This window comes from Neolamprologus brichardi, chromosome 7 (genome assembly GCF_056152115.1).
Source record: "Neolamprologus brichardi isolate AB-2024 chromosome 7, ASM5615211v1, whole genome shotgun sequence".
In the NCBI taxonomy this organism is placed as follows: Eukaryota; Metazoa; Chordata; class Actinopteri; order Cichliformes; family Cichlidae; genus Neolamprologus; species Neolamprologus brichardi.
Window position 1 is genome coordinate 49,005,389 of NC_142110.1, and position 121,896 is coordinate 49,127,284.

Genomic DNA, 121,896 nt, shown 5'->3' on the forward strand with positions numbered 1-121,896 from the left:
TAAGTACAAGACAGAGCTTTACTGTGGAAAGAAGATCTCATTAACACATTAACATAACAAATGAAGGATCCAAAATGCACCTTGGGAGACAATGGCTTCAAGCTGAGTTTATGCAAAAACAGGGAATGGCTTCACATTCAAATACTGGGAAAATACAAGGATCAGTTATTACAGCACTTAGCTGTTAAGATGTCTCTGTAAATATAACCAAGCTGAGGGGGAAAGCACATAATACACTGTGATTTGTTTTTAAGTAAGGAAATATGGTGGAGGAACTGAAGACAGAGCAGCAATGGAATGAAGGTCAGGTAGCACCTGTTTCACATCAGCATCTAACAGCAGGAATATGAGTCAAACCATCTGAGCGCAGCTCTGCCCATCAGATTACTGCTTGGCATGCAGTGTGTGTAAAGAAAGAGACAAAGACAGCAGTTACAGTACATTAGAGAGAGCCACAAAGGAAAAGCAGGGATCATTTCCAAAACTCCTCTGCTAATGGAAACATCCAAGAAAGTTAGCAATGATCGTGTCTCTCTCAGGGCTCTGTTGTGCGCTTAATTACTCTTCACACTCTATGCATTCAATGGAACTAGCATATGCTCAAGTCAACCATCCAGTTTAGTTCAGCATCTAGTAGTAGTAAATAAATTGATGCTTCATCTTGAACTCATACTAAATACATAAATACAAAGGTCTGTATGACTCAGTCTCATGTGGCAAATTTCTCTCGTGCAAAATGTGTTGCATAAGAAAAATGCACAAAGAAAGTTAAATCAGACACAGGACGCCTTTAAAATAGGAAGATTTATTACGGGTGTGTCGTGTTTTTGTTTTTCCATTTAGGCAGTGCTGGTTATTCAAGTACCTGGTCTTGTGAAGCTAATATTTTTAAATTGTTTCTAGTACACAAATCTCATGAATCCATTACCTTCAAATACATCTAAAAACATGAAAAAGAGTGGAAATGTATGCAAGTTTTCAGATGGTCCTTCTCCCAATTCCTGATAGAAAAGGCAGACAGACAAAAAGCAGAGTTCCTTCAATTCAGTTTTATTGATATAGCACCAAATCACAATAAGAGTCACCTTAAGGAGTTATTTATTGTAAGGTAAAGACCCTACAATAATAGAGAGAAAAGCCCAATATTCACACAACCCACTTTGAGTAAGCACTTGGCGACTGTAGGAAGGAAAAACTCCTTCCTACAGGCACACACTCCTCACAAAAGGGCTCCCCCTTTTGTGAGTGTGGACGCTTCATCTCTTTGCTCTTTAAATGCTTTGCTTCTTTTATTGATTTTTATGCTGATTTTTATGCTGATTTTTTCCCTTTTTTCCGTATGAGCTTACCTGCGATAGCTTCTGGACACTTATAGATCATTAGGACTAAAGTGTTCTTAACAGAAACAGCAACATTTTTATAGTTACCTTATCCTCAGCACTCCGTGTGTCTGTGGCCTAGACACAGCTGAAGCCTGATTACAGCGTCTGGGCACCGAACAGCCTCAATAGCCTGGAAAGGTGCTAACCGCTAGGCTAACTAGCAACAAGATGCCTTCCCTCTCCACAGATGACTACCACAGCCTCCTGCAGAAGATTGCTGTACTGGAGACAAAAATTCATCGCTTAGAAGTAAACGTGGAGGTAAATGGACTGTGTGGAAATGAAACAACCTTGCCTTTGATTCAAAACAATGGCGATGAGCAAGCTAGTACACAGCTAAGGAGCACAGATAACATGACCAAGAAAGTAGACTTTGTGCACTATTATAAATCCTCAAGCGATAATCCCCCCTTAGACTGTCTTGGTGCAAAACCAAGACATAAATCATGTCTCCTGGAAGGGGGAGGACGTATCACAGGCAGAGCACAGTGAGCTGAAATCTCTGAAACCGAGTGGCCTTCACTTCCTACGAGACAGAGAAGCTCTTCTACCCCTGTATACGAGAGGAAACAGGACTGGACAACCGTGAATAGGAAGGTTAACAACAAACCTCCAAAACAACTGAATGTGAAACTGCAGAACAGTTGTGCTCCACTATCAAAGGACCCTGGATCTATATCGGAAAACCATCCATCTAAAAGTAGCGAAGTAAGGTCTGAAAATCTGTTGAAAAGTAAAAGGCCACAGGGAAAGCTAAAGGCTAGGCCTGAAACTCTGATTGTGGGTGACTCTGCCGTAAAGGATGTACAAAGGATGTGCGGCAAGAACACTAAAGTCCTCTGCTTTCCTAAGGATATGGTCAACAACCTGAAGGAGAGAATTCTTCAAATTGCAGATGAATATCCAACTGTGACAAACATTGTTCTGCATACAGGGTCAAACGATGTGTCCAAACAACAGTCGGAGGTTCTGAAACAGGACTTTACTGGATTATTAAATACTGTAAACTCTCTGAATGCAGCTGTATTCATCAGTGGACCTGTACCGCCGGTCAGAGGAGGAGACGAGAGATTCAGCAGGTTGTTTACACTGAATAAATGGCTCATATCAGCATGTACTGACCACTCAGTGCATTTTACCAACAACTTTAATATTTTTTGGGAACGCAGGCATCTATTTAAAACAAATGGATTTAATTTTAACAAGTCAGGGGTGAAACTGTTTACCTCCAACTTGTTTTATTCCATACATCATCCATCTGTGCTTGGTGCCAAGGCTGAGATAAACGAGGAGTTATCTCATAAAGAGGAACAAACAGTACTCCAAGAACAGACAAAGCCCAGCAGAAACCTTGAGGAGGAGCTCCATCTGCCTCCACCCGGGAAGAGCCTCAGAAAGGAGAGACATCTGAGGCAAGAAGAGGGGTCCCTATTTGCCTCCAACTCTCTCAACAACACCAACGACGAGGACCAGGGACCACAATCTTCCCCAGTCCCCCAAACCCCTGACAGGCCATCATCCTCCTCCCCCTCCCTTTCTCCCTCCTCCCCACACCTGAAATTCACTGAGGAGATGATGGAGCGGGTCAATGCTGGGCTCAGATCTACCCCCCGGCCCAATCCCTTTTTGTCCCCCATAAACCCCCCACCAGAGCAGCCAAAGGTTCGCCATCGAGCCCCACCCTCAACAGAGCAATCGAAGTCACATTGCCCAGCCTCGCCCCCCTTAGTTCCTCTTTACCACCTTCATGCCCTGTCTCCGCAGTCTGATGTGTGATGTGTGAAGGGTCTGGGCTGCGAGGATTATGGCAGTGGTGACTTTTCCCAGGAGAAGCTGGGACCCTGTTTACTAGAAGGTTTTAAAATTTCTGTACTTTTAGGTGACAGAAGGAGACATGTGGCCTGGTCAAAACACAGAGAGCTGCACTCTAAAAGATCTTTAAATATAGTAAACATACCTCGTGTGCCACAGACTGCTCCCAAACACGAGGGGACAGGTAATACCTCTAAAACACTTAAGTTGGCTTTATTAAACGTTAGATCTTTAGCTGGGAAAACATTTTTAATTAATGATTTAATCACTGAGCACAGCCTTGATTTTATGTTTTTAACTGAAACTTGGATTTTAACATCCATGTGGACAACCCTCAGGACAAAGGGACTAAAGACCTGAGTAACACTCTGGGCAACTTTGGGCTGACTCAGCATGTAACAGAGGCCACACATAATAGAGGACACACTGTTGACCTACTGATCTCCAAGGGCCTGAGCATTTCAAAGGTTACTGTGTCTGATGTGGGCCTGTCTGATCATTACTGTGTTTTCTTTAAAAGTAAAATCTCAGCCCACACAAATATATCAACAGCAGTGATCACAAAACGGTGTATAACTGAACACAGTAGTGCGATTTTTAACCAGGTCTTCCCATTAACACCTGACCTGTCCAGAGGGTCAGTTAATGAGCTCGTCAATAGCTTCAATGCTAAAATGTTAAATGTAATGGATACAATTGCTCCCATTAAGGTGAAGGCTATCTCTGGAAGGAAAAAGTCTCCATGGAGAAACTCCACACTAGTGAAAAATGAAAAAAGAGAGTGTAGGAAAGCTGAACGCAGATGGAGAAAAACAAACCTCCAGGTTCATTATGACATCTATAAAGAGAAACTTCACAATTATAATTTACAACTGAGGAGTGCAAGGAGGTCCTACTTCTCTGACATTATCACTAAAAACAGCCATAATGCTCGGGTCTTATTTTCTACAGTTGACAGGCTAACAAACCCTCCTGTGTCAGTGGCAACTGAACTTCATTCGACCATGGCCTGCAATGACTTTGCCAAATTCTTCACAGAAAAAATCCAAAAGATTAGACAAGCAATTGGTACATCAACAGCAGATCCAGAATATGTACTGTGTCCACCGAAAAACTGTTTAAACACCATGAAACAGTTTCACCCGATTAACAGCAAAGACCTGGAGGACATCTTAGGTCAACTGAACTCCTCCTCTTGCTGTTTAGATGTCCTACCAACAAGTTTTTTCAAAAAGGTCTCAAAGACTTTGGAGTCAGACCTGTTACAGATCGTCAACTTTTCTTTAATATCAGGTGTGTTTCCAGAATCACTAAAAACTGCTGTAATTAAACCTATACTGAAAAAGGACAATCTTGACAAGACACAAATGAACAACTACAGGCCGATCTCAAATCTCCCATTTTTAAGTAAGATCATTGAAAAAGCAGTTTCTCAACAGCTCAATTACTTCTTAAAACAGAATAACTGCTATGATGCCTTCCAGTCAGGTTTTAGACAGAACCACAGCACTGAAACTGCTCTGACCAAAGTGTTCAATGACATATGTCTGAATACAGACAGTGGAAAAATGTCAGTCTTAGTTTTACTGGATCTCAGTGCAGCATTTGATACAGTTGACCACAACATATTACTCAAACGACTGGAGAACTGGACAGGTCTTTCAGGAACTGTACTAAACTGGTTCAAAACATACTTAGAAAACAGGAAATACTTTGTATCAATAGGTAACTTCACATCTGAGCAGACAAGTATCACATGTGGAGTTCCCCAAGGTTCCATCTTGGGACCCCTTCTGTTTAACATTTACATGCTCCACTGGCACAGATTATAAAGAACAACAAAATAAACTATCATAGCTATGCAGATGACACACAAATATATATCACAATGTCACCAGGAGACCAAGGCCCTGTACAGGCTCTTGGTAGATGCATTGAGGAAATTAATGTCTGGTTGTGCCACAATTTTCTCCAGCTAAACAAAAACAAAACTGAGGTAATAGTCTTTGGTGCCAAAGAAAAACGATTACACGTCACCAGAGAACTTCAATCTATACACCTAAAAACCACAAACCAGGCGAGAAATTTGGGTGTAGTGATGGATGCAGACCTAAACTTAGAAAAACACATTAAGACAATAACAAAATCAGCTTACTATCACCTCAAGAATATTTCAAGGATAAAAGATCTGATGTCTCAACAGGACTTGGAAAAACTAGTCTTTAGTAGGCTTGATTACTGTAACAGCATCTTTACAGGTCTACCTAAAAAATCAGTCAGACAACTACAGCTCATTCAGAACTCTGCGGCTCGAGTCCTCACTAAGACCAAAAAAGTGGACCACATCAGTCCAGCTCTGAGGTCTTTACACTGGCTGCCTGTCCGTCAGAGGATAGACTTTAAAGTTCTGATGCTGGTCTATAAAGCTCTGAATGGTTTAGGACCACAATACATCAGTGACCTTCTGACCCAGTATGAACCTTCCAGATCCCTCAGGTGATCTGGATCCGGTCTTTTATCAGTTCCCAGAGTCAGAACCAGACACGGAGAAGCTGCATTCAGCTTTTATGCTCCTTATATCTGGAACAAACTCCCAGAAAGCCTCAGATCAGCTGAAACACTCAGTTTATTTAAATCCAGGTTGAAGACTCACTTATTCTCAGCTGCATTTAAATAAAGCACCAAATCCGCACTTAAGCTTAAATTTCAAAACTTACATTTTAACTACTGATTTTATCTACTGTTCTGATTTTATCTGTTTTGATTTTATATAATGTTTTGTTTGTTTGTTTGTTTGTTAATTAGTTAGTTTGTTTGTTTGCTTGTTTTAATCAATTTTAAATCATGCTTTTTATTTGTTTTTGTTTCTAATGTCTCTGTAAAGCACTTTGAATCACCTTGTTGTTGAATTGTGCTATACAAATAAACTTGCCTTGCCTTGCCTTGCCTTTTAACAGGAAAAAAACTCTGGCAGAAACAGGGTCACGGAGTGACGGCCATCTGCTGCGACCGGTTACGGCCACTGATCTCAAAACGCTGGTTGTATATTCTGAGCAGAGCTTTTCAGAGGTGGGGTGAAATATTATGAACAACATTTAGTATCTGTACTCAGTCTGATTTCACTTGGAAGTGTGTTCAGTAGATGGTTGTCCAAATTTAGATCTGCAGTATGGTATATTTTACAGTTTCTTGTTACCAATACTCTCTTGTCTTTGTCTCTGGGGTCAGACTATTTATACATTTGAGAACTAATTTAAGAAAACATAAGAAAAAAATAAGATAAGCCAGTTTTTAAGTGACTATTTTTGATAACTTATACCCGAGATGGTTTTCTCTCCAAAGTTCAACTTTAATTACTAAATATATGTGAAAAATCTATTTTTTTAATTCGCTTTTAGCTACACCACACCCTCATCTTGTGTTCCACCTAATTTATCACATTATAGAAGATAAAGATGCCGTAAATTCTATTTCGCTGTGACTTGATGTAATTAAACCCCACAAAATCCTTCTACCAATGATGGATTAGACGCATCCAAGACAATACCACATAGCGTTACACAGTTTTATAGTAAGTCTTGTTAACTGTGGCCTGGAAAAGTAATGAAGTGTGCCGTCCTAGTTATCACGGTTACATCTGTATTCAGCTCACAACTATTTTAGGTGTGTGGATCCATGTGGATGAGAGGCTAACCCCACAGAGCCAGCAGACTCGGACTGTGTGAAATGAAACACAGAGATGGTATATAAATATTGCGGTAAGCTGATGTAATGATCTCAGTGGTGTGGTCACAATGTACAGAACACATTATGAAGTATGTTCGCTGCAGCAACGACTGTCCAGAGTTGCAAAGCCTGTTCGATGTCCTCGTGCTCCACCTTCAATGAGAAGACAAACAACAGATATAAAAGTACCTATAAGCAACCTGTGCATGTGCCAGAGGGCTGACAAAGCCACGGTGCTTCAGGTTTCTTGTTGTGTCATCCAATCTACTGTATGCTATTCTAGCTAATCCCTTCTTAGATTATCCCCCCAGGCATCCCATAGGTAACACCTGTTGTTTACCTCTCAGTCATCAGGAAACAAACAGCCTGGATGAAACCCTAACAGTCATTCTGTGGCAAATTTCAAGAAGGCGTGAGCAGGGCAGCATCTTCTGTCTCCACCTCCTCGCTCCCTGCCCCCATCCCTCTCTCTCACTCTCTCTCTCTTTCTCCTTTGGACAGCCCCACCGACAGCTGTGGAGTGGAGAGCGAGCTGCTGACGTCCTCTGGGGTAATTGCGTTGTAAATGTGAGGTTTGAGGGGGTAAATAAAGAGCTCTAAAGCAGGACCAAAGTAGCCACAAAGAGAGACAGAAAGAGACACGAGGAGAGAGGGGAGAGAAAAAAGCGTAACATGACACCAACCACTGCCTCTGTTATAAGAAGCTTCACCGGCACCACATCGACCCTATATATAGGTTGTGGGCTACTTTCCATTTCGGTTTTCCATCTTTTTCTTTATTATCTTTTGTACTCTCACCCTTATTTTGTCTGTCAGTCAAATTTGGGTGTCATAAACATTCGCTGCACGATGAAAATCACAGCATACACTTCTAGGAACGCACTTATATGATGGTTTCTGTAGCCTTAACAAGTTTTTCCTGGAGAAATACATAAGTGGATAAAATACTAGAGGAGGACTTTCTGCTCTACTGTAGGCATTATTTATGGTTCATCTATTAACAGTGAAGTGTTGCAGCCCAGCAGCAGCGACTACATTTCTCTGAATGGCTTTACATAAAATTCTTCTGTGTGTTTTCCTACCGGGAGGAAAATCTGCACCATTTACTCATCCATCACTGGAGAGAGAAAGAGAACATTAAAATAGTATAGTAATAAAAGAAAGCGGGACAAAGATAATGCCTTCATCAACTTTTAATTACTACGCTTTAATTACTAGAAAGGGAAAAAAAGGGGCCTGTGTAAGATGACAATTTCACCTTGAATCAGGCCAGTACAGGTTAATTATATTAAAGACATCATTCAGGAAATCTAAAGAAGCTAAATTAATATCTTCTTTCTAATATTTCTAAAAGTTTGCCTCTTTTTTCACAAATGGCAATGCTAAACCTTCCTATTATTAGTTAGGTACACCTTTACCACTGCTCATTAACTTAAATATCTGATCAGTCAATCACATGCCAGCAACTCAGTGCATTTAGCCATATAGTCATGTAGGGGATGGTCCAAAAGAGAGAAAATGAACTGCAACTCTCTGGGGAATAAAACGCCTTGTTGACATCAGAGGTCAGAGCAGAATGACAAACCTGACTTCAAACTGATAGGAAGGCAACAAAAAACAAAGCAAAACACATATTAAATCAAGGTATGCAGAAGAGCATGTCTGATCGCACCATGTGTCTAACCTTGAAGCAGATGCGCTACGACAGAAGACTGCAATGAGTGTCACTCCTGTGAGATAAGTACAGGAAACCTGGTCTGAGTCTTGATTTCTGCTGAGGCAGAATCTGGTGTAAACAAACTGAAAGGATCCATGTTGTGTGAAGGGTTCAGGCGTAAGGTGGTTTAATGATGTCGGGAGATAGTTTCGCTTAAACGCTTAAAACAAAATGAGCATTGTTTGAAAATCCCAGTGGTTTACACATTTGTGTAACTGGTGAAAGATCCAGGTTCAAACCATGTCACAAAGCTCAAATCATCTCACACTTGAAAACCGGAATAAGTTCATTTCTCTTAAAAGTCCTCCTTCACAGTCACTAGTTCTCAATCCAATAGAGGATCTTTGGGATGTGGTGGAACATGAGACTCTCACCATAAAGTTATAAAGCTGTAAAGTATATTATCGGGAACATCCCAGTACATAATGTCTGCTATTTTACAGTAAACACAAGGTAGGCAGCACCTGGGGATGACAGGAAGTTATTGGTCTAGAAAAATTTAAATGTAAAACAACCTCAGAGCATGTCGCACGGGCAAATGAATACATTTTGTTGAAAACTGTTAAAAACATTAAAAGGAAATCTTGGCGATTACTAATGCCAGCAGTCCTTATATTCAGAAGTGTCTATGCAAGGTTGTTGCACGGAAACTCCTGCAAGTAGTCGAGATGCTTCAGTCTGGGTGGACTCAAGCAGAGATTTCACTTTCCACATCCGTGAGTGAGTCTCGATGGAAATGTTTGCAAGCCTGTTTTTGCGACTGTGTGGACGTCTGAAGAATTTGTGCACAAGTTTCTCATGTGCCCTGGGAGCCAACTTCAAGCAGACCTTAAAAAAGTATAGCAGCAATGACTACTCAACTATTGTGTCTCTAGCTTCCTGTGTCCATAACCCCAACTGAGCATAATTCAGGCTTTAGTAAGACAGAAGCAATAATGAGTAAATGCCAAATACAGTAATTGTGCCGATGCCCATTCAAGTGACCTTTGACATAATCATGAAATCTGAAAACAGTTAATAAAGGCCACCAAATGAGAAATGAGACACAGTTGTCAGGTTGACAGCTTTTGCCAGTATTGAAATGAAAGCTACTGTACATTAGGTAGAACTGGCTACCTGTCCACGTGGTTTAGCATGCTGGAATAGGTTAACTCTTAAAAGACATATACCACTGCCAAAAAAACGAATTAGTCAGGAGTCTTTTTAGGCCTGTGAAAATCACAGCGGGTTTTAAAAGATTTGTGTTTTTATGTGATGCTTAAGTATCAGCTATTAAATGTCTTTGTGACTCGTTTCATCAGATTTGTCTCTCAGTGTGTCAGAGCACAGCTCTTTTATTTGTTAGCTTCAGTGTGACGTTCGGGGAGACATGCCGGCGGTCCCTGGTTCCTTGTGGTTCCTGCATCAGCTCCGAATCCGAGTGGGTGGCTGACTAGCTGCTTGACTGGCATTCCCCCAGGGACACAAGGAATGACAAAAACTTAGAAAAACAAAGGCAGACCAAAACCCCATTCGACTTGCACAATAAAATCCTAATTAGCTACTGGCAATAATGATAATAAAAATATAGTCTAGACATGCTGTATTGAATAAAAAGAGGGAATTTTATGAGAGTGTAATGCACAGTTTAAAAAAAAAAATAAAAAGCTCCACAATTGTGTCTGCAGTGCTAGTGACAGTTTATATTATCTTGTTTTATGAATAATAAAAGCAGCTTTGCAGTTTTCTTATTTGCTGATGTAAAGGGAAAGTATGCTGGTGGGTGTGAGTGAAGTCTGGGTCAGACTTGCACGCTGGAAACAGCTCAGTGTTTCATTAGCTTGCCTACTGTTGCTTTATTGTTATTGAAGTGGCTGTTAATTTAAGTTAAGTATAATGAAGAGCCTGCTGAGATTTAGGGACCATGGAATAGTCTTCTACAATAATTCTTCCACTGAGCTTTGTGTGTGTGATTGTGTGTGTGCTTGAAAGCCGTTTTTGCCCACGCACCCATCTTAAGCAACATTGTTTAATCTTACAGTGCTTTTTCCCCCCTCTGTATATTTTTGTAGAGGTAAGAAGACTGACACTACTCTTTTATTGCAACAGTGTTTGTAGATGGAGCCAGCAGCTACTTATACTCAGGAAAAACAATTGGCCTTGTTCTAATAGGCCAGCAGTAGTAAGGAAGTATGGTATTTAAAAAACAAACAAAAAAAACAAACAACTATTTTAAATCACAACTTTATAAACCATCACTTAATATTTTTGGACCTTTCTTTGGTCACTGTCATATTGGTCAACTGGTTATCGTGGTTCTCAGATGATCCTTTCGAACTTCTGCTAAACAAACATTACTTTCTTTGGAAATCCGGTGTATGCCTGTTTGTAACAATGACTGTGGCAAGATCCTTTGTCAAGGGCCTTAATGCCTCAGTGTTTTATTGTGTGGAGACAGTGTGGCGATGCCGGTTGGTGCCACAGCGGAGGCCCATAAAACAAGTCATTCTCTAATTTTGTTTGTCGTTTGTTGCATGTAACAAATGTGGCAAAATGTCCTTCAACTGTCTTTCTAAATATACATAACATGGTGCACTGTAGAAGATCCGCGGACGGAAATGTGTGCTGATTCTTTAGCGTGGTTGAAATGCAAAAGCGTCTATTTTTGTCGAGCTCTGGTGAGGAGCTTTTCCTCATGTCTGCAGCGTGCGGGTTCCCTTCAGCTCGCTTTGATCTTTTTCTGGAATCAAATGTAATGATTGTGGCTGACTTTGAAATCTGGAAACGCACTTGCTGTGCCTCATTGCAGAGCTCCTTTGCCTGCCTCGCGACTGGTGCGTTTAAGCTGCTCTTTATTTGAGATACCGGGCATTTCTGATGAGAAACTGTGAATCTTAGGCCATGGATTGTCTCATTAGTGCTGTGATGACAGGTGAGTTTTCACTGTCTGAACATAAAACACCAAAGTTGAAGGACAATCAAGCTTGATTGTTTCAATTTTTCACCTGCGGATAAACAGATCTGACCATTCAGGCCACTGCATTATGGAGTGTGCCCCTAGCTCAAAACATGCACTGGTACACTGAATACTTAATGATATGGAACCAGTAAAATAATACTATTTTACCTCAAACACACTGCTAGTCCCTGCTCCGGGTCAGTCGGCTCTCTGAAATATGTATGAAAGCGGCTGTGATACTGCTTCAACTTCTGCAACAAACCATGAAATTCTCCCTGCTGCTACCTTGGAAAAATGTGGAATTTCATGTAGTTTTTCTGAACTCAGTGTGTAAGGGCCTTTGAGATGAAAGGATCAGTGCCACTCTTATCTTTTGATGTAGAGCTAGAACAAATCATACATGTTTTTTTTTGTTTGGGATATGTTAACTGCGTAAAATATTCTTTTTTTACAGTCATTGTTTACTGCCACATTGTTTTTTGTTTGTTTGTTTGTTTGTTTTGCAACCAGAAGTTATCTTACATGGATGAAAGCTTAGAGCATAGGTGTCAAACTCTGGCCCGCGGGCCAAATTTGGCCCGCAGCCTAATTACATTTGGTCTGCAAAGCCATACCAAATTAGTATTAGAGCTGGCCTACTGGTATCATGCAGCTAATAGATATATTGTTTAGTATTAAGCTTTGCTTGTTCCATATTCAGTTTTTCAGCAAAACTTGTTTGAGTCCATAAGAAAAGATTTATTCTCATATCTGGAGGAAGATTTTTTTTTTTTCAATAAATATTAATGTTAGCCCGCGACTTTGTTCCAGTTTTGAATTTTGGCCCACTGTGTATTTGAGTTTGACACCCCTGGCTTAGAGGGATAATCTATCAGCTAATGTTAGCAAACTTGGTTAGCACATGTGTTCATAAACTGCCCTGGTGCAATGTAGACACAGATATCAGCTAAGCAGTGCTAATAAAATACAGTTTCTATCCACTCCAAACCTTAAGCATAAACTTCTGGGATGCTTTGTACTACATAGAAAGTCGTGATATTAGTTAAATAATGATCCAAAAGTTTACAATAGCACATGCACAGTGAAGAGGTCTTCAATCACTCCTCCAGCTGCCTGACACAGCCCACGCCAACTCAACTGCAAATGTAGAGTTGAGACAGGACCTGTTTTAACATGGCAGCCTATGGGGACTGTCTCCCTCTTGGAGCCAGCCTCAAGTGGCACTTGGTGGAACTGCAGTTTATGCACTTCTGTGTTGTTGACCTCATTTATAATCTCCGTAGGTCGCTGCTGGGAGCAAAAATGTGGTTAATCGAGTTTAGCATACAGACTGCAAATAGGATACACAGCGCCTCTACAGCTCAGGCAGAAATATAACATAGCATAAGTCAATGAAGCAAAGCAAAGAAGCAGATACAGTTCAGTTGTGGATGACTAAAACTAACTCTAGTAACAAATGATTTTCAACAGAGCAGGTTGTTTCCTTCATCTATATATTTGGCTTTTATCTCTATGGTGAATGCCATATTTGATACATATTATATACTTTGTCTGGGTGGTAAATAATTTTTTATAGGTCTATGACTTCCCAGTATGATAAACTCAAAAGTCAGATAGTATGACTGCAGAGGTAGCTGTGCATTATAAATTGCACTGCTACTGCTAAATTCAGCTTTGGATCACAAGTGCTTCTGTATTATTAAGTAAAATAAATTAGGAATTACAGGAAAATCTGACTTTTCCAGTCAGATTGCCATTGAACAGGCTGCTATTCAAAGGTCAGAACTCAGCTCCAATCCAAAGATAAACACAGCATAATGCAAAAACACGACAAGTGGCATTTTTCTGCTTAAACAGATTTTGTCACGAAAGTAGTCACGCTGTCAGAATCGTTGGTGTGACTAAGATCTAGTCCCACATCGCCATGGGAATTCATCTTTTGTGAAAGGCTGAATGGAAATCTGTGCACTCGGTTATTACAGTGGAGTATTAGTGTGCCACGAAGCAAGCAGCACTGACATGCAACTGGTAATATAATAACGTACTTGATAATAGAACAGCTTGTCTCTTTCAGTTTTGGTACTCTTAACCGCTTCATGTTTCACTCCTTCCCAGTGTCTTTCTCATTTATTAAGGATGATCTCTATATAATGAAACGCTGATAAACAGAACGCCTGTCTGAAGGAAGACCACGGAGAACAACTTAATGCGTGTTAGACTATAATGCTAAATAGAAGGAGAGCACAGTCTGTCTTTCATGTGGTAACGGGACTATTTGTTGGAGTTGGGGCACCATGCCTTCATCTTATTTAAAGGCCTTTACGAGGCAATATTTCTATATATAAATATCTTACAATCACAAACCCTGTGGAATTTTTCTTTCATATGATAACGCAATTTGTAGTCAAAGCATAGATTGCTTTCCTTTGTCAGTTCTTGTAATTTATGAGCCAATGATACAAATGCCATACGGCTAAAGTCTCAAAACTTTGTCTTTATTCACAGCTCTAATTTTACGTATGAAACATTTATCATTGTGACGCAAACGGCTTCAGTTGACACATGCGAGCGCAATCCAAAATAAGAGTTTATATTTTTCAGCCGAACAAAGAGGCCATTATCTCAGGGGCAGACCGAAGACGCTGACTGCTGATATTTCTGTTTGTTTAAACGTTATACTCGCAGTGAAACGGTGTTAATTTTGGTTTGCGGGTTGTTGGTGGTCGGGGGATTGCAGAGCGGTGCGAGGAACAGATGGTCCGAGTAAAACCTGTTTTAAACACTCATCCAGCAGTGACAGTGCAGCTTCTTGTCCTCTCTTTATTGTGAAAGTTCCCATTGGAACAGCCGCTGAGTGAAAGACGACAGCATTCGTGACACAGCAGATAATCATTTTGAGCATTTGGCACAATATGGTAATCACAGAGAATGAGAATGGGCCAAATAGTCATACTTGTTTAGCAATCAGCAAATGCAAGAGAAAATGCAAGAGTCCCATTCCCAGCCATAGCACACACATGGAAGTCTGTTCCCACTAGTGTCTTAAAATAGTCACAGAGGGCTTTTCAATTATACAGGCCACGTAGTAAGAAGGGGCCCAATCATAAAACCAGAGTGTTTACCTCCTCTCTAAATCTTATTCTGCTTTGATTAAGGGGGCAGACAACGGCTGTGGGGCTGGGATTGAAAGGACAGGGCCGGGGGCACGATGTCGTACTAAAGTGCAGGAAACACAGTAGATGGTGTAATTGTCAGTCGCGTGTGACCCCAAGGCCAGCAGAGCATCCACTACAATGCTAAACTGGTCCTTAAGAGTAGAAGTACAGATAGAAAGGGTGAGTGGGGGTTATATAAGTGGCAACGCTGGATCAAGGTGCATGAAACTGAACTTCAGATCAATCAGTATTCAAGGGGAATAACTTCATTTCACACATGAAAGCCAGAAAGATATATAACAAGGAGTAAAACTAAACCTGTCTTCTCTTGAGTCAGAGAGGGAGGGATTGAGGATAGTCTATCAAACTGCATTCTGGGAAGTGTAGGATCCAGTATTTTGAATCACATTTCTGTCTTTTAACTTCATCAGTAAATCACTCAGATCTTTTAAAGGACGTTTTGGAAATCACGCTGCACTTTCTTGCTTCCCTCGCATGAGAAGGTATGTGGTATGTGCGCAGTGATGCAAAACAGGAGGAGGAACGACCGGACTTCCTCAGGTTGAATCAGCGCGGCCCGTTTCACACACAGTCCGATCAAATGCTTGTCATCAGAGTTGTGTCACAGGATTCCCTCACTGTCATCATGGAAATATTTCACCCTCCGCATGCGTATGCAACATCGTGAATGGGTTACTTTGTCTTTATTTATACAAAGGGCCGCATGCAAGGGTGTGGATTCTCCTGTTCCCAGGTTTCTTTGTCCATCTGCTGCTTTGAGGAACAAGACAGACGGGTTTACACAAAGCTCCCTTTTACTAAATTGTAATGTAAATCACAACAGCAGTAAATCTTACTTTTCACCGCTGAACCTGCACCAGAAATCCCTGATTTTAGCACTTTTGGAAAGGCAGTTTAAATTCACCGTGTGATACGAGTTGTCTGGTTTACTACAAATGAAGGGTGGCAGAATGTGCTCAACACTTTAAGCAATAACTGCCGAATTCCCTCACTGCTGAGGGATGACGGTGTTCATTAAAAAGTAAATATATTTAACAAACGCTTGTTTTTAAATATAGGGCCTGGGTATAAATCATTGATGCTCATTTAAGGCTGAATTAAATTTTTGTTGATCTTTAATTCAGCAGGTCAACTGCAGCACAAACACCCCCATCTGATCTTTTTCTGCTGGCTGGATGCCCAGGGGATTATGCTTTTTAACGAGCTTGTCCTCACAGGAGGTAGATCATCCCTATCAATATTTCAGCGCATATATTAACATTATCCAAATTGATTAAGTGCCTCGGCAAACTTAAATGTTGTTTATCAAAGGAAAGGTCACTTGATGTATTTGGCTGTCCAACAGGGTATCTTCCTGAGGGCTCCATAGGAAGACATGGTGTAATATTGATCAATGCTTTAGCTTAGCTTAGATTTATCGCTGCTAATGACTCGAGTAAATGTTTACACAGCCCTTCAGGGAGAATGTAAAGAAAACATCAATGCACATGTTTCAAAAATAAGGGAAAAGGCAAAATGAATCAGCAAAGACAACTGCCGCATACAAATCAAAGCTCACGTCAGCGACAAACCCATAAAATGTTCCTAAAGATGAGTCATACAAACACTGGATAAAGTCTCACCCTTGCAGATGTGCTAACCCGCTGCTCTTTCTGGTTTGGGCTTGTGTTCTGCAGGGTTTGGGGGTTTTGCACGGTAAAAGGCGGGCAAAACATATGACACAAAAGACGAGCCTGCAGCAAAATGTTGAGCCTTATAATGTAGCATCACAGGTAACGCGAGACAAGCCTTTTGTTTGATTGAGCAGGAATTTGATAGTGAAAATAGAACGCAGCAGTTGCAGCTAAACAGCGAGCACAAATGCTTTCCTTCCTCTTTACTGTCAGCTTATTCTAGCGCTAATGACTGATGTAAGTTGATATAACGTTTGATTAAATTTGAGAACCGAGGATTCAATTATTAATGCTAGCCTTCTATGAGCTCATAGTGGTGTAGGATGCCTATCTAATGCTTCATAGGAGAAGGTAAGATGATGTTACAGAGTGAAACACACCTTATTTTTATTATTTCATAGCCCCATGGAGAACAGTGTTGAGTTTTTGTGTTGTTCTTTTAAAAACCCACTCCTCGTTCTTTCTGGCTTTCTTTGGGCTGAAACGTAGAGATTGCAGTTGAGGAAGATATTAATCATGCGTTCACATGCGTTCCTAGGATGGTCCCTCGTGTCAATTCTCACTGCTAAAATACAACTTTTCTGTCTAAACTCTCTCCTTCCATGTGGACAGCAATCCATAGTTACTGCTTAATACCATGTAATAAATCAAATATTAGAAAAAGAATTATGCATTACAAGAAATTGCACAATTAATCAAAAGATTCCTGCTATGTTTACATTCATCCGCTATGTTTTTGCAAGTGATGTCAACCATTTGGCAAAGCGTGCGCCACAATTTCCTCCAACTTTCAGAGTTGTTTTTACCGACTCGAGGGGGTGTTTACATGAATTTCCCCAGTTTAAACTCTTCTTTTGGTTGTTTTTTTTACTGATTATCCCAACATGACTTGACATGCATGATAGGCTTTCGGGCGATATACAAGAAGGACGGCAAATACAATTAAAAAGTTACATTTTGTGTGGGAATCAGAGTCCTAAAGCTCAGGTGCAGCAGTGCTCTTTGAGCTGCTGTAGATACAGAAAAATCAAAAATGAATATGTTCGTTTTTGAGAAATCGCCCCAGCTGATCAGGATTGTTTCCCTGTGTTGATAGGGGAATTAAAAACATTCCAATCTGTGATCCATGTGTAAAGATGGTCAACTGAGGACACAAAGACCACTGGTTTAATTTTTTAAATGTACTAACTGAAATCAGATCATCAGAGCTGCGTCAATAAAGGCATTTCATGTATTTTGATTTCAGGGACGTTACTTTTCCATCTTGTGTTCCCCCTGAAATATGATGAGAATGCAGCATTCATGGCTCAGCCTATGGGCCTTCTATATATGGAATCTTTAACAGGATAAGAGCAAATCTAAACGGTCCACAAAGATTAACTGTTGCTATACAGCCATGTTAATATTTCTTTTTGTGAAGGTTGCTAAATATTGCTGGATCTCTCACTCAAAACTCAATGTGCGATCACTTTAATGTTTGGTAGGGGCATATAACAATGGTCATTTTAAAAGCAAGAATAAACAAAGCCGGGTTAGGTGAGACCTCCGCAGTAGCTGAAATTCATTTCTCCGCATCTTGTACCAAACTCCCATTTTAAAACAAGCCAGATCTGCAATCATTATTAAAGCCACAAAGCACAAAACAACACTTACAAGACACAGAAAACGATGTCGCAATCCCACCGAGTGAGGTTTTAAAAAGCCAGCCCTCCCTCCCTTTACAAACATCAGCAAGCCTATGGTCTGCAGCTCATTCATGGATCTACCACTATGGACTTCCTGCTTGAAAGTGTAAGTGTACCATTTTGACTCAAAGCCAAGGGACGCCCTCTTTCTCTTTTCTCTGTCTTTGTTTTGCAACCATTCATGCCCTCTGGAGCATATGCTCCACCCAAACAGTATCTCCATGGTGACACACATACTGTATATAGACCAACCTTAAAGGTGTGCGTTTGTCTTCTTTCTTTTTTTCCATCTGTACTCAACCGACTTTTGAACTGTGACAAGGGTCGAATGTCAACATCAGCAGATAAGGGGTTTCCCTCTTCATGGCCTCCAGTCGCCCAGGCAACATTCCTGAGTCGACAAACATTGAGCGTGTGCATACCAGAGGATCTCCCAGGAAGTCCAAAAGGCTTTCCTGCTGTGTTGTTGTCACTGTTGCTATAGTAGTGGCTCCCAGCCAGGGAGTGTGTGCAGGTGAAAGCAGGTACGCTTACTGTACCTGTTACCCTCCATTCAAAGTACAAGCAGAAAGAGAACACCGTCTACCTAAGGACATACCCAACAGACGTCACAACTGATGTGATTGTGAGGTCTTTCTCAAATACAAAACATTGCGTTCTGGTATGTTTGTGCCTAGAAAGAATGTACCAACATGTTATAAATAATAGCTGTCTTTATTTGATGTACCCTCTCAGACACCTTTAGAACATTTCAAGTTCAAATGATTACAGCTTATTTTAAACTGGATCTGAACATATTTTAATTTAGCATTTCTAGCTTATTGCTAATTAGCTATTTCGTTTAGTTTCAGTTAAATAACTTTGCTTATTTGTTCATCCATTACATTACATTTAGCGCCTACTCGGCTTGACAACTCTTAGTGGCCAGTTTCTACTAATGTACTCCATACTTTTAGCCACAAAACTGACAACTTTTAATAAATCCATTTTTAGCTAATGGCTCTATTTAAAGTGTGTCTCTTTAGATTTTAGCTAAGAATTTAGCTAACAATGCACACTTTAATAGCAAAAGTTCACCTGTTTGGTCCTCGGAGGGAACATAAAAGTCTGCTAAATCAAACATTTGGAGCTCACCGCTTTGGCGACCCCTGGGAGCAGCTGAGGGTAGTTTTAATAAACAAGTTTAGTTAGCAACTGTATTTCTGTAGGTTTAGCAAGCAATTTCAATTGTTTAATTACACTCGTAGCCAAATAATTGACAACTTTCATCAAGGAAAATCTAATAAATAATGCTAGGTTGCATATCTACACAGTTAGCTAACAATTTCTTTTATTTAACCAAACTGTTAGCTAGTTTTCAACTTTTAGCTTTTATTCAACAACGCATTCACCTTTTCCTTGTTACTTATGCTCATATTCCTTTTGGTTTGGTTGGTTTTTCCAGCTTCCTTACTTTTTAGTTAACTTAGAAACGTTTAAGCTCAAACTTGTTCAAAGCCCGTCTTTCCTCGGCCTCTCTGTCTGCGTTTGTCTGTACCTCTTGCTTTTTCGTCAGAAACCTTTTAACCAGTTTCCCTGCACAACATTCCTCCAGTCTCGGGAAAACATAACAGCGTCACTAACAGAACAATTTACAGAGTCAGAGCAGCAGTGTCAGACCCCAACCCTTGAAAAAGTCATTGTACAGTGGTCCTGTGTGTTGCGCGCACACGCGGTTCGTCATGGTCACTAGGGAGGCGAGAGGCTTGCAGTCGTTCAGTGCAAACACAAACCAGGGCCATCTGCAAGCCTGGATCACCTCCAACAGCAACACTAGTACACATATACACATGCTTATCCACACACACACACACACTCTTCACATGATATCATGAGCAGGGTGTCACTGGCTGCACCTCATCTTTTAATGTGAATGTGTGTGCTCTGGAGCCATCTGCAGATGTTTTATGACAACCTGAAGAAGTTCTATGGCTACATTTTCTATAGAGAACTCAGAGATATACAACAAGTAACATTATAAATTACATCACTACGATTTTGGTAAAAAAAAAACAAAAAACTGTTCCTGCAGTGTTTGTAATGGACTTACATAACACAGATTGTGAACCAGATACGTCTCAGCTTAGGTCTTAGTTTCAGTGTTGTTGGGAAATGTTGAGAAAACAAGTGAAGCGTGCTGTTATGAAACTGTGACTGGCACAGAACCACATGGGCCTTCCTTTAGGGCTACAGAGGAAAACGTGTGCTTATTTGTCTAGAAAGCTTTAATATAGTTTCTACCATAACTGTAACTAAAATCAACTGTCTTGTCGATTTTACAGCAAAGAAAAAAAATCAAAGCTAAAGTAAACAAGCCTGAAACAGGTTGCCATAGTACTTAATGGACATCGTATGACTTTTCTCTCATGTTAAACCTTGTAAATGAGCAGCAACTTGAGCTTAAACTGGAGATTTCCCTTACACTGCCCTCTTCTTAGTTGTCCTCCTCCCATCTCTAATGGAAATGTTTTGAAGAGCACATCCTTTACTAATTAGGTCTTTGAGGTTGTCTTCTTGATCCACGGTGCTTGGATACAAAAAAAAACCAGCAGTGGGTTTCCAGCTGTATATACTGTACAGTTAACCATCCATCAAGCTGGTCCTCTTTCCTCTGAAACTCCACAACATCCCTTTGAACTTACCATTATGGATTGAGAAAGAAAAACATATTTGACAGCCACAGAGTGTGAGTAAATTCTCATCACGACAGTCTGCGGTGTCCTCTTATCAGCCATGCGAACAGCTAATACACATGGATTATTAGTCAGTACACGTCCAGATTGTGCTGGAGCCTCTTGAGCTCTAACACAGGCTGTCTTTTAGTGAACAACTTTGTTTACCCAAGGCATATTTGGAGAAGAGCTGCGTTTTTCTCCTTTTCAATTTCAGCCCAAACCCAAACAACTGAACAGAAAACTGTTGATTGTTATGCGTCCTTGTAGCTCGTATTTTGGTCTCCACTAGCTCTCGAGAGAAACAGATAATCGGTAAAATATGAGTTATGTGCTATGTATGTGTTTCCTATACATTTCTGAAACTTTTTTGAGTTAATGATGAGTGTACTATGTTAGAATAATACTAATACCTACTAATATATTAACAATACTCATAATATATCATAATCCGGCTGCACTGACTATCTAACTGATAGTCCGGCACAGCGTTTGCAAGAAGCTCTTCAGCTAAAATTGGGAAAAGAAGAATGAGAAGCATATGACTATGTGCACGTTAGCATATGCTACTTCCGGTGCGGAAACTCCTGTGGGGAGCTTTGTTTCCGGTGTCCTATTCACGCCCTGTTTACGGTCCAAAACAAGTTAAAATGAATGAATCAAGCGGCGATTTACATTTCTATGTCTTGGGCATTTACCCAATATATCTGTAAATGATGTTCATCGACTTGTCGATATTTTTTCCCTGCGCCTCAGCAAAAGAGAAAATGGATTCAAATGTTATATTTCTCAGCTGTCCCTCGTTTATCGCGGGTGTTAGGTTCTAAAAATAACCAGCAATAGGTGAAATCAAGTAGCCAATTTTATTTTTTGACGGTCCAAAACGTTTCGTGGACATCGTGGACATACAGTACTGCACTTCAGAGTCACACTGCTAGCGATTGATGCAGCGACTCTGTACTGTACAGGAGAGACGGCACGGAGAAGATCGTCTGCAGCGATCAGGATGCAGGACACAATGTGACGTAAAAATAAGCATGCAAACTTGCACTAAAAAATCTGCGAAACAGCGAGGAGAAAGGTGAACCGTGTTATAGTGAGGGACCATGTAATTTTGAAGGTAAGTCACAACATACCCTTAGTAAATACTAATGTATAGAAACCGTTACCAGCAATCATTCATTTTTTGTGTGGCTTTTTTCACGGTTTGTTAACATGCTGTGTAGGTGTGTACTTGACTAGCTGATATCGACATAACGAGAAACATCTAGTTTGACTATTGTTCACCTGTAGTTTGAATGCTGAACATTTCACTGTTTAAATCATAAGACCAGTCACTATACAGAGATGTGCTTCTGAATGTGGACGATGTGTCTTCTGCATGCAGTAATGCAGTTCTGCTTGTGATGTAAACAACTGATCGATCTAAACTCTTTAAACAAAATTGATCATTAGATTTTTTTGTGACACAACAGTGGTCCACCCAACACTTCTGCTCTTTGTAACTTAACGCGATCTTTCCATTTTCGAGTTTTGGACATGATTTTGGAGTATATCTTCGCAGTAGCGATTGACCGCAAAGTAAAGCTACCGGAAATGTACAACCCCACATCCGGTCTCAAACCAGGAAGTTAGCATTTTCTCGTGCACAGGGTCAATAACTAGGTAGTAAGCTGCTTCCACGGTGTGTGGCTGCTATTACAACATCAGGTCTGTGGAGTTAATAGACCAACTAGATGGGTGCTTCTTTCCGCTCTGTTTTGGTCTCCGCCAACCTTTTTTTGTCTTGTGCAATCGAGCAAAAAAAATGTTATCATTGGGTCAGTCATATAAAAAGATTAGTGCAATTTAATGCAGTGTAAAAAGCAATATAACAGTAAAATACTAAAATTGCAGATGTTCAGTAACAAACCACATTAGACTAAAATCAAGCGCGAATCAGAGCTGTCACTAAATCGATCTTGAGCGGACTGTTTTTTACCCAGGTCGATGTTCGAATGAGTCAGAGAGACTGACTCATATTTTTGTGTTTGTTTGGTCTTGTATTGTTTGGATTTTAACAGATGCATCAAACTGCTACCATCATGTGCCATACAGCTGATGAGATCTGCTCATAGTCTTATCGTTGTACTCTAAGGTGGTTGGTGCTGACTAGAAAGAAAACAACATCATTTTTGACAAAGCTTTATCAAAAATTCCAATCGCTCGTATTTCTCATCATCGGGAGTTTCCTGTCTCTGTTCAAAGTTTCGTGCTACGCTGCGTGGCTCGTTATGTAAGAGCTATCGTTTAGAGAATTTGATGTTTTGTGTAGCTGAAAGAGCAGCTGAAGTGATCAGATTTATCCTACCAGTGATACCAATTTGAATGGCTTGAGTGACTCTCTGTATGAGGAATTTGGTCATAATATGTTTGTCTTTCTATGCTTTATTATTTTAACTTAGGTTTGATTTCCAGTATTTATTCAATCATACCTATTGGATTTTGGAGATAAGAGACAAGAGATTCATTTGTGTATAAGTTGCTTGACCACTGTCAAACTTCCAGCCATTTTCAGCTCTTTAAATCTTTTGTATCATCACATAATATTTACTTAAATTATATTTTGCTTCCTTCAGTGTTTGCACTGGGCCACAGACTTTTCCCTAACAATGCAATATGAGGCTAAATAATCACACTTTCTAACCAGACTGCTAACAATCTTGGGATGATAGTGGAAATGAGCTCTACATCACAGCTGCACAATTCACTCATCTCCTCTAAGATCTCCCAGAAGAAATATTACAAGCTTATTACACCACCATTGCTCTAATATCTCCAGTGCTGCCTTGGAAGCGAATGCCATTTTGCATTTGCAAGAACAAGCTCTGTTTAGTCCGTGCAATTTGGGCACTTTTCTCATTTGTCTGTTTTGTGCCTCCTCATCATCTCTGTTCTCCGTCCTGCTGCCTGTGACCCAGATATCAATCTCAGTACGCCATGATGCCGGATGCCTCACTTCCTAAGATGCACGAGAAAGACAGAGGAGAGAGGAGTATTTTTTATGATTACGATTTTTTATGTTCAGATGTATAAAAGAGCACACAGCTGTGATATACAAACCAAGGTGGGAATAGCACTCTACAAATAAGTGTTGTTTTGTATTCATAGGTTAGTTATTTAAGATGATCAGCTGTGTGATTAAATTTGAAGATTGTGTGTGACAGATTAGAAAATGTATGTCTTCTCACATTGAGTTTAATTAAAAGCAACACTAAATATATACGTTTCATGAACATTGTTACACTCATGTGACATGTCTTTGCTATTTCAGTGTCAGTAGTGCCATCTAGTGATGGTTCTTTGGAGGAAGGCTGCTGTTATGCTGCATTACAGGGAGGGTTTGGCATCATTAAATGCTTCACTTGTATTTGACCCCTGAAGGTAAAGTGGCTCAGAGCCATAAAACCCCACGAATCCCACACTGCAAAGCCAGCAGCTTTCACTGTGAGACCGTGAGGGTGTCCAGGTGGGAAACATCAGGGGTATCTCAGGGAATTAACTGGGTCAAGCCATGAGACTCACAGAATGAGTGCCAGAGATTTTCACCAGTGAAACCAGAATGACTGAAACTATGCTGGGTTGTTGGGTGGAAGTAAAGAAAAAAAAACAAACAAATGGAATTTAAAGTAGTGTTGCGTAAGGTGAGGGTTAATCCAGCACCAGCATAATTATCTTAGTCATAGACGTATAGGTCACTCCCTAAAAACTGTAAATCATGTAGTGGTTGAAATTCATCAAAACCGACCGCCGTATCTTGTATGACTCATTAGATGTGTTGAAAGTAAAAATACGCAGACCAAAATAAAAAATAAACCGTCTTTGGTGGGAAATTATGCCTCTGTATTTACTGTGTAGTCAAAGAATAAGCAAAAGAGAAGTGGTAGTAGAAAGTGAAAGTGTGTAGACAGCTGAAATGTCTTACTCATGTTTTTCTAGTCCAGTATTATTCATTCAGTATTTACAAAATCAATTTTTATCCAAAATTTCCATTGTTATCACTCTGCTCCTCGTTATTACAAATTTAACAATACCATACAGTTTTATTTATATAGCACATTTAAAAACCCAAAGGCACACCAAAGTGCTTCACTGTAATACAGAGAAACAATGTCAATAACAAAGTACAGATCGGGAACTAGCACAGACTGAATGGAGGCACTAATAGACCAGAAGAGTTAAGTAAAATAGGTATCAAGCCTCAATTCAGGAAGAAGGTCAGATCTTGAATACAAAATATCTACTAAGAAGATAAAAAGAAAGCAGTAAAATTAATAATAAAATAATAAAATTAATAAAGGGTTTAAGAAGGGTATTAACTGGTTAGGAAAGCCAGGTTAAATCAGTATGCTTTCAATCTTGATTTAAAAGATTGGATAGTGTCTGAGGCATGAATAGAAGCAGGGAGGCTATTCCAAAGGTTGGGTGCAACTGAAGCAAAGGCACGATCGCCTTTAATCTTCTGTCTAAACTTTGGCTGGGCCAGGAGTAATTGACCTGATGATCTTAATGCACAACAAGGAGTGTAGAGATTGAGGAGGTCAGTGAGGTAACTGGGCGCAATATTATTCAGGATTGTAAAAGTGAGTAGCAAACCTTTAAACTCAACAAGAGCTGAAGTGACAGAAGCAAATTTTCTAGCTCCAGTAAGAAGGCCAGCCGCCGCTTCCTGAACAAGCTGTAGCCTTTGAAGAGAGATGGATTGGAGACCACAGTAAAGAGAATTGCAATAGTCTAACCTGGAGGTCACAAAAGCGTGGAAAAGTTTTTCAATTACCCTGCGGTACTTGATTCACATAGAACATTTTTCGGTGTATTTGCTGTAGTGATAGCAAGTAATAATAAGAAATAAGCAGAAAATGATTTACTTTATGATTTACATCACGCAAACTGTGTTTTTTTTAAACAGAAAAGTCTGATGAACAAAAATTTTAAAGTGTCAAAACTTATGCTATGAATGTGCAGTTTAGTGTGTTTTGAGGAAATAAAAATTGGCAAAATGACAAAAAAACATAAACTCTTGTGTTGTTGTGTCTTGTGTCTCTAGGTACACCTCTTCAGTTGCTCATTACTTTAAATATCACATCAGTTAATCACATGGCAGCTCCTCAGTGCTGGACTGTGTATTTCTTTAACTGCTAATCTACTAAGATTTTGCCACACAGCCATCTTTAGGGTTTACGAAGAATGGCCCGAAAAAGAGGAAATATCCAGCAAGCAACATTTTGCTGAGGGAAAAGGACTTGTTAATGACTGAGGAGCTAAAGCTTCGAGCTCATAGGAAGGCAACAGTCACTCAAATAACCATTTTTTACAACCAAGGTATGCAGAAGAGCAACTCACAACCTGTCCAAGTGGGAAAAACATCGCCTAGTCAGATGAGCCTCAATTTCTACTGCGATATTTGGGTGGTAGGGGCAGAATGTGGAGTAAATAAAATAATATGAAACCATGGATCCATCTTGCCTCTCCCTAAAATCAAAAGCAGGTCAACCCAGTAATACCCGCTAAAATAAAGAGGCCAACTAGCACATCTTAGACTAACGTTAAGGTCAACAACTACCAAGAGTTAAATTCTAACATCAGCAGTGATCCCATTCATGGTGATCTCAACAAGACTCTGTAGGTAGGAGCAGTTGACAGAAACAAAACAAACAAAAGGAACCTGCACCAAGATAAATACACTTTTATGGCTGCACCTACCTTTTATACTAAAGCATGTACCAACACCTAAGCAGTGACTAACTACCAAACCGTCATCACTCCTCCACAGTCTGCCAAGTGTCTGATGACTCAAAGCATGGATGATGTCCAGGCAAATGCAGTGAGAGTAAAAAGCCTCAGAGCCATTGCAGGGATGGATGTGTCATCGAAGGAAAAAGAAAATATGAGTGAAAGAAAATATGTTTCTGAGATCAGACTTAAGGGTAAAGCCCAAAATGTTTATTATGCAAAGAAATTAAATGGTATCCTAGAAAAGAAAAGGGGGAAACAAATAACAGCAGGCAAACAGGATAAAGGGTAAAGCAGTTGTGTTATTGTGTTATTTCACCGCATCCGTTTGTTTGTTTTCTTCTTGGCTGTCTAAAAACTTTGAGATATCATTATCTCACCCAAATACGCCTAAATATTTGATGCGCTCATCTCCCTGATGTTTACAGTTTTATTCCAACTACAGAGCAAGAACTCCTGCAGACAGAAAAAAAGGGAAAGATATGGTAATGCATTTCAACAAATCAAAGGGAGACGTGCCTTTGGAAACGCACTGCTCTCAGTGCAGTACTCAGCCTGCAATGTGATTTTTAATTGAATGCAGCTTTTGTCATCAGAGTGATCAATGGATTTAAATATCAGTGGTTCTTCTCTTGTGAGGGTCAATGGGTTTACAAGGCTATTGCATACATATTACAGTAGGTGGCAGTGCATAACATGAATTCATTTTGTGCAAAAGCCTTTAAAGTGGTACACATCAGTATTGTAGTTTTTCTTTCTGTCATTTTTTTGTGTTTCTGAGTCACTCTGCCCTTAATGAGGCCTGAAAAAAACTTTACAGCGAAGTTCTGTGGTTTTATTTCATCAGTGTCGATCTGGATTGGGTCTTGATGTACACTCTGACACACGGAGAAGATGAGAAAGGAAATATAAAAAAAGATGAGCATAGACACCAATCATTATGTGACCAGTGAATGCAGCAGGGCAACAGTGCACAGTCATACTGAGGTTTTAATGTGTCTTTATCTTCTTTATGTCTTACTGAACACTGCACACCAACAGGCTGTGCCTTACTTTCCTGATAATACAAATTGCATCGTGTATTATAAAAGAAACAAAAGCGTATTGAACTGGCTTTTAAAGGAAACAAATATAATCTCTGTTATTCCTCATACTGCTGAGCCAGTCACATGTTATTTGACTAAAAAGCGGTACTGCTCATTATCAACATATATAACAGACAAGTTCTATAGCTCATTATATCACATTTCAATGATTTACAGTAATAAATTCATTATTCTTTATTCTTCATGACACCTCTGCCTGTAAGTGAAACAAACATGATGACATATGTAAGAAATTCCAGTGACTGCTGAAATATTTTAATGCTTCCAATAGTTTCCTTTGTATCAAATCAGCCATCTATCCCACTGTTCTTGTTATACTTTCTGCATTAGGTATGATGCTTAATGGATTTATTATATCATCTGTTATAATAAAGAGGTGCTGCATAAGCTAACAAGAAAGAAAAATCAAGGCATTAAGTTTGGTATTTATCAATACTGCTAATTCAGTGTATCTGTGGCATAAACCTTATGGTCTAATGAATTTGTTAAGGACTGTTTGTCTGCCAGATCAGAGTCATTGATACTGACTCATTACTCCAAGTGAAACCCACCATTTGTGATCAATATCTGACCATTTATAGTTTAATTGCTGAATTAATAATAAATGCGACTTATATGAATAATTGAGAGGAGTAGTAATGCAACACTGATAATATGAATATGTGATATAAATGTACATTCTTAAAGTATAAAGTGCTGGATAAAGTGTTAAAAATGTAGCCAATGAAATGATAAATGACTAAAAGACCAAAAAATAAACACACTTTGAATGTGTGGAAAAAAAATTTGTAACGCCGAATGTCAAGCTCTTCCCACTGACCACATTCACAGTGAGATGGGGTTAGGGATAAAATTTGCTTGTGTTTCATCTGACTGGCTATAAAAGTAGTGGGGAACTGGAACTAGAACACAAAACAGCCCAATAATAATGCATTTGTAAGGATGTTATACATAATTTTCCATTTCACAACACCTACTTCAATACTGTAAAGAGACTCTGCCTGAGTTTAAATACACTTGACTTAAAGACAGCTACTTTTTAATTAAAAAAAAACAAAAACAAACGTATTTTCTAGCAAGCCTTAACCAAAATCAATCCCACAGAGTCAACACTCGACTCCTTTAACAACAGAAACAGCAATAGGGAGAAATACTTGATTTCATACAGCGGTCTGAAGAAAACTCATGTCCCTGTTATTAAGACTGTGGGCTGCTGTGCATCATAGTGAGTCCAGGGCTCACCAGAACAGACAGTAATGAGCCTGACCTGTCCCCCGTGGCTAGTGATAAATGACATGAGGCCGGAGCGGCTTTGCTCTCTAGCATCTGATTGACAGCACAGTGAATCATAATTTGGTCCTGCGATACTGTAAGTATTTGAATGTGTTACGTGTACTCAGATGCAGTTGAGAAACACTCCTCTGACAACAGTCACAATATTCAGTGCTCAATGTTTAGTGATTAGTTAAGTTTTGGAGCATCCCTCATGTTGTGTTGTTTTCCTTGATATGAGCAAATACGGAGCCGCACAACAGTCAGCTCCCATTAAAGGATTTTATTAGCTGTGCAGTGTTTTCAAGCTCAAGGCTCTTTTTTTCATCGACTTCTGAGCCGAATATTGCAGAGCTGATAAAATCTTTTTACATGAAGAGATCCATCTGTTTCAGTTGGGTTTTTTGTATTATTATTATTATTATTATCTTTTTATTCGGCACCGCTCCCTCTTCTCTCCTCATTCTCATCTGCCCATCAACATATTTACTGACTGATGAGTTTTCCATTTTTTTGAATGAACTATTTTTGATTATGTTTGTTTATTAGCCAGTATTAACTGTTAACTCTCTTTAAATATATCACTGAGCACCCCTCCGTATACAGGTTTACTTTTACAGTGTCTCTTGTTCCAGGTAAATTAGAGGTTTTCCTGCAAAGAGGAATCTTTCTGCCTTTTCCTAAAGAGGTTTCAGTCAGATTCAGAAGAAAACTTCTAACAAGCTTTGGTAATTAGAAGGTCGTTTATTTGATCATAATAGGCATAAAGATACCAAAAGATTATTAGTATTAATAATAATAATAATAATAATAATAATAACAGCAGTTTAATGGAGTGGATGGATGAGTGAGTAAAATGGCGAGCTTAACCATTTGACACTGCCACTGGTTTCAAATTGTTTCCATTTTCTATCCATCACATTTTTTTAATAGGTTGACCTCAATTGTCCCTCAGGCTACGCAATGTTTTGTAACCATGGCAACAATCAATTTTCTCATCTAGTAAGAAAGCTAAAGAGCAAACTCTCCAAAGTGTCCTTTTTTCTTTTTAATAATTCACTTACCTGTATTGCTAAGGAAGATTGGTGAGTGGGAAATTTCATTAAAAATTACCCCCAAATGAAATCTTCTATTGGAGTGAATAATTTTAAAAGCAACTTAATGTCAACGATCCTTCACAGGTATTTTCTAATCTAATCAAAATTCGAAATGTCCTCGGGTAGCAGTGAATACCTGCTGCTGTCTGGTGTATTCACTCGGAAGTGAAAGAAAGCATTTATCCAATAGAAGCGGTGTATATTTATAATTTAATGCGATTTAGGATTTAATATCTGATCATTCATCAAGTGAAACAATCTGTCACTTTTAACAAAAGCATTTAATTTATACAGCCTATGCATAATGTATGTGTTCATGTCATTAAACTTCATTGCACCGGCAAACTATTAAATCGAAAACTGAGGATTAAATGACAAAATGTGCTTTGCTTTAACAGGACTACATTTTCACTGAATCAGTAGCCCATAGAAGCAGTTCAGCTCAGCTGTGATTTATAATACATGACACCCTCTTTAAAAGCTCTGAAAAGATCCCAAAAAGCAATGTGATGATTTAGTTGCACATAATACACTGTATTAATGAGCTCATTGAACAAAAACTGCCTGGACTAGCAGCACTTATCTGAATCAGCCCTTTACATCTGACTCATGTGAATGGTGATGCAGTCGCCTCACCTGCTGAAGTACCTTTGCACACTTTCAACAGTGACGTGTTCACATACTGACCCCGGTTCACTTAGTGACGCCTTGTGGACTGCACACAGACGTCAAACAAGTGCCCATCGAGTGCACTGAAGTTTGGTCTGAGCCTTTAAATATGGGAATAAACAGCATCGCAGCCAACGGATAATACAATGAAATGTAACAAATAGGAGAAAAATCCTTGTGTGGACGATGATTCACAGGAAGAAAACATAGCAACAGACTTTGGCAGGGAGTCTGCCTCCAAGCGCAGAGAGGAGTAAAAACTTGCAGAAGAGTAGTGAAGGGAAAGCGCTGAGGCCATCTGGTTTCCTAAGACGGAGATGCCAAGTTTAGGAAAACACTGATTTCTCTGTGCTTTATCACAAATTGTTATCAAGGGGACAATTGGCATGCCTTTGTCATAATTTAACATTTTGAGTTTTGTAGGCAGTCCTGTTAGCTAAAGCGATAGATCTTTGGATTAACAACTCTTTGTTGTAAACTATTTCTTTCTATTCCAGCACTCACTTTTGAGTTTCACTTTATTACTGTTTGTCAGGACTGTGCAGTACACGGACACAATGGCACCGTAACAAGCCACACTAATTAAACCCTTAGCAACAACCACAAGATTGTTGCAGACAATTTGCAGTCAGAGTCGACTGAAAAGAATAAAAATAAACAGAAAATCATTTGCTTCAGTGATAAAACTGCATTTCAATAATTAAAAGTTAACAAGTAAGTCATACAGACGTGCTCGGGAATACTATTTTGAGAGGAAAATATGTCTGCAGTTTCTCAGCCATCTACAGGTTGTCAGATTTCAGATGTGGAAAGATAGTAAGAGGCTTCAGTATGTACATGTCTATTCAGATATCTGCTGTAAAAGACAGATGTGCGAACGAGGTGCTTCAAACGCAGCACTTTGCTGTTTAAAACTTTAAAATTAGAACATTTCAGAATATTTGACCCCACACAGAATTTGAAAGAGGTTACCCAACCAGCTCTCAGTGTCCCGGCACTTATATTTGATGGCACTGCGACAGAAAGTTTCTTAATAAACAAGTGGTATAACCTTATTTACTTATATGATTACACGATGCAATTGGGTTTGATTTAATTCAATACATTTCATGCGTAATCATCTGTGATGTTCTGAGGACAGCAATACATCTGCTGAGGAGACATTAGAGAGGTTAGAAGTAAGTTTAATAGAAAATATGAAGCTGTTTTGTGTCTTTGTCCACGTAGTCATGTTCCTATGATGCACCCCAGAGCTCCCTTATTTATTTTGTAAATAAAGGAGACGATCAGACTTGAAAAGTCCATCTACCCAGACTGATTTTCCACAGCAGCTCCTCATACTTAAGGTCAGCTGTTAATGCAGGAGACCGTGTCCTCTGTATCCAGTGAGAACTTCCTTACCCTGATCATGTTTCCATAACCATGACAGTATTTGTTGTTACATTCTTATAATATTGAAAGTTGTAAAAATAATTTCTCTCATTGCTCTGCAGTGGAGTTTATATACATCACCTCTGAGGGTCCTACTGGATCGTTTGAAGCTGCATTGCTAATAATAGCACTAGATTACAGACTAGTGTGTCAGTGATCAGTGAGGTAAGAACAGGTTTATGTAAATTATTTTCTTCAAGCTTTCCTGACATGTTCTGACACATTTCACCATCACTGTTGAAACTCAAAGGAGTTATTTGTCACTCAGAATAGAAATTGTGCTGTTTGATTTCCTGGTTTTTTTTCCTTTACTTAGTTTCATTGCGTTATGTTCATGTTTGCACTGCGTGCTTGTTTTTATGAATATCACAGTACATTTTATCATGAGACTGAGAAGAACTTTTCACAGCATCAAAAATACTTGCACCAAGTTCTTTTCTTTGTTATATAGTAGTAGTGTGAGTGGGCATACTTAAGTCTCGCTTTACTTTTTTCTTATGTTTTATATTTTAGATATATATATTTGTTTTTTTAATGTTTTTGTAAAGAATAAGCTGGCTAAGCTGTTAATGGCTTCACTGAGACATTTCTTTGTGCTCATACTAAACAAATGATAAACATGCCTCTGAGACCTGAACATGAACTGCAAACCACTGTCTTCATGTCTCCCTGCATGATCTTAATGGTTTGAGCAAAGCACTTTTATGTGAAATTTGCTGTACAAATACTTGCTTTGACTAATATTTCAGCAAAAAATTGTATATTGTTTATGTTTAATGTCACTTCTGGAGGTCTCATTCGTAATCGATGTATTGAAAACCAAATTTAGCCAAACAGAGCAGAACTGCTGACACAGACAGGAAGACACATCATGAAAAGTAAACACAGAGATAGCATAATGCTAAGATCATAGATTAAAAGGAAATGGAAAGCACTAATGCAATCTAATGAGAACTATTTATATATGTTAATATAGTATTATAACATAGAGTCTTTACAGGCTCATTGTTATTGGTAAATGAATAATCACTTATGCTTTACAGCCATGAAAACAGCATATTGGTACTTTTTATTCTTGTGGTGAATGAAAGGTGTGTAAAAGCAGCAAATGAGATAAGGATATGCAAGATCTGGAAATCTGGCATTTTTACAGATGATCATAGCTGGTAAGTTATTTTGTGAGGTTCAGATGTGGAGTTCCAGTAATTATTGGAAGATTTAATGGTGCTGAATATGCCAGACGATTGTGCCCACTGTAGCTTAGGAAAACCTGGGGATAAGTGATAATTATTTGTTTGAATGTAGTTATTTTAAGCTTTTTCTGCAACGTCAGAACATCTCCCTGTTTATATTAGACTGAGACCACATGTGCATTAGATGGAGAAGTTGTATAATTCTGAAGATTTCACTGTGAATCACAATTGTGCAACTGTGCATCTGCATTTCAGCACAGCTCATTTGCTGATATATCCATTTATTTCTTGTATTTGTTTCCCTTCTGGAGTGTGAATGAACTCCTGCCTTGTTTGTCCTTCTATTTCACCTCAGGAAGGGTTTAATGAGAAGAATAAAGAATAGACTATTTAGATATATGTATATATGTATGTACATGTATTTGCTGTGTAAATGACTGAATGTTTGTTTTTGTTGTGCTGGAAGTTGTGGCTCGTCTGCACTTTTGCTATACATGATATAATGAAAACAAAGACTTCCAGGTCTAATTCTAACAGCACAGTCATGTCATGTGATTGTTAACAATCCAAGCGGCATATCCATTCATCAACATCTTACAATTGACCTATTAACTTTTGATTCATTGGAGCTTTATTTATAAAGGGGAACATAAAGAGTACTTGTAAAACAAAAAACGTGAAGTTCTCACGAAGTCACATTTGAAGTGTTACTGCTTGGTTTTGGAGTTTTTTTGTTGTGTTTTTGTTAATGGCAGACATGGAAACCCTAATGGTAGCACTTAAAAAATAATAATAATGCACCTTTTGTTGAGGACAAAAGGTTTCAAATCTTAGCAGTGCTTTCTAGATCAGTTATAATCAGTTAGAACAAAGGACAATTAGTACTGATGTGCAGACCTTCTTTTCCTTTTCATTTATTTTGTGGTAATTATGAAGTTATATGTTACACGTTTTTCATCCATTAAACCGAACTCTCTTTCCAATGTGGCACCAAGTAAATATTAATGTCTCCTCACAAAGGATCAAATAATCGCGTCATAAGTTAGAAGTGTGAGTTTTTAAACCGATATTGGATTTTAAAGGCACTTACAGCATTCACAAAAAGTGGGCCAACCCTAACTTCCTGCAAAAACCCACACCTATTATTGACAAATCATAGGCTATTTGATTCTATAATTTTTACTTAAACAAAAGCGAAAAACATTTTTTTTTAAATAAAGTAAAAATTGGGGAGGGCGGGGGCGATTTAGGCCTCCAATGCAAACAGTTGATGACGGACCAGCTGTGCAGCTGCAGTTAACATGGTGCTCACAGTGAAAAGCCCACCAGTGTTCTGTTGCATAATTGCACTGCCACTAATTGGTAGTTTGGCCACAGATGTATTGAGCCGACTGGAGATTTTTAAAGAGCCTGCTGCACCTACACGCTGTGGGCAACCTACGTGCAGAAAGCGCTACGTAATCTTTGTGTGTGTGTGTGTGTGTGTGTGTGTGTGTGTTTGTGTGACTGAGTGAGTGAGTGAGCGTGTTACAGACAGGCAGTGGAGCGTCTCTGCTCTCTCGTAAGCATCGCGGGGTTTAATCGCTCCTTCTCCCTTGTCTGCAGGAGGCGCCCGTCGAACCCGTCTGTCTGTCTGTCCTCGTCCCTCCGTCGGTCTGTTTTAGCCGTTGTCTTTAGACAAGTTGAAGTTTGGAGACAATAACCCGTCCTTTTGTTTTACACCCCTCTTCTCCTGCTCTTTGGGTGAAGCTTCACTGTCATCCCGGAAGATTCAGCACCTTCTCTCTCTCCTCAGAGGAAGTTGAAGCAAACAGGTGCGTGAACCCACAGCTCGTGTATCCATCGCCCTTATCTTAAAATGTGTTAAAAATCGTCCGTTTGATGCTGCTAACATCTGCACAGTTATTTATTTATTTATGCATTTTTATCACACACTCCAACACAATAGATCCGTTCTCTATTCCGGTTATTTCAATTTATAGTAAAATCCATTCATCCATTCATGGATGCTTAACAAAGGCTGTGACCAGCAGTTCCTACAGGTGGGATTTCCAGCAGCCTCAGAGCACAGCTGCTTGTATGGTCTGAACCCCACATTTGCACAAATATTTCAGCCGGCGATATTGGCTTGGCAAACCTGTCGGAGGGAAAAGAAGAAGGGCGGTGGCATCGTGTGTGTGTGTTTCTTTCTTTTTAATATCGGGCGTTTCATTTCATCCCAGCGTGCTTTCTCACTGTTCCTGTTTTCAGCACCCTCACAGCTGTGTGTGCGTAAAATAAATAAATAAATACATCGGGAGCCAATCGAGCAGCCATGGACGCGTTAATGAAGGGTTTCTCTAAAGCCAAGGACGGGGTCGTGGCAGCGGCCGAGAAAACCAAGCAGGGAGTGACCGGAGCGGCTGAGATGACGAAAGACGGGGTTATGTATGTCGGTGAGTTCTGGATTTTCATTTCATTGGTGACAGTGTTGCCAGAAAAAATCGACGGGACTTTTCCAATGCTATTAATTCACTAATATTAGTATAATTACTTCTATTATAGGCTGATTACTGAATTCAACAGGGGATTTGTGGGTTATATTTCTAATTGACCTCCACCTGTATGTTCTTACAGGTACTAAAACAAAGGACGGAGTCACAACAGGTAACAGCATACATTATTTCACTGCCCCTCTGCATGACTTTACCCGTTTTCTGAATTCAGTCTGACTTTTGGTTTGGCTCAAGCTGTTAGAAAAGGTAATCTATCCAAATCCACAGGTGGTCAGTAAGAGAGCTGTACTGTAACTCTGTAGGTTGGGGTTATATTTCACTGTTTAACTCAACACAAACCGCCTAATCCCCCACAGGCTATGCCTTGCCATTTCTCATACATGAAATACAGAGAAACAGAAGGAGGCCGTCTGCTGTAGGCATTCAGGGAAATGGCTGTGCTTTTGTAGGCAGGTGGGATTATGAGAGGAAAAAACAACAGCGTGATGTCTTATTTATTGTGAAGGTGGACAAGGGATCTTCGCTTCCAGTGGGACTAAGCGATGCACATTAGATGATAATCTGCTAATCTGCTTTCAGGTGGTCCGCACAGACCAATCTAATGCCCTATGAGTACCCACGACTTGACTAATTATCCCATATAGCACTGCTGCATCCCTGTAAGCCACATTTTGGCTCACTGCCAATTAAGACAAAGCAAGCATCACCTCAGAGTTGATTACACGGCAATCTGAACAGTTCTTAACTGTTTTGCAAAGTCACTGAAAGCCTTAAATTCATTCAAATTAGCATTACAAATTCCTCATATTTAAATTGTGGGCCAACATTGGGCTTTTCCAGTGTTGCTGTAGGGAATACTTAAGCAAGACATCAAACAGACAGCAGAAGGTTTGGTGCTTGGCGGCCCACACGTCAGTTTTTAATGACATTTTCAATCTTAATTTCACAACGAGATCTCACTAAAAACATTCTGCAAGACGCATACAGGAACGCTGTTGAAGACTGGATGCGGCATAGAGAAAGCTTTTGAATGGGAAAGCCCGCAGCCAGCTCCCAAAGTTGGCCTGTCAACCGAATGATATGTCAGGTGATGATCCTGTTTTAAATAACACCGCAGGCAAAGCAAGTATGTTTATTTACACCAAAGAAAATTATCATTGGCAACAGTTGACTGGGACATGCTGTTGCCACTAAACAAATGTAATTGCTGTAGTTTTGGAAGTAAAAAGTGTTCCCATTCTTCCTATCAACACTTTGTTTTTTGTTTGTTTTGTTTTTTTTACTAGTGTGACAGTGTGTTCTGGGATTATCTTGCAGAAATAAGCAAGACAATTTCAAAAAAAGATATCGTCCAGATGTTCAAGTTAGATGTGCTATCAAACAAGCTCACACCCAGAGAAGGCACTGGCCTTTCTGGATCTTGTTCATATATATATTCATGCACACACACACACACACACACACACATATATATAGGTGTGTGTGTGTGTATATGTATTGTTGTGGCTCTATAGAGATACATCCTCTATTCTCCTCCTTTCATCCCTACAGTTGCAGGTAAAACAGTGTCTGGAGTTTCTCAAGTGGGTGGAGCAGTGGTTACTGGAGTTACTGCCGTGGCCCAGAAAACCGTGGAGGGCGCGGGCACCATCGCCGCTGCCACCGGACTGGTCAAGAAGGACCCGGCTAAACAGGTAAGAAAGAAGACTGTGTTTTTCTATATCAGTATAAGAACTGATATTACGATATGTAAGACACGTATATAGAGTCTGTAGTGTGGGTTACAAATTTGCCTAAAGAGCTAAAGATCACTGGTTTGATCTTTGGGGTTGGATCTGGTGTAAAGATCTGTGCATAGCTCAGGTATATATATGTATATAAAACGGTGTGGTTTACAAAGTTTTAGATATTGCAGTCTCTGAAGAGGATGCCATCTTCTCAATACAGTTGGTATATATAACTCCAGCATTGAATACCCAAAGCTAATAGGTAGCACAAACACAAACCATGATTACACAGTTACACTAATATTAAACCATCATCTGACAGATGGAACTATACAAATGAAGGATACAACCTCCTTGTTTCATCCTATGATGAAGACCACAAACATTAGCATGTATGTTAGCGTGGCTAAATCAATTGGTGTACCTCGCCCTATGGAAGCTGGGATAGGCTCCACCCACAACCCTGAATCGAATAAGTGGAAGAGAATGGATGGACGGATGAATGAGATTCATTTTTGTGTTTGTGTTGTGCTACTTATTACTTTTAGGTCTTCAGGGTTTGAGTTTTAGACATTACAATTACAAGATGATAAGTGACTTTTAATTTTATGGCTTCCATGTGTCTTAGAATTTTAATTTTAGCATGCATGACCGAACATTATGGATGCTTACGCTTCCCCACGGCCAAATCAATATACCCTATATGCACGCAGTTAAAACACACAGCAGGAAATGTCATTTGGAGCCCAGCACATCCCTCCATTTCATGCTGTGGCCGCAAGCCATAACCCATTACTGTGCCAAATGGCCTCCTGACCTTGAGTCATTTGTCATCAATTCTCATATTTCTTCTCTGAAATGGAAGGTGTTACATATTGTTAGTTTTCCTGTGTTTTTCATCAGTCAGTCTGGCCTTCGTTTGTCACAGTAGGAGGAAAAGGCGAAAGCGGTTTACCGTAGCAAACCATTTACTGCTGAGACACAAGTCAAATATAAAGTATGACTCTTCCTCTGCCCTTTCAGTGGGTTCTGTGATTGTGTATTTTGCTACCGTCTTTTTATACATCTCTCCCTTTGCCTCAAGACTGAGATTTTGAGAGCAACTTTAGTATGGGTAGGGCCTAAACCACCAGTTAAGACAAAAAAAATTCTGAAATTATAAGTAGCCTTTTGATTTCACTAAAAGCGCTTTGGAACAAAATCTTATGGTTGTGTTAATGTCGCAATCTTACACCTGCATAGAAAAAGTTAACTATTAACCCACGATACATTACTGTAGCATGTAGTTTGTTGTATTTTTTTTTTATCTGATGTCACAGGAAAGAGGAAGGCTTGACTGAGAACATAAGGTCTACACCATAAATCATGCCCTTATTTTACTGCATATTTTACTTTAAATTGACCCATACTTTGAAAATAAACACCATGACAAATTAAAAATGACTTAAAAATAAGGTTTGAGACAATTATCTGATTAGGATAGTGTTAGCTGAGGTCAAAGATCCAGCGAGAAGTGGATGCATTTTCCCATAGGCTTCTAGACAGTCAGACTTCTTTAAGCAACCAGACAAGTCGCCCCCTGCTGGCCGTGAGAAAGGTTTAAGTCACTTCTGAATTGATTTCACTTTTAAGCATCAGCATTAGTGTGTCTAGGTTCTTCATATGCATTCATGGGACAAAGATAATACAGCAGCACACCAGAAATAAAGTAAACATGGTCAGAAAAGTGAAGCTAACTGCTCTTTTTAATTGCTTTCACAAGTTATTCCTAAGAAAAAAAGTAAATACTTAACATTTGTCAATGCTGTTAGATCTTGATGTGTTTTTGCGAGAATCCCTGAACAGAACCAGGAAAATTAAACGTGTCAATCACCTTTAATTGCAACTTTAGATCTTCACTTTTGCACTTCTGCTTCACATCAGTTCACATTAACGTTGAAACTCTTTAGCACTCGAAAAGACAAACTTCAGCATAAGAAGCAGAAAAGGAAAGAAAAAAATGCTGTCACCACTTTTTTTGTCAACACACAGCAGTTACACTCTCCTGAACTTACACTGTTATATATCTGGATTAATAAGGTGTTAAATTGTGCTTTTCTGACGGCAGCGTTAAATTTGCCTGCAATAATTATCCTCCTCTCTCATAACGCTGATGCGAGCAGCAGGAAATAACAAGCCGGCCAAATATTTCCCAGGGCAACGCAGAGACTTTGTCGAACGTTTGTTGTGATGCTCTCTCTTCCCTTAATTAGTTATGAAACACGGGGGAATCCATAACAGCAATTTAACAACAGCATGCACACACATGCACACATTTCTTTAAATCAGCCTTAATTGGCCGTGATTAGCAAATAAGTACCCAGTGGAAAGATAAGATACCAAAGAAATCATTGAGTGATTTCTCCTGCCGGTGGCGACAACTGAAAGGGTTTTTCTGCAGCTTTTTTTTTTTACTGCTTTCATCTTTTGTTGCTGGCAAAAAAAAAAAAAAAAAACTAGAGCATCTGATTTTTTTATGAAAAGACAGAATTGGCCGGCAACACCTTTCATCTTTCACAGAAGTTGTTTTATTGAAGCAGCGAGATAAATATTCAGTCTAAAGGAAGAATCGTACATATACATTTCTGCACACTGTAACTACACACACACACACACACACACACATTCAACCATGTTTCCGCTCTCTATATATCTGTACAATAACTTTTCTTTTTCAGTGTCAGGTGGACTCACTGTCAGGCATAACATTCCACATGTAGACTTCTGTACTTCTGTTATACCTTCTTCAAATTGACTTTAGATTTATAGTGCACATGTACATTTTTGCCCCCCTTATTTTTACTTTATTGTGAGATTAATAAAGTATCTATCTATCTATCTATCTATCTATCTATCTATCTATCTATCTATCTATCTATCTATCTATCTATCTATCTATCTATCTATCTATCTATCTATCTATCTATACAGGGGCTCTTCCCAGTGAGAAACTAAAAAGAAGAGAGCATCAGATTGTCCTCATTTAAGCATCATTTCCAGCCGGCTCAGCCATTAAACTTCATTAATATTGATTTTATTTAAAAATTGATGCCAGGTTGAGAGAGTCCATCAGCTGTAGCTGATACATACACACAGACACACACAGATCCACAAACAGAGGATGGTGGGATGCTGAGTTTTGATTAATCTCCTCATCTGGTTGTTCCGCCAATTCATCATCTGCTGGTGAGTCATATCATGACAAGAGAGAAGTGATGAGGATAGTGGGAGAAGAAAATGAGGCGAGGGGTGGGCAGCGTAGTAGAAAACGTGGCGTAGGGCAGAGGGGAAAATGGTCTCAATAAACACATCTTATTGATGAAATCTTTTCAGCCGTGTGATAAAAGCTGCCGTTTCACGTAAAGCAGTTCTTGCTCGAAAATGAAACAATACAACGTGGTCCCTAGAGAGCTATCGCTTTAGTAGATTCACACAATATTGCTCCACTGAGATATATGAAGCAAATTTCTGTGTAAAACTTTTGCCCAAAGTTGAGTCTGATCGCAGCAAACACACAAGGTAGAATTCACTGTTACAGTGAATGTCTCCGGCTCCATAAGGGGAACAGATGGAGGCTTGATGGGTGGTGTTAAATGCAACAGCAGGAGGACAGGGTGCAGTAACTGGAGCACCTCACATCAGCCTTTCATCTCAGTGCACTGTGACCACTCCCCATTAAGGAAGGTCAGTTCAATGGCACAGTGCAATCAAGAAAAAATAGGAGACATCACCCACCCCTCGCCCAGTCTTCATTAGCGTTTCACGCCTCGTCCTTGTCCCGCTTTTAGCAATCACAGTGACCGCCGCTCGTAATGAAAGTTGTGAAATGAGCATGAGTTAATGCATCCGCGAACAAAGCTGGAGCACAGTGAACTGTGCACGTTGTTTACGTTCAGTCTTTTTGTTTTATACTTTTATAAGTTTTTAGCTCAGTCACACACAGATAAATTAGAAGGCCGCCACTTCAGATCAACTCATTGATCGTCTGAAGATTTTAAATGAGAATAACCAAAATTACAGGAGCTTCATTTTCATGGTTAAATTGAATCCGTGTCACAGGCACAGCAGCTTTAAAAACTCACTGTTAATCGCTGGAAGAAGATAAATGTTTTGCTGACCTTCCACTTCATCCTGACCTCCTCCTTTGTGGATTTTGTGACTCATTAACAAAATCAACAGGTTTCCTGTTGATTTTGTGAGACGCAGAACACGAAGGGGCTGATGCTGTCAGTCCACCCCAAATATTTGAAATATTCAGATAGATGACTGCAGAAAACTGTACAGAAATGTCCTCACACGTCCTTTTAAATTACTTTCACCAATCTTTCAGTCATGTAATATTCCTTCTGCAGACACAAAAGCAGGCTCAAGGGATCACTCAGAGGTACTGTAGTCCCACAGCATATGTGGGTGACAAATGCGGAGGACACAGCGATGCAGCCGGTGTAGTTACAATGAATGTAATGACTGTAATTTGTTTTGGACAAAGGTGTCAAAGAAATGTAATTTGATGTAATTAAATTGTGTCAGGTCTTAAAAATGGCTCCAAGCAAAGTTTGTAAAGGAAATAGTGCAATCGCGCCCATTATCGTATCCATATTCCAAGGTTTTCCTGCGTCTAACAATTTGAATAACTGGAAATGGGAATATCAGTACATTTAAAAGTGAAGGTCGGGTCTTTAGGCTTCGGTTTGGCTTGTGCTTGTTCACACTACAAGCAACAGAGTTTAAAAAAAATGGACAACCTCAGTAGCTACACCTTTTCTATGTCACATGTCATCCTGGGGCCTGTGTGTATGTGTGAACATTGTGATCGGGCAGGGCTGAAGAAACCTTGGGTTTGTTGTGCGTCACACAGGCATCAGGTGTCAGTTTGGAGCTTCCATTGAGCAGGACTCACCTTTGGCTTCTCACCTGTAGTCTTATTCTGAACCACACACGGGACAAAAGATGCATGTAACGCCATGACGTCATGCAGCGGTTATGGATGTGTAGTGTAGTCTGTGAGTCTACACAAAGAGCTTTTCTTTTCCCCAGCAATAATCCCATGCTGTGCATGGTTGCTCAAAGTGACCACCATTCTGAGTGCCGGTCTCTAATACCAAGGAAGAAATTTCATTTCTTTGAAATGACAGTTGGATGCAGTTAGTAGCACATCTACAGCTCAGGATATTTCACCTGCGTAACCATGTTTTTTATTCTTTCACTTTTCAGGCTGTTTTCTTGTTTAAAATACAGTCGCATTTTAAAGATCGAGCACAAATAAAAATAAAACATTTCTCTTTGGTTTTTCTCCAGAGCGACGATGCCTCAGCGGTACAGGATGTGGCAGAGTCACCAGTTGATACCGACCCTGCTGATGTCACAGAGGTAAGGCCCACCTGCCCCCACCGACCGTGTTAGCTGCAAATCACACTTGACTGGATAAAGTCTTGCAGGTGTAACCTCACCTAAGTTTTATTAGAGGTATTACGGTATAAAACTATTCATTCATTTTAACACATATTTAGCAAATGGATAGTTAGCTCAGGGACACGGTAACTCGCTGTGTCTTTGGCATACCCAAGACAATAATCTTTAACTTACATCAACATTTCTGTTAAACAAATGAAAGGTTCATATATTATTTGGCATTTGCTGGCAACTTGCTTAAAGGTTATATCCTGCTTAAGGCAAAGACAGACTGTGAGCAGCTCCAGACAGCCACCAGAGTTCATAAATAAACCATTTAATGGGTGGTGTAACATTATCTCCGTTACTTTGCACAGTTTCTGTGATGTAATGTCATTAAGCTGCACAGAGATGCATCTTTCAAGGTGAAAACGATCGCGCCGCAGGAGGTCATCTGCATCCCAGATGATAAAACCAGACCTCTATTGTTTTTGGCCTGTTTCAGGAGGACTCTGACGAATAACCTGCTGGGGAGCGTCGCTGTCGAGGATAAATGATCGAAACATTCCATGTTGCTCTGCCAAGTCCCGTCGTGCCTCGTTTTGGTCCTTTATGGAGTCTGTGCTCAGCGTCGGTGTGCGTGCGTGTGTGCGTGTTTCCGTCCGTGCCGCCCCGTACGTCTGTACAATATCCGTGTAAATGTTGTGAAGATCGAAAGATGTCGCGTGAACGTGTTGGTGTGCGTCGGTGTGTGCCTTTTAAACATCAGTCTCGAAGGAGACCTCAGGTGTGTGTCCTCTGTGACCAGCTGTCATTTACAGTGACTCCCTCCCACTGAGAAAGCCAGCTGATCACTGCGTGTCTATGCGTGTGTGTCTATATATTTGTCAACTGTGTGGCTATGTCAGTAACTCAAACATGGAAATATACTGCAGTCTACAAACACCTAAGTGTCTCTATATAAATGAACACTTTACAGTGATCTGTTTGAGATGGGAGCAGAATAATATTCTCTATTTTTGTCTGTATACTGTCACTGTTTTTTGCGGTGGACTATAAAGTGCTGAGCTATTTGTGCTTTTCATATTTTTTAAGTTGTCACTGATATAACAGATATACTATATCATATTGGATGGACTTTTGAAAACCCAGAGCATGTAAGGAACTGATATTCATTTAATGGGAATTAAATGTTGAATAAAATGTGTAAAAGTGTGAGGCCCATGATGTTTTTAGAATTGTGCTTCATTGCTGAAATTAAATACAAAAGGAAAGAAAAAGCTATTGTCTAAAATAAAAGAGTGTAAAAAGAAAGAAAAAGGCAAATCGCCTTTAGTCAGTAGTTGAGGAATAATTAGGGCAAAGCTATTTAAAAGTGACAGATGCGTCTTTAAAATGAATGCAGGAGATAATGGGCAGCCACTGTAATTTGGCAAGCGCCAGCATAATATGTTCAAATCATATCTGTGTGCCAGCTAAGATCTGGGCTGCGGTGTTCTGCACCAACAGGATGCGGTGAAGTCAGCTCTGACTTGTGCCAACACACAGCGCAGTAGTCACGACAGGAAAAAATAAAATCCGTAGCAGGAAGTGTGATCTGATTTGAAAGATTCAAATCTATCTATATAGAGCTATATCTATATGTGTGTAGACTAGCTTTAAGTAAGTTGGCTGACCTATAACAATAAAAACGTGCTGAGAGCATTTTTAAAATTGTGGTGAGCGATGTTATGTGAATAACAGTGTATGTTAAAACAATGATCACACTGGTAGTTCACAAGCTGGATGTCAAAGCATCTTCACTTTCTCACTGAAAGTGGGACAAAAATCAGTCTGTCCCCCCGATGACAGCCACTTCATTAGGAACAGTTCATTAGGTGTTCAGCTGCTCATTAACACTAATATCTAATCAGCCAATTATGTGGTAGCAACTCAGTGCATTTATGCATGTAGACATGGCTGAGAGGACCTGCTGAAGTTCAAACTGAGCTTCAGAATAGGGACGAAAGGTGATTTGAGTGACTTTGAACACAGCGTGGTAATTGGTGGCAGATGGGCTCGTTTGAGTATTTCAAAAGCTGCTGATTTTCAAACAACTGTCTCAAGGATTTTCAGAGAATGACCCAAAAAAGAGAAAGTTCTGAGGATGTTTACGTCAGAGGTCAGAGGAAAATGACCAGACTGCTTCGAGCTGATAGGAAAGCAACAAAAGCTCAAATAACCACTGGTTGCTGTACAGCCAAGATATGCAGAAGATCATCTCTGAAGGCAAAACACATCTAACCTTGGAGCAGATGGGCTACAGCAGGAAGACCACACCGGTTGCAATTCTCTCAACTAAGAAAAGGAAACTGAAGCTGGAATTCACACAGGTTCACTACAACTGAACAACAGAAGATGTAAAAAACATTGTCTGGTCTGATGAGTCTTGATTTCAACTGCAGCTTTCTGATGGTAGGGTCACAATTTGATGTAGACAACATGAAAGACTGGATCCATCCTGCCTTGTATAAATATAAAGAACTCAAAGCGGCTGGTGAGTCTCTGAGTTCTGAAACCATCCTGGGGTGGACACTGTGTTCTCATCAATTACTGGTTTCCGCTTTAAGAGATTTCGGTATCTTCTAAGGATTTTGGTAATCGAAGATAAACTAGGATTAGATGTTGGCATGCAGCTTAAACAGAACAACCATGTTGGGCTTGAAAATGTGCTGTAGCCAGCCATCCAGCTGCAGGCTTTAGAGAGTGCGAGGAGAGATAAAAAGAGACAGACGTGCACTCACAAAGGCATGTCCTTGCAATCAACACTTCCACATTTTGTTTCCTTGGAGAGACAGCACTCTTCATCAACACTGAAGCCAACATGTCTTTCAGTCCTGCAGGATTTGGTGGGTATTTATTGTTCTTGACACATCAGTCTACAGCTGCAGTAGCCCACTGTTTTATGATGCACTTGATGAAAAGCATACATCATTTTCATGCTAAAGCTGGGGTGGGCTACATGTTCTGGGGGCCGGTCAGGTGAGCACTATAAAACAGTAAAAAGAAAATAAGATGCACAGGATAACTAGCGTGCGTGGTTCAGATTTCATGTGGGCCATAACGATAAAAATATATATTTTGTACTTGCATGCCCATCTGGTGGGAGGAGCCTAAAAAAAGCAGGAATAGTTGTCTATTTTTAAATGCTGTTTAGATTTTTTATTAACCTTTTTTTCTTAAACACTAGACACAGTAGCATTCATATTGCTGTTTCCTCAACACTTTTTTCATGCTGTAGTTGATAATCCTCCGTTTTTATCGTTCAGCTCAGCCAGAGTTTTAGTTTTGTCACACCGTCCACATTTAACAGTAACCCAGTGGCAAGCGGTGTATTAGCTGTGCTCAAAAGCTAATACACCGATAAAATCAGGAAGCTTACCTGATTTACGTCTCTGTTTAAGATCCTTTTCTCAGGCATGTCCAGGTGGTTTTTCCAGGGACGTTGCTATTCTAAGACTGCTCGCTGGAAGTCCAGCTCCAACCATCATGGTCCTCAAACATTGCAGGAGCAAAGGTCAACTTCTAATTCCAAATTTCTCATGGAGAATCATCACTGGTAGTGAGAGCTGAATCTCCAGCTACCCCTGAGCAGATTTTAATTTAATTAAATCCAGGAGTCCACAGTTTCCAAGCAGAAATCAGCTAGATTGCGATTTTTGATCAAACCACATATCTAAATAATAAAGTCTAAAGAAAGCCAGAGAATTCAGCTGATTTCTCTGGCATGATGTTGCTGGTCTGCCTCCTAAAGCAGACTTCCTATCAGCACAGCATGGAGACGGATCTAGGTAGCAGCTGTCTTTAATGTTTAAGAGGACAACAGATGATACATGAGCAAGTGTGACTCCCTAAAGGTGCACAGGAGTAAGCACAATAACCTTGCACTCTCAGATCAGCATGTAGTTGACTGGCAGTGATGATAGCTTGCAAAAAGATCAACAGAGAAACAGCTAGAGGGCATGAAAATGACCCAAATGGACAAGGTAAGCACCAGCAGGGTGGGGGCAAGCATGGAGACCAGAACACTGCTGGACATCAGCATTAATACACTTCTGGAGATGGTTAGGATTTACTGGGTGAGCATGTTTTTAAGAAAAATGCAGAAATGTATCCAAACAAAATACTACGCTGGCTACGACAGCTCCAAAGCTAATGTGAGTCCTGAATGTGGATTTTGTATCGGCTAAGGCGTGAGCAGATCTTGCTGTTGTGTTCGTGTCTGCATGTAACAGCAACATAACTCAAAGAGAAAATTCATCTCCACTAAACACCACACCGAAGCCCTTTTAACCAACATTTCCTGCCTTCCTACCAATCAAACCATACATACAACGTCTGTGTACCAACCCACATCATCTGAATGTCTGCTTCCTGTTCAGGTTCTTGGTATTGTGTCAATTGCCCAGCTGCAGTCTGAATTCAAAGTGTTTAAACTGTCCTGTGATGCGTGCGACCTGATTTCTAAAATCCCCTGACAGCGAGATAAACCACCGAGATCATCAAGAACCGCATCGTCAAAAGATTCTCAGAATCGCTCAAATCATTTCACTCAGACTGTATTTGTAAAGATACATTTGACAGCCTCGTGTCTCCATGTTGCAGTGAACAAAAACAGTTATATTTAATATATATATTTAGTATATAATAAAATACTTTGTTTTTAAGCTTTTTATGAATAAAGGCTGCTAAGTAATAAATTATTACCATAACCCTGCTAAGACCACAACCTTTCAATTTGTGCAGGACTGCATTCATATGAAGACCATGCAGCTGTTTCCAGGTGTTTTATACGACAGAACATTAAACATTTAAAATGAAGACTGATGCAGCTTGATCCATGTGCTGTAAATTTATTTACATTTTTATCATAGTGGGAATAACCCTGACCTTCTTTATTGGAAAAGTATAGCCACTGTTAACAGCACACACAACAGCATAACGTTGTGATGGTTTCTGTTTTTTAAAAAAGGGAAAATGCGAGCAAAATATTCACTCCTCTGTTCCTTTGTGGACTGACACTTCCAACAGCAGTATCCAATTGTCACATCAAACGCCTACATCGGAATATGTAATAACATGGTGTGCAATCATGACAGAGAACTCTCAGCTGTATATTCCATATATTTCAACCTTAAACAGGTGATCCACAGCTGAACTGGAGAGATCCATTTGAAAATGATCAGACAATGGGGAGAGCTGGTGGAGATTAAATATTTCACTTCTTCTTCCTCTTCAGGGATTTCCACTCTCCCTCCTGGGTGGCCAGACTGCCCATTAGCTCTTTCACTTTTCTCTTTCTCTCTGCATCCCTGAAACACAGAATGTGTAAAAGTTAAATCGTCTACTAAGAGAAGCATGAACATTTCTGAACGGATGCTGGAGTTATATCCACACCTGTTCATGACCTCGTTGAGCTTCTCTCTGGCCAGGAAGCGTGAGTCCTTCCTGATCTCTCTCAGAGCGCCCTTAAACTCCCTCTTGTATTTATGCTTTAGTCGCTCCTTCTCTCTCTCCTCTCTGGTGCTGCCACGCTTCTTTCCATAGTCCAGCCTGATAATAACCAAAAATGGCACACAAAATATTAAAAAAGAGGGGAGACATCCATCGTAAATCTTTGGCTACCTGAACAATCTGAACTGCTCGATTTGGATGAGCAATTTATTTTGGTGCTTACACTTCAACAATCTTGGGCGTGAGCAGCTTCAGAGGAATAGGCTTTCTCTTGTCAAAAACAAGCGCACTCTGAGTCACAGGCGTGCTGCTAATGGCTTCCACGATCTCACTGCTAAGCTCCTGCAATGACAATAACAAACACTGTTACTAAACACAGAATATTTATTCAATTAAGATTTTAAAAAAAAAAAAAAAAAAAAAAAAAAAAAATCAGCACAAATCTGTAACTAACCTGTAATGGCTCTGGTAATATTTGGGTGGAAAGATGTTTTGAAAGAAGCGTTCTGATTGGCTGAAAGATGTGTGTGAAGGAGGGGAGATCTTTGTAGAGCAAGCAGCACCTCTTCACCAGGTCGAGGCAAGTAGACACACACGTTAACCTGTGAAAAAACACAATTATGAACATTTCAGTTTTATAACTTTTCTCATGTTAATTAGCCTCTATATACCTCAGGTCCTGAAGCTCAGTTCTCACTTCACACATATGACTTCCTTTCAAACACTGCTGCACATGCAGATCACAACATTTGATTTTACAAGTACCGTATTTTCCAGACTATAAGTCACACTTAAAATCCTTACATTTTCTCAAAAATCATCAGTGCGCCTTATAATCCGGTGTGCTTTATGTATGAATTCTGGTTGTGCTCACGGACCTCGAACCAAATTTATGTGGTACGCGGCGCTTAAAAATCTGTCAAAAAAATGTTTTAGTACAACTTTGGTAAGCTATGAAGCCGCACTGCTTGATGGATTGTCTGAGCATTACGGCGACCGTAGTCAGGAGCCTCGAAGAGTAATCTGGGTCCTAAACTCTGTCCGCTTCAGGTCCCAAAGTCAAACGAACACTGTGGCATCATTGAGAGTTAAAAACGGTCTAAATTCTTTCATCTTTAATAAAACAATCAGTGTTTAACCAGGTGCAAAAATTATGTTTAACATCCAGGCATCCATGAAAACAGAATTTATTAAGTTTAAATGAAGACAGAAAACTAAACAGCAGTGACGTTTGTAGAGTTACTGAAGTTGGACTAGCTGGTATATAATGATGGCCTACGTGATTGCTAGCGACACAGCTATGTTAGCATAACATTAGCACAGTGAAGCTGGAGGATGAATGCTAACTTTTTTCCACTTGATAAAAGTTAACGTGAGGGTTCCCGATGGTTAGGGCCAAATGCAACCGCATGGCAGGATGCTGTAAATGGACCAAACTTCAGTCAGGAGAACAACTGAGATAATCCATCCACAATAGAAGGTTAGTCATTAATATACTGCAACAACACGGGAATAGAGCAGCTGCGAGAGAGTTTAACATTAATGAATCAATGGCACGGAAGTGGAGGAAGCAAGAAGAATGAGTTGAGGAAAGTTTGACTTATCTGACTGTTTTGTTTTGCTTAATGCGCCTTATGGTCCGAAACAACTCTTGCCTGCTGTCTATAAATGTCACTCAGAACTACAAAAGCCAAGGCTCACAATCAGAAGGATGAACCTATCCAGTTAGTGTTTCACGGATATTTTACGTGTTAATTGAAATAATGACATGTGGATCTACATTAAAAGTCAGTGATCAATCAAAGTCCTCATTCTCTCAGAACTACAAATTACAAACAGGGTGGAGGCCGGGCTGTAGGATATACGGCTGCTTTTGGAACCGGGACACTTGTGTTTATTGATGACGCAACTGCTGATAGAAGCAGCAGCATGAACTCTGAAGTGTAAAGGGCAGTTTTGTTATTAAATACAAAACTGAATGCAGAAAGACCCACAAACAAGAAACTGAAGGCAGCTACGGTAATCGTCTTCCAGACCATCTCAAGGAGGAAATGCAGCATTTGGTGACGTCCACGAGTTCCAGACTTCAGGGAGTCATTGAACCTCTCTAAAAGCATTAGCTCTATTTTCTGTGTGACACTGCACGCCTCCATCTTTACACATTTTAGACACCCTTTAGCCTTCAGTGTACACTCACTATCCTCGCCTGCTTTATCACCCAGCAGTAATTACCACACCCACTAGCCTCTTCACACACAGCTGCTTGTGTTTATGTGTCACTGTACGGCCTCAAGGAATGCAGAAATTAGACTATGAAACTGAGCAGAGGGACTCTCATGCAGTGGCGTATATAACACTGTGGGGGAACTGGACTGGATCAGACCCCAGGGCACAGCATTTAAATATGACTCACTGAATACTATTTGATCAAGACTCATTCTGAGTTATTAGGAACACAAATACTAGAAAACACGACCTGCCCTTTGTAAATTGTACAGCAAAATGATTAGCGGCTCAAAACTGACTGAGGAATAAATTGGAATAATATATATATCAGCCATGAAATTAAAGCTAAGGTGGATAACACTGATTATCTCACTGCAATGGTATCCTTCTTTTAGATCACGTGGACATCTTTGTGAATGTGTCCTTTTTATGGGAAAAGACAGCAGTGGGAAGAAGGCGAGTGGAAGTAGAAGCCCTGGCTCCAGCATCATCTGGATGTTATTCTCACCCATACCCCTCACATTTACACCTGGGCGATCGCAGCTCAAGAGTTGGGAGTTCGCCTTGTAATCGGAAGGTTGCCGGTTCAAGCCCCAGCTTCGTTGTGTCCTTGGGCAAGACACTTCACCCGTTGCCTACTGGTGGTGGTCAGAGGGCCCGGTGGCGCCAGTGTCGGGCAGCCTCACCTCTGTCAGTGCGCCCCAGGGTGGCTGTGGCTACAATGTAGCTTACCATCACCAGTGTGTGAATGTGTGTGAACAGGTGGATGACTGATATGTAAAGCGCTTTGGGGTCCTTAGGGACTAGTAAAGCGTTATATAAATACAGGCCATTTACCATTTTTTTACACCTCTTTATGGCAACAGCATTCCCTAATGACCCCGAGAACAATCGCAGGCCCACTGCACAAATGGTTCAGGGCTGGTTTGAAGGACATTATAGTTCACTTGGCCTCCATATTTTGGAGGCTCTTTTAAAATTTCAACCAGTGGCTGCTCCATTTATGTCTCTGCATGTTTAATGAAATGTTATCGATAATTACCACTCATTACAATACAAGTATTCATTTTAGTTGAGCATGAATAAAAATGTATGTTCTGACAAACTGTGCACAATCAGGATCTGCTGAAGCCTGAAGCTTAGCTTTGTGCCCACACACCAGCTGCTGTGTGAAACCGTGCTGGCGGCTCATCCGAATTCACACAAGTGGATAAATCAGCTCTGAGCCACTCAGCGTATGCAGGTAAACCAAGTATGAAGGCCTATTTTAGGTTTATCAGATGCAAACAGCGGTGGCTGTAATAATAATGAGCATGTTTATCACACAATAATTGCATTAGCACTGTGGAACATGCAGCCAGTTACAGAGAAGATGCGTATGAATGCACGCTTGTGTGCTTCAGTTTTGTCCTTACAGGAAAAAAAGACAAAAAAAAACAACAAATTAACTTTGTTGTTTTTAATGTGGCTCCGTTCTTTTTCAATCTAATTATTTCCTTTTTGGTCATCCAAACTGATCATGAACAGTGTGAAGGAGAAGACAAAGGATTTTCTCACACTCCCTCTCTGTCCTCCCACTCTGCCTATAACTGTCTCCAGGAATGTGTTAATCTCTGTTATTACATGCTTATCATACATACTACACTTTCAATAGTCAACAATGGCACTCCTAGATTTACAGATTTGTTGTTGTTGTTGTTTTATTCGGCTTCTCTAACAAAGAAATTTTTTAATTTTGGCATAGACCGCATGTCTGCATCCAACCTCCATGTGGTTGGAGTCTCAGCTGGAAAACAGCTGAACAACTCCGCTGGCAACAGGTGATGATCAAACGTAATTCTGCTCGTCACTCTTCCCCTCTAAAGGTCTTTATTAGGATTATTCACGTGCAGCATGGCACATCGGCTAATGGAAAAGGCTAATACAGTCTATTGGCTGCAGTTTTGTCTTCTCCTTGCCAAATTACAGCAACGGTCTCACTGAATGACCCTAAATCAGCACTTTCATTAAGAACAACTTACCCCCAACTCTTCTAAAAGATGTTGCCAGTGTTATAATTCAACTAACTTCACTAACCCTTCAAAACCAACCGAGATATTTCATCTTGATTTATGTCCAAAATTACACTGGTTTCATCTGTTTGTGGAGGGTTTTTTGTTTGTTTGCTTTGATTTTTGGAAAACCTTACTTCACCTCACTACTTTACAGCTAACTCTACTGTACAGTATCTATATTGTATTCATATTATTAAGCTAAGCTGCTCCATTTTTTATAACACTTAATTTCATAATTTTAGGGATAAATGCAGATATTTTCTAATCTACATAGAACAGCCACAGCGATTATTTGTATTGGACCATTTTAATAATGCCCAGTGCTTGTTTAAGAATTAAAGAAGCATTGAACTAGACTTGACTGAACAAGCAGGGTCATGTTTTACCTGTGGGTATCTCTATCAGGGTCGTTTTCAAGGTCCAGCTGCTGAGTAGCAGAGAGTGGGAGGCTTTTTTTGCTCCAGCTCCTGCAGGACTCTGACGATGACAGCACTAAAAGATCGCTGTATTTTCCTGATGCTCTGAAGGGTGGCACTACAATGTAACCTGCAACACAGAGTATGTCAGGTCAGTTTCACACCTCAACAAAGCATACCTGCCATATAAAAGTGTCATACCCAAAGATGCCTTGTCCTGCACTGCCAGGTGTAGCGTCCCAACCAGGAAGTTGATGAGCTCAGGCAGGAAGCGCTTTGAAAAAGAGACATACTCCACTCCCAGAGAGCACAGAACTAAACCTGATGTTAGGTCCTGTAATGATCTCACTGGGCACTGAAAAATTACAAGACACAGACACAAGCACACAAGATTCAGGATTACTGTAGTATACACAGAGAGACAGATCTGGAAAGAAAACAATGAATGCGCAAACAGGTTGTAAAAAGGTATTTTATGTAAGGTTGAAAGACTGAATTCAAAGAGAAAAACTCAATTGAATTTGCTCAGCAAGAACACTACAACATGTCAGCCCACAAATCCTTGGGAGCATTTTGGGAAAGCATTACAAGGTAGAAGCGTTCCTTGGAGAGGGAACCTTTGGTGTCGTGACCAAATGTTGCAATACAAAAACCAAAAAAAGCCGTGGCTATTAAAATCAATAAGAGCAAACCTGAAATTTTGCAACAGGCAAGATTGGAGCTTCAATCCCTAGAAACTCGATATATAACACTTCAGCATCTTGTTGAGCTCAAACGACTAAATCACGCTTAGAACAGGACCGCAGTAGGGACACATGGTCTGTGTCAACACACAGACTATGTGTTTGTCAAACTCAAACACATATTTGTTTCAAATAACTTACAGAGTGTTCACATAACAAGGAGCATTGACTTTGTCCCTCATCATTTCATGATCTTTGGAAAAGTTTACTAACGCTATGCTAAATTAATTCAGATATATATGCATTTGGTTAATTTGCAACCGAGGCTTAATGTCTATTTGGTACAATTCTAGCAAGAACAATGAAAAGAGAGATTGTCGTCTAGTGTATATTTGGCATTTTGAACAGGTCTATCCTAAATATTATTTTGATTTAACTTCTGATTTTTAAATGTTTAGAATTGTAGTTTAAACATTTTCTTTTTGCTTAAGCCTAAGTGAAATTAAAATAAATTTTTCAGGTGGTGATCCTTCTTTTCCAAATTGACTCTTTTATCTTGTGCTGTAGGCTACAGCTTCATAGTGGTCGTAGTAAGCAAGGCTCAATTTCAACTGTGAAGAGAACACTTAGAGCTGCAGGTTTGACAGGACAAGACAAAAGAGGCTTGCCTGGGCCATGAAACACAGCCATTCGACTACTGAAGACTGGAAAAGGTATTATGGACTGAAAGGCTACCACAGCATTGTGCAGCGCCATGCTGTAGCCTCTGGTATGCTCCTAGTTAGTCAGGGGTTCATCCTACAGCAAGATAATGACCCAAAACATAAGTCTAAAGCTGGGCTTACACTGTGCGATTTTTGGCCCATTTTGAGACGATTTTTCAGTCGTGCGACCGTTTTGGTGATCGGCCCGATTCTGGCCTTCATTGTGCGTCGTGCATCGTGTATACGTGGGGTAACGAGAAGCGATTAACACCTCACAACCAGCTCCCGATCATCAATCGCTTGGTCCAACCGTCGTGAGAGTGTCACCACAGCTGCTCACACTGCGCACGCGCAAACACATAAATGTCAGTGAAAAAGACGGCGCAGCACGGCAGTGCAGCGTGTGATCTGGACACAAGCAATGGAGGCACTTGTAGAACTTTGGAAAGCTCATTCGAGCCTTTTCGATGTGGCCTCACAAAATTATCACGGACACAACAACCGTGAAAATAGTTGGATCTACACTGCTGCTCAATCACAGTTGCCTGATCAATGTTTTTCATTAGCAATTTAGCAAAGTTGATGGCGGTGGTGTGCGTGTCTGTGTGAGTGAAAGACAGAGAGGGAGAGTGAGCAACAGATTTTCTGGTATAACCTTCATTTTTATGGACGCATAGTGTGAGCACTCGGGTCACATCAGAGCATCGGGCCGTATAGTGTGAGACCCTGCATCGTGACCTACGAACTTCTAACCCCTGCGAGTCAATCGTACAGTTTGAGCAGAAGCTGAATAACACGACTGAAAAAAATCGCACAGTGTTTGCCCAGCTTAAGCTATGACAGAACTACCACAGGAAAAAGAACAAAAGGGTAAACTTTAAAACAGAGTGGCCAGCACACTCTCTAGACTTAAACTCCTTCGAGCTGGTTTGGGATGTACTGGACAGAAGAGTGAAAGCAAAGTAACCTACAAGTGCTACACATTTATGGGAACTTCTGCAACAGCTATGGGAAGAACATTTGATTTCTATTTTAGAAAGAAAGCTACATGTGGGTTCAGCTATTATATCTGCCAAAGGGGACTTTGATGATTCAAAAATGTAGAAAACATTTTGGTCTATAAATTAATTCCCTGGTTTCTTTTTTAACTCCAATTACTTAATTGTACTTTGCTTTCATTTCAGAATGCAAACAGACATAAAACTGCATAATTTGTTTTTTAAAAAAAGGACAAATTGGATATGTTTTAAAACAACCAAATCTGCATGAGATTAATACCATGTTTGAATTAAAATATCAACATGCAACACTATGCCTTTGGACCACTTTTCTAAGGGTAATCGTCATACTATAAAGATTGTATGCATGTGTATGTGCTGCCTATTTCCTCCTACATGAGAAGACATGTCTTGATGAAAGTTTGTAGAAATAAAATGAAATATCTAAATCGCATATACAAATATTTTATACAAACCCACAATCATATAGATTTGTACATTTGACATGTCAGTTAATTACAGTATAGAATGTCAGACTAGAATGGTGAGTCAGAATATAAGCATACACATGTTTGCATGTTTCCTATCCCTGTGAGGACCATGCACTCACTGAGGGTCCTCAGTGTTTCTGGAACCCAGAAACAATTTTGATGTACAGTTAGGAGGTCAGGGGCCATTTCAGGATAAGCCTCATGTGATGTGTGGGTAAGCATTCGTGTCAAAATATGTGCACGTGTGTTCGTGTATGTCTGTTGGTAACATAGAAAGGACTACCAGGATTCAATGTGATGGCCTCCTGACATTTAACAGCAACTGTTTTCTGAAGTTCCACACAGAAAAGTAATTAATGACACACGCGCACACACACAGGGTAGCAGCTAGGCAAGTTCAACACCCAAACTGCTCAAACAACACAGATATTAAAAGATATGTAAAAATATTAAAATGTCTGTGTGTACCTTGGTGAGAGCCTGGCTGATGAAAAGCAGCGCTGGAGTTGTAACTGGGTGCCTGAAGTCTGAGGTAGGAAACAGCAGGGCTGTCACCTTAAGGTAGATGAGCTTAAAAAAGAAGGAAATATACAAATGAAGGTGCAACATATACAATAACAAGTGTCTTTACATTAGAGAATTCATTTTATTAATCCTACTTTAAAAACATCTGTGACAAAGTCCAAGAAATAAGTCAAAGCATTCACTTAAATCCTGAACGTAACACATCAAACGTTAAACGTCTATTAAATCTTTTAAGAAAACAGTTGCACTTCTACACAGTCCTAGTTACATTTTGACTAATATCAGTTTGAACAGTGTCTGATTGTTGAGTTGCCAGAATCAGATGAGCAAAGAGAGGATCTGATAAAAAGTAAGATCATCCAGCTCTTCTTCAGTTCTTACCCCAGGCTCAGGGCAGCAGAGTGAATGATTCGCAGCATGCCTTGCTGGCTTTTACTGTGAGGGATGACTGAGCGACGGAGGCACAAATAACAGGCCTTTAAACAGATCGGCAGTCAAATCTCATTTTATTCCCCTTTTAATCACAGCAGTGGGTTAGTGAGACATATTTACAGTGCAGATTGATTTTTCATCAAAACTAAATCAAACTACTATAGAAACTATTTAAACCAGGCTAAACTGTTCAGTGCAACCACTGTGGCCTACTCATCATCATACTCATCATCATAGCCTGACACACAATAATCCCCACAACAGGAAATGGGCCACTGCTCAATCCATCATTCAGAGACAATGATAATAAATTAACAGATTATATAGAGAGAATCTACCTGCTCTTTAGAAATATATACATTTTAGAACCAGTACTTTCAATCAGCCTCTCATGACTAACATGGCAGTATTACTCACTCACACACACACAATGCAGCTGAGTTAAAAGTTCTGTGTAGTGTGTTAAGAGGTCACGGTACAAGCACTGATCAAAATCAGCTGGAATGAAATCAAACTGTAAGGAGCTCTATCCACCACATGTTTGCTTAAAGATGAATCACTAGTTTTCTTTATATAACACTGGAAGGTCTTAACATTGATTCAAGCATTGATTCTACCTGAAGCGAGAATGGTGCAGCCCTACGAATCAGTCAGTCCCTGAATGAGCTGACATTTCTGTAATCTATAAACACCACGGTGAACATCAAACATTTACCACAATCAAAGTAAGTAATTCATACCATGTCTAGTGTAGGGAAAGCTGCGTGACCTTTGACCTCAAGCGTCTCTTCCATGCTGTGAGCGGCATCTCCGAGGATGCTCTGCATAGCCTTACAGGCTGCATCTGGAAACATCTGGCACAGAGCGTACACCTCGCTGCAGAGAGATTTGCAAAAGGTAAAGAAATGTCTTTATTTCAAGGACTAAATATTTTGAAGCCTCTTTCTGAACTCACGGTATGAGCTTATCAATGGTGCTAAGTTCAGGTGGACTCCTAGTGGCCAGCTCTCCGATGTACTCCAACAGAAAGCCAAAAAGTTTCTGGAACAGAGAGAGCTCTGTGAAGTCACATAACGGTGAAAGCTGCCAACTCATCACCCATGTGCATCCAACTCTGTAACTGTACCTGCAGTTTGAGTTTATTGCCTACAGCCAAACTGGGGTGGTTGCTCTTTTGAGTTCTGGCCACAATGAGGCGCTGGTTGTCAGAGGTGTGACCATGTAGCATATCCTTCAGATCGTTGTAGCTCTCAGGGGCTGTGAGAGGAAGAACAACAATACAGTATTGGATATTTTGTAAGGGAAAGAACTAACTATAACTAAACATGACACTAATCTGCCTTTTTTTTTTTAATGAGTAATAAATTCTGGTACCAGCAAATGTGTATGGGAGCTCTGCTTTGGCTGCCTCCTGCTGGGCCTTCACTTCCTCTTTGCTGAGAGTCTTCTTCGGCTTGGGGCTGGCCTCTTCCTCCTCCTCATTTTCGCTTTCTTGCTCAGACTCGAGATCTGAGTGGCCATCATCTTCACCACTTCCCTCCTCTTCTTCTTCCTCCTCCTCTTCTTCTTCTTCCTCAACTTCATCCTCCTCTCCATCCGATTCCTGTTCCTCACTGCTCTCGCCCTCTCCTTCTTCATCTTCATCTTCAGCCTCATCTTCTTCCTCTCCTTCCTCTTCCCCCATGTTCCATTTTCCATCCTATGCACAGGAATAACACATTAAGATAAAAATAAACAGTCATACTAGGAGGAATAACCCAAAGTAACAAAACTGTTCTGCATTGTGTCGTCTCACACCTGATAAGCCAGAGTCTTCTTGTCATGCTTATCCAGAATGAAGCCGTCATTGAGGTCATCAGCAGAGAAGTGAATCTGACTTTGTGCACCTTCCACGACTTCCTCTCCCATCATCCTCCTGAGACGGTCAGCCTGTAGAAAGATCAGATGATGGCAACTGGTCGTTATCAATTACTTCTCTAATTAAATTCACCATTAAAGTAAAATCTCAAGGCGATCTCAGGTGACTGTAACTCAAAACCCTGCAATCTGGAGAACAGCAAAGCTGCTTCTTTTGGAAAACCTGTACAGTTATTGGTTTCTGTTACATTTTCCCATGATTCCCAAACTTAGGGGAAAACTTTTGAAAGGAGAAAAACTAATCACAGATTCTGATAGGATAGGGAAGGGGTTAAGGATTACAGGTACTTAGATCTCACAAGGTTAAACCGCATTTGAATACTGCCTTTGACGTGACTGTCATAAGAGCAAGAAGCTACTTCTCCTGTCAAAATGTAAGAGCTGCATCGTATAAGGCTACAATGTGGCTTTCCAGTGTCTTTTCTACGTGGCTCCTGTTAGCTGAGAGCTCGATTTATTGGGACAGTGATGTCTTTGCATTAAAATGATGTGTCTATCAAGAGGTATTTTCTCTTTTTAAAGACTGAGAATAAAACCTGATTTCAATTAAAAAGGGAAAAAAAACAAAGAAAGATCAGGCGATTAACATCAAAGCGCTTAACAGCTGCAGACAACAAGGCAAATCTCCACAGAGCAAATGTACCTCGAGTTTCTGCAGCTTCTCTCTCTCTTCCTTGGCTAGCTCCTCTGGAGTTTTCATCTTCTCTGAGGGCTGAGCCTTCATCTCAAAGCCGAGCTCTCTGACCATCATGTCATATTCCTCCAGCTAGAAAACGCAAACATGAAGCAAAAGGTATTTATTACAAAAAAAACAAAACAAAAACACACACACACACATCTGGGTGGAATGGTCTTTTTGCAGACTCATTTGTGTATTCCTACTTTGGGTTTCTCCTCCTGTTTGTCAGCTTTGGGCGTCTTTTTCACCATCAGAGACTGTATGTTCTTCCAGTCTTGATCCAGCTTCTCGGTCAGCTCCTGGGCCTCCTCTCTCTGCACCTGGCGTTCCCTCTGAGAACAAGCCCCAGACATCAGCCCTTACCAGTTTAGCAAAGTCTGTAATCTGCAACAATATGACAGGCAAAGGCAGCATTGGCCAAAATCCATCAGCAGGACCGAAGCCTTACCTTCTCCTGCTTGGACTTCTGGATGAGCTCCTCAATGAGCTCCTGCCTGGATTTTGCCCTCTGGCCTCCCTCCTCCTCCTCCCCCGATGCCTTCTTCCTGAGGAGACCACCTCCTCCTCCGAAGTGGGACGCAGTGAGCTCAGCTAGGTGTGAAAGGAAAAATAATGTCACTAATAAATGCCAGCTCTGTCATCTATAATAACACTTGTGTTCACTCCAAGCTGTGGGCTGGGAATGAAAAAAGATGGGCAACATGTTTGGGAATATGCAGGAAAATTAATTAACATTAATTCCCCCCATATCAAGGTGAGCTTATCTGGAGGATAACAAACAGTGACTATTAAAATATCATAGTATTTAAATGAAAATGGATTCAAGGTACAACAGGAATATAAAAACCATGTAGATGTGGAAAAAATCCATTCATTTGGCACTCACCAGACAATAGACCCTTTTCTTCTGATTCATCATCGCTATTCACAACATCATTGAATTTCTCCATTTCAGCCAAAGACTGGCCGTAATGAGTCAGCTCTTCCTCCTCATTCAGGTTGTACACGTCCTTCTTCTCATGGACGCGCTAATAATAAAATACAAAGTAACAGAAGGTGTAGGTTTGGTACATCTGTGCACAAGCCAGTTTATTTTCACTGTTTTAATTATGCAGCTTGGACAAAAGAAGTGACAAATCTTTGTCTGTAAGTCTAGTATTAACATGACCAGTTAGGTCAACAAGTATTTAAACACGGTCGTTAGTATGCTGTGATAGATTAGAAGTGAGCCAAGGCTGCAATGAAGAATAAACTGCATTTAGTTTATACAGGCTCTAAAGGAATTAGAAGAACTAAAAATTGATCTATCAGGCCTTTACTGAAGCCACCTTCAGATGCTGCGCAATTGTGGGTCTTTCTGTATCCAGTTTTCTCTTTAGTAAGTAAACAGCACACACAGATGGCATGAAATCAGTAGGCTATGTGACCATAATCAAAGTCTTTGCCTTCAGACAGTCTTGGGTGTTTCTGATGTTTCTTTTGGGTCATTATTAATCCACACTTTGAGGCACAGCACTGATTTTGCAGCATAACACTGGAAGCAGAAATGAGCATTCTTGGCTTGACTAGATGGACCGTTTTTCCTGCATCAAAGAATTCAATAATCCTCTATTTTACTCTTCTTCTGTGGTCTTCTGACCAGTCCAGAGCTGGCCTGTATACTTCCTCTTTTTAAGAATGCACCAGATTTTTGGTCACTTAAGCCTCGACTCTACTTCTATCATTTTTGAGTCCACTAGGGAGTTATGTAAATTTCATAGAAGCAGTGAATGGGTCCTCAAACCTGAGCTTTACGTTACAATGCACCATCTACGCATGCGGCAAACTTCAAAATAAGTTTGATAGGAACAACTACTCAGCTGTCATGTCTCCAGCTGTTTGTGTCCTTGTCAGATTGTATATTCAAGGCGTTTCTTTCACTTAGAGGTCTAGAATCAACATTTCAGGCCATAAATAGGAAGTGACAAGACTTTTTTTTTTTAATTGGAAAAAAGAAAAAAAAAGTCTGAAATTCACAAAAAGTTAAATGCAATTTTTTTGTTAAACTTCTCAAGTCTGGACTTGAATCACATCATGACTGGTTTATAGCAAATCGAATGAGTTATGGAGGATGTACACACTGATTAAGTAAACGACTGATGCTATATCCACAATGATGAAAGTAACACACACAAAAAAGAAAGAAATCATGTTAATCACTAAATGCTTGGCTTATTTTATCTATTCTTTATTTCACAACCTGATGATCAATGTGTCCTTTCAGGCAGCAATAAACACATCGCATCACTGACCTGTCTCTCCATCGTGAACCTCTGGAGAATTTTGTCTTCGGGTGCCATCTTGGTGTCATACTCTCCAAAACGTCTGTCAATAAATTTGCTGCATCTGTTCTTCTGTTTGTATTCCTTCAGCAGGGTCTCTTTTCTCTATAAATTAAAAAAAAGAACTGCTTATTAATTACAAGCTGCCTAAACCCTATCAATTTAAAAAACAAAAAATAATAATCACACAAATTAGAAACAACAAATGATGAAGATTTTACTTTTCTTGGCACTTCTGCTTGTATTTAGACCAGTTCACGGTTCTCTCTGTTCTTACAACCCTCTCAGTGACTCCTGCAGAAAGTCCCTCTCCCAGCATGACTGTGTGAGCACCAGGCTTCACAGCACAGATAGTGTTAAATGTACAGCGAAGGCTGTGAGCAAAGGCTGCCAGAACAGAAAAGTTTGTGGCTCAAGTTCTCTGGATCTTTGGAGATTTTGGCTTAAGCAGCAGAGCTTATATACAAAACAGGTAAGAAAAGCCTTTAACTGTCAAGTTAAAGGTCAAGTTAGCAGGAAGTCTTCAGTTTAGGACTTGAAAACGGGAATCTTTCATACCATCAATGCAGGGACGCCGATGCCAGACACAAAGCATAAAAAGATATAGTTAATAGTTAAATTCATATATTATTTACACGATGTTTAGATAAATAGTTTTCAGCACTGACGGTCGCGCAATGCAGTGTAACTGGTCTTTCCAAAAATAGGAATACAATTTAATAAAACAGTACTGAGCATCAGCAAATCCCTCTAAAGTGAGCTCACACCTGAACACAAGGTTAGGTGAGTTCATTAAAGCATAATAGGGGCTGTCTCTTACCTTATTGACGGCTTTGGATCGAGATACACCGGGCAGACCCACATCATGCTTGCTTTTTCTACCGAGGACATCAAATTTCTTTCTGTTGATTTTCACCTCAAACGGGTTGTTTTTGATCTCAGAGGAGGTTTTGGTCTTTCGCACCTTGTCAGCAAGGCTCCTCTTCTTCGGCGCCTTCCCCATCTGTGACAAAGCAATGGCTGAGTTAACATTACTGTCTCTTCCCCTCCTCTGATTGTTTACAGCTTAGATCCTATGATAGTTAATTATATTTATTTACTTCCTGGGAGTCTCGCTTTTTTCCTGCGACTTCTACAGGATACATTTTTTTGTTATCGTTCTACTGGGCTAATGCTAGCTTAAAATTAGCTTTTAAAGCATTCAGGTTTACAAAACAGACACACTTGTTAGATGAAAATGCCAAATGAATTAGCATACGATGTTAAATCCACAAGAAAAAATATTGGGCTACTTTCAGGACAGTTAGCTTCACTGTGAACCGTCAGCAGCTTGTAAACAAACTCACATTTTCACAGACAGGAGGTGCTCACCTTTTAGCCGCGTTGACGCGTCGGATTATTAAGTCCAGGCGGAACAAAAGATGAGGGGGAAAAGCTTCAGCGACACTAAATTCAAGAAATAATTGTTTAATATATCCCTGCCCACGTTGCTTCACTGAGTTTCCATTTCTTCCAGCGTGCACAGCCTAAGGTGAAAGTTCACCACAATAGAGCAGACATGAGGTACTTCCGGTGGAAAAGCTCCTACAGCGCCTCTAGAGTTTAAAGATGGAAGCTCACCCTTCAAAATCAAGAAGTAGAGACGAAGCCTCCTGCAGTTATTGTAGCAAATTCAAACTGTGTTTATACAGATGGATGAAAAATTAAAAGAAATTGAAAGAAAGCCCGATATAGTAGCTTAGGAAGGCTAATATTACGAATACTAAACATTCCAGTATAATAGAAGCAGCCAAAATTTGTGAAATACTTTTTGTAGCAGCTTTTTCAAGCATATCATTTTTTATTTATCCATCTATCCATCAATTCATCCATGCAATTTGTTCTGGTTATCCAGTTCAGGGTCACAGCAATCGGGTGAGATGTGCCAGTATGCTACAGATCATAGAGAGACAGACAACCATTCATACACACCTACAGCCAACAATTTAGAATCACTCATTAACCTGATGCCACACAGACTGTGGGAGGAAGCCAGAGTACCAAGACAAAACAGACGCAAAGAAACATGCAAGCCCCACACAGAAAGGCCCCAGACTGAATTAATTCATTGTTTTTTGTCTGTTTTTCTCTTCCAGTGCCAATAAAATGAGACAGCTCATTTTGACCACAACAAGCCAATCAGAACAAGTGAATGGAATGAAATAACGTCTAGCAACAAACATGCTGACCTTGTGTCTGCACAACAATTTTATTATAAGGAAGTACACCCCACTGTGTCCAATTTACACCCAATGTTTTGACCCCCTTAAATAAAAACTGGAACTGCATTTTGAAGGTCAATGCAGTGTCCTGCAATTTGGGGGTTTTCATCAATGTTTACTATTTGCAGAAAGCTGTATATTATTAATGTTCTGTGATAGCTATGATCTCCAAAATTAAAAGCAGAAACAACTGAACATAATTCACTGAAGAACAGAGTTCGAGCAGTAAATTGTTTTGTGGGTGGACTAATCTGCTAAACTACATAGCAGGAGGGAGTTGCAAAATTGTAGCAGTGAGAGTCAAAATGCTGCTGCTGGTGGAGATGTAGCAGGTAGATACGTGTATGAGGTTCTCTAATTAGAGTCTGAAAGGCTAGTGACAGAACAGAGGATGAACAGTTCACAGAAGAAAAGCTAGAGAATGATCAGGCCTGAGGGTTTGCAGGACATGGGGCGACCATAAGGAATTAAGACGAGGAGATGCGATCATGATTTCTCTGAGTTATTAAAATTTACATGATCCTATAAGGATAGAAAGGAGAGTAAAGACTATGAACGCCCTGGCTGTTTCACAGTGGTCATCTCAAAGTAATAATTTCTGTATGAATCCAGGAAGAATGTCCCATCAGATCATCAGCTCAATTAATCCCAGAGGCACCCAAGGTTGGGATGTTTTTAACAGTGAAAGTGTGAAACTCTTCATCTAACCTGAAAACAGGAAGTAGAATGATTCGTCACAAAACTAAACATTTTCGAGAAAAGCACAACCCCCCCTACACACTGTTTCCCATGGAGTGGTGATTAGACTGGAAATCATTTTGAGGTTCCCATGGCTAAACTGACATCATTAGCTTCACTGCAGGCTGACTAATGAATAACTGCATCATTTTATGGGTAATTAATTGTGGCAACACAGCTGTACTATAAACAGATCCCAGCACATCCACACAAACACACTTTTCACATGAATCAAAGCACATCCACCTATCACAAAGAGATTTAAGATGTTTGTGACTGTTTGCCAGGACATTATCATGAAATTAATGATCCTGCATGTAAATTAGGTTAGCATTTCTTTCCTCCACAACTTAATGAATTACATAACAGCTGACATTCCAAACTATTTTTCATTGGCTAATATGACCAACAAGAAGATAGAGGCACACAGGAGAAGAACAACAAACACACTTTTAGTTGTTTGATTTATTTGTGGCTTGTTTATCAGAACAGAACAGAAATGCAAATGATGGTAAATACATACAGTTAATGCACTTGGATTTATTTAACACAAGCAGCTAAACCATTATTCTTATCACTGATTCTACAGTATCACACATTTTAACAGCAGCAGTTGGTGGATGGGATAATGTGATGAAATATAGCTTGACGTTTACTTAGAAGTGCAGAACAGTAGTAAACAGGACAGTTTCACTCTTGTAGTTGGTACAAACTGAGGTTTCAGATTTCATGTTCAGAGAAAATGCACTATATTCACTTCTTAATTTAAATTACTCCATCATTAGTCATAGATATCTTAATTTTTTACAGGTCAATACAAATAGTGCACTCAGACACTGGTTTGCCATGTTATGATGAAAGGCTGATCCACATAAACATCCTTTGAAGTCGCATCAATAATCAGCTCCTATAAGAAGAGGCAGAGAAAACAGAGGGCGACTTAATCCTTTCGTTCATTTAACGTGGCCTGTTCTTCGATATTTGTAAGTGAGCTGTATAATAATAATGATAATAATAATGCTCTTTAATTATTTACATTTAAATAGAGAAACCTACAGTGTTTAGATGTGTATGATAACAAAAATGAGCATCCCACAAATGCACTGACCTGGGATACAACGTTGTGCTCTGGGGTGAGATTATGTGCCACTCCAGCTACAGTCAGGGTAACCTCTGTGATCTTAGTACTGCCTGCACCCCAAACCTTCACGACGCCCAGCTTCAGCCGATCACCAATAGCAAGACCATTGTGGGTAACCTGACTGGACAAGGTGTTCTAAATGAGAGGGTTGGAGACAAGGTGGAGTGTTAATGAAAACCAAATATATCCAGTGCAAATGATTACATATTTGATCTGTATCACTGATAAACAAAATAATAATAATAATAATAAATTCCACCAGCTATCAGTTTTACAGGATTGTGGTAATTGTATGACATGCTGGACAACAATCTGCACTGGAAGACACTTTAAGCCCTTTGGTGTATCTACAGATACTAAATCTACTCTGAGATCATGTCCAAGTTTTTCAGGTTTGTGAAAGAAATGCTTTGAGCTTGTCTGACTGTTAAACATGAACTTTTGCAGAAACTTTCCAACAAAACAGGTGGTGACTGCATTGTGGCTTTTATTGTTTTATTTAACTAAATGGTGTTGAGGAAGAAGAAACACAACATTTCACTCTCTTCTGACTAAACATGTTCATTTTAAGCCACAAAAATTTAAGCACAAAATACCTTTTCTCTTGAGTAAATTGAAAGCATCTACTGTGTTATTGATCTTTTACTATAATGGTCAGTTATCTGCTTTGACATAATTAAAACAATGTGTTAATATTATATCATTAAAGCACTAAAACATTTTTCTTTTCCCTTTTCTTTTCTATTTTTTAATACCGGTGTCAAAATATTTTCTAAAGTTAGAAATTTATCTGAAGAAAAACATATTTCAAACCACCAACTGCTAACAGTTAGCCTTTGACATCCACTTAATTTGGCCATTTTGAATGCTAAGGCGTGCATTTACAGTAATAATGACAATGAAAAAAACACAATACGTAGTTGTCTCTTGAACTCACCGACTGTGCTGAAAATGAGATCAGAAGATATTTGTTGGTCTCCACCGTGTCTGAGGAGAGAAAATACGAACATGAAAACAAAATAACTTACGGGTACGTGAGAATTTGTGCCGATGAAGACTTGAGTTCATATTCATTTGACTAAATAGAGAAAATATAGAAATGATGTAACATAGTAATGACTCGCAAGCAGATGAGCCATAACATTAACAATTAAGTAAAATAAGTAGATAATTGGCTTAACGTATGCAGAGTAAATATACACATGGGTGAATAATTAATTGGTGGCGTGAATAAGTGAACGTGGAACCGGTTGGATGAATGACACCATGACCAGGTAAGCAAGTAATGCATTGAGAGCAAAAGAAAATAAGACAGCTAGAAAATCACCATTTGTTATCAGGACTGGGGATTATAAAAGTAACTCTAAATTTTAATAGCAGTCCAAAGGAATGTTTGTTGAAGTATTTCAATTTAAGCAGACGGACTGACAAAGCAGCACTGCCTTTCATTAAAAGACAAACACAACAAAGAGCCGGCAAGATGTTTATCTACTGACTAACAGGATTACTAAAATGTTAAAATAAAATAGCATTGAGTTCTGTGTGTTTGTGTGTATATGCATGTGTGAATAATCACTCTATAAATACTTACATTAAATGTCAAACCCCATGCTATTCGGTGTGTTGGTAGGTGTTTAAGAGGGACCTTTCACTTACCAATTCCCTCGCCATCATCCCAGAATAAGGATCCTTCAGCGGTGCCGCTGTCACTCAGAGGGACGATCAGTCCTAGAGGATTCTTCCGGCTAAAAAAAAAAAAAAAAAAGCGGAAATGTTTGTAGCAGATATCTAAAGGACAACGTCCGTTTAAACCTGATGCTGAGAACAAACAGGGGCCTGATCTCCTTACTGTTGGAAAATGATCACCCGAGTGTCCCACCTCTCATTCCCACTCACACTTAAAAACATTCAAACACACAGGTAATATGTGTTTCTTTCTCACTAACCGACAAACAAGCACACAGGTCCCGCTACACACAGGGTGCAGACCTGTAGCTAACTGTATGGGGCATAATGTGTGCTCACCTGTAGTATGTAGTGTTCTCAGGTTTCTGCCAGGGTAAGATGTATCCTCCTCTGATGTGCAGGTTAATATGGTCCAAGGGTGTCGGCATGTTAATCATTTGGCCACGCACTCCAACATCTCTGGCCTGATGAAAGAAATAATTGAATGCTATTAAAGTACTAGAGGCACAGGTAGAGTGTGAAGGCATCTTTTAATCAACATAATTATGCAAATGCCTTGATAACAAATATTTGCTTTTAAATGTTATTGCTATAGACAAATACTTACTGTGTGGTAGTCATACCAGCGTACGTTGGGAAGATAGCCATTCACTTTTGTGACTCCCTGAAATCAGTCACAAATAAAAATAATCAATCCCAACACTAATGGTGTAGAAATTTAAAAGAAAAAGGGGGGGAAAAGTGTGTGTGTGTGTGTGTGTGTGTTACAGCATACCGGGTCAAGTGCGGGGCTGATAAGTAGGGCAGGTCCCCAAAGGAACTGTTTGTAGATTTCCCATGTAGTTTTGTCGTCCACAAACCTGCGATACAGCAGCACAGAAGCCATTAAACCTCAGTATTCAAGCACTCATTCAGGATCTCAGCCAGCCAGCTCCTTAAATACCAGCTGCAACTTTTTAAGAGTCACTTAAATTGATCTTGTTTTTCAAAGAGTTTCACGTGTTCATGTTTGGAAGTTGCTAAGTGTAGCTAATCATCTCACATGCAGTGCCTTGCTTTTGAAATGCCGATATGAAAGAAGTGCAGTTGTCAAGAATAACTATTCTAACTTTCTTACCAGTTCTAGTTATTCTCATGAGCAAATTACTTAAACTCCATACAAAAGTCATGGGTAACCAAAGTGAGTTTGTGACTCACTTTGGTTACCCATGACCAAACCCTGAGTTTGGTCACAAACTCAGGGAGTTTGTGACTCCCTGAGTCCCTGAGTGAGTTTTATCTACCACTTAACTGAACATCTGCAGCCAGTCAGAGATGTTTTGTTAGTAGTGTTTGTGTATTTGTGTGTGTTGTGATCTAAGCTTACTCGTGCAAAAGTGGTCTGATCACTGTGTTTCCTTTTGTATGTGCCTCATACATCAGCGTGTACAAATAGGGCAGGAGGGTGTAACGAATGTTCAGGACATCCCGGCTTGCTTCGGCGAATGGTTTATCCCAAGCAACAGGATCTTGTCTCTAAAAGAAAAAAATGTAAACACATTATTATTTAAAAGTTTCAAAATTTCAGCTTCAAAAAAAGCAAAGTTCATGAGTAAAAGCACCATTTTCACATCAGACTGTTTGTTCATGACACTAGACAAACTCCTAATTCCCAGATTGGTGTAAAAATAAATTAATTCTATAGATAAGATTCAATTGCTGGGACTGAATCCAAGAGCAAAAATACATTTTAAAACCTTTAGATTTTAAGATCCAATGATGGTTTAGTAATTTAAGTCAGACTGCACAAATATAAACCTGAAAAAGTCAAATAAGCTGATTTTAAAATTCACAATCCAATACATCTCTATGGATGCATATTTAACCCACTCACCGGGTTGCCCTTGCCATTGTGGTTGCGTGAGTATGGATAGAAAGCACCGAGCTGCATCCAACGGAGACACATCTCATAGTCAGGTTTGTTAAAGAACCCGCAAATGTCTGCCCCGGTCTGAAAGACAGAGTCAAACTCAAAGTCTTTTGTATTTTTTAAGCATCATGTTGAATCAAATCACACATTGCATTGTGCTTCACATTGCATTTCAAGATGTCCTCTTTGATCAAATCAAGCAAGTAAATAATGAAATGCAATTTAAGCTACTGTATGTTATTTAGTAAGTACAAGATCACTCAGAGGGTCAAAGCCAGGAGAGATGATGATACTTACGTAAGGGATTCCAAAGAGACTGAACTCCATCATACCTGTAGAGCAAAGAAACATTGGAAATTATGTAAACTGGTTAGAGTTTTTGCTTCGTTTTAGGGGTTTGGGATCATGTTAACCTATGTGTTAAAGACAAAATATTTATTTTTAAAACACAATTACGAACAGCAAGTTTTATGCGGAAGAGTAAAATTAAAAATAAATGTGTATGTGTACCAATAATGGATTTGTAAAGCTGGTCCCAGCTGGCATTGTTGTCTCCGAGCCAATGTCCAGCCCATTTTCCACTAGAGGGGTAGGTGGACCTGGTGACCACTATGCCTCTTTTACCAGTCACGTCCAGAAGGGCACTGTGCAAAGGAGAAGGACAAGCAGATTTGCCTTACACATGCAAATAACACACGTGCGCATACATAGCCGAGCAATTAGAATAACATAAAAGTGTCTTCTTTCTTTAAAAGCAGGTATTCATTTATTATAGAAATGAATTATCCAAGTGGTATTTTTTAAATTGCCAGTTGTTAAGCTAAAGCAGTGGTTCCCAAACTTTTTTCGCTGGGCCCCCCTTTGTTTTACAGAAAAATGTTCGCGCCCCCCCCTCGCGCGCACACACGCGCGCACACACGCACGCACAAACAAGAATGAAGTTGGTTTGGAAACATATTCAGCGATGCTTCATCTCCTGCTTTGCGTTTGTGTAGGCGCCCCGTGCTAGCAGTGTCCAAGCGTTGTTTTTTTTTTTTGGTTTTTTTTTTCCCTTTTCATGCTGCGCCCCCCCCCCCCACACACTTTGGGAAGGTCTGAGCTAAAGCAACTGAGCTAACAGCCTGAGCGTCTGCGTATCCTGTTCTGCAGCTAATTCTTCTCTGCGGTGAGAAAAGTGTCTCACTTCATGGACAAATGTATTTTCACATTGTTAAGTTAAATAAACATGCTGAAAGATATGAATTTTCAGTCTTACATTTACATTATTTTTATTCACCTATATGCAATTTGACTTTATTCCAATAATGGATTTAGATTATGATGACAATTTTGTCTGCTTCAATATATTAAAACAGATCTCTGGCATGATTTGCATTACTCAGATGAAATATCCTGGATGCTTAATATGTAAAAAAAATAAATAAATAAAAAAGAGCACTTGACCTTTTATGGTTAATTGCTTTTCTTAAATACAAAACAATAACAGCACCCGCACAGATACTGATGTCAGCAGGAAAGAAAACAATAACGCACAAAAGCACACATACAGATATGCAAAGACACACACACACATGAACCGGCACAGATATAAACGCATATTCACTTACTCATAGGTTGGCTTGGTGTGCGACCATCCGTACAGGTTATGGACATCATAGTGTCTGACTCTCGTTCCATCACTGAGTATCTGTTCACTGTTCATGCACAGAGTCTTGTGGTTTAAGCCAAGATGTTTGGACTCCAAGGCTGCAAAATGCAGGCACATGTAGATAAATATAATGAGTTTAATAACCTAATTATTCTTATTATTGTAATCTAATTAGGATGAACAAAGACAACATTCAGCCTTACGTGGCATATATGGTGGGTTCTCTAGTTTTGGATCACCAAGACATTTCCCATCAACTGTGCCGTGGACAAAACTGGCAGGTTCATTCATGTCCTGCATGGAAAGGTAAAGTCCAGGTGATGAGAGTGAAAAGAACATCTGGTATAAAGGTGCCTTTGTTAAATTTTCTACTTCTGGACACTCACGATCCAAAGGCCATCAAACTTCATCGTTTTCTCGTAGAATTCTTTGATTTCTTGGTGCCACCACTGTGCTGTTTCTGGCCGGAAGAAGTCTGGGAATGCGGTGTATGACCTGTAGAGCTGGAGGTGAGAAGTCTTAAGTTTAGGCACATATTAAATATATCTGAGGTGGTGAGGTGAATGGATATTATTGTACCTGTACTTGGGTATCCCAGTCCAGATTCTCATCTACTGTAACGTTGGGATAATCAGGCCAGACCTGTAGAAGAAAGCCACAAAAAAGCCACAGAGTTTAAATGCTTTATTTTACAGTACATACTGAGCTACACACATGTTGTCCAACCTCATGTAACCTTTCATTCCTTCTTACCTTGCCCCACACAATTCCATCACTGATGTGTTTGGGCCACTTGATGAAAACATCTGCTGCTTTGCCTCTCTCAAAGGCTGGGTAGGGCTGGGTCTCATTGCCTGAGATGGCGGGATCCTGGAAATAAATATGCACAAGTCTTGTGTGTCCAGTGGTAGACAGTGGCTACTTTTTCAATAACATTTATCCTTTGCAGATATAAATGACTACCATCACATTCAAACATCTTTTATGTCACTTTTTTTTCTTCCCTGTGGTTACTAATATGTCATTACCAGGATGAAGATGAATCTCATGCCCTCTTTTCTCATGCTGTCAACGAGTGCAGGCAGTCCTTTAAACTCTGAGTCCAGGACAAAGTCCAGCTGACGCTCCATGTAATCAATGTCTGCATACTGCACATCCTGGAACAGACAGCAATTCAAGCTCAAATGAACTGATGTTTAACTAACTTTGAACAGCCTGCCACATGTTCACCTGAATGCACTTTATATAGTGAGTGGATACAGTTAACTTTTATTTAAAGTTGTTTTGTTTGTTTGTTTTTTAAATAAACCCATTACTAAAGCACTAAACAGCTAAATCACTTTTTAAAATGAAAACAGGAATAGTATTTAAATTATAAATCATTTACTAACAAGGTATCATTAGCTGGGTTTTAATTAATAAATATGTCATAACAAATAATGGTTCCTTTAGACAAATGTTTAAAGAATTGAATTATTAAACTTTGTGCAGACTTTCTCTCTTTTTCACAAGATATCATAAATTAAATGTCTTTTATTTAAATAAACAAATATCATAGGTGTGCACACTTGCTCCGTCGCTGAATAATATATTCTGCCACAGAACTGCAGAAAGTACAAACATCCTGTCTCCATGAACTTACATAGGGTATAGCAGCTGCCCTCATGTCTTTGTATAAGTCTGCTATTTCCTTGTCATTGGCGTAACCATAGCGACAAAGTTGGAACCCAAGAGACCAATAGGCAGGTAGAACAGGTCGTCCAATCAACTGTTAAGAAGAAAAACAAACAAGGATGTCAAAAAGTGTTAACACAGGGAAAAAGGTGTTATGCAGGATTGGCTAAATAAGAGTGCACAATGAAGCAAAAAAGCAAGGTGGTGCATTGTATCAACAGCTTCCCAGAGTCAGGGCCCTGTAAATTACATCTAGCCTATTTGGAGCCCAAAAAGGAAAGCTGGCAAAATTGCTGACTGTGAACTGTTCTCAAAAAACACGATTAGCATCTGAGAGCAAATTAATAAAACATATAAAAATGTAAGCTTAGGCTACGTGTGAATTTGATTTAAGGTGAGCAAATACAAATAGGTATCCTGTTTCATATATTAGTAATTGCAGAACAATATAAAATTGTTTGCAACCAACTAGAACTTTTTATTTGAAGCATACCCTGCTCTGGTTAGTTCTACGACACAAGTTACCATGGCGATATACCCCACAAACTACATAGACGCAAACAAACCAGAAGTCCAGAAGACGTACCTCAGTGTACTCCTGCACCACCATCTCGGGCGTAGGTCCCAGGACCATGTAGAAATCCAGGATGCCACCCAGAGTTCGGTAGGTTAAAGCTGGATCAGGCAGGAAGGTCACATCTACAAAACAAAGCAAAAAAGACATTTGTGTGACATTTTTATTACTTTAAAATGTACATTAAATTTACAGTAGGAATTACTATCCTCGCAAGAAATGTATGGACATAAAAGTATGTGTAATGCATGTTCATCTGTTTATGTTTCATGGGATGAAAACAAAAGACACAAAAGCAGGGGTGTGCTTATTTTGTTATGCTGGTCATGCAAATATCTCCCCATCAGAGGAACATGTGCGCTTGTGTGATTATGTGTAGATGCAAAAGTGGACCAGCAATAGTGTTTATTCATCAGTTCCACGTGATGTGTGTGTATTTCGCTTACCCATTGCATTGCTGTTTAGCAGCAGCACACCGTGAGCATCAGCTGTGTTCTCAAGGCCCATGTAGAAGGGATGGACTCCATAGCAATTCATCTTGTACTGCAGCAGAGACACACAAAAGGTGAGCATCAAGTGTGGACCATGTTTAACATGTACTATAGCACGTCCCTCCCCTGTTTTATTTCCCTTAACAGTTGTCTGAACCCTGTGGAGCTATTTTTTAAGCTTAGCAATTACCCATGATAATGTCAAGGACATAAAGTGATGGTGTCATGGTGAACTCTCATGTCAACAGAATCTCATCAAAGTCTCATGAATGGGCTTTAAATCCTCTGGAAGGTTCTTTACAAGTCATCTCTATAGCCTCTACAGCTCGTGCTGCTAAAGATATTCAGTGCAGGGTGCTCTTGTATACAGCAAGCATGAAACCAGTTTTGATGAAACACACTAATGCCTAAATAATCTATACCTTTCAACCATTCCTTCAGGGAAGTTATGTTCTAATCTCTGCATCAAGAGTAGAAATAACAACTAAATATTGTCAAATAGAGAGTAGCACTCAGTTTTTTACATTGTTTGCAGATACATATGCACATGTGCGATGTTACAGTATGCGTGTTAGTGTGATACTTACGCCAGGAGGCTGGTCCTTGGCAAACATGCCCCAGGTGTGATAGTTGAGATCGTGCTTGTAAGTGAGATGCTCTGTTTCCCCAAAACCATAAACATACTGAGATGGCAGCTTAGTTGACACTTGGATGAACATGTCTGAGAAGGTAAAGCCTGGCACAGACGAATCCCAGCTAAGAAATGCAACAGAGGAGTGAGGGAGAGAGAGGGAGGGTGTTAATCGCGATATGTTTGACATATCTACAAAATAATTTCTTCCTTTCTCCCTATCTTTGCTTTATTTAACTAGAGAAGTTTAAATTCTCTGTAAGTGAGCACTGAAAATAAGCAGTAGGAAGAATATTTTGAAATCTCTGTGTGAAAGGGATGAGGTCAAAAAATCAATAAAATCAACAATTAATTCACAGCATGCCAACTTCCAACTTTTTTGCAAGCCAAGATACTCACATTACGGTTCCTGTGCTTTTCCTAATGACCTGGATGCCGAATGGTTCGTTCACAATGACGACCTTGTAAAGTCTCTTGTTCTCATCAGTCTCAGGAGTGGCAGGAAGTGACAATCCCACTGGTACCTCATAGCGCTTTGTGTTTGGGTCAAAGATCTGAATGCGGAGGAATTGTTATTGCATTAGCATATAGGTAGAATCAATACAGATGCACCATTGGCTGAACAAAAATAAATGAGCAAAATCAGACCTTGAACTGCAGCATTTCACCGGTGTGATAATTCATCTCAACACGGAGTGTGTCAATATCCCGTGACTGTGGACGACCGCTGCTCCTGTACTTCCTGTTCCTAGTGATGTCAAGTGTCATGCCCGAGCTGCTTTCCCGTACTGACATGACAATGTAACCATAGTCTTGAGGATAGATGCACCATGGGCCTTGTCCACTGGTAATTGGCTACGTAGGGAAATAAAAGAAAGCATAGAGATTTTAAATATTTGCAACTTTGTTTCTAAAATCCCTGGGAGACTCTACAAAATTAACAAATTTAAAGCAATAGTCACAAAAGCAACACATCAAAGGCTTAAATAGAAATGTTATCTTATTTTTAATAACCCCAACCGGTCGCAGCAGATGGCCCCGCCCCTCCCTGAGCCTGGTTCTGCTGGAGGTTTCTTCCTGTTAAAAGGGAGTTTTTCCTTCCCACTCTCGCCAAATAGCTTGATCATAGGGGGTCATATGACTTTGGGGTTTGTCTTGGTTTGTAATATTGTAGGGTCTATCTTACAATATAAAGTGCCTTGAGGTGACTGTTGTTGTGATTTGGCGTTGTTTAAATAAAACCGAATTGAATTGAATTGAATTGAATTGAATATGCACCCATCTCACTCCAGATTGGTGCTTCTACCTGTTCATACCTGATACCTGATTCTGACACTATGGCAGTAAGAACAGGTGTCATGTACCATAAACAGTTCAGATCCAAGCTCAGAATTTTTTCTTTTTATCTTGAATTAATAACAGGATTCGAAAAGGATTACTTGCTTAATAAATTATTTAGAAAAGGTTTATACTTTGTTGTCATATACACCTATCTTGTGTTTTAGAAAAACATATGTGTATGTGAGCATATGACCATTTTTTACTTACATCCCAGATGCAGCCTCTGGCCTCGCAGTTAGCCTGATCCGCATGTTCCTCTGGATGGCAGTCGATGCGTATCACTTCCCACTCCAACACATAGGTCTCCCCGAGGGTCAGCCTGAGGTCACGCAGGAACAGCACCTGAAGTTTAAGGGAGAAAAATGTTTTTGCGGTGATCCTTTCTGAGCTGTCTCTGAATTCAAATTTCCCTATGCTAGTGAGCTCAAAACCTGGATGTCCTCTCATTTCAGAATTATTTGTAATGTTTCTAAATTAGTTATTCCTACAGCAATTAATAATTATTCTTACAATAATATTGTAAATCTTTTTTTTACTTTTGCCTCTGCATTGATCATCTGATGCTCAACTGGAGATAAAAAAAAAATGTGTGGTGTTTTAAAATATACATTCTGCTGACATGTAACAGTAACATGGTGTTAGCATTGCTAGCACTATTACACCATGTGTTTTGTACATTAACTTTTTTTTGCGAACATAAGTTCCTTCGATATGAAAAAAAAACAGTAATGTTGTTTTTATTTTACATTTGTTTTGTACGTAATCATGTCGATGCACATCCATGTGTTTACCTTCTTGTCTCCATCGTGGTGGATGCTGCTGGGTTCTAATGTGGTAGTAGAATTTGTGGTGCCAACATGAGTCACAGAGATGGACGCGGGAGGAACGGGTATCCCAAGGATAGTGATGTTGTCAAACTTCAGGTTGTTCGGATCATTGTAACCAGCATGGGTCACCTGCATAGTCAGAACTCCCTGCAAGGCAGCAGATACATAATCACACGATCTGACTTTCTACACATTATCCCAGATTTAAGAGATACAGCATTTATTTTCACTGTTGCCCTTGAGTAATGTTAACATACAAGAAATCCACGTTATGGACAGGAAAAGCTAAAATTCTCATGTGGTTTTGAACTTTGAACTTTAATGCTGATTGAAAGGAACATGTCGGCTGGATTTGAAAAAGTGCTGCATGGTTTTGTGAGGTGAACTCACCTGCTTAAGAGAGAACTTGTAGTGGATGTAGTTGCCATTCTCAATTGTATCTGTAAAGAGAAGGATGTGCAGATCTTTGTCTGAGTGGATGAACACGAGTGATTCACAGGTACATAGCAAAGTGGCTCACTTCTACTTGTTAATGTAAGTGAGCCAACTGAAAGTGATTTCAGAGTTACATCAATTAATTAACTTTTTTGCTAAAAAAAAACAAACAAACAAACAAACTTGTAGCCCATCAGATACAACACATTTGCAAACAAAAAGGCAAAAGATGAGAAAAGAGATAATACCTCTGGAATCTCCATCATCCCAAAATAGTTCCCCATCTGCATTGCCGTTGTCATCAGGAGCAATGAGCAAACCCATTGGGTTACGCCGGCTAGTTAAATATACATAAGCAAATGGAAAATTACAAACATATGAATAAATGAACAAATCCAATGAATATAATCCAATAAAATGAAAGAATTGTGCAGTATAAAATTATGCGCACATTTGTGTGTGTGTGTGTGTGTGTGTGTGTGTGTGTGTGTGTGTGTGTATACCTGTATGTGGTAGTGACATCAGGTTCCTGTGTGGGGAGGATAGCTCCACCTCTGATGTGTAATCCGAGCTTGTCAGCTGGTAGATACATTTCCATGTGTGTTTTGCGGACTGTTAGCTTTTGCATCTGATCAGAAGGACAGAAGAATAAAATATTATATCACTAACTTTCCTCTTGTGTGCTAAATAATCCGTGGAATGCACTTTTCATTTTTAGATATGGATTTTTAATTGTGTTTTAGTTCAGTGTTGATTTAATCAGGGTGCCCTGATCCCTCAAATCTGTTAGTCATCATTAGTAATTGTTATTCAAACTCCAGTTTAAAACTAGAAGGGGCGTATCAGCTAAAAAAAAGGACATAATAATTAAGTATGTCCTTTATAGCACACTGTAATTAGTAAAAGACTTATGATTTGTAGAGTAGCTGTTCCATTTTGTACAAGTGGACTAAGCACTAATATATGACTTCCTTACATTATGTTGAATAACACTGGACCTCATTATATATCAGTCAACTTTTAAACCTGTGTCTTACCTTAGATGACAGGCTTCATGACATTTGGGTGTTAAAATGGTTTTCAAAATATTTTAAAGATAAACTTCACATTGCTCTCTTTGTTTTTTTTTGTCTTTCTATCCTCCAGTCATTTCTTTATTGGCCTACATAGACCACAGTTGATATCAAATCACTTGAAGACAACATGCTCACAGCAGCCTAATCTTCATCTTACTTTTTACTTGTCCTGTTTTTCTCTCTTGTTTCTGGTTTTCTCTGTCTTTGTGTAATGTGCTGTCCAACGTTTGCCCTTTCTTTTCATTCCACTGCTTATCGGTTTGTTTTTGCAGTATTTCTTTGCTCTGTAGCTTGTTTTTCATGGTCACTTTCACTGCATCATTACTCCTCCACTCTTCTATCCTCCTACCCAGATAATAACGGGGGACTAACCAGGACAAGGGTTCAGCAGCATGACAGCCAGTGTAATCATTCATCTGATCGGTGGATGCTTTCCATCGCCGCCGTGGCGCCTAAATAAGGTCCCAAAGGAACTTAACACCTCTTTCTCCTTGTCCTCTTTCTTGCTCTTTGTTCTCACTCCCACTCTGTCTTATCGCCTTAGTCTCACGATCTCAAACAAAGAACTTTCATGTGAAACATGTTTTTGTCACAGTGTAACATGATGCTCCATCTATCTGATCTCTTTCTTTTTTTAATCTATTTTCTTATATACCTATTGTGCTAATTCAGCTCAATGGGATTTTTAAGGCAGTTGTTTTTTGTTCAGATCATATCGAAGATATTATTTTAACTCGATAACTGGGTTTGCTACATTTTAACAGCTGCTCATACTTTACTGTCTGATTTATGGGAATCGTACCTAAAAACAGTTAGACTTTTGAAGGTGCACTTAGCTTGGACAACTTCCTGAAAACAGCAAGAATTTGACCTGAAAGTAGTGTAGTGTCCAAATTGAATTAATTATACAACTGCATTTTTTCTATAGATCTATCAAGACAATCACACTAGAGGAAATAGTCGTGCTTTATAGAAAACATTTTAATCAACCAGAACATGTTCTTACCGACTCATAGTCATACCACAGAGCATCTGGTACATATCCCCACACCATGTCTACGCCCTGAACAACACAAGAGCAAAAGGCATCTTTAGCCATTTTCACAATTTTATATATCTAAATACAGAAAGAGCAAGAAGGAAAAGAAGAAAACAGATGAGTAGGGGAGTGTGTTTGTGTGTGTTCACTTACAGGATCCAGTACAGGTGTGATGAGCAGGTGTTTTCCCCAAAGGAACTGGCGATCCACTGTCCAGGTTTCACTATCAGAGTAGAATCTACAACGAGGAAGGATACAAGTGACTAACTAAAATATATTTTAGATTAAGGTCTATATGTTTAATGTTCCATTGTTTAATGCCAAATTTAAAAAAAAAATGCTTTATATTGTTTATATATTGTTACTGTTTCTGTGTCTTTATTTGCTGATGATACCTTCTTTTTAATTTGTCTGTGTTTTTCAGTTTAGGCCTCATAGCTTAGCTGTCCTTACATCGGCTAATCGTGCCAGTTTTCCATCATGTTTTACAATGATTGAATCATTGGAGTAATCTCCAATCATTTTTTTCACTTCTATGTCACAATCACTTTTATCTCATTATTATCGTTATTTTTTCTTTTGTTTTGTTATTTGGTACTAAATTGATTTAAGACAATATGCTGAGTGACTTACTCATGCATGACGGGACGTACAACAGTCTCCCCCGTGGTGTGGGCTTTGTAGAACATTGTGTAGAGGTAAGGCAGAAGTGTGTAACGTATCGTCAGGTAATGTTTAGAACTCGCCACCAGTACTGAGTCAGCGCCATATGAAGCTGGATCCTGAGGCTGGAGACAGAAAGAAGGATTAAAGGGATGGGGCTAATAAGGAACAGGTAATGGGAAAAAGAAAATAAAGATTTATGGGGGGGGGGGGGGGGGGGGGTACTGATAAACTAATGGAAAAGTGATCAAACAGCAAAGGGGTGGGGGAAGTAAAAAACTAGAGGATTTTAGAAGGACTAGAGAATTAGAAGAATCGAGTGGCAATAAAGCAGTCAAAAGGATGAGTGAGGTAGTGCAAACAAATACACATTAGGCCTGTTCATAATGAATAATCACAAAATTACTTTTACATTACGCTTTTTAATTACTTTTTACATTTGAGTGATCCAGAGGTAAAGTTTGTAAAGACAGCTAGTTAATGAAAACAAATTATGTGTGATGGTAGTTCAGTGACAGTAGTGAGGGCAGGCTGCAGTCCTTAATCAGATCTGGGTGATCTTTTAATCCCATAACTCGTTTGTGCATCTGTGTATGTGTTGGAACTAGCTGTATGGGATGTGATGAGTGCCATGAGTACGGCAAAGCAAAGGTCACACTTCAGCTGTCTCTCCCCAGCTATGCAAAGCTTTTAACTGTTTGGGCTCTACAGCACCTATAAAGTGTTATGAAATGAGATGAAGTGTATACCCTGCAGCACTTTAGACCAAACAGGCAAAAAGTGACATCTGATATAAGACTTGTGACAGAAAAAGCTGCCTTTAGAGTACCTTGTAGCCCACAGCGTTGTGGTTCCGACTGAAGGGATAGAAAGCGCCGACCTGCATCCAGCGACGGCACAACTCTTCAGGAGAGTCGTCAAAGAAACCACAGATGTCGGCTCCGATCTGAAACACATTTACGTCGACATTTAGCCAAAACCAGCTAATTTAAGTGTATCTTGTTGTATTGGAAAAATGAAAGTCGAATAATATTTGACAAACTCCGAGAACAGGGAATGTCAAGGATTTTAGACAGATTTGATAATGAAATATTTCTAGATTATAGTAGCAAAAATGGCACCAATGTGATAACTTAGCCCCTTATTTGTCTTTTGAAATGTCTCTCTTGATCTTGGCTCAGTCTACTTGCGATTTACTGGCAGTAGCTGTGGGCTGTAATCTTTATTTACAATAATTGCACAATTGAGTCCAAAAAAGAGACTGCATTCAAAGGCCACTCTGCAGAGACTGTTTGCTTTCTATTATTTACTTATTGGTCACATTTTACAGCAGGCTCAATGGGAGGGAATTGATCCAAATCCCTTTTGCCCTGTGTTCTATATGTGTCTTCTGAGAAACCTAAAAGGCAGGCTGCAGTGATACAGTCCCAAGAGGAGTCCCTGCATATATATACAAATGTCTGATGTGCACAGCTGGGGAAGTGTGTGTGTGTACATCTGACTCACTGGTTTTCTACTGTTGTTTGAGATCTGTGCACTAGGCATATCTGTGTCAGTGAAAATAGTTTGTGAAACCCTCTGTTTTATTTTTTTTCTTTACCTATTCTATGCATCTGCACATGTCATATGTGTGTGATAATGGTTAATGTTATTATCATACTTTTATATGTTGCTAAAGTGAAAAAAAAAAACATCTTTCTTTTGCTTATATTCAAAGCTTTTTGGTCAGCTAACATTTAACATGTGCCCTTTTCTGAAGGTTTGCTACTCACATAGGGTATCCCAAAGAGCCCAAACTCCAGCATGCCAGGGATAGCCCATTTCATGTCATTCCAGGTGGCAGCATTGTCGCCTAGCCAGTGACCTGAATATTTTCCCACACCTGGAAAGGAAGAGCGGGTCAGCATCATGGAGCGGTTTTCTCCAAACACACGGTCCATAGCTCTGTGGGATGGAGAGAAGAAAGAAAGGAGACAACCAGATGATGCCGGATCACTAAGGTACAAAAGGACAGGGGGACAAAAAAACAAGAATGCACAAGTAACAGAGAAACAGGTATCAAAAGTGGATATGAGGGGTAATACTGTACTTTTAGAGAAATGAGAATTAGGAGATGTAAAGTAAACAAAATTCATTTGTGTGTTGCTATAACTTACTCATGTTATGCTTTTTAGCTTGTCCTTAAATGAAATATCAGATGTGTTTTTGTAAGTCTCCCCTAATCTAAAAACACTCTTTCTTGGTTGTCTTTGGTTTAGTTACTTTGAAATTTAGCCAGTTTAGCAAATTGCACAGTATGTAACATATTTAATTTATCATTCGCATTAGCATTAGCAGGATTTATGCTAAGGTTCCATTAGTTATGCTAATGTTATGCTAAGGTTAGCGCTAAAAAAAAAGGTAGCATGAAGCCTGCTAATGCAATGTGTCTGGCATTAGGAATAAACTAAACAGATGTGTTTACAGGTCAGGTGTTTATTTTAAGCATCTGTGCAGTCAACTAGCTGTTTTCATGAATTTCAGGCAGTTTGTACAAATCACTCTTTAACTGTTTGCCAGCCCCTACCACATTCTCATACCAGTGCTCCTTTCTAGGTTTGTGTACATAAATGATCATTAAACTCGTGTTGAGGGCCATGGGTCAGTAACTTCTGCTTCTACATCACTTGATTTTGAAGATTATGTATGTTACACTGCTTGTGTACTCACTTCTTAGTAGCCAGGACCATAGAGTAGCCATACAGACTGTGGACATCATAGTGGTCGCCCCAGGTTTGCTTGGCATCCATACACAGAGTCTTACTGTACATGAGGTCATCCAAAATTTCTGTGGGAGAGAACAGATAAGGGGAAAGTTGAAGAAGCACAGAGGGAATACAGGATGCAGAAAAGGAGGAGAGTGAAAGAATGAGATAGGCATTGATGTACTGTATACTTTAATAGGAAGTGGAACGAGAGCATAAAAAGGGTGGCATCAGGGGAACCTGCTTTTCATAGTTATGATCTTCCTGTCTGGGAAATGGTCAGAACAAAAGACATGGCAGAAGATTCATTTTCAGAATTCTTCACAGGGGATCCACTATGCCTGATGAACTTACTATGTTTGCTATTGTTGGACGTTCAGCTGCACTGATACATCCTATTTCATGAAATATGTAGCATTATCATGGCTTACCAGAACATAGAAAACAATGTCTCTTACTTGGAATGTAGGGAGGGTAGTTGAGTTTGTTAACAGCACAGCCCTTCGATGATCCTTGCTTGAAATTAGCAATCTCATTCATGTCCTGCAAATGCATATAAGAATATTTTCTTGTAAATATACAAGAAATTAAAGAGTAAAATTTATTCGGTGCTTCTTTATCGGTGCTGATGTCCAGCCCACAATTTGACTAGCAGCTAGTAGTAGTACTAGTATTTACAACTGACTTACAATCCAAAGTGCGTCGTGTTTGACCTCCTTGGAGAACCGCTCGTACTCATCCACCCACCAATCGATGCAGTTGGGGTTGGTGTAGTCTGGAAATACGGTCTCCCCTGGCCACACCTTGAAGGGAGAGAATGTGACATGATGTTTACCAAAAAAACCCTAAAACTTTGAGGCATAACTCATATTCCAGTGTTTTGTTTATACACCTGACCTTCCAGGTTTGGGAGAAACCTTTAACAGCTTTTTTAACATGAGTTTAATAAAGCAAGAGATTAGTTTACACAATAACATATATGCAGACAACATGAGATGGCATGAACAGCCAAAATTATGAGCTCTGAGTGAGAAATCAGTGTTCCTATGAAGATGCTGGAGGAACAGTTAGGGGCGTGGGAATAACAGAGAACAGAGATGATGATGCGATACAGAAAAGGGAGAGAAGGTAAAGGAGAAAGGCGCTAAAGAGACAAATGAGACGAGCAACAGGAGAGAATCAATAATGCAATAAGAATCTGTAGACATGACTGTTTGAAGTCAACGTTAGTGATGCACATTGAGAAAAATGACTCATCCACTGAGAAGAGTGGAGGTTTGGTGTGTGCATGTTAGGATGATAGGAAGATGTTTTTAGCAGATGGTCAGAAATTCAAGGTCAAAGTTTACTGGTAGTTCTTTGCAGATGCCATCTTTTTTCCTTCAAGACTAGATGTTATCATCTCCAGCTGCGTACTTATAATGACAGGAGTGTAAATAAAATGTCAGCAGCTGTAACTCCATATGTCACTTTATTATTACCTTTTTATGGTCTTTTATGTACATGTCTCTATCAGACCCTGTGCCTACTGCCTTTCTGAAGTCTCTTTCTACCTTCCATCTTATCTATCCTTTATTCATCTATCTACTTTGTCTCCTCTCCCTCATTATGTCTTGCTTCCTGTGTATGTCACCATACACTCAGTGCGATCGTCGATCTGTTTCCCTGTAGATTTTCTTCTAATCTGTTGTTTGTGTCCATCTATCTGCACCTACCCTTTCTCTGCACCTGTCCTTGCCTACATTTATAACCTTTTCCTTAAATGCTCTGTTTACGCTCATCTTTTTTAACTAAGCAGAAATGTTCAGAAATGTTTGAATGAGGTCCTGCTATGATGTTCTAACGCACGCCAACATTGTTGTGCCACCAGGAAAGGCTTTTATCTTGTTCTTTCCAAGCAATTATTGCTTGGTTGTAAAAGCAGAATAAATACCAGGTCTGTTTATGTATCTCCCTCATTACAAAGGCAGCAACAGCAGAGGGCCCGTAGCAGACACCTTTGTTTTTATAGACAAGACAACAACATATGCAAATAAAGCACAAACCACACATATGTGTGCATTCATAAACCACAAAGTAACACAAATACATTTGATCCAGACAAGCGGATGCAGGTGGATGAACACAGGGTGTATACAGCATGTATTTTTCTACTAAATTTGTAACTTTGTGTCACAATAACAACAATATCATATGATGGTACTGTAATAGTCTAGTTTTACTGGTCTTCCAGGTAAAAACCAAAAAAACAACGAAAACGAAAACAAAAAAGACATAATAGTATATAGTAAAAATATATTGTAACATATAGTAAATATATAGTAAAAAAAAAAAAAGATTAAGTACATAAAAGGAGTGGTACCTTTGGTATTTGATATCATTAACAGAGTAAGTAGCAGACAGGTGCTGCTAAACAAATAGGCTTGATGCATCAGAATATCAGGCTTGTACACTAATGTAGCTCACCTCTCCTATCAGAGGAGTCTTCCCATCTGATTCAGTGACCCAAGCATTCTTCGCAGTCCCACGGTCATAAGACTCATATGGAGCATCTCCAACCCTCTTGCTGGTGGCTATTGCGGGATCCTGGGGACAAATGATACAGTCATAAGAATATATGCTCAAATCAAATCAATAAATTCATAAAAATTCCACAACTGCCGTCATTTTCATTTCCTCTTTGGTGTTGCTGATGTAGCAGATGTTACTGTGCGCTAGAAGTAATGATTTAAACACTTTGATGTCTGTTTTTGATTTGAAGCTCTGTATGATTTCTTCTTATTTTTCTAGGTTACATAAATACACCCAATATGGCCACAAAGTCCTTCTTACCAGGATAAGGATGTATTTCTGCCCCCTGTCATGGAGATAGTCAGCAAACCGAGGAAGTTCAGTGTAGTTAAGCTTGTCATAGGTGAAATCTTTTTTATTCTCCATATAGTCTATGTCTGTGTATTGGACATCCTGCATGGGATGGAAAAAACACTGCATTGATATGCTATGTCCATGCAATTTTCAATTCTCAAATGAGAGTCGGATGTATAAAAGGAATTTTAAAACTCAAACAGACTGAATCTTACATATGGGAGGCCCACGGCACGGTTTCTCTCCACTGTTTCCTTGACTATGTCGAGGTTGGTGTAGTTCCACCGAGAAAGCTGGAATCCCAGTGACCAGTAGGGAGGCATGACGGGCCTGCCAGTGAGCTGAACGGCATAATTAGAAGTGTTTTTAATGTAATTAGTGAACCACACAACAATATTAACAAGAAACCTCACGCCACATGTTTTGCATTTAGAAAAATCACCTCGAGGAACTCCTGCACCACTTGTTCCGGTGTGTCACCAAAGACAATGTAGAAGTCAAGAAGCCCTCCAATAGTCCTGTAGGTCACAGCTGGGGCAGGCTGCAGTGTCACATCTGGAAACAAACAGAAAAAAGTAGCTTAATCATAGCAATATAAGTTAATGTTGTGATTTAAAAATAAAGGCATTTGTGTGAATATGTCTTTACCCATAGCATTGCTGTTCAAGAGAAAGACCCCGAATGACTTTCCACTCTCATCTTCCAGACAGAGGAAGAAGGGATAGTGTCCGTAGAGGTTGTGTGTTCCCTGCAGAGAAGCCACAGGGGGACAAATGAGTATACAATAGAGGCATGTGGGACACTTACTGAAACTGAGGGGGTGACTACACAGAATAATCTGCTTACACGGCATTCAATTATAGGCCCTATGAGAAGGCAAACAGACTTGTAAGAAGCACATGCAACATGTGCATGCTGTCCTCACCCCATTAGGGAAAGCATCTCTGGTGAAAATTGGCCAGGTTTTCCAGTTGGTGTCATGGCGATACTGCCTGTGGACGTGCTCCCCGAGGCCGTAAATATTATGTGATGGAAGTCTAGCAGACAGCTGTATGTACTGATCTTCAAACACCAGTGGAGCGATTGTGGTGTCGAACCTGAACGTAATGAGGAAACAAAGGACTAAATGATCACTGGGAAGTGTAAAGACAGACTGATACACTGGGATGTGGGAAAAGGGAGAGCAGGTAAGAGTGAAACAAAGAACACTGAAAAATATCTATTTTTGCCCAAATGCTGACTTTAAGTAATTTGATTACATTAAATTTAATGGGATCTCTCAAAAGCAATGTTCTTGGTTGGTATGCTTTCACTTGATACCAAAGATATTTTCCTTAATGATTAACTTCAGGATTAATGATTACTCATATTATGACTTCATGTTTGAGTGAAGTAAGTAAAAGAATTAGAGTGAAATGGAACTAGAAGTAAACATAAGTACTCTGGGAGATGGGTTTTTAGAGCAAATTAAACAAAAAGAAGGACAAACACACAGAGACAGGCCAGGCCATTAATCTCTAATAAGGCCTCTGGGTAGCATTTGTCTAGTCTTCAAAAGAAGCCATACACGGCTGACGTTTCCAGTTCCATTCTTCTGTTATCTGTATTTATCTTATCTGAGGAGTACTTGATCAATGCGGTGTCAGCTAGGGCCAGCCAAGCATGACTTGTATCACCATCAAAGTAATCACGTGTTGCATGGGTATTATCTTACAGAAGTTCTTACACAATGATTTCAAATGATGCACAGAATCATTGATAATCTATTAGTATCTATCCTCTGTTGTCTAAAGCGACAGAATTCTGATAAGTTATCATTTCAACAAGCCTCCATTGCAATAAATTTTTTAACAAATATATCCTCGTCCGTCTTTATTTGTGCAGGCATATGTACATACACAACCCTATTTTCCATCCATCACAACAAATGCTCACGGCACCTACTCAGAGTGATTGCTTACACAACTTTCTGGTTCTCCTTCCTGCGCACAGTAAGGCCAAAGGGTTTCTGTGTGACCTGCAGTGTGCTGCTGATGGGAATGGATGGGTTACTTGGAAGACTGCTGATGTGTTCATGGGGGACCTCGAATCTGTTACTGTTGGGATCGTAGATCTGAGGGAGAGGAAAGGAGTCAGGCCTCATCTCACAGTCAGTAACAATTTCTCATGTATATTGCTATTTTTGCATTAAACATCCTTTCATTAATCCAAATCCTTTGACCATTAAATATATCTGTAAGCTGCAGATTTGACGGTGTCAGTGTTCACCTTAAATCGGAGACGATTGTTTGTCTGCATTTCCGCCTCAAGCGCCAGTTGTTTTATCTCCCCGCTGAATAAAGACGGAGAGTCCATTCTTATCAGGTTTGCTTTAAGAACTGCAAAATTAAACAGAAGACAATAAGATGGTAAGAAGGTTAATATATCATCCACATAATACACCATATCCACATACTATAGAAATCAATTGGATACATCGGTATCAGACAACTAGCAGCAGTTCAATTTGATTCAGTTACATTCACATACTTCCATTTAACAGTCGTCTCAGTGTCCCAGTGCACTTAAATTGTAACATTAGAGACATAAACCTAACGATCTAATGATTCACTATAAGCAAGCATTCCTGTCTCATTCCACAGCTGTAGTATCACATTAAAATTGTCAGGTGAATTAAAATGGGAATCTGTTTAAACAATATACTTTAGTCATTCAGTGATAAAAGGGTGCAGAGCTTATCGAGTATGTTGTCAGCGCTAATATGTCAACATGTTTGATGACATTTTAACTTACATGTAGTAAAAAAGAAATTAGTTCCTTTTTATGTGACAGTTAAACTCATGTCATAATGCATATCTGACTATGCTCATGGATGGAAAATGCATGAAATACCCAGCATTTCACATGAGGGTAGAAAAAAGAAAAACCTGTCAATAGTGCCACATTTATACCAAAAACTTTGCCAAAGGCAAAGTTAAAAAAGTGAAAAAGGAAAAGAAAAATTATGTGAAAAAGTTGAAGATAAGTTGAAGGTAGAAAAGTAGATAAGTTGAAGGAACAAGAGGCAGTTAACTAGAAGGCCACTTAATTTTCCTCTGTTAGTGAGTACATGAGTCCCAAAACAGGACAGATTAAGAGGAGAATGTGTTTTACCGTAAGGGCTTGATGAATCCTGCGATTCCACGGTGTATCCATGGTTGGTTGGGAAGAAACACCAGGGAACGTTACTCTCATCCCGTGGGCTCCAACAGCATCCACGCGCCTCACATTTTGCCTGTTCAGGGCATTGTTGTTGTCTTTATCATTAGCCGCATTAATGTCACTAATGCTGTGATTAGTATTACTACTGCTTTTTGTCACCACTGGAAATGTTTAAATAGACATTATAAGCAGTGCAAGAAAAAAATTACGTTAGTATATATTCTGTTCACACATTACTTTGTACTCTAGGAAACTATGGTGACTTATACCTGGGAAGCTCCGGGATCAGGGAAGCAGTCTACTCTCTCGCCAAGAGGAATGTTGGGACAGGTAGGGACAAATGCTTTAGTTGTTCCTGGCAACAACAAAAAAATTTAAATATCTCCTTGAAGCCAAGCAATCAAATCAATATTATAAAATGTAAATGCTGCAATTTTGCTAGTGTAAATTGATATGCAGATTATTCTCTGCATTGGGAAATATAATCATGATCAAACACGCAAAGAAGGAAGTAATGTAATATTTTAAGGGTAAAGAAGAAACAAAGAGCAAATTAGAGATATATAAGAAAACAATAATAAAAGAAGGCACAAACGTGCAAACAGAACTACCTACACTAAAAGACACATCACAGGGATTTTAAAAAAAAATATGCACTTGTGGTATATAGATATTTATCCTATGGGCATATTGTCTGCCTGCAGTCAGGATGAAGGACTCGATTCAAAGGAGGTATCATTTAAAGTTACGTGACATGCCTCGGTGGTCCACCTACCCGCAGATACTGTGGTGGCAGACAGAACTAAAAAGGTGATTGCAGTCGCGGCCATCGGCATGAACAGATCCATTAGGGTCACCCCCAAGCCAGAGAAGCGTCTCCTCCCCATCTAGCACACACAAAAATGAACATGAGCAAAACACTATAAAGGCCAATAATCATTAAAACCCAGGAAGGGATAAGAAGTTTAACATTTCACATTTTCATTGCATCAACCTTGAAGTCTCTGCAAAGGCTTTGCAAAACTGAGACAAAATGTAATTGCCTACAGTAAAGAATGAGAATGAGAGACTACAATAAACCTAAAGTTGGATATTGAAGACAGTGTTCAACAGTCTTAGCCTAATCTTTGCAGATGCACCCATCAAGCAATTAGGCTTCACGCAAGAGTACTCTCCTCCACACTGTAAGGTATAAGTAGTAATATTTTTGAGCTGAGCAGCTAAACAGCCTGCCTCTGTGGTCTTACCTTGGTTCCCTCCACAGGTTGGGGCCAAGTGTTCAAAGTTTGACAGCAGTAGCACCCTTATAAACCAGAGGATGAGGGAGTGTTGTGCATTGTCACAGAGACTCAACCCCCTTTACTTTGTGTGTGTGTGTGTACATGTGTACGTGTGTTTCATGCAGGACCCAAAGCCATAAACCATCTATCATTCAATAGAAGTAGTGTAGCCTAAAATCTGCTTAGCGGGCTGTTAAAAATCACCCCATTATCATGCACACTGTGCATGGACATGGTTGTGTGGTTAGAATTTAACTAAAGATTATTGTGCATATTCAATGCATTATGTAAGTCATGACTTAGCCATGACTTAGCAAAACCCATAGTTAGTAGAGGTGGGAATCACCATACATCCCACGATACGATATTATCACAATACTTAACGCACGATACAATATTATTGCAATTTTTAAAAATATTTTGCGATATTCAGATTCTGTACATAAAGGTAAACTTTATCAATATTCATTTTATCTAATATCAAAGTCTCACACTCAGTCTTTCTCTCATTTCAATTTTATTGTTGACAAACTGAACGGTTTGTATTACAGTTTAGTCCAACTTAACTGAACGCAACCATCTGGTACAATTATAGCTATTCTGAACTATGCAATTTATGAAAACTATGCAGCCCATTCAGCAACTGAAGAATTTGAAAGTAAATTAAAACCAAATATAATTTTACATTAAATAAAAAAGTTTTAAACTTAATTAAAATAAAACATGTCTTAAATTAAAATAAGTAAACTGTCATGTTTATTGCTGCCATAAAAAAGTTAAACAGATTTGGACAGTGAAGGAATGTCAGGATTCTTGCTCAGAAAAAAGGATCGACATGCTCTGAAGTCAGAGCACAAAAAACTTTTTGTAACAAAATATCGATTTCTGCTGTCCCTGTATCAATACATTATTAGCAAACAAAATATCACGATACTACACAGTATCGATTTTTTCCCCCACCCCTAATAGTTAGTAGTCTATAATTAGCAAATGAACATAGCCTCTCTCCCATCCCAACTTTTGAGATGTTGGGATGTCATTTTATCAGTTTATCACTGTGCAGCATCCCCTGCAATATATATTTTTAAATATATTACTTTTAATATGTTATGTTTGCATTTAGTCAGCACTTGGTGTTTTAAAGCACTTTATAAATAAAGTTAGCTTGGTTTGGATTATTTTTAAAAAATATCTCCTTAAAAATACGAGGAAACTAGGCAACTAACAAAAAAACTAAAAAAACAACAACAATTACACTCATAAAGAAACATGTGTAACATACTTGCAGTAGCACATTTACATTTCAGCAACAACAATATGGCAATCATTCTGTTACATGATATGTTGAAGGGTTAAGATCTAGTTTCAAATGGCGAATATTGTACGATAGAAAAATCCAGTCTCTAGAAAGTGAAAAACTTTAGTCTCTAAGGCACGTTCATTTGGTCAGTTATTTATGGGCTTGGCATTTGTTGGTAATCCTAATCTGTAATAAAAAACATAAATCTACAGCATTTTATTGTGTCCCAAGAGAATGGAATAGTTACAAAATATCAACAGCACACACAAAGTTTATGCTGTGTCATGCTTAAGTGTGTCCTTAACACACACTCATAAATCAAGTTTATGGCAATAATTGTTAGTATTCAGCTTTGATAGTTACTTCAATCAGATTAAGGTTTTAAAACCATAAAAGCATCTAAAGTGCTTGAAAGGCAAACAGTGGACAGTACCTAGCGGTTGCCACGATGTTATGAAAGACCATCATTCACTGGATAAATCAGGCCATACTTCCTCCAATAACATAAGTGTTTCTTCTGGAGGCGTGGTTATGAAGCTTTGCCCTGTCCTTCAACTCACCTGTAAAGAAACGAAAGATTATCTTCTCTTGGTGATAGGCGAAGCTGGTTATGATCGCTAGCTGCAATAGTGAGGCTGGTAGTGTTTTCGCTCTGTGAACTTTGGCCGTTTGTCTCTACATGTGTCATTCTGCCAAAATGAGGTCCTAAAAGACCCCTCCTGCAGTGGGAACTATAACAAATGGTGTTTTTATTGTGCGTTTATGGCACATCTACAAAAGAAGGAGTTTAAGAACAGAGCGAGAATTTAGTAAAATTCTAATTCTTAAATGCAACTTCAGCACCACGGTCAGAGACAGATCGGCTGTTTCAGCAAACTGGAGATAATTCTGTTTCCCAAACGGAGAAAACATAAACAAGCAATAGTGCCTGTCTTAATATGACCTCTCTCAGCAGGCTTTCAGAAAACTAACACTATCTAAAAAGTCTGGACTACTGCTGAAGACCACTTCTAAGAAAATACTACGAGAAAGTCTTAAATGGGTGGCAGCAAAAGAGAAACTATATTTCTTCTGACTTACCTTGACAAACCCAGTTTATTACTGCATACTTAAAAAAGGGTTGTCGAGTTCCTTGCAGGTGACTTCTACATCATCTACCATGAAATTCCCTGTAAATGACCACTATAACACAAAAGTGATTTTAATGGTAGTGTTTTTATTCATGGTTGTAGAAAGGAGGCAAATAACCATGACAAATAAGCAGTGAAGTGTTAAGTGTGTGGATGTTATGATGATGAGATATTTAAACTATAAGCAGTTCAGACTGAGGATACAAATCAGCAAAATTAAGCAATTTATAAAAAACAAAAAAACAAAAAACAAAAGAATATGGTACACTCAAAGGACTACAGGGGGCTTTGTTGTTATCGGACACTAAAATTAGTGTGCCATATCTAAAGGGGGTAGTTATAGTGATGCACTCTTGTCATGCAGTCCTTCAGGAGTTCTCAGCTTATACGTTCAGCAGTGTAAGTAAAGCACCTGTGATGCCTTTTGGCTCCTCGTGGGTTAAAACAAGATGGAGAAACAAGTCGAGCAAAGCATGGAATAGGCCTTGATATTAATGCCCTGCAACCTCAAGCGCAACTCACTTCCAATCTTCAGATTACATCAGGTTGACAAGAATGGAAGCGCGTCTCCAGTGAACTTTTTGTTTTGTGCAACTGGAAACAGGTGAAGGTATTCAGGGACAAAGTAGGTTTGAGCAGCGTGACGTTTTACACGAAGAGGTCCAGACAGGCTTCATAAAAGCCATTCATAAGTTCTGTAACAACTGCATCTATGACTGACTATTTCAAAGTGTTGTCTGAGTTCATTAAAAAAAGGAAAGAGAAAAAGAAAAAAAGGGAGGCTCACAGTGTGCTCACAGGAAGTAATCATGGCTCAATCTATTCTGGGAGTGAAATAAGACAGTTTATGCAGAATAAAGTTTGGAATTTTGCACATTATGTAGTATTGAGACTTTATACAGAGGTAAATGCAAAAAGCAAAAAAAAAATAATAATAATAATAACTAAAAATTAAAGCCAAGCTTAGGAAGAAAAAAATATGGAAACCACAAACTGAGATTTATTTTTACACATTCCTTCATACTTATGCCAGTAGCAAATACATTACATCAACCCTTAGAATAATCATTAAGCGCAATGCCTGCCCACATTTCCTGACTCACACACCGCTGTGAACTATACTCACACTAAAGCTTCAGAAAAAACACCATCTGCAGATTTGCAAGCACCTCAGATGGATATTTTAATGGTGCTTGTCTGTGAAATATTCGAATAAAATTCCACTTGAAAAAAAATAAAATAAAAATACAAATCAGTAGAAATCAAAATTGAGAGAAAGCACTTTACAACTACCTAACCAGGTGGGTATTTAGAGTGTTTAAAAACAGAAGCAAAACCAACATCCAGGTGTGTTTAATATCGAATGCACTGATTGGTTTAAATAATAAAAAAAAGAAATATGGACAATTTTTTTCACGAGCACATCCTCTACTGAAGTGTCGCTCTCTTCCCCTGCCAACATGCAATTACATGGACGCACGGCTTCAGGGATGCGATTAGTGCTGTGCAATTTGTAGTTCACACTGTCAGAGTTTCAAACCAATTAAATGAGAGGGTATGAGCTTCTCTGTCTGCATTCAATGTTTTCTTGTTTTGCTTTTGCTGAAAGACACTTATATATTTCGATACAATCCCAATACATTCTAGTGGTTACAGTGGTTTAGTAGCAATCTAAAAAAAAAAAAAAAAAACAACCTCACATTACGTATGTGGGCCTGTAGTAAGAGACATGCATAAAAGGCCAGATGGAGTGGACGAGACAAAATGCAACACTCACTCGCAACTAAAAGCCGCTACTAATTAAAAACCTTATGCATTTCATTTTTTACATTGTATACAAAATTGGCACACACAAGGGAAAATAGGTTAATAAGCCAGCGGCAAATTATATATTTTTTAGAAAAGTAATGGCGTGTAACTGTGGCCTGCCTGAAACTTGACGGTGTAATGATATCAGACAAAAAGCAGAGACAAAAAAAAGAAGAAAGAAAAAAAGAGACAGGAGCCAGCAGTGAGGACCGATCCAACATTCTTCAATCTAGGACTCAGACTTTTTTTTGTTTTTCTTTAGGAAGGAAGGAGTGCGAAACTTCTTTTTCTTTTTGGAGGGGGACTTGCTGGGAGACTCGTCACCCTCCTGGTCGCCGGCGTCAGCGGCTTCCTCCCCCTCGGCTGTGTCGGCAGTGGCGGGGGTGGAGTCTTCGGCAGGAAGCGCTGGAGCATCTGAAGGGTCATCGGGTGTTAAATCTGGAAGGGTCTGTCTCAGGGTGGCTGCGTCACTCTCATCCTTAAAGGTTTGTTCTGGCAAGGACTCTGGTGGAGGGGCAGATGGAGAGAGTTAGTGGTCTCAGGGGACAAACTAATGGAGCTGCACTGCTGAGCGGCATTACTACAACTGGGTAAGCTGCAAAATCCATGCGATTTTCTATTTTAGATGCATCCACCTTTCTCTGCAGTCCACACAGTCATTTATTTATGTGACATAATAAAACCATCCCAAACACTGACTTAAGGTTCTTTAGTCTAAGAAAGCTTCAGTGACCACAAGTCTAACACTTGCGCAGGCAATACTCACACTACATTTAAAGAAAAAAAAATACTAATAATCCACTACTTCAACTTTGTAGCTTTTTACAGAGCAAAACCTCAACCAAGATGCACTGAACACAGCTCTCATTGGGAATTCTTCTCCCTCCGTTTACTTTCATTTCCATCACTTTGACAGGCCTGAGCGAGCACTCTGCATTCTTTCTTTTACCTTCATTTAAACAGGGAAATCTTAATGAGGGCAGTTCCCTTGTTCATTTGTACCCTGTGTACAAACAAAACAAAATGAAATACAACAGAGCACGCATAAATCAGAGAAACGTCCACAACGCAAAGATTAAATTTTTTTTAAAGTGTATTTTAGTGTATTTTTCAGGGGAAGGGAAATTAATTCAACACTGCATCAGCTCTCAAAAAGTAGTAAGCATCAACAGGAGCCACCAGTATGTACAGTATTAATCAAGCTGCTGGGAAGGGAATAAGATGTTTGCATACTTGTTGGCAAAGATCCCGTTTAATTTCTAAATACTAAACTTGTCCATATAAGCATCATGAGAGGCTTATGTGAGGGGTTTTTTTTGCCAATAGGAAGCTTGTTTATGAGACTCCAAAAGTTGATTCTGTTCATCTGGACGTACTCATCCTCACACACTCATCCAAGTGACTTCTTGTCACTTGGATGAGTGACGAAACGTTTCTCCCAGAAAATGCTACGTCCAGATGAACAGAATCAACTTTTGGAGATTTATTTTCCTGGATGATTGAGAATGCATCAAGACCTTGTTTATGAGAGTGCCTTAAAACTCCAAGTCAGTACTGACTTTGCAAGGTTTTTCTAGTGACCTGAACTAATTCTCGTCTTTTAAAAAACCAAACAAACAAACTAAAAAAAACACTCCCAGCAAAACAAGAAAAAGATAAGATAAGAAAAGAAAAAAAAAGTGCTGCATCATAAAAGTTCTGCTTCAAGGGTCAGTGGCACAAACAGCATCCTAAAAGTATTGCTGCAAGCTCGCACTTTGGAGTCAGCGATATGACAACTGGATTTTCATTATTTTTTAAAAACCGTTTGCATGCAACAGTGACTACTGCAAAACAAGACTCGAGAAAACAGCAGCGCATTTCGGTTTTCGCATATCTTCATGTCTGTCAGTATACAGATAAGGCCGAACAACACAGACAGATAAAAATGGAGACCAAGCACCACCACACAGCCAAGCTTTTGGCTTCAACCAGCTAAACCAACAGCAAGTTTGCTCAGAAAGCCACAAGAGAAATAAAGCACTCGTGTACCTGGTAAAGGACTCGTCTGGAAGACAAACGACATTCAAAAGATATTTTCAAAACATTACCTGAGTTTTTTCCCCCAGAACAGAAACATACAGTGTCATATAACAGTTACAGAAATGTGCTAATGTGCAAGAGAGGTTTGATAGCGAATAGTCGACAGGAAGAAAAGAGGTTAATGTGACAGTGAAAGTACGGTGTGAGGTTTACTTCAGGAACATCCTCCACTTACTCCACTAGAATCAAGGATCTTGCAATTTTTTTTGTGAATGTCATTCTTTTTTCATTCATTCATTTTTCTTGGCATGAACTTGAAACACTAATTATGAGTGAGGAGCTCTGAAATAACCCATCAACCCCTGAGAAAGAGATTCAGAGGAGTCTAAACTGTCTGATCAGTCACACACCCCGACAAAAAGGGGTTAGTTTAGATCACAGAACACTGCTCTGCTACTGAAGCCATGCAAAGAGCAGGAAAGGGAAAAAAACAGGGTCGATGCTCACACACAGGCGTGGAGGGTGACGGGTTAATTATGAAGGTGTGGAGGAGGTGGAACAGTACATACTTACTATGGTAACAGGTACTCTTTTGAATTTCCATCTCCTGATTGTAATCGCAGCCACAAAAAAAGAAAAAAGCACAAGTAGAAACAAATGTCTATGCAGATCAAACCACAGGCATGTGTTAAATTAAAAAAGGGAAATCAAAAATGAAGGTTAAAAAAAAACATAAAATATTTATATATATCAGAAGATTAACAAAAATAAAGAATGGTTGGAAACCATTCTTCATAGACCCCAAGTAGATGGAGAATGGAAGTGAAGGGGGAACAGGAGATACTGTACAGAGAGACACATGTTATGCAACAACATTTCTGGTATTAGATTACACCTGCAATCAAAGCTAGATACCCGTTTACCCCTTAAGATGACTTCAACTGAAATTGCTCAATGTAAAAAAATAACTTCCTGTTTTTAGAGGTCAGTTCCAGTATCATTAGGAATGATACCACTGACATGGGTGTAATCCAATAGTAATAAAGACCAAGAGGAAAAAAATACATAAAAGAGTCTGTCCTCTGTCCCAAAAGCTGATAATCAGGCTCTTTTTATTATCAGCATTTCCAAACTCTTTCCTGAACTTTCAGCAGATTATCAGCCCTGAAAATATTCCTTATGAAATAAACAAAACCTCTTGGCCTGTTATTACAGAAATTAAAGCACAACACTTATAGTAGTATTATTAAAGACCACAGCAACAACAAACTCAAGAGACAGACAAGCAGGTGGATAGGCAGGAGCCTCTGCATTCCCGCTGTAGACCCTAGAAACACCCAAACCTTCCAGCCACAGAACCGGAGAAACCCATGCTGAACCAGGTAGGAAATAAGTGAGCCAAGTATGGCAGGCTAACTTACCTTCCTCTGCTCTGATTGGGGTGCTGGGTGGTGTGGATGTGGGTTTGGGGTCTTTGGGCTCGTTCTCAGACTCTACAAGCTGCCCTGGATCTGGAAGAAAGGCGAGTAGTCATTAAACACTTAAATAGCCATTACCTCAGATTATAAGGTTATCAGTAGTTATCATTGTTTTAGGAGTTTTTTTGCCTAAATATACAGTTAAAAGCCACATTTTTATGTCAATGAGTCATTCTGTGCCAACACCCACATAATGCAACACAAAAGGAGAGGGGAGATAACACACACACACAAAAAAAAAAAACTAAACAAAATAAACAAAAGCTGTAAGCTTTAATCAAGAAAGCACTGCAAACCTACTGATACAGACACCACTAAATCAACCTTAAAAACATCCCCAGAACCTGATTCAAATCAAGGTTTGATGGAAATTAGTCAGATGCACAGAAGGGAGAGCCGACACCACCAGAGATGTATCCAAGACAAGTTAGCAGGAAGAGAATGACCATTGTTCTCCACACAGGTGATACTCTGATTGGATGATTGAGCTCAGATGCAGCTTCATCAAGAGTTAATTCTACAGAGCAAAAATTTATACATAAATAAAACTAAATAACATTTTTTGCATTTGAGGAGTGAGAACCCTGAAAGGAAAAAAGAAGCCAGAAGGTTTGAATGTTAAAAATGAACTTTACTCTAAGCATCCTATCTCCTCAGCCCCTCGTCCAATCAAACTGCGGAAAGGTATCTGATCTGCCAACGCTCTGATGCCTTTCGACAAAACATGAGAGAGAGGGGATTTGTGGGGAAAAAAATAATCAAGCAAAGGCTTCAGAGATTAGACTGTGGGTATGGAGGGTGCTTGCACATGGTAAAACACTTGCAGCAGACTCCAAACCCTCAGAAGAAGGAGAGAACACAGCAGGCGGGGAATTCCCAGTGTCCCAGTGCAGTGGTATATAGTAAGATGGGCCAGGGCTGAGCAGGGGAGGTGGGAAGTGGAAGGCCAGAGTTTAGGCAAGACTCCACTTTATCTGCTGTACATGGAGCCTGACCTGCCTTAGCTGCATCTACCACCGAGGGCTCCTTGCTGAGGGCTCGCAGCACAGCACAGTGGAAGTCCTTATGTGGAGAATCTGGGGCTGAAAAAACCTCGTCTGCAGTCGAAAAAACATCGTCTGCCACTGTTCCTGCAGAGTCTGCTCCGCTCTGAGATGGCTCAGCTCCGCCGACAGAAGAGGAGCCGTGCTCAGAGGCTGGTGTGGCAGCTGTAGGCTGGGCTTTCTCTAAGCTGGAGGAGTCAGCTGCAGACGGTGGAGGTGGTGAGGCTCGACCCATCTGTGCCGTTTGAGGCGCCGGGCTGGGTACAGCAGAGGCTGATCCCCCCCTACTCATGGATCGACCCTGCACTGTGAATCCGTGTGAATGTGGGTGTGTGTGTGGAGAGATAACATCACAGTATGGCAAGTATGAAGTTTATTCTGTAGGATTTTTTTTTAAATAATAAGCTGATTTTAAACGTACTTCAAGTCTTATTGTTTACATTTTTTCCCCAATCATGTTTATGAGGTCATGAAAGCTCAGATATTTTCTGTGACGTTATTTACTCTGTAAACCACAAATAGGAAAATTATTGATTTGCCCCAATTATAACAAATCTCTTGAGGAAGGTCAAGTAAGTGGGACTATAGAAGAGGGGAGCTGTGAAATGCTGTTTTTCCCCTCCTTAAGACGCATAGTTATCAAGTCTGATTTTATCGCTAAGAAAACAAATTTCTCAACTCTTTAAGATTTTCCCCCGAGACAGGATCTCCATTTATTGTCCATTTGTTTATTTTTTTTACTTTTTGATGGACATACGAGTGACGCCAGTCTAAATTTTACTGTACCTGTATAATGAAAATGACATTGCGGGTGAAATTCAAAATAATTAGCAACGGACAAAATACTAAACTCCAGCCCACAAACTGATGGGTAATGACATGGTGATTGCAGCCATCTTTGATATACAGTTTATGTTATGTTATGAATGTTTAGATACGAACAGGTAAAGCAAACTTCCAATACATGTTTATGATACTTTAAGACAAAACTTATAGGTGGCAACTTTTTAAAATGATTTCATGTTGCTTTGCTCTTCACCTTCACCTCCTTTCTGTTTAAGCTCCACCTCCCTGCGGTACTCCTCCAGCTCCTGGTCGGTGAGTTTGGTGAAGGGGTTGGGCCCCTGCTTGCTGACGATTACCTTGGGCTGATACTCCTTTTCGATGATTGCCTTGGATGCAGTCACCAGTTCACCCTTCAGAACACAGAGAAGGGGAGGAGAAGGGAAAGCACAATCAGCAGATCAAAAAAATAAATAAAATCCACGTACTGTAAACTATAAATGGCATTTTATATGTAGAAATTTATGTATTTCTGTAGTTGTTCTTTACAAACAAAATGTAGTCTGAAGTGTGAATATTAGATAAGGCAGAAACACAATATTAGCATTATCAGCCATGAATTCATAAATGTAAGGCAGAAGTAAAAGTTAGGAAGTTTCCTCATTAAAAACTGCACAAAAGAGGGAAAACTCCAAAACAAAACACATAAGAAAAGAGAAGCCTTTGGTATTCTTTTAAGACTTAATTAGCTTTGATATAGCAAAGCACTGAAGAGTCCAGTTCAAGCAGTCCAAGCCAACAGCGTAACAGAATAGTTACAGAGCAAATATTCATAACCTTTGTGCACTCACAATAACCTTTTATTTCACATAAAAGCATATCTGGGCCTTGCACACATAGCCCGCCCACCCATTGTAAGTATGTGCCATTTGCTTACACAGAGGATGGATGTGCATGAGTTAAGATAGCTGTGACATATAGGGGGTGTGGGGAATTCACAGCACAGACCACTACAATACACAACTTGAGATGAATATTACTGTAAGTCAGTTGTTTATATATCACACAATTTGTTATACATGCAGTAAAATTCATTCAATGTTACTGGATCTAAGCACTTTTCACTGCTCCTCTTGGGTTAAAAACAAAAGTCTGAAAAAATATCCATCGTTCAGAGTCAGCAGGGTGTACTGAACATGAAGTATCCTTACCAACAACAAAATTGTCAGTTGAAGAAAACCAGTCACAACATTCAAAGACCCCTGTAATCTCTCACTAAACTATCACTCATTAGTCCCAGATATCTGCCTATCTGCTGTCTCACAGGTCGAATAATGGTGTGAAAAAAGTGATTGGAGCAGTGAGTACCTTTCTAATAGATTTAGCAGGACTATAGGAGCCCTCGGACACATCAAGGCCATCAATAGTGTCTGTACAGTCAGACAGAGGGGCGTCCTGCAATAGTAAACCCAGTGAGGGGAGGAGAGGCAAAACCCAGCTCTAACACTAGAACATTCAGATTAACACTGGTCCAGGCAGCCACGAAGGTGCGCAAATATTCACAAATCTTTCACACACACAAGCACAAAGGGGGAAAGACTGATTATATCTCATTTCAGTACAAAAGTTAAGTTGTATAGTATTGTGTTGTGTTTAAAGGTGTTCAAATACGGGATCTCACAAAGTCAACTCTGGTGGGCATAGCTTTAAAAAAGGAGGCCCAAAGAGCATAAACTGATTTAAAATAACCCAACATTGTTGTATTCATTTACTATGAATTCATAATAATACTTCAGTTATCGTTGCGTTTAATGACTTTCCACCTCTGCATTCACACCATTCCATACAAACATATATTGGAAATACATGCAAAGAGAGATGGTTCCACAAATAGTCATAGGGTTATGAAAAGGCTTGCAGTGACTGAACAAAGAGCCAGAAACATGCACTGTAAAGGCAAACTTTCCACACAAGGGGGTGCTACACAGTACAAAACAGCAGTTAATCAGCAGTTATGCACTGGTAAAGTTTTAAATTACCCCCTATAGCTTTATTATCTTAATCCAAAAACGATTAAGAGCTCTGTTTTACCAGAGCTATTAACTGAGCTAAAAACCAACGCTGGACAGGAAGGAGGAGCCATGCATACAAACGGCAGGGGGAAACATTTTAGGATGTTCCCACTGCTTTGCTTTGTCCCTCACTCATGCACTTAAAAAAACAAAACAAAACAAAAAAACCTATTATTTGACTATAACATGAAAATCATTTTAGCATTGTAAGAGACCAGCTTGCAAATGTTGTGTAAGGTAACAACCACTACTCTGCTACAAACAAAATAAATATTAAAAGCAAATTAAAACAAAGGAAAGACAATGTATGAATATGGACACAGCCTGAGCTGGCAGGTTTGGAGAGGAGAATGAGGTTGCCTCTCTCACTTACTACTCACCTGCCAGATTGACACTCTCTGTGATCAAAGAATAATTAAAGTTAAAGTCACCCCATGCTCTGGTAAACACAATGGATGACATATTTTTGTTCTTTGTAGTTATTCTGTCATAAATCTGATTTTAGTAGCAACCATGTCTTTCGTTAGAGTTCACAGTGGCCAGTACAGCTTCATGCACAATATTCACACATTGCAGCCTCTTGGTTTAGGAGGGAAACTCCTGACCTGGACAGAATGTAGAAGATTTTGTTTTAACTGAGCCAATCTCAATAGAAGACACTAACAGACACAAATCAAGCTAGTTCAACAGTGCACATTCATCTCCAGGTCAGGAGAGTTGTAGCTGTGAGGTGTTTCAGTGCTCAGTTCTCACACTGACCTGGTTAAAGGAGCGTTCGACCACAGTGCTGGCACACAGAACCTGAGACTGGGGCCCTGCTGTCTTTATGTCCTGCAGGTTCTGCTCCCGGATCTACAAACAAAAATATTCAACTCATAAAAAGGACAATAAAAGTATCCTGTTAAATATGCTCCTAGAAGGACGAAACACTTAAAGCAAACAGGAGAAAGCTGCGATACCTTATTCCTCATTTCCAGGACTTCCTTTGGGTTGGTGTTCAGTGGGATGAACTGATTGACTGCAGCAGCCTGGCGGAGCCCATCTTCCTTTGTCCACTGTAAACACCGGATAAAGAGTTAAAACCAGCTAAAACCAGACACATGAAATGACATGACAAACCCAAGCACAAAAATATAATCAGACAATACTATGCAGGCTTCACAAAACAAGAATCATGCTCAACTGAAACTGACAAAACTGGATGAGTGTAAAGTGGTCTGAATGTGGGAAAAAAGTGAACCAATGATGATGAGGCGCCTTTTCCACTTTAAATTCAGGGGACTCCTCTACACCACAACCAACATAATCTATCCAAGGCTACTTTATCAACGTATCATATAACAGGACTTTCCCAGTAATACAGAATGTTAACTGACGCTTCATTTCCACAGAATGACTAAACATACAATAAAGCGGTAGATTTTCATACCTGACGTTACTAGATTTCATACTAGAGATGAAATGTGACCAGGAAGCTTAAATCAGTTTGGAAATGATCATTAAGGTTAGTACTTAAGTGTCAAAAAATAAGGCCTGTGGGCCAGAACTGGCCTGAAAAATTGAGCCTTGACTCCTGAGGTTAAGGTCACTTAGCAGATACACCTATGGTATGAATTTCAAAAATCCTACTTTGCCTCATTTTCTAGTTATCACATTTATAAACTTGAGTGCTCACACCACCCACCAGGGCAACAACAACAGGGGTAATGATTTTGACATCCCTGTCTTAGATCAAGGAATAGTAGGTTGTTGGAAGGTAAATGTGAAATCAGAGCTGACTTTAAAGGATTTACAGCAAACACTGTGTTTAACATTATTTAGGTGAGTATAAACTCATCTGCCTTTGAGATAATAAATGACAAAATGTTTAAAAGTGCCTATACACAGATTTAAGCAGACCTAGCAGCTATAAGTTCATTGCAAATCATTTGTATAACACGGATCTAATACGCTTTGGTCCCTCCACTGCATTGTTTCCCCCTGCATCCTCCTCCTCGATGCAGTCACAAAATTAAGTTTTTGTTTGGACGACTCAACTTCATTTTCTTCTTTGGGATTCCAAGAAACATTTGGTTTTACTTTCATGTTGTGTTTGGGTTTGTATTTGTTTTTTTAATAACAAGTGACGTGTTGACCGGTGAGTCACATCACACTGCGTTCCTATGGGTTGCAGGTCACAGCAGCAGTCATCCTAGATTTCTGACTTTGTTATTTTTGCTATTTTTTGGTCACAAGACTGTCACTGTGCTCCACAGCAGCATCACTGGTGCTACAACCAACTTCTTACATCAACAAAAAAACCCTCAGTCATCATCATTGATATGCTATTTTAACTTAAAAACAAGAACTGAAAACATCACAGGATGGAGAAACATAAAGTGGTAAAAAAGGTAAGGCGTGGAGGGGAATAAGGAGCTGGGTGGGTGGTTAGTTGTGAGGGAGAAGTGAGACATGACAGGGTGGCTGGGTGGGTGACTAAGACGATGAGGCTGGCTTACGAAGCGAGAGTGGCAGTGAGGGGTGAGCTGGCATCACCAAAGTCATTTTCCAGGCTGATACACAACAACAAGGACGACAGAGATAAGAGAGAAATACACCCGAGGACACCCGCCCATGTTGGGACAAAGAAATCGAATGTCACAACACCACAGACTAAGAATATCTTACCCAGCTGAGGATCAAAGTGTTAGGTGTCTTGCTAAATAATGTGTTCCTCTTAATGTGAAGAAACAACCCATGGTTGTAACGCAAACCTGGTAATGCTCAGCATGATTGCAGGGAAAACCCATTTCCGCACCAAACTGAATGAGCAGCAGGTGAATACAGAAATCAAATCTTCAGCTTTCATGCAAAATGTTTTAATTCAACCTTTGAAAACTAGGCATGTGTAAGCATAAGCTCATGACTTCATTCCTGTGTTTGTTACAAGCTTGGCTGGTTAGCTGCCAAACTAGGAGATAGATGAGGAAGGGAATCTTGATGGAAGTAGCTGGATTGGGTTGGTTGAGTATGAGATGAACATGTAAACACGATATACTCACTGAGAAAGAGTCTCACAACACAACATTTCCTACTTTCCCAACAGGAGATAATTAATTCAAGGGTCAGGTCAAATTTCAAAAGTTTTAGTTCTTTCTTTCTTTTTTTTGAGCCTGCCCCAAACAGATCCACTCATGCAGGCCTTGAGGTGCTCAAAGCCACTTTGGAAATAAAACTGAAATCAGAAGATTAGAGAGAATATGAATAATAGGAGGAAACGCACAAATGCACAACTGGGAGCAGTTGCAAGTGTTTGAGAAAAATTTAAAAAAAAGGAGCAGGCTGCATAACTCTGTAGTGAAGTAAATCTGGAATAATCCAGTGTGTGTAAAGTATATTTAACCTGGAAAAATAAATACTCTCATCATGCCACCTTCCTTCTTTACTCTATAGTACGTCTATACAGATTCCTAAAGATTTTTGGTGAATAAAGCCTCAAAACTCAATAAACTTTTTTTTTCTTTTTTTTTTTTTTACTTCATTATCTTCTCACTCTTCTTTAAGCAACAAACGTCACGATGCACAGAGAACAGTTGTGTATTAAAGGATTGTGAACAATACTGTGGTCAGGAGCAACATCACCTGTTTGTGCCACATTCACCTGCCTACCTGCAGACTCATGCCACACCCCTGCTGCTCGCTCCTCTGGGAAAAACATCAACACCAACAATGCATTTCACTACTACACATGCAGTGGGGCATGCTGTGGGCAGCTGGCCGGGCATCATGAAGTATTAGGATACCAGAATAAGAGTAAAAATAGTCAAGACATAATCACAGCTGTGAGGTAAGCTGTGAGGTAAGTACAGAGACTGCAGTAGAAAGATGGATTACTGGAGCATTTAAGCAGTAAAAAGATAGATTGCACCGACTTGCATTTAAGCAGGCAAGCAGTTCTGTGAGAAAACGTGAAAAACTTGTAACATTCTTTTCATTTTCATTGTACTCAGACCCTCAGGATGCCGACCACCTACCCGTTACCACCAACAAGGTAGCTGTAAAATCTATACTATGAACAATAAGGTAGGCACAGACCAAGCAGTTGGTTATACAGCTTGGCACGCAGACACCGGACGAGAGAGACTGCAGCAAGGGTTTGACGTGATCATGTGTTATGTTCGTCCACACCTTAGGCTTCGACTTGGGGCTGCTGCCGTCGGCCCCGTCCTCAGAGGGCTCATCGGGGCGGCCGCTGGCATTTAGCCAGCGGGTCTTGTCGCGCTGGCCGCGCTGGAAGCTGTGTTTCAATGGGGAGCGAGCACCTGAGTCACTGTCCTCCCCATATGAGTAACCACCGTGGGCGGAGGAGGCCATCTCCCCATCACTGTACTTTTTACCTTTGTCTCGCAAGGCTGGGCAGCGGTAAGGATAGCCCGTTCTGTAGCCCTGGATGGAGACAAAGCAAAAAAAAAAAAACGTGTGACTATGTATATGTCTTGCATATAACTTAAATCATCCCTCTCCCTTTGTGCTTACCAAGTTGTCGAGCATTCTCATGAGGGCTTCAAACTCCTGCTCCCCGACTTGCCACTTGGGATGGGTTGAGGACCCGTCACCAGCTGGCTCAGGGACCTGTGGGCGTGACTTGTATTTCCCAGGGTCCAGCATCACCAGATTATCTGGCCCTCCAGCGCTGGCCAGTGTTCGTACCTACAAAATATTAAGGGTGGTATACAAACAGACCAAACCATCGAAAGATCCAGAATCCAGAAACAAAACCAAAAAAAGAGAATGAGGACACAAGCACATCAAGGGAGAGACACAGACATCCAACACAAGGACAGATGAACATGTATAAAGAGACAAAGAGACAACGGACAAAAGCATTAGTTGTGAAAAACGCATACAAACATGTATGACAACCACATGACCTAAAACATGAAACAACAAAGCCAGAATATTACAGATCGTTTGACATTGAAATTTTTCAATGTGTTACCACTACCAGGTGGTTCAGTGTCCTACCTGGATCTCACAGGCAGTGACCAGATTGTGGATGTAATAGAAAGCCTCCTCCACTGTTTCACCTACTGACACCAAGCCATGGTTCCTAAGGATCAACACCTGAAACAGACGAAATAAAAAGAAAATTCCCTTTAGAAATAAATTCTCTCCTTTTGATTTCTATTACACACACAAAGACTCTGCTGTTACCTTGCTTTTAGGGCCAAGGTTTCTCTGTATAAGAGTACTTTCTTCCTCATCCACGAGGATGCCGTAGTAGTCATGGTAGGCCACCTCACCCAGGGATAGGGCCTCAGGAGAGATGGGTAACAGTCCGCATTTCATGGCCGACACCTGCAAAAAAAAAATAAACGGGCTCAGACAACACCTAACCAACTATGTTTTTAAATTGTAAATTTACAGCATGCACTACTGTTGCTTACCGCTGCCCCTGCAGGTGTATGTATATGTACGATACACTTGACATCAGGACGTGCAGCATAGATGGCAGAGTGGAGAGTGAAACCGGCCTGGTTGACTCCAAGGTTGGTGCTGCCACGGTCTACCATTTCACCTTGGAGATTAATCTTCACCTAGATGGTATAGCAGATTGTGTAAGGTTGTATAACCCCGTTTTGAAAACTTAATCTCAAAAGATGTAAACTCATGCAGCTCAAGGTATTATAATATGAGGGGAAATTGCTTCATTCAATAACAAAGGGAAAACAAATCTGAAGTGCTTCTTACCAAACTGGAGGCAGTGACTTCACTGTAAAGGAGCCCAAAGGGAACAATAAGGAAGCGCTCCTGGTCTGAATTCACTCTGACCTGTAAGACAAGAAGACAGCAATGTCAGATTACTGAAAGTGGCTCAAACTGAGCAGCACTGTGAGGAAACAACACTCACAGAATCCTGAACAGAAGTAAATTTCTATGGGGAGGAGGAAAAACAAAAACTGGAGTTACTGTGCAGATTAGTGTACTGTTCAGAGTATATTTTCAGTTATACATCCTGCTGACCACTAACATTAAAGCTATTTAGATAATGCTTTCAAGTAACTCCCAGTATAGGTAACGAGTTGTGAGAGTTGCTTCTAGAAGATCTTTGGGATGTCTCTCTGCTGATTATCACAATAAAAGATGTAGGGCTTTTTACTTCTTTGCTTATTGGACAATAATGTGAACAAACATAGTATTCGTTCAGTGGTCTCTTTGGGTGTAAAGAGACCTGTTTAGGCTAGCACTCTGGATTAAGCCTTCACTGAAGCCATCGTTTTATGAAATTATGTGCAGTGGAAGTGTCAATTGCAGGAAAAATATGTTTTACACCTTATTTTGTGACACAGTCAACAAACCTTTGAAAGTCTTATTTGTTTCGACTGGTGATTGTACACACATCCCAGTTACCATTGAAATTGAAACTCTCTCCTTGATTTAAAAATGAGCTTAAAAATAACCACCCAGAATCATCCCAGGATCATTGTACAGTTACAAGACTTGCTTCTAAAATGCATCAATGCATCAGACTCAGACTGCATGGGCATACTAAAAGCTTAGTGTCAAAATATCAACCTGACATTTTATTATGGAATGAATGAATGAACGTACTGTGAGGTGGTTGTAGATGAGCTCAGACCAGCCAAACAAGTCAGCCAGCCGATAAAAGGCAGCCAACTTGCAGCGCAGCAGCTTCTCGCCCTTGTCGTAGGAGATTGAGTCAGAGCCACGCAGATCATTGACTGGAGTCACCATTCCCAAACCTGTGAAGAAAGAAAGAAAAGGCAATCTCACATACAACAATTAGATGGGTTCTGCCACTGAAATCTGACTAGAGTCTTTGTGCTGAAATCAACTCTGGCATGCTGTGCATTACTCATTCTGAGCACAGACACAGCAGGGCTGAGGTCAAGAAGTCACACACAGCCATTCTCTTCTCTGCTTACTCATATTGAGTGCCGCCATGCCTCCTTGTGGTGCTGCAGGGTACATGGAAGGCATACTGGTGGTCATGAAATCTGCGATCTGCTGTAGAGCCAATAGGCTTGTGGGCGTCTTTCCCTTCTTCAGCTGATCCTGGATCATCGTCTCTAGCTCCTCGCAAAAGGCCTGGAGGGCCGTTGACACAGACACGACAAACAAACAAAAAACAACAAGCCACAAAACAAACAAATGATCAATTTTGAATTTTAAAGGGTGGTAAGAGTAACTTTCAAAAACAGGGCAAATCCTAAAGGCAGAAATAACCACAGATGTACACAGACCTAATATTAATTCAAAAATGCATAAAACTGAGCCTGTATGAAAGGGCAACTTCTTCAGCTTCTCTCTGCACAGTAAAAACTTACACATCAGTGCTTTTCATGCATATAATCGACCTCTGAACAATTTTTTTTTACTGTCCTGGGCATTCTGCTGACAAATCAACAAATCAAGAGATTTCTGAACATATGAACCATGACCTGACTCTGATCCATGAAAACCAAACAACATGAACAAGCAGAATTAATGAGTACGTCCTACTGACAGGGCTCTGTAGGATCATGGAGACTCTTTTCCTCTGCTCCATCATGTTGAAGTCCTGTCGCAGGTCCGGTGCCATGTTCCTCTCCCTCTGGTACTCTGGACTGCTCTCATCTACCCGGTCAAAATATCGCTCCTTGTGGGGGGCTGTGGTGGGAGGGGGGGCTGTCACCACCCCGGCACCTGACTCGCCGTTCATCCTGGGCTGGCCTCCTGTAAAAGTGTCAGAGACTACTGTTAAACATCTAATAGAGTAAAACAAATAGTAACATTGTACATTTCTTAAGTGGGTTTGTGTGGTAGGCTTAATGTAGATCTTACGGTCATAATGTAGTCTGTAAAATGAGAAAGAAATTGTTCAATTTAACACTAATTCAAAAACTGCTAAATATATAATTTGAAAGCAATTCATGTTTTAAGTGGTTATCCTTTTACTAGAATATAAATCAAAATTTGTACTTTCTGTGTGTTTTTTGATGGCACACCTATGTACTGTCTGACATACAGTATATAGATTTCCATCATAACAGTCAACACCATCTGTATTTGAAGCTTGGTTACAAAGTGCTTTAACTTAAGGAAGTTTCCTGTTGTAAAAGAGGAAATGAGAATCACCCATCATTAAACCAGAAAGCCAATCATGCAAACCATACTGCCCTTACATCCTGCCTTGGTCATGTGACCACTCTTCCCATAGAGGTTATCATTGATTTCCACAATGTGTTTCCTGAAATCACAACAGCACTCCACTGTCAACTCTGGCCAAAGGAAATAAAAGAAAAACTGAAAATACAGCCAGCTGTATCTTGTTATTTCATGATCTTTGTGATAGATATTTACTTTTTTTTAAATTGATTTGAGTCTTCATTTAGATAGGACAGTGATGCAAAGTCAAAAGCTGGGAGAAAAAACAAGGGGAAGATGAGCAGTAAGTGACCTTGAGGCGGACTCAAAATCAGGCCTCTGCTATAGCCTTACAGTGTATGGGTTTCCCTGCTCAGTCGTGTGAGCTATAACAGTGCATGTTCTGTTATGTTGTTGACATGACTTATAGCATATAGCCTGCTAATTCTAACAGTTACTTCTTACGGCTTTGCATATTACCTAAAGCAGCTGCTATAAAACAATAAACTGACAACAACAATAGTGAGGGATCTGCAGACATGAAGCCAGATTTATAGTAGATCCAAGTTGATCCTACTGGCTGAGTGCTTGTAAGGATAAATAGTTCGCAGCTGTCTGTCACTGGACAAAGTACTCAAGTGCTGACTCTGAAGGGCACAGACAAACTCATGAGGAAGAGTGTGTGTGTGTGTGTGTGTGTGTGTGTGTGTGTGTGTGTGTGTGTGTGTGTCAGCCCATTAGTTCAAATCAATACAAATGTTGAGCCAAAAGTGCCATGACAACAGCATACTGAACTCAAAGCATCCAGAATCACAGAGGGAGCTGACGGACCCTCTTTTTTCTCTTCCTGTCCGCTTTTATTAGTGTTCTGAGATTTTCCACATCAATAACACCAATATTTCCACAGATCTGAGGTCACGAATTTAAATCAGGACTTGGTTTCCCGTTTTGCAAATTCTACACCAACAATACTTTGTCCAATTTTTTTACTTAATAAACTTAATCTGTACAACCGATAGGCAGGTTGTAATACCTTCATGTGTGGTATAGTCAGACCAACAATATAATAATTAAAGACCACTGACAGAGACCAAAGATAAGTCCTAAACATGCACCGTCTCTTTATTAAAGTGCCTTTATTAAGTATGATAACCGGTGTGTATCATATCAAAGTAATTATTGTAAATCTAATATTTAAAATCTAATAACAGTAAACATGTCACTTAAACACAGTAAAGCACATCACAAAAGTCTGAGACCCATTAAAGATAGCAGTTACATTTAGCAGCACTAGTTTGGCTGGTCAATTGATTTACCACCTAATGCTTATGGGATGTCCAACTTTAGTGCCATTTGCTTGTCCCCTATGCATTTCAATTAAATAAGGCTTTCGGCAGACCTCTCACTCCAGCAGTGCCAGGATACAAAGTAACTGTTGCTTTTACTGCTTGGCTCCATCTTTTAATTGCATTTTTATACATTTGCTTTTATTTAGCATTATGTTAAAAAAAAAAAAGACCCTTATTTTAAGATAAATGTGTTTAAATTCAATTTACCAATTACATTCAAACTAAACATGCATTTCCTACATTTTGTGCATTCTATCAAAAAAGTTCGTGTATAGAATTGTCATCATTTTTAGTATTACTCATTGAGCAAAATGATAAAAATGTAAATACTTGAAACAAAATAATCCTTACGTCTTCCACGTGTAAGGAAACTCCAGACTCTGTCCAAAGAGGAGACAGCTGAGGTTGACATGGCTATCTTTGCAATGGCATTCGTCCCCGATTTCCTAAAATCAAGCACTTTTATGTTCTTCACCTTTTGTTTTCCTATCTGTTGCTTTCCTTTTGTCATAAAAACCAACTTAAAGTGCAATTAAGAAATAAGAGAATGAGAAAAGACAGCGAGGCTGCATACTCTTTGAAACCATTCAGGGAAAAAAACTCAGTTTTGATTCAGTCGTGTAACTAGGGCGTGAGTTATTAACAGAGGAATACAGAGCACTGAGATCTCTCTCCCTAATGAGTGCCAGACACTCATTAGGGAGAGAGATCCTCTGTCCCTGGCCTATTAATGATGCAAGGGAATCTCCAAAAAGTAATTTTTTCCATGTTGTTGGTCAATCTCTATCAACAAAATATACTTTTTTAAATGTACAGCATAAAATGTTACATATTTAATCAAATTTGTCAGCAGCACTGCTTTGATTGTGTACTTTTGCACATATATTTAAGCCATCTGTCACAAATCATGGAAGATCTCTACCTGATGAATCATTATGAATGAAGTCACTGAAATATATGCCAATCACATAGAGCCTCAATAGGACTAGAAAAACAACTTTTACAGGTCTTGGTACAAAGCTTTCTGCTCTTCAGCCATTCAGGAAACAGATCAGAGGAATTAATGTGTCATGTGAAGATAAAAGGTGTTAATGACTGATCCTCAGTACATGAAGGGGCAAATCAATCATTTTAAAAACTGAAGCAGTGGCAGCTTTTGTCACGCTGCTTAAAAATATGAAAACAAAATCTACTATATTTAGTTTGATGGAGAGCTGCACAATTAATCACATTTTAATATCCATCCCAATTTTCGCTTCCGATAATTAAATGAAGGTTTTGAAGTCACCAAGTAACAGCAAATCAAGCGCTTCCTAAATCAGCGCCAAGTTAATGCCTCCACGAGCCGATCACAGCTGAAAGTGTAATAAAAACATTTTTGTCACTAAAAATGAATAATCAGAATCTCAATACAGATAAAAAAAAAAATAGTGATAATCATTTTGGCTCTAGTGCGATGTGCGAAACATCCAGAACAGCAACTTAAAACCCAAAGAATGCTCTTTAAAAAGGTGCAATATGTAAGTATTTTATGCACATATGCAGGGATCATGCAATTATCAGACTAACCAATCGGGCCATTCCTTTTTCACTTATCAGTATCAACATTCTTCTTTCACTCCTCACTGATCCCCCACCTAAAAAACTGACTGTTTACATATCACGCAGGGCTCGCAAAATCGCTAGCCCGACATCCCGGGGCTAGCGATTTTTTCAGTCAGGCTACCAAAATCTAACTCAGCCTTGCCCGTCAGGCTATCATAGGAAGGAAAATATATGTCAATGCTTTTGCATTCTTTCGCCAATGTAGCTGAGTAATTATGTCATTGGCATCGATGAGCCACTATCAATATGTGACATATTGAAATCGCGTCTGAATTTGCGCTTGCTTTTTGCTTTCACTTTCATTTTGCGATCCCACGAACTGTGTATAGAGAGCGACAGCACTGATTGGTGAGTGACGATTAATTGCGCACCAATTCCTCTGACATCGTCTTATCACTCATTAGCTTACTATTCAAACTCGACAAGTGAAATCTCTCGCAGCAAGCTTAAACATGTGAGAGGTTGAGTGCGCAAAGAATCGCTGACCATTATTTAAGTACGTGTGTAAAAGCAGCAGGATTTACGCTGGTATTTTAGTTCTGCTCAGCCAAATAAGACAGGTCAGGGTGAAGAAGGGGCAGCCAAAGAAAAGCTTACCACAAAACGGAAAAGTTATGACAAATCAGACTATGAGGCAAAAAGAAAGCGCAGCTTTTTTGGTTTCATGGACAAAAGAATTTCTGTGGCTGGAATATGACGAGCTAAATAACATGATGTTCTGCCAGGTGTGTTGTGAGTTTCATTTGATTTCTGAGTCGACAAGTGCCTTTGTTACTGGGACCAGTAATTTTAAGAAAGACCCCATCAGAACCCATGAGAAATGCAAGAAATGCATTATTGCCCAGTCTGCAGTATCTTTCCCAGAACAAACAGCAATTGCAAAAAACATACTAAAAATAAACCAAGCACAACAAGAACTCCTGAAAAAGCTGTTTAGAATAGCGTGCTATATTGCAAAGAGTGAACTACCACTGGCAAAATTTAACAGTCTTTGCAAACTGCAAAAAGCAAATGGCCTAGATCTTGGTTCCACTTGCCTCTTACCCGTGACTTCAGTGGAAATTTCAGATTCAGGATCTGACACAGACTGATTCATGTCCTACACAGTTCTTACAAGTTCATAGAAATTTTTGTTCAATTTGAACCAAGTATTTGAGTTGATGGTTGTAATTTTTATACAGTTGTTGTGATGTGTATTTTAACAATTTTTTTGATTAATTTTTGTTTTCGTTACAATATTATACTTTAATGTATAATATTGTAACGGAAACAAAACATTAAAAAAATTGCTTTCTTTTTTATTCTGGCTACTTAAATTTATTTTGGGCTACCAAAAACTGAAGAATGCCTGCCCGAAGGGCTACCAGAGATTTGGAAATTTTGCAAGCCTTGTCACGAGTAAAATCCTACCAATGCTGAGCAAACAGTAACATTTGGAAGCAGCTCTGATGATCTAGCAAAGCTGTGGTTTGAAGGTGGGCAGATATTGCTGAACTTTCAAAAACCATCACAATCGCCTCTGCTGAAGTTGCAGCACCACACCAGCTGCCCTGATGCCCATGTGCCAAATTAATTAAATCAGGCTAAGAAAGAAAATTTGCATCACTTAGCATCCAAGACAGTTGTTACAGGCTGTTGCAAGGCAGTGACCTCTTCTAGAGTAAGCTATTCATACATCATAAACTTTTTAAAATCACTGTACAATCATTTCACTTTATTCATAATAGCTACAGGCAGAGCTGAGACTAACACATACCAAAGCTATCTGACAACACTGCAGTGTCTGCAGTTCTTCAAAGACTGACCCGTGTCAGAGTGGGTTACCAGAAAAAGGTCTCAATGCTTCCAGACAGTTAGTCACATCTTTTTCACTTTGATTTAATTTGCTGAAAAGCCACGTTACATTTCCTGTTGTTTGTTGCATGCTGGTGTTAACTGTTAATGAGGCAAAGAAATTGTACCCACAGTCAAGAAACGCAGAAAAATCAACACCACAATACAGAAATATACCTTTTCATGCTGAGTGTAAAACACACCAATTTAGATCCATCTGAGAAGTGGAGAAAGTTTGCCAGCATTTTCACAATCTGAAACCGCGTGAATTGTAAGACCACAAAATGTTTATATGATATTTCACAGAATAAATGCATAAATAAACCGCGTTTGATGAAACTGGACTTTTGTGACTTACTTTAGTTAGGGGGAAAAAAGTACCTACAGATATTATTGACACTAATGATCCACAGCATTTTATTGAAAGTCAGCAACATATCAGCATTATCCATTTGAGCTTAATGCCCTAAAATCAATATCACAATTGAGACTGTTTATAAAAGCTTTAACTGTGCATCTTTTTCAGTCCATTAGCACTCAGTGGCAATGAAGAAATTTGTGCTTGTGTTGAAGTTTCTAATAAGACAAGTACTGATATGTTTTTTGATTAAAAAAATGTTTTGGAGATACTAATAATTAATAAGGTTCTTTGAGGCAAAGTTAATATAGTAAAACCATGAAAACAACATTTAGGTCTGATTGGAATGCTAAATCTTGTTCACACTGAGCCAACTCTGCACACTAAAGCACTGCAGGAACACTGTAATAGGATCCTTTCATTTAAAGCTGCCATCACCCTACAATCCAAACCTGCAATGCACAATGCTAAAAGTTCTGCTTAGTGCTGCAAATTCAGGTGGAACCATGTATCTCTTAAATTATATTCAAACCACATAGAGGCAGATGAGAGAAGGAGGGCTGTGAGAGAAAGAAGACAAAGGGTACACAATAATCTGCTAGCTTTCAAATCCACCACACCTGCGTAAACACAGCACAGAAAGGTCAAAAGGAACATTTAATTTTATGCATTAACAAAACCCTCAAACAGCACTGAATAAGGTCACTTTCACTGCTATCTAAAAAGCATTTGATACATAATTTCTTACTCCACTCAGCCTCACTTCAAACATCAACAAACATCATCATCATCCAGCTGTTAAAATTCCAGCAGGAGCATCTTCAGTGCAACTCTTTTCTGGTGTTTACAAGTGACAAATGATCAGATCTCAAAAGTGTTTATTTCTTGTGGACAGAGTAAGCAAAACATCATCAGACACAGAAAGTTTGCCATTTCACCAGGCCCTTTCCTCCTAAGAAATGTAGGTGCATGTGTTCAGCTGGCCTCAGCTCCTGTTAGGAGTACAGTTGCCTTGGAAACCAAACACATCACCATGGAAACACAGGACAGCCTATAAAGATTGCTGTTATGTAAGAACAGCTGTGGGCCAACATCACACTCCAAGGCAGTCAGTGTCAGAAAGCACACCTTTGAATTAATGTGCCACTCACTGGAAAATCCGTATTGGAAAGTGCTCTGTAGTTGCTGAATAGAGCCCAGGGTGTGTTTGAAGACTACCCTGCAAATGCCGGGGACTTTATAGCTACCTTTACTATCATCACTTCAGCAGTGTGTTCTCCGTCTTAACTAAAAATAAGGGACACAGAGGTTTGTGGAAAAATGTATTAGCTGCTACAAGACTAGCTGTGGGGTGGAGATGTGAATAATGATCTTTTGATACTGCATAGTGGAGAGACAACAACCATGTTAACCCCAGCCTGCAGCAAAGGCAATCAGAAACAGAACTGAAGACTGAGACACTCTGCTCTGAGGCAAGCTCTAGCTGATGAACAGTGTCAGACTCCCTTATCGCCAACAGCAGTAATGGCAAAATCCCCTTGTTTGAGGTCTCTCTTTTAACAGGGTGCTAAAGCTGATAAAAGAGCACATTTGGTTTCACACTGACTGAGGAAAGTGTGATTTTTTTTAAACAGCATTTGATTCAATATACGCCAAACAAACAAACCTTAGAAAAACCCTGCAAATTACTTAATAAAAATAAGCACAAAATTTTAGATAAATAAGGTAGGGATCAGGGCAATATATTTACCGAACTAATGGCACACCTGACAAATTAATATCCTATAAACTCCTATCCTGCCAAAAAGAGCCATGCTACAGAACTTTCACCAGTAACTACCAATAGCCTGATACAGACTGAAAGTCTGTATCAGGCTCTGTCCACAGTTTTAAAGTATCACAACAAAATACTCCAGATCCTAGTCACGACCTTCTATTACAATATACATTTTTACCCTTAAACAGGAAAATGAACAATAAGCTGTTGTACTAAACAAATAACCACATTCTCTCTTGGGGACTGATGTTTTGAACTCTTTTGACAACACCCGATACAGATGTTTCCATACTCCAGAGACTGATGAGACAATGATGGGCAAAAAAACAAAAACACAGACGAGGTGGCGCGTGAAGACCAGCCCCGGGCTTTCTCATCTCTGTGCGCCCGGCTCTTAATAAACTCCCAACCACTCAGTGTGTTCGTGCACACTTCAGTGTTATCATAATTTACTTTTGAGAGACTGAAGCTTGCACTAAAACCATCTTTCCCGCATGACTAAGCTAAGACTAAAAGATCTATTTTGTTGTGTCCAAAAATATGCCAATCAAATGAGAGACTGAAAAGATTTGTAAGGGGCGGGGAAAAGAAAAACAAACATAAAAAGTAGTGATGGTCTTTCTGTTTCTATCTGTTTTCAGCCATTTGACAGATGCTCTCAGACAATAACTCCTTATATCTCCAAGCTGGATGCCTATCATCACTGGGAACAAAGAATCCAATAGTAACTCTTGTATTTCTGCGTGTGTGAAAGCGTCATCTCTAGCTACTATTACCAGAAAGAATGCATTAGGTGTCATTCCAGCTCTGCCCAGTGCATGTTGTCTTGTCTTGTTTTGTGCACTCCACTGAAAATTAAAGAAGCTGTATCAGCAAATCTACCAGCACCTTTAGAGACTATTTCATTCTCGTTAAATTAAACAAGCTAACATGTTAAAATCAAGAGGCAGCAAATCAAATACATAATGCTGCTCTCATTAGCCATGTTTACACGTGCAAAATGTAAATCTAATTAAAACCTGTATTATAACGTCATTGTTTACATAGAAACTAAACAAAGTGATCCGACCATTACCTGCATTTACACACATCCAAGCATTTGACAAGCGCAGAATAGTCTAACTTTCTGGAAAACGGTAGAAGCAGTTGTCTTTTCCAATGTAAACAAACGCCGTGTGTCACAGATTTCAGCTTCTCCCCTCTCTAACATTTGTGAAGTTTGTGTTACTTTTCCTTTTTGAACAGACCTTCAACTTGTTTTTGTTGTGTTGATGTAACAGACATGTAGAGCAAGAATAATTTCACCCTGAACACTGGAAGAACTATTTACATGCAGATCAAACCGATTAACAATTAAAGGAGCATGATTACATAACAATCTTCAAATTGGCATGTTTACACTTCTTTTTAATGCAGACAGGCTTTTAATGAGGTTACTTGTGCCCATGTAAACAAGGCTATTGACATTAATTTACATTAATACTATTTTTTTTCCTTGATCAGAAATAACGTCAAAAAAGAGGAGGGGGCATTTAAACAAGTAATTCCTTTTTTCCATTTCATATTCAAGCATAGGACTTAAGAGTCAAAGCTAAGTGAAATCTTGAAACCTTGTTTTTCAAAATGAGACAACTTTTTTGGTCCATTTTTTGGGGCTTTTTTAAAAAACTTTTCTTGATCATGCGGTTGAAGCGAATCGCAGGAAATGTGAGAGGGGGAAAAAAACAAAAACAAAAACAAACAAACAAAAAAATCCAACAACACAGGATCGACATGCAGCAAGGAGTCTGCTTAGACCCCAGGGTACTCCAAGCACAGCTTGGCCAACGTCGACCCCTTAAGCATCAAGCATTTTTTAAATTTATATTTTTTGTTGAATGCACACACTACAAACAAGGCAGGAGTTACACTGTGTTGCAAAAACAGATTAACTGCAGCCGAAATTTATATTTAAATTAAACTGAAATTTCTTTGCTGGCATCTAAGACATTGATTGACATGATTTGTTGCTCTCTCACTGGTATAGGCTGTAAAAGTGGGCACTAAACTCTCCCTCTTTCATGTGTGCAGTGATGCATCCCAGCCAACACGGCTCCGACGTTCCATCTGTGCCTCACAGGGAGTGTTTCAGCAGGCTGGTAGTGCTATATTTACTGTGTGTTACATTAACTGCATCACCCTCAATGGGTCGACGAGTATGGAAACGATATCTTTTGTAACTGCCATGACAAGGTGAGACACTTTTTAACCCTACTGTGAAAATGCAGTTCAAGATTCATCTGCCTGTCGTATGTCACATGGGACAGGGTGGTGGAAGACCATTCTCTGAAACAACACACTCCTCCCTGTGCAGCTTCCCTAGCATTATACTAAGGCCCATGCTATTCTGTGTGCATGTATCTGCCAGCTAAATATGCAACCTAAACACAGCTGCATCAAATTGACATGATCTTTGGTGACCTCTATGGTGCAAATGAAAGTTCACCAATGACTATTTTCACATCTGCCACTACCACCTGAGATGCTGCTATAACTGATCACATATGGAGAGGAAGGAAGGAAAAAGTGAAACGGCGAGAAGGGAGCTAAAATGAGGAACACATTTTCAGCTGCACTGAAGTCAAGCGTGTAGGCGTGGGGAGTGGGAGTTAAACACAGAGCTCTGCATCTACAGTAAGTGTGTATGTGAAGTAGTTCAGTGTGTATCGAGGGTGGCAGCAGACTGACGAAGCTAAACACCATCCTCTGGGAGTTTCGCTCATTCTGGCAGAGTTACCAAATCCAGGGAGTTACCGTGCCTCAACACATACACTCACAGACAATTTATCTTGGCAGTTTGGCTCTGATAATCCTCATACAGTACAAAGTGGGGGAAGGGACTTCCCAGCAGACTTTATAAACAAGCCAGACACAGCCACAGCTTAGGGGCTCTGTTCGAAAGCATGGGCCTCAAAACAAATGAGCAACTGTATTGAGATTGACCATCTATCAATCATCCTTATTCAAGGTGAACATTTAAGGCTACAAGTAAATATTTTCTATCATTGTTTTTAGTGCACAAATATGACAGAAACCTTTTTGTGAGCAACACCACGTTATCAAAAGGTGATCAATTTACAGTTGTATAAGCCACACTAATAAATGAAATTTATCCTTTCAGGATAGATTTAAAACAACAACAAAAAAAAACAAAAAAACAACCCAAAATCTATGTGGTGTGGTACCCACTCCAGATGCCATGCACATCAAGCCATAGCACTTTTAGGCTTTCAGCTAGCCCTCATTTCTGTACTATACATTTCAAGCTTTCCATTTGACGGAATGCATTATTCCACGCGTTTCTCTTGCTCTCTTTTGAAAACCCTGTTTATTATTTAAAAGTGTGTGCGAGCCCATATTATCATGCAGGACATAAAGCTGTCTGACCTAGCACAGGAAACTGCTCCATCACCAGCACACACAGCTGGAAAGAACCCAAATTTCTCCCCCACTCTTTGGAAACACACCCAGACTAGAGTAAGACCTGCACGGCGAGGAGCCTCTGTCCGACTAAACCTATCGACCCGAACAGCTAGAGGGGTCCAAATTACAACGCAACTGTAACTGTGCGCCAATAAATAATAAAATAAAAATACCACCTCCACCATCACAGGCCTGCTAGGAAAGAACGCTAACGATACTTAGTGTAAAACATTCTGAATACCAAAGTGTGGGGTCCAGGGGAGCAGCTGAGCCCATGTTTATTAGAGGACAGTGAAAGGCAGAAACAGTCGTTTAACAGTGCACAGCAGCGTCTGTGCAGACTCCCCCGCTCAATGGCAACATGCTAGCAAAACAGAACCGAGCCTCACTGAACACACAGCGAGAAAGACACCGATATGAAGGAGCCGCCACGGATAAACACCGTCGCTGAAATGCAAACCACGTTGATTATATCAGCGCTTACCCTCTCTTTGATGAAATGGTGATATTTAAACAGAACACGGTGAAAGCAAGACAACGGTTTTCGCTATTTTTCCTCACGGCGGGGTTTATCTCTCTGCGCTTGTCGTCCCCGCGTCGTCGCTCCGCCCAGCCGCCATCATCCTCACTTGGGTGCGGCAAACGGCCTAGTCCGCCCCTCGCTATTGGTCGTCTGGGAGCACGTGTAGCCATTGTAGCCGCTGATTGGAGGGCGAGTTATCGGCCCGCCCCGCAGAAATGGCTGGATTTATATTTCAGTGTTGAAACTTAAAGCGTATTAAAACGAAGGGTACGCACCTGAAGCCTGTCGCAAATGTTTATTTTTAATCAGCTTTACTCAGAGCTACACTGCAGTGTAATTTTATTAAAATATATGCTGCAAATGTCATGTAACTCACTTCAGTCCCAGCTTAGATTTTTTGGGAGCAGCACTGTATCACTTGCTACTCTTGACCTCCCAGGATTGTGCCATTGGATGCTTCACTGATCATGGTTAATGATGGTTTGTGGTAATATTCATTCATAACTTCTTCTGAGTGTGCTTGCAAAATAGTGGCACAAAAAAAACGTACTGAAAATGGTGCATGTTTTTAGAACAGTAGTGGAAGTTTGTGATCATGTTGTGATTTGATTACATAATTTAAACATGCATTTGCTCATTCTCAGAACTCATTCAAGTGTACCAAAAATATTAAGTAGTGATGATCTCTTGTAGGCTAAACTTGAGGTAAGTAGAGGAGTTCTCTAATGTTACTCTTGATTCTTTGCATCCAGCAAAACTGTTGGTGCATTCAGCAAACTTGCAGTCATATTGATTTGATGATGGTACCATGGAGGCCACTTACATAACACTGACAGGGAGCGGGGTTAACAACAGTCATTGTAGTGTATATTTGTCGACAATCGGACACATTGGAAAGCTGGCAGCCAGGGGGCGCAGTTAACTCATTTGGGATAACTGCAGCAGGCTGTTTTTTCCATACAGTCTATGGCAGTAGATGTGAGGGCAATGGTTCATGTAAACATATTGACATGTTCAGTATTTGCCACTAGATGGTACTGCTTTGTCAGA

General features: G+C 39.7%; 5 protein-coding genes across 9 annotated transcripts; 2 read left to right on the forward strand and 3 right to left on the reverse strand.

The window, feature by feature from the left end:
* The first annotated feature begins 1,888 nt into the window (after positions 1-1,888).
* LOC148102206 (uncharacterized) lies at positions 1,889-3,158 on the forward strand. The gene has a single exon (XM_087844494.1). It carries the CDS (start codon positions 2,196-2,198, stop codon positions 3,156-3,158), a length of 963 nt encoding a protein of 320 aa, XP_087700620.1. The 5' UTR covers positions 1,889-2,195.
* Positions 3,159-34,849: 31,691 nt separating this feature from the next.
* On the forward strand, positions 34,850-44,236 carry LOC102800155 (uncharacterized). The gene is made up of 6 exons (XM_006789019.2): positions 34,850-35,174; positions 35,611-35,795; positions 35,977-36,006; positions 37,407-37,549; positions 42,920-42,991; positions 43,518-44,236. The coding sequence occupies exons 2-6, from the start codon at positions 35,675-35,677 to the stop codon at positions 43,533-43,535; spliced, it is 384 nt and encodes a 127-aa protein (XP_006789082.1). The 5' UTR covers positions 34,850-35,174; positions 35,611-35,674; the 3' UTR covers positions 43,536-44,236.
* A 3,652-nt stretch (positions 44,237-47,888) lies between these two features.
* On the reverse strand, positions 47,889-63,487 carry nop14 (NOP14 nucleolar protein homolog (yeast)). Its single transcript, XM_006789020.2, has 19 exons — positions 63,323-63,487; positions 62,772-62,954; positions 61,922-62,056; positions 60,517-60,658; positions 60,079-60,221; positions 59,834-59,962; positions 59,595-59,717; positions 58,832-58,963; positions 58,409-58,733; positions 58,161-58,291; positions 57,990-58,075; positions 57,775-57,910; positions 56,546-56,647; positions 53,403-53,556; positions 53,172-53,331; positions 48,960-49,107; positions 48,729-48,847; positions 48,449-48,604; positions 47,889-48,363 (listed from the first exon to the last, which is right to left on the reverse strand). The coding sequence occupies exons 2-19, from the start codon at positions 62,952-62,954 to the stop codon at positions 48,270-48,272; spliced, it is 2,598 nt and encodes an 865-aa protein (XP_006789083.2). The 5' UTR covers positions 63,323-63,487; the 3' UTR covers positions 47,889-48,269.
* Positions 63,488-65,411: 1,924 nt separating this feature from the next.
* Positions 65,412-92,128, reverse strand: LOC102775999 (sucrase-isomaltase, intestinal-like). Of its 2 annotated transcripts, none has more exons than XM_006789021.3 (48): positions 92,036-92,128; positions 89,671-89,782; positions 89,165-89,250; positions 88,848-88,968; positions 87,963-88,072; positions 87,656-87,807; positions 86,620-86,791; positions 86,343-86,442; positions 86,137-86,249; positions 85,910-86,035; positions 85,662-85,793; positions 85,296-85,415; positions 83,519-83,632; positions 83,288-83,372; positions 82,795-82,912; positions 81,858-82,029; positions 80,915-81,031; positions 80,056-80,210; positions 79,576-79,660; positions 79,390-79,446; positions 77,811-77,935; positions 77,556-77,644; positions 77,263-77,312; positions 76,837-77,019; positions 76,253-76,387; positions 75,353-75,559; positions 75,104-75,258; positions 74,661-74,829; positions 74,029-74,125; positions 73,595-73,707; positions 72,977-73,102; positions 72,363-72,491; positions 72,088-72,204; positions 71,914-71,976; positions 71,721-71,837; positions 71,538-71,628; positions 71,294-71,432; positions 70,197-70,330; positions 69,984-70,018; positions 69,651-69,767; positions 69,144-69,292; positions 68,553-68,637; positions 68,385-68,441; positions 68,117-68,241; positions 67,748-67,836; positions 67,029-67,078; positions 66,059-66,226; positions 65,412-65,857 (listed from the first exon to the last, which is right to left on the reverse strand). In XM_006789021.3, the coding sequence occupies exons 2-48, from the start codon at positions 89,780-89,782 to the stop codon at positions 65,780-65,782; spliced, it is 5,439 nt and encodes a 1,812-aa protein (XP_006789084.2). In that variant the 5' UTR covers positions 92,036-92,128; the 3' UTR covers positions 65,412-65,779. The 2 variants fall into 2 exon arrangements, with proteins under 2 accessions (XP_006789084.2, XP_035762833.2); XM_035906940.2 differs by lacking the exon at positions 92,036-92,128 and adding an exon at positions 90,143-90,152.
* Positions 92,129-92,671: 543 nt separating this feature from the next.
* On the reverse strand, positions 92,672-120,948 carry add1 (adducin 1 (alpha)). Of its 4 annotated transcripts, XM_087843767.1 has the most exons (18): positions 111,640-111,864; positions 109,320-109,528; positions 108,739-108,901; positions 108,404-108,555; positions 107,543-107,623; positions 107,239-107,388; positions 107,006-107,149; positions 106,817-106,915; positions 106,328-106,501; positions 105,887-106,237; positions 102,772-102,867; positions 102,572-102,664; positions 102,193-102,210; positions 101,109-101,195; positions 99,997-100,153; positions 98,910-99,263; positions 97,858-97,947; positions 92,672-94,918 (listed from the first exon to the last, which is right to left on the reverse strand). In XM_087843767.1, the coding sequence occupies exons 1-18, from the start codon at positions 111,797-111,799 to the stop codon at positions 94,644-94,646; spliced, it is 2,853 nt and encodes a 950-aa protein (XP_087699893.1). In that variant the 5' UTR covers positions 111,800-111,864; the 3' UTR covers positions 92,672-94,643. The 4 variants fall into 4 exon arrangements, with proteins under 4 accessions (XP_087699893.1, XP_006789090.2, XP_087699892.1 ...); XM_006789027.3 differs by lacking the exons at positions 98,910-99,263; positions 101,109-101,195; positions 102,193-102,210; positions 111,640-111,864 and adding an exon at positions 120,808-120,948 and having other exon boundaries at positions 105,980-106,237; XM_087843766.1 differs by lacking the exons at positions 98,910-99,263; positions 101,109-101,195; positions 102,193-102,210; positions 111,640-111,864 and adding an exon at positions 120,808-120,948 and having other exon boundaries at positions 100,003-100,153.
* Positions 120,949-121,896: the final 948 nt, after the last annotated feature.

Coding starts and splice junctions, on each gene's coding strand:
- nop14 (XM_006789020.2), bottom strand. CDS start 62,954: ATGGGGAAGGCGCCGAAGAAGAGGAGCCTTGCTGACAAGGTGCGAAAG. Junction 59,963..60,078: donor AGAAGTCCAAGCAGGAGAAG/GTAAGGCTTCGG, acceptor GCTTGTTCTCAG/AGGGAACGCCAGGTGCAGAG. Junction 58,734..58,831: donor AGAAGACTCTGGCTTATCAG/GTGTGAGACGAC, acceptor TCCTGTGCATAG/GATGGAAAATGGAACATGGG.
- add1 (XM_087843767.1), bottom strand. CDS start 111,799: ATGACAAAAGGAAAGCAACAGATAGGAAAACAAAAGGTGAAGAACATA. Junction 107,389..107,542: donor AAGTCACTGCCTCCAGTTTG/GTAAGAAGCACT, acceptor TATACCATCTAG/GTGAAGATTAATCTCCAAGG. Junction 106,916..107,005: donor ACCTTGGCCCTAAAAGCAAG/GTAACAGCAGAG, acceptor CGTCTGTTTCAG/GTGTTGATCCTTAGGAACCA.
- LOC102775999 (XM_006789021.3), bottom strand. CDS start 89,782: ATGGGGAGGAGACGCTTCTCTGGCTTGGGGGTGACCCTAATGGATCTG. Junction 83,633..85,295: donor AGACTCCTCTGATAGGAGAG/GTGAGCTACATT, acceptor TCTCCCTTCAAG/GTGTGGCCAGGGGAGACCGT. Junction 80,211..80,914: donor ACAACGCTGTGGGCTACAAG/GTACTCTAAAGG, acceptor TTCTGTCTCCAG/CCTCAGGATCCAGCTTCATA.
- LOC102800155 (XM_006789019.2), top strand. CDS start 35,675: ATGGACGCGTTAATGAAGGGTTTCTCTAAAGCCAAGGACGGGGTCGTG. Junction 35,796..35,976: donor AGACGGGGTTATGTATGTCG/GTGAGTTCTGGA, acceptor ATGTTCTTACAG/GTACTAAAACAAAGGACGGA. Junction 37,550..42,919: donor AGAAGGACCCGGCTAAACAG/GTAAGAAAGAAG, acceptor GTTTTTCTCCAG/AGCGACGATGCCTCAGCGGT.
- LOC148102206 (XM_087844494.1), top strand. CDS start 2,196: ATGTGCGGCAAGAACACTAAAGTCCTCTGCTTTCCTAAGGATATGGTC.